General features: G+C 36.2%; 2 protein-coding genes across 18 annotated transcripts; both read left to right on the top strand.

Annotated features, from left to right (window-relative positions):
- Positions 1 to 1256: 1256 nt before the first annotated feature.
- On the top strand, positions 1257 to 7301 carry LOC138323537 (UPAR/Ly6 domain-containing protein bou-like). 3 transcript variants are annotated; one of them, XR_011208562.1, is made up of 4 exons: positions 1879 to 2050; positions 3687 to 3839; positions 4479 to 6171; positions 6245 to 7301. XR_011208562.1 is itself a non-coding variant. In XM_069268205.1 (3 exons), the coding sequence occupies exons 1-3, from the start codon at positions 1359 to 1361 to the stop codon at positions 4688 to 4690; spliced, it is 426 nt and encodes a 141-aa protein (XP_069124306.1). In that variant the 5' UTR covers positions 1257 to 1358; the 3' UTR covers positions 4691 to 7301. The 3 variants fall into 3 exon arrangements, 2 of the variants coding, with proteins under 2 accessions (XP_069124306.1, XP_069124305.1); XM_069268205.1 differs by lacking the exon at positions 1879 to 2050 and adding an exon at positions 1257 to 1419 and having other exon boundaries at positions 4479 to 7301; XM_069268204.1 differs by having other exon boundaries at positions 4479 to 7301.
- A 9545-nt stretch (positions 7302 to 16846) lies between these two features.
- On the top strand, positions 16847 to 105963 carry LOC138323535 (collagen alpha-1(XXIII) chain-like). Of its 15 annotated transcripts, none has more exons than XM_069268190.1 (28): positions 16852 to 17615; positions 18099 to 18174; positions 50829 to 50863; positions 54427 to 54453; positions 54801 to 54854; positions 58252 to 58275; positions 58824 to 58859; positions 59405 to 59476; positions 59987 to 60058; positions 60634 to 60663; positions 63754 to 63870; positions 64675 to 64701; positions 64917 to 64943; positions 71014 to 71085; positions 72881 to 73006; positions 73802 to 73864; positions 75583 to 75672; positions 79458 to 79511; positions 79916 to 79948; positions 80549 to 80584; positions 81255 to 81290; positions 81772 to 81816; positions 84701 to 84763; positions 86005 to 86076; positions 86653 to 86706; positions 89370 to 89456; positions 90373 to 90463; positions 102879 to 105963. In XM_069268190.1, the coding sequence occupies exons 1-27, from the start codon at positions 17373 to 17375 to the stop codon at positions 90433 to 90435; spliced, it is 1734 nt and encodes a 577-aa protein (XP_069124291.1). In that variant the 5' UTR covers positions 16852 to 17372; the 3' UTR covers positions 90436 to 90463; positions 102879 to 105963. The 15 variants fall into 15 exon arrangements, with proteins under 15 accessions (XP_069124296.1, XP_069124297.1, XP_069124291.1 ...); XM_069268189.1 differs by having other exon boundaries at positions 79458 to 79514; XM_069268195.1 differs by lacking the exon at positions 90373 to 90463 and having other exon boundaries at positions 16847 to 17615; positions 79458 to 79514.
- The last annotated feature ends 677 nt before the right edge of the window (positions 105964 to 106640 follow it).

Genomic DNA, 106640 nt, shown 5'->3' with positions numbered 1-106640 from the left:
GAATGGACTGAAATAATAGATAAAGGAGGTGAGTTGGATGCCATCTATATGGACTTATATGAAAGCATTTGATAAAGTTCCATATATAGGCGATTGTTAAAAAATGGAAGGATATGGAATCGGAAAACGGATTACGAATTGGATCCAGGATTTCCTCAGCAACCGATTCCTCAAAAACATACCCAGTGATCAGCGGCATTCCGTAGGGTAGCGTACTCGGCCCCATTCTCTTTGTTGTGTATATTAATGATTTACGGGTAGTGCCAGACTCAAACACAGGGACCTGGCACGAAAATTTTTAACCAACAGTATACATATATATTATACTATATTATATATATGTACTGTTAACTAAAAAAATCGTGCCAGGTCCCTGTGGACTCAAAGTCTCCACTTATTTGCAGACGATACCAAACTTTACAGAGAAAAAAATCGTCACAGTGATATAGAAACTTTGCAAAATGATCTCAACAGACTACAAAATCGGTCGAATAAATGGTTATTAAAATTTCATCATAATAAATACATTGTTCTTACAATAAAACCAAAGTGAAAAGCGGAGAGAAAATACTACATGAATGGAGCAGATAGCGAAATACATATAAAAAAGGATATCAAAGTAATGGTAGATGCCGACTTACACTTTACAAATAGTGTCGAGGTATCTTAAGATTTCTTATATTTATGATAATCGTGTAACAGGAGGTATTTTTCAAACGGATGTAAATAGCAGAAAAAGGGGACACAGTTTTCGAGTGATTGAAAAATGGGAATAGTTTACCTCAAACATATTGTGGATGCCAAGACTGACATGGTGTGAAACATATTGAAATACAATTAGACAATCACTGGAAAAATACTAACTTTTATATGAACACTGATTTAACTACAGATATTGTAACGGAAAGTCGTACACCAGAAGTCACTGTCAATTAATTATTTAATCATTGTATACTAGTCTACATCCATCATTTTCGTATTAAATCTATCAAAAACAGCTTGGTTGCATTTGTCAGATATTCAGATATCTAAAACTGTAAATATATGAAGTAAACTTATTCATGCTTAGTGTGTGCTCTTTTTCAATTATTGAATCAAACATTGTTTCACTGAAGACAACTAAACATACACAAATTTGAATTGGAAAACCGCTCTAATTTTTTTCCCCGGTAAGTTCGAATCGAGGAGTTATTTCCCTTTAATGGTGAATCAGACGACAGGTATGTACACATTACAGGTGTCGCTACGGTCGATTTCTCAGGTGTGAATAATACAGGAAGTGAAGCCATTTTCAAACCGATTATAACTGTATACGAAAACACTGTGTGGAGAAGCGATACATTTATTGAGCAAAGAAGATGCAGAATTTGTACCACTTGGGGGCGACAATTGTCGTCATTTTGACGACCATTTCAACAGGTATGATAAACCGATAATTAGCACACCTGTACAAGGTGTGGTTCTAAGTTCGAGACAAGAAGTGTTATGATCATATATGCTGTACCTATTACTAATTAGACAATCACTGGAAAAATACTTACTTTTATATGAACACTAATTTCACTACAGATATTGTAACGGAGAGTCGTACACCAGAAGTCACTGTTGATTAATTATTTAATCATTGTATACTAGTCTACGTCCATCATTTTCGTATTAGATCTATTACATATTTTTGTCAGATATCTAAAACTGTAATTATATCAAGTAAATTTAAACATGCTTAGTGTGTGCACTTTTTCATGTATTGAATCAAACATTGTTTCATGAAGACAACTAAACATACACAATTTTTATTGGAAAGTTCGAATCGAGGAGTTATTCCCCTTTAATGGTGAATCAGTCGACAGGTATGTACACATTACAGGTGTCGCTACGATCGATTTCTCAGGTGTGAATAATACAGGAAGTGAAGCCATTTTCAAACCGATATATAACTGTATACGAAAACACTGTGTGGAGAAGCGATACATTTATTGAGCAAAGAAGATGCAGAATTTGTACCACTTGGGGGCGATGATTGTCGTCATTTTGACGACCATTTCAACAGGTATGATAACCGATAATTAGCACACCTGTACAAGGTGTGGTTCTAAGTTCGAGACAAGATGTGTTATTGTTATAAACACATAAGTTTGACTTTCTTTTTAATACTTATAATATAAACGTACAGTGTATACTGTCGAACTCCAATTAAAAATAGCACATGCATGTGTATACCTGTATCTGTGTTGCATGTTTATACACTCTCATGATTTCCAGGTAAAAAAATACATAGTCCTGTATGAAAATTGTCTATCCCATTCTTAATTTATATATAATATCTGGTCATTTCCCACGGAAAATCAGGTTTAACATACTTGATAACATATAATTTTATATATATAAAAAAATAAAACGTTTAAAAAAATATCCTGGTAGCAGCAAAGACAGAAGTTAATTGCCTAGATATCACATGGGTAGTCGAACTTACATGAAAAATAACATACTAGACATGCACAACAAATTACCTCAGAAATGATCAAAACATCTCTGTGAAAATCAGTCAGAAAAAAATTACTTGCAGGTTTTTCTGTTTTAATATACACATAGTTTTACTTAAAATTTATTGTTGAATCAATAGTGATTGTGATGTGAAGAATGCATCCATGCATGAATACTTATTTTGTCAATTAATTTTAAAATACATCATGTGCTGTACATATGTTTTTTATAACTCTTGCAATACAAGGTAGTTCAATAAAAGAAACACTTTACTGTACATTTGTTGCATTTTTTTTATGGATAATTGATTATACAATTGAACACATGTATTTTTTATGAAAAAAAACAAATGTAAGACATTGAATCAACTAATTTGGCTGAAGAACAAAAACATCATGACTTTGTTTTATTACAAATGTATATTAGCGTAACCTTAATGTTAAATTTGAGATTATGAAGAGTATTATAATATATATATCATTCATTCAAAGTTCCTTCTCAATAACCGATTGGCCCAGGTTACAGGGTACTGATATTAGGCCTGAAGCATGCAGGCTGAAGTGGTACCAAGTTTGTTCAAACAAATGACCTTGACCTTCTCAAAGTCCTAGAGGTCAAAAAGTCTAAAATATTGAAATAATTTCTTGTTGATAACCTATACATAGAGACCCAGAAACCTTTTCTTGGACCTGTAGCAAGCGGGGTTGACAGCTACTAAATTTGTTCAAATGAATGACCTTGTCCTTTATTCAAGGTCACGTGTATCAGGTAACAGATAAAAGACATTTTTTTCAGTACTGTCATGACTTTGACGGAGTTTGGGCCTAAGATTTTCAGGAATAATAGCTAGGCAAACATTTTACAAGGTCTCATTCAGAGATCAACTATACTGTACATATAGATGGAAATCTTCAAATTAAACAACTTCTCAGTAAGTTAAAGTCTTAAATCATTCAGAAATTAGGCCTGTAGCATTCTGGGTGAAGGACTTCAAATGTGTTCATTAGAATGACCTTGACCTACAGACTTGGTCAAGAAGCCCATTAGCCCAATTTATATTTTGCTATTTATCCCAATGTTCTATTACTGTGCATTTCTTCTATATGGTAAACTAGTATTTTGTCAAATGACCATTACGGCACATTGGGCCTCTTCTTATTAAAAGGTTTAATGTTAAAATTTTGTCTAATTATGATTTTCAGTGCAAGGCCTTAACTGTTTCCAGTGTAACTCTACATTGGACCATAACTGCCAGGAGCACTTTGACCATGACTTCACAATCAACCCTCTGTCCTCACAGTATTGTACAGTGTGGAACTCGCGCTACTGCATCAAAATCACAGGACTGTGGGGAGGTAGGTCTCATTAGAAACATTTTGTGACTTTCAAAGTCTTTCCTCCACCAACAAAGTTGGCCCGTCCTTACATGATCCTGTCTGTTAATAGGACATTAAACTATTAAAAACCAAATCCTGATAATTTTTGGAATGGTGAGTAATATAAACGCACTTTTGAAGGAGTGGGGTAGAACTTGACTTTGGTACGGACCTAAAACTTTTGATAAAATTTATATTGTATAAAGTTATTGATGATAGAATAGCGATTGTACAAATATATATCTGAAACAAGATCACAGTTGAAGCAGACTCACAAATGACTCAAATTCATCTCATTTAAAGATAGACTTTACTAAATTTCTTCTGACTTTATCTGTGGATGTTATAATGGGAGAAGATTGATTATAAGTTAACAACTAGTGTGTCTAATCCCATTTGTATATAATGTGCAAATGAAATATGTTTAAATAAAAAAAAATCTCCTGATAAAATCACTCATGTTAATTGGGTTAGTAATACAAATATTGCATGGTAATTTGTACACGTTCATACAATATTTGGAGGTAATTTACTGTTATCTTAACTGGAGCACTGAATGCTTTGCATTCTCAAGTTTGAGTTAACATGCAATTTCATTTTATTTTCTGAATTTAACAGGTGTCGTCGGAACTCATCGATTCTGTAGCTCCCGTGACCTTGGAGACCAATGCCAGGATATTTTCTACCCTGACCACGATCGTATGTACAGAGCCTGTGTCTACACTTGTACGTCAGACGACTGTAATGCTGCAACCTCCATGTGGACAAAATGGACACTAGTTGTATCCATTGTGCTTGCTTTCTTCTCTTATAAAATTAGTGTTTTATGATTTCCTAACTTGACTCTACATCTGTAAAACATATCTGATATTGAGACGTATCTCCTGTACTTGGAACAGACTCCAGGAATCTAGGAGTACCTTTGATAATCTAGAACTCCAGGAATATTTTATTATAACCTGGACAGATCAATAGCTGTAATCCATTGTTATTGAGGAAAATATTAGTCATATTAATTTATCAGAAACTGAAAATGTGTAGCAGGAAAATGTCTTACTGGAAGAAAAACATGTATCTGCATTACTATTAATTCGGGTGTAAGTGCAAATATGTTATTGCAGTTAGACAGGGCATCCAATTGACTCTTGATATTTAGTAGATTTAGAAATGAAATCATCATTTCTCACAAATCTTAAGTCAAAACTTATGAAAAGTATTTCAAGTGCTTCAAACCCAACAGGCAAATTTAATATTTTTTGGGATGAAAAAAACATACCATACTCTCATGATCAGGAGTCTTTTGGACGTTCTGATAATGTTATGTTATATTGTTGTTAACACTGAAATCATTTACCATTTACAGTTACAGGTAAAATCTGAAGACCTGTATATAGTATACCAATTGGTTATGATTCTGATTACCGATAACATTGATAGCAGTGTAAAATGTTGCTGTCATTTTCTCTTTAAAATTCTGGTTATTACATGGACTTGCACAAAAAAAAATGTTTTGAAGTTAAGAAAACTAGATGATTTATTTTTGGTAACTTTATTACTGACAACTTTATTACATAACATGTACTTAATTTAGATCTCTGTACATATAATATTAACTTATAATGATAAGTATAAGTGCAGCATCTTGTATTCATATTAAGTGCTAATTGATTCAGGATATTGTTGACACAATATCAGCTTCAAACAGTTCTTACATAGAAGTTTCAATTAAAATGTATAATTGTGATTTTCTTTAGAAGAAATTTAGAAATGATAAATATTGAGTGATATTCTTGTAAATGTTTCAACAGTTATATATACATGTATATATGTATCATGTCAAAAAGTATGCTGGTTATAGCAAGTTTGGGAATTGCTGTTCTAGTTTTTGTAAATCAATCTGAATTATATTGATTATCCACCAGATTTGTACATTTCAGTGTATCAGGAACCTGTTCAAAACAGATTTGCTACCATAGATATGTTTACAATTTGGATATCAATTAGAAGTACTCCATTTTTCTAGGGACATCACCGTTATGAACTCATGAGTGGTTTAGTCTTCCATACAGTGTGATTGTTGTTTTCAAATCATCACTAGAAAAGTATTCGCAATGATTTCTTAGTTTACATTAAAATTGAGAAAATAAAGGGATTATGCTTGATTGGACCAAATTTAGACTAATATATGTAAAAATAAGTCAGTGTTCTATTTGCAGAAGAACTTTGCAATACTGTATTTATATTTTCATATGATAGGTGCAAGATAGTGTAAGCGATTCTCCGAACCTAGGAATGGGGGCATATATATTGGGTGGAGTCATTCTGATCTACCAGAGTTACTTCCCTTTCTTTTACTCTGCCAGTACTGACATAGTGAAATGGAGGGGAAGTAACTCTGGTAGTTCTGTATAGGGTGTTAATAAAATCATCAGTGAACAGAATTAAGTGATCAGTAAGGAGCAGAGAACATATTCATTTATTATCATTCACATTGTTTAAGATACCTACATAGATGTAAATATGTAAATGTTCATTCCATGAAGTTAGAATTACTGTTGTTATGTCAAACAGACATCATCAAATCCTCTCTGTGTTGTAATCAAAATTATTGATTAACATTGTAACTACACTTCTATAACAAAACTAGGCAATATACACTGTATATAGGTATAAAAGATTGTAAGAAGGATGTAAATAAAATGTATGAATCTTTGTACATATTGTGATTAAGAGTATGTGCCATGTGTATATATACTAATGTAGAAGATACTAATATGATCTTACAATGATTGTTCTAAAGATATAAGATATCTCAACCAAGTGGAAAAAATGGCTAGTCAGCATAAGACTTGCTGAGTGCTAACATGCCAGAGTATTTCATGAGAATTAAGATACTTGTACAATATATTTATCTACTTTAATTAGTAGACCAATGTTTGATTATTTTCACCCATATAGAAATGAAAAAGAAGTAAATATCAGTTGCTAAGAAAATTCATTTTTGTGTCACCATCACCTCAAAACTGTTAGATAAGAACTAAAATTGATGACATAAAAGACAATGTGTGTGGTAATTAACACTGCATGTATTGATGACGCCAACTGTTTGGCTCGTGTGAGCTGTTGTTTTCCTTCATTGGGTATTACAACTGTAAATAATCGGTAAAAATAGCTGATTGGCCTATAGAAATGCTATTTGGACAATTGATTTTCAGCAGATGCTGAATACATAGGTTTCTCACGCCTTTAAAAACTTTGAAAAACTTTCCTAAACCCACAGGAATGGTTCTTTGTTATGGCCGATGTGAATAAAATAATTCTGAATTGTTTTGTATATATTTTAGCTCAATTAATCTGACACAATAATATGCATTGTATATTTTATATCCTTTTATAAAAAATTGTACAGAATATTTTCAATAAAATAAATGGAAATTCATACTAATGTGTGTAGTTTTATTATCTCGAAATATTGTTTCTCACTATAATGAATTACCTCCCTTTAAATGCCACACTCTTGCAACAGCAATTTTCCTCTTCATAACTAGCTGTTACATGACACCCATGATTTGAAACCGATCACTGGAACCTTTATTGAAAATCGATAAAACTCACATTCTACATGGTTTATCAAATGTATTGTATACCATTTAGATTAGAATTATGATTTTTTATCTAGACCTCTATGGACACTGGAGGGTCCGAATTGAAAAAAAAACCTCGACTGATTCTCAGACCCCTGTGATACGATATAGTTATTATATAATTTTGTTAAGTAAAAGAACAGCTTTCTTTCGTTCATTGGTTTACAACGTGTCCCCATTTGATAACAGTATCATATTAAACACAGGGATCTGAGAATTAGTTACAGATTATTTAATCATGGACCCACCAGAGTGCCTTCAGACCAATTTTTAGACGTTTTAGAGCTCTAGATCTAAAAATGGTCTGAAGGCACTCTGGTGAGCTCTAAAACGTCTAAAAATGGTCTTAAGGCATTCTGGTGGGTCCATGATTATATAATCTGTAGGCCTAACTAATTCTCAGGTCCCTGTGATATTAAACAGCAAGTTTACAAACATCAAAAGACTATTCCAGAACGCCGTATCTATTTGCTTATACAGAATTTAGTAGAGACTAAACATTGCCTAAAGACATACTATTCACTTATAAACATGTAGTAATAGGCCGAGCCAGAATCGCAGGTTAAAATATGTCTAATCATTGAAATCCGCATTTTCTCAGAGTGACATAACATTTGTTTAAAGCCAGAAAAGAAATTGGAGCTAATTACAAAATTAAAGATAGAATTGATTTTGAAAATAAAAATGAAATACGAACAGGATAGTGAAGATGTCAGTTGTTCTGTATGAAGAACTACAGCTTTAAAGGCGTAACACTCTTCTCATACGACAGTCGACGGTCACAGCTCTGTGACACAGGTGCCTGAGAATCATTTTTACTCCCACGTTTTTTAGGTCTAGAAAAATCCCATCTCTCCATTGGTATGTAAACTAATAGGAGAAGCAAGCAGATGTACGATTTTACTATTTTTTATATTTACTCAAAAAACTACGAAAAAGATCTATGGACGCTAGGATAGGTCTAAATATATATTTTAAAACTGTAGTAATTTTCAGGTCCCTGTGCTCCATGCCACCATTATGTCACGTTGAATAATAACCTGCATTGTCATTCCTCTGATGTCGCGCCGACCCATTATGAACGGGACGACTCTGATTGGGTTACAATTTCAACGCCGTCCCTGAATCGGCCTGTCACACCGTCATCCGACACCCACGGATGCAGGCCCGGGGGCAGGGGTCACGACGACAGAACCTATCACACGGGCTGAGCGCATGCCTGCACATCTGTGGTGACATTGTTTACGTAACCAGGAGACAGCTCGCGTGACCAGGTTCTTGTATCATGTTTAAGCTACGTAGTTCCAGATTTAGACCAGATATGGTCGTAAATCATTCCATATAACAGTAGCGAGCCTAGAATTGGCATTATTTCGCCGTCATTCAAATGTTTTTAAATATTTGGCCGAAAACATTTTCTTGCAAAGAATGTCATGTAATTGAGAGTTACGGCATCCAATTTATGTGTAGGCCTACTCGAGTTTAACTTTTATTCAAAGCTAAAATGAAAATAATTGCCCGAAAAGAGACCGTCATACCGCCTGACAGTCTACTGTAAATGTGTGTATTTTAGAGGAAATATTATTATTAGCGGTTCTTTATTACACTGGAATCAATACAAATGTGTCTATATAATAACTTGTACTTACAAGGGCCTGACGAGGACAAAAATGACTGTCCGATGAATAATGTCCCTCCCGATTATGACCCGTCCCACGACTACATGGTCCGTGCGTGTGGTAATCGCTTTAATAAGAGTATCGAAGCGGGATGAATGAAAACAGGCATGGTGTACAGGTCGGTAAAACACCAAATATCGGCATTATTCGTAACTACAAATATGTTTAACATTATAGACGTCTTCATCACATGAATATAAACAAATTCATGAACATGATTTTGAAAATAATACATCGACTATATAAGCGTCCTCGTAAGCAACTATACATCGCCAGTTCAAAACAATGCAATTGTTGGATTCATTTATAGACCTGTGATGGTGCTACAAGTAATGAAAGACAGACAGAATACCTTAAAATAGTGCAAAATATTAGGCGGGTGTCTCAATTCTTCGATGATGAACAGCAGATCAACTCACAACAAGTGTCTCAAATGTTAATGCTGGTTAACCCTCAACATTTCATTAGTCACTGGTTGTTCAAATTTCTATCCATAACGCCGTTTATAACCGAAAATTACAACAAAAACTTATAGAATGAATAAAATTTGCAAGAATTATCCATGATTGATTGTTTCATTTGTCCTAGCAAGTGACCGAGTACCGCTATACAGACTCGCAACTACGAAATTTAAAAAAATACTATACACTTCCGTTCATACACTGTGCGTAATGTCCCTCCCGATTATGACCCGTCCCACGACTACATGGTCCGTGCGTGTGGTAATCGCTTTAATAAGACACCGCGAAAATTACCATAGAGCAGTATGTTTATATCTTGAAGTCCGTTGACCTAATACATATGTAAAAGTATCACCTTGGTTACGCAATCACCACGGTTACGCCGTGAACTCCCACATCATGATTTACACAGAATGTGGAGATTACATGGTACTCTAATCGTCAGAATGAGAGAAGGCAGACGTTTTAGAACTTTTGACGTGATTTACATAAATCTGGAGCATTATCTGAGACTTGTCCGACCCTACCACATCAGAAGTATATATAACTTCCGCCACTCAGACCTTAGTAACGATGCGCGTGTCTTACATGACATCAGAGCAAATCTGTTTCATCTTTTACAATTAACACTTTGTTGATCGATACTATCATCAATTTGTATGTGTATTAGACGCGAAGAGCGCTACTAATCAACAAAACTTCAAACAAACAGAGTTAATACATTATCATAAGCACGCCACATGGATCTGAATCTGATAATTAGTTACAATTTATCTATAAATTCGACCTGCCGGAGTGTCCATAGACATTTTCAAGTTTTAGAATAAAAACAATTATACACCATGTAGAGTATACTTATTTCATCTATTTTTTTTATCTAGACAACTTAAATAAATATATACTGTAACTATTTGTTTGTTTGTAAGTTTTACGACCCATCGACAACCAAGGTCATTTAGGGCTAAACTACTAATGTAACTAATTCTCAGATATAATATTATACATGTCATGTTCAATTTGTAAAGCATGAATAGACAGTCGGCACCACTTCAAGACTTTGTACGGTTGTGTTGACAGAGGGAAACTGGAACACTCGTATAAAACCATCGCTCATCGCATAGCACCAAGTAATAACCTAAATTTATAATGACTTCTTAGACCTTGTGACATTGATATAGAACCGTGACACAGAGGTCGAGGACTAGTAGTTGGATAAGATTCGGCTATGGACACCTTAGCAGCTTGGCCACGACAGGCATGCAAAGTGCTAATAGGAAAATAAGAGCCAAGTGTGTTAAGTTCGACACCTCATTCCCGAGATGAATAACTAATTCGGCCACTGCAGCTCAGAGGTCGAAGACATCTTACCGGGTATCCGGACAGCCATTGCGACCCCTTTTGCTAAACTATATTCTCTATATATTGTCGTTGGTGAACTGGTGATATGTTAATCTAAGATTGGAACCCCTTCTTTTTAAGGTTTATACGTTTACAGAGAGAACTAACGTTCAATCCTATTTTTTCCTGTTTTGAAATTTAACTAGCTCAATTTCTCGTGAGACAACATGTACCTTTAGTAAGAGCATTATTCAGTACAAAACAATTGGGTAATATCATTGGAACGCGCTATAGATATAGGTATGGGTAGATTGCTGTGTCCGCACCTTCTTCAGGATGGACGTGCACCGAATGACGGAAGGGGCGCGCGCGTGCCTTGCCCATGATGGCGACTTTATTGATAAATCACGTGAAGATGAACGATAGCATGTTGTACGCAGGCGAACATGATCAGAGGAATGTGCTTTTATATCGACAAATCATGATGCTTCGCACGGAATCAGGAAAAGTCCAGTATCGTGTTCTGTGCTTGATCTATTTTCTTTTTACTGATAAATCACATAAGTTCGGGGGGCAACGAACTCGGCCTCAAACGTCAGGTAGTCCCAATGGATCACGAACTCGGCCTCAAACTCAGGTAGTCCAATCGACCACAAACGCGGCCTCAAACGTCAGGTAGTCCAATCGACCACAAACGGCCTCGGCCTCGGCCTCAAACGTTAGGTAGTCTAATGGACCACAAACTCGGCCTCAAACGTCAGGTAGTCAAATGGACCATGAACTCGGCTTCAAACGTCAGGTAGTCCAATGGACCACAAACTCGGCCTCAAACGTCAGGTAGTCAATGGACCACAAACTCGGCCTCAAACGTCAGGTAGTCCAATGGACCATGGAATACAAAATCGGCCTCAAACGTTAGGTAGTCCAATGGACCACAAACTCGGCCTCAAACGTTAGGTAGTCCAATGGACCACAAACTCGGCCTCAAACGCCAGGTAGTCCAATGGACCACGAACTCGGCCTCAAACGTCAGGTAGTCCAATGGACCACAAACTCGGCCTCAAACGTCAGGTAGTCCAATGGACCACAAACTCGGCCTCAAACGTCAGGTAGTCCAATGGACCACAAACTCGGCCTCAAACGTTAGGTAGTCTAATGGACCACAAACTCGGCCTCAAACGTCAGGTAGTCCAATGGACCACGAACTCGGCCTCAAACGTCAGGTAGTCCAATGGACCACAAACTCGGCCTCAAACGTTAGGTAGTCTCTAATGGACCACAAACTCGGCCTCAAACGGACACAAACGTAGTAGTCCAATGGACCACGAACTCGGCCTCAAACGTCAGGTAGTCCAATGGACCACGAACTCGGCCTCAAACGTCAGGTACCTGGACCACAAACTCGGCCTCCAAACGTTAGGTAGTCCTATGGACCACAAACTCGGCCTCAAACGTCAGGTAGTCCAATGGACCACGAACTCGGCCTCAAACGTCAGGTAGTCCTATGGACCACGAACTCGGCCTCAAACGTCAGGTAGTCCTATAGACTACGAACTCGGCCTCAAACGTCAGGTAGTCTAATGGACCAAAAAACATCAATATGTTGTTCACCATTCCCATTTTTTCGCTAATTCATTATCATTGCCGTGTCGCTTAAGGTTGTATCATCGCTGTGATATAGTTTAACATCGTCGTGAAGCATTATCGTTACGTTGAATCATCGTCGCGAATGATTGTCGTCGCCGTATACATATATAATGCAGTGAAAGCCTTATCATTGTCACGAATGATTTATAATCTCCTTGAAAGGTTGTACCATCGCCGAGAAATGTTGAATCATCGCCGCTAATGTCTTATCACCATCCAAAAAAGATTTTTATTCGTCGTCGTGTTATGTCATAATATCGACGTGCAAAGTAAAGTTTCATCGTGAAAGACGGTACATTGTCTTGTAAGGTCATATCGTGTCGTCAAGGAATGGGCAATCGCGGCGATGTACCGTTTTCATCGTTGAGGTCATCGTCATCATCGTCGTTAAAAAGACTGTGAAATAATATGCATAAAATTGCTATTATTTATTGTGATTATTCTTAAGTTTTACTGTAATCCTAAAGTACTGTTACAATCTGAAACCTCCGTAGCTTAAATTCCTTTTAGCACGAAAGAAACATAATCTCTACAAATTGCACTGACTAGCACTAGCAGACACCAAACCCGTTCTCCGCCTGCGGATTATCATTCCGACGTATTTTTAGTCAAGAAGTTGAAATATTGCATTTTATTTTACAAGATTATGTTTCGTTCATTATGTAAAGTTTGAAATCTTCCTTTGAAATATCTGGTTTCCTTTGCTGTATATTAACTCATGAACTGCGTCCCAGCAGAGATAAGCTCGACACCACCAATGTAAGGTTAGTGATATGGCGCCTGGATCCTGAGACTCGAGCTTCTGAAAAAATCAGGAGACAAATAAGTATAAAGCTGCAGATCATAAAGCAGATATAAGATGGAAATATTTCAGTACCGATTTCGGCTAATGTAAACTTTCCGACAAGTGGCGGTGAGTGACATACGCGGTGGTCATTGCGAAAGATGGCGTTGTCAGGTACGAAGGATGGAAGTTAGTTGGAGGTCAAAGGTCGATTTCATCCAAACCGTACCTCAAGATAATCTGAACGACCTTGACGTGGCTCTATGACGCAAATCGAGAATTTGAAACGATGGACAGTAGCATGGCGTAACTTTTTTCGCCAATCTGATACGTACATGCAATAATTTACTGAGCATGTTAAAGCTGCGAATCCGCGAAGTTTGATTCGACAATCCAACACAAGTTTTTGTCCTGAATTGAACGTTCGCCGCTGTGAGGAAGGCTTTATACTCCAGGGGTTACTTTCACTTTTTACATCCCTAGACTATAATAAATCTGAAGGCAGTTCGCGAGAAAAAATCCTGACAAATCACAGGCCAGCAGAAACTTATTTTTAAGAATACAGAGAGCAACGCGCAATTCCAAAGCCACAAAGTCAACCACAATGTACCATTATTTGATTCTTTTTTAAACCAAAGGACCAAATTAAGTGTTAATCCGTTAATTGTCGTAGACAGAGCCTTCAGTTTTACTATGCGATAGTCCAGAGGTGGATATTACGACAGTGATAGTAACCTCTGGAATCTGGAGAATGCCTGGCTGAGACACACCATTGTCTACTCTTCCACGATACATAGTTATAAACCGGCAGTGTTTGCTCTTGCTGAACGTTCAGGAGCTGTTTTATTATGCGATCGGGCGGGGTGTGCTGCTCACGATCATTGTCTTTGCCAGTATGCTTCAGTAAGATAGCACTATGTAAATCGAGTTCTGCTATATAAAGGAGACACAACATGGCTATACCACAGCCTCCAACAACATACACACATTTACTCGGGCAATACATACAGGAGTGACCGTCCTTGAATGACCATGTCTGTTAATAGGACGTCAATGAATCACCCAACATCTGCACGATTCATGAAAGACAGGGATCTCAGACAACGTCGTTAAATAGTTCAATAAAAAAATCTTATGATTCTGAACTCGACAAGACATTACATTTTTTTTTGTTATAAATGGAAGCACTTTTCATTCATTGCAGTTTCACTAGAAAAGATTCGGAGTTATGAGTTCCTTGCGGTTTCTAGACAAAACATTCCGTTCCCACAAAAAACACGCCTACATATAGTGGACAATTCAGTGGCGTAGCGCCCGTGCATGCTTGCATGCTCAAGCATGCAATAAATAATCTGACTAACATTTTTGTACAGTCTGAAAAAACACAACATTTGAATACACGTGACGCTGCAGAATATAAATTACGTATAAATACATATGATATGTCCAACTGTATGCCTAACATAACTTTGTGCACATTTGACAGACTTGAAGATTGGCCATTCTGGAAATTTATTAGAATAGTCTATATATTTCCGGTTACCACGTGCATTTAGTTGTTAAATTTGATTGTTTGAATCTTGTCGAAGACAATATTAGACTTCTTCACCAAATTCCCTCAAGCAAATGTGGATTTTGAATCGGGAAACACTTACGAATACCAAAATAAACAACATCGCATGAAAAGTGAGAAATATTCTAAAAACATATAACTATATTTAAATGATAGCAAATCAACTGAAATAGCAATTGCAATATGTTCTTGGCCAAAGTGAATTTTTCAATTTTAGTTCACTTCCCGCCCCGTTAAAACGCGTGTTAATCCATGATGATCGGTGTCTACTCACGAAATAGTTGACTTTTATTTTTGTAGAACATGAACAGATTGTTGATTAAGAAAAAAAAAATTGTTATTGTAATTGTTAGAAATAGCACAGAATATGTAGAAAAATAGGTCATAAATACTATGTTTAATTTTTTTATTGAGGTGGTCGAGGACTGGTCCCTTCTTACGCAATTACGTAAACTTAATATCAATTTTGTTTAAAATATTCGCCATAAGTTTTTCATCAGTTGAAATAACACAAAATTCTCCCATTGCTTACTATTTTAATTTTTACAGACAAAAATCCGTTGTTTTTTTGTTCGAGCACTTGTCAGGGGAGTCTAGTATTATATGTATATAAAAAAATCACCACAGTTCTGATTTTGTGTATAGTTTTGCATGGTTATCAACTAAATATTGTGACCTCCATTTACCATTGGTATATATACTGTACGTTAAAAGTTTCCATAGAAGTAAAATGGTTACTACGTTGTAACAATGTCCCGTCAGCTTCTGGGGGGCTTCGCCCCCCATACCCCCTACCGGGGCTTCGCCCCTGGACCCTGAGCAGGGGGCTATCGCCCCCTGCACCCCCAGGCATGCAGACCTATCCAGACCTAGCTACGCCACTGGACATAACCCTGAGCTTATATACAGCGTTTCGTGCTGGTCAGAAGAAATCGTCTCTAGATTTAACACATGGCTGAAATGTTTGTAAAATATTGCCACTGAAATCAGTTAAAGATTTACGAACGCAGATACATTGAAACTGATACGAGTTTGTTTGGCTTTATGGACATCTTAACAAATTATAAGGTTAAAATCTCTTGACATTGCTATCATCAGTCATGGCCCTCTTCTGGCGATATCCCTCCTTCTCTAATCGCAACTACTCGGAGAATTTTCCGGTAATCTTCGGAATATGTTGCGAATGTCTCTTCCCCGTCCGACATGTAGCTGTTTGGGAGGTTTTCTCAGACTTTTGTGTAGGTATGAAGGTCAAACTGTTATGAAGGTCAATCTGTATTTAAAAACCATGAAAAGGACAAAGATATCATAGACAGATCAGATTGGGTTCAAATGGACTCCAAAGAACGTCATCTTATTAAACAGATGGTCGTTATGCAGGGGTGACCGCTATTGCAAGTTCATTTATAACCAAAAGTTTAGCCTAAACAATTGAAGACTTACGATTTGAAAATTTCGCGATTTAACGTTTAGAATGACATCAGGGAAAATATTTTCGCAACAATGACAATAGCCTGCGAAATAACCGGCTACGCGGTAGCTACAAGTAGTCTAAAGATTTGGATATGTCCAGATACGAGCGCTATAACGAAGGGGGTGTCAATATACAATACTAAATCAAACGCGAGGCTTTTCATTTGTGTAATGATTTGCTATGAATTTCGTATGGTATCTTCAATCCATATTAACTACAGATTGATTAATTTGTAGACTAAACCTATGCTAAATTATAGGCATGCAGAAAATTCCGACATCCTTAAAGGTCATTTGTTGTCAAACACGACACTAAATAGCAGTTAGAGAGGTTGTTATTAGTTCCCCGCGACTATCCCATATATATGTGCGTATGTGTATTGGGTGTATCTTGCTTCAGCTGACATGTAAACAAATAGTGCCGAAAGAAAACAATTACAGCGTGTTATGTACACGGGGATGTCTATCGTCGATACACTCCGTCCAAATGGAAAAACAATCAAGATTCCATAAATTCCAACAAAACTGGGTCAAAAACTCTGCACATGTTGCATATGCTGTGAAACACTTGAATATCATTCCTAAAGATCTGTTCGAATAACTCACTAGAAAGCTTGATATAAAGAAACATTATAAGGAAATATAGATAATACATTGAGAGATGATTCCTGTTGCCTGCACAGGTAGGGATGAGAGGGGGCAGGTACCTGAGTTAGTGATGCGGAGACGAGCGGCCATACACACCGTGCTACTGGCCCAGCAGACGGCGCGCTCTTTACTAACTCGCCAGTGATGAAACTGACAACGCTGCGTACACACGTGCTTTCTCGCGCGACCTGTCACACATGACGTAAGGGATATATCTACCTGCAACTTTCGCTTTGTCATTCAGGGATTTACAATTATTTCCAAAATGGAGAAACATAGGACCGATGGAGTTAAAAAGAAATCTGTGAAGTGTTCTAAAGTTATTGCTGTAAGTCTGTCGTGTTTTGTAGCGGCAGTGCTTGCTGCCTTGATTTGGAGCCTTGCATCCTATCATCAAACTTTGGTCCTCTTGCAAACTCGAGTGGCAAAACTTGAGGAGGATCGAATTTCTTATGAGAGAAATATTGAAAATATTGTGAAAGAAAGAGTAGCAATTGAAGTTAAAAAGGTAAGTTCAAAAAACTAAAAATTGCAAAGAAAACAAATGTAAGAATTTAAAGTTTTTGTGTGTGGCTATGTTATGATGAAAAGCACGTGTTCACAAATTAGAACTCTGGTGGGATATCTGGTGTGTCTGTTACCATGGGCAGCAGATATGGATGTAGTATATATGTAAAAGAAACCTACTTTATACTATAAAATGTATGAGAAAACTTAGGCATGTATAGTTGTAATGGTATGCAGTAACTAAAAGCCAATATCAAAATCACAGGCAGAAATTGATGGAATGTGCTGTTTACTGGCAAAAATGAAACAGAAGATATGTTATTTATAAAAAAAACCTCAATAAAAACATCCAGTGTGTATATCTGGCATCAATTTGGGATTTTTAGTGAAAAATGTTGGTAGTGTATTTTTGATAGAGAGGAGTTTCCTGTTAGAACTGGGTCTGTTAGACTTGTAATCTGGCCTTATCCTGTTGTATTTGTAGCATTTTGACAGTTTATCTAAAGAACCAGAGGGCCACAAGCGAGTGGCTCGCCAAGCGGCATGTCCATGTACACAAGGTGAGTTTCTGATCCGGTCCTTATCAAACCACAAAATTTGTGGAATTAGTGAAAAGTTGATATGTTTAAAGTTGTTAAAGGAGAAGCTATCATCCCATAATTTTCAACAAAAATGTACAAGTGAGGCAAAAACTTCAATGAAATTATTCTGTGAATGAAAATATGAATGGATAACTGCAATGTATAATCATGTATTCCATAAAAATGTAAAAAAAGTGAGTTAAAACAAAAAACATACAACTTTACTAAAATATATAGTATTCAGTTGTTGATAACAACTTGAAATATATCTAAAATAACTGTCTTTTTAGAATCATCATATATATCATCTATTTTTTTAAGGAACTTTTATTGAACTTTTAGTGAAATGGTGTTGTTATATAATGTTTCTTTTTAAGTTAGGCCTACTTAAATAAAAAAAAGAAACTTTATCTTGTTTGAAAGGGGCTTTAAACAAATTGAAACAAATTGTTGTTCAATGAAATATTTTTAATTGAATTGAAATTAAAAAGAATATTTTGATAATATGTAGATAAAAGTTTATTGCAGGACTCTTACAGTTCTGCTAAATGATTGATTCAATTTTGGAATTATATTATTAGCTCACCACTATATAGTAGGAATTACAATCTGCAGGATGTCATAGTACAAATGTATGATTAAATTAAAAACAAAAACTGGTGTACTATGTGTAGTTTTGAGAAGAATGATAATATCTAAACTAATTCTCTTGTACTTTTAAACATCATATAAAGTTTATTGGAATGGAAAATGTGATATTCAATATTCTAGAGAATATATGAGAAAGATAGGAGATGGGTTGTGTCAGAGGCAACTGTCAATTAAACTGAGTATTGTTACTGATACGGGGTCCAGCACAATTAAGACAAATGCCTAATGTCAGTGTCTATCAGAGATAGGGGATTGGACATGTCTTAGCTGGTCTAAATATCAACAAGTACACTTGATCACAAGTCCATCATTCTAGCCTCCCTGACAAAAGAGTTTTTTCTTTAACGTTTTCAGTTACCAGGTATTTATAATACTGATCTATATACAAGCTGTATCAACCATGACTAAGGTTTTATGGGCAATGATCTTTTATCGCAAATTATGAATTATTGTTAAATTTTGCAAAGGTGACTTGGTAGTATTAACAAAATGTGAGCGTTGAAATGCGAGATGTTAATTCCTTCTTATCAAATGTTATTAGGAATATGTTAAAATGTAGAAAATTCCCTCGTATTCTTTAAGAAAACCTATATATAAAGTATATGAAATTGAAAGTTTCCCCCTTTTCATGTAGAAGTTACTGTTAAGGAGACAATTCACTCAGGCTAATTCTTTTACATAACCAAGAAGCCAAATACAGCATAAATGTATTGTTCTACATTTCTTATGAAACATATAACGTAAAACATTGACAAATTCCTCGACATTGTTAAGTATTTTAATTAATATCGTTGAAATATCAAATCGTTGATCAATACGATTAAGCAGGTACAATATGGACGCTGTACCCATACCCGAGCCAAAGTAACGCACGTAATGAACTACATAACCACTGAGAAGGTGATAAAATGATTTTTAGCCAAGACAATTCACTTAATAGGTAAACACACTATTGTCAGAGCGATTTGAGCAGTTTTAGACAAAAGTTGCATTACTCTACGAGCAAGGGACAGGGTTCGGCATACAAGAAGTTTGACCACAGTGTGTAATGGCGGACAGCGAGCGAGTTTGAACATTTCACACATATGTCACCACTATGGGCTTTTCATGCATATCACAGTAAAACCGACTGATCTAATTTCCATTTGAACTTGTTTTTTTTCGATATATGTACAAATTTTAATGTTCTCTTAGAATGAATTGTCCCTTTAAACAAATTTTAAACAGTGAAAAAATTTGAGTTTCAAATTTTGTTTCGTTTGATGCAATTGTGAAATTAGTCTAAGACAGCCATTACCAAGTCAGGTGAAAATTGTATTTTGTAAAGATATTGTTCACTGTAATGTATTCTATCAGATGGCTTGTGACTATTGTGTCCAAATGAAAAGATATGAGAAGGGAAATTCCCTCTCTTAAATATATGGTATACTGTGATGCAGTTATGCTTCAGTGATATAGCACTATAAAAAGGGCAAGAGTTCCACTATAAAAGAAGACACAACATGAATATACCGCAGTCTCCCAAAACACGCACCTCGCACAACATACACGCAACACACCGCATACATGGGAGGCCGTCCTTATATGACCATAGCTGTTAATAGGATGTTAATTAATCAAACAAACAAACAAACAATGATGAAATTTACGCCTCAGTATATTGCATCCATACAAATGAAGAGACATGAGATGGGAAATACCCAATTATGGCGATATTGTCAATTGTGATATAATTGTTAGATTAGACCAATGATTTAAGATTCAAAGCTGTCTACAAAGACCAACCAAGGAACACAGAAAAAGGTCTTTATATCCAAGTGGTCTTTATAGGTCAAATAGTGTTGAAATTGGCCTTTTTTTGGACCCACAGAATGTGGTCTTATTAAGTAAAAATGGTCTTTATACAGAGGTGGTTGCTAAGACAGGTTTTACTGTATGTCATATTTTCGAATCAATATACTTTTATAGAGTTTTTCTTGTATCTCTGCGAGGAAATTGCTGTTGGATATTTCTGATAATTTTATTACCCTTCATTTAGTAATTACCATAGAGCAGGTTATTTTTGTAGACCAACGAGAATGATGTGTTAGCGATTTTAAATTTTAGATATCATTCAACCATTTCTCAATATTTCGCGGATCAAATTTTCGCGATCATAGCAATGTGCCGCAAAAATATCATTCCTGCGAAAATAACCTGCTATAGGTATTTTGCAAATGTCTAGCTAGGCCTTGTTAAGGATCTGTGAGCCCTTGCTTGCACCTCTTTGCATTCTCAGTAACACCTAGATGTAGAACATCTATTCTTCACGCCTGGATGATTACAAAGCAGCTGTAAAAATCACTGTAGTTCTGGTAATGTAATCAATATATTGATGAGTTTCCCTGCCTTGGATGATACTATGGTAAAACAGATTACATAGACTTCTGTGTTAATTGTGTATTTTGTAAAGGAGAACTGTATAACTTCGAAATATTTGTTGTTTTCTTTACTAATGCACCATGAATTAAAAAATAAAGAACTACATTTTACATTATTGAAAGTACTATGCCATAATATAATTATGCCAACATCAAATATTTCTACCCATAACAGAATTTGAAAGTTACAAAGTACATAGGTATGAACATTTTATGATATACAGTTTTATTATATGACTGGTGCTTTTGCTGTATTTTGATTGGCCAATACGTTTTCAGAAGTATTCATCAACTGCGATTTCAACACCGAAATCAGCGGCAAAAAACACACGAGGTTACTGGACTCAGTCCAGATACCTCTCGCGAGTCCAGTAACCTGTGTCAAAAATAGATCGAGAAAAACTCCCTTGGGATGTGACGTCATAATCACTTTTGATGTCGAGTCGTACCCAAATATAACGTAACGGGAGTTTCCCTCATTCAATGACGTCGGGATAATCTGTTGTGACGTCATTCTTATAGTCGGCAACATATATGGCGGAAGGCAGCAAGTTTACTGCGATCAACGGTGATCAACTGCAAACTTCAATTTATGGAAAACGTTCAAGAATGCCAGACGGCCTGCAGTTGGTACAATATTCCGGTTCTACCAGTCTACACCGTTAGCAAGACGCATTTGGATATTTACCATATACTACATGTAAACGGAAATTTTGCAGATATCGTCCTTTTTTGGTAGTTTAGTCTTTTTGAAGAGCCGGGTTAATATCATGTAAGTGTCATATAATAAAACAGTTATAGACCTATTCTCAGGTGGATACGGTGAGTTATCAACCCTCGAAAATGATATAACCCTCGGCCTCCGGCCTTGGATATATCATTTATTCGGGTTGATAACTCACCGTATCCACCTGAAAACAGGTCGATAATTGTATAGTAACGGAGAGGATAAGATGTATAGTGCCCTGACTGGGATTCAAACCCAGGACCGCCAAACATTAGCCTGATGCTCTACAGGTTGAGCTACTTGGTCGATGATGACTGAACCCGAGTCCAATCTCGCTACGCATTCATTTCACAAACAATTTGTTTGTTTCTTTCAATTTGTATGTTTTATTTCCCATTATGAAAGCTAAGGTCATTTAGAGCTAGACTATTCATCTAAAAAAATTTACAAAATGGCCAAGATTGGTTTTTTTCACAGGTCAAACTTTTCATGATATAGACCAAAAATTAACAAAATTAAATATCAGCGAATAGAATTTTCATTGTTTGGCTTCAAGGTTATAGATAATTCACCCAATTATTAATATTTTCACGGATCAAAATATCACAATCGCGTCGATGACCCATGAAATCGTAAAAACATGTGAAAATAACCGGCTATATGGTATATGGTTAGAAAACTTTATAAGTTCAGATTCCAGATCAACTATTGTGGTATATAGATGTATTCAGGTGTTTGCATGACAAAGGTTTTACATGTGATAAAGTGTGGTGTAAATGTCTACAGTGGCTTTTCACTTTTTCAGTGGATATCTGAGAAGGGTGTCTACCTCAGGAGATTCTCATTACAGCACAATGCTTACTGGTTAGAGATATGTGTGGGAAAATGTGAAGGTTGTTTGTTTACCCAAAAACTTATCCCAAGCTTAACAAAACAACACCAATTAAATCTGCATGATCTCGACAGTAGGGGTGTCAATAGCAACGAAACCTGAAATTAGCCGCCCCAGGAATAAATGATCCATGGGCAGTAATGGTTTTGTGCTATTGTGAGGTTTTCAAAACCTGGAATGGCTAGTAGCATAGGATGTTTACTGTGTAGCTAGCTTTTCTCATTGATAGGCTGAAGGTATTGTCTGTCCAGAAGGTTTCTCAATTTTTCTAGAACTTTAGGGTCCCGAAACTTCTGAATGAAAAATGTTATTCGTATAATGAGTTGTGTCTAGATAACATTTTTGTATGTTTTTGCTAGATATTCTGTTAAAAGCCAGGGTCGTTTAAGGACATTCCAGGTTTAGAAAGTGGAGGAAATCCAAAGTACCAGAGTAAAACCAGGGTGTGTTGCTTGGTGTAAATAAATCAAACAAATAAATAGGACGTTAATAAATCAAACAAACAAATCAACCTGTGATCAGTACATCCACAACTGCCATACATGGGATTCAGTATTATTGCTACAACACTGGCTTAAACTGTTCTGTATTTGCAAATTACAGAGTTATCTGCCCTTGCAGGTAGTTTTGTTACGTCATGTGATTACTAGAGTAATGTCATACGTTTCAGAGAAAACGATGTGAATTGCGTTCACAAAATAATGACATAACAATCGTTACCTATCTGCAAGGGAGCTAAAAGTGTAATATCTTGTTTTATAGCAAAGTTTTTCAGTTTTTATCGCAATGTTTATATAACCTTAGTTAGTTATATATACAGTTGTATAATATTTTTATAATTCCTCAGGAAAAGAGTGATTGTCTATAATAGCTATTTTCTATTTAAGAGTCTGAGTACAAGTGATAAATGTCGACATTCCCGAAACTGTGTAGTTTAATGACAGAGAGTTTATAACACAATGGTAATAACACAACAATGTAGTCTTTATGGTGGTTTAAATGTATTTATTGCTTTAGATTTTCTTAAGTTTTCTCACAGCACTGAAGTTCAACATTTCTAAAATTCCTGTGATGTCAACAGGTTAAAGGTCATAGGTCAATGTTGAAATTGTGAAATTGACAAATAGAAGATGATGATAAAGCTGAACTGAGAAGAATTTGTCTAAGACTGCATTTGTTCAAGTTAGTACCAATAAGTACAGCATTAAGGTCAAGGGGATGCAGGTGAAGGTCATGAGATCAAAGAAAAAATGTTATGATAATAACTGATTCATATCTTGCTTTCAATGTTTACAATGATGAGACTTTTCTCTCAGAATATTATTAATTTAGTAGACTACAGTGTGTGTTTCATCATATGCCTTTCTGGCTACTTTTCCCTCAGCTTCTTTTACTTCTGCTTCTTCTACTTCCTGTGTTGATATTATTTATTTGAAAATGAAAATAAGGAATGCTTGACATTTGTCAATAATGTCTTTATTCTATGTTGTCTGTCTTGCCCTGAAGAGCATATGTCTAAGTTGGAATGGTGGGATGATATGAGAGAGGGGAGGGGGTATGGGTTTGGGGGAGGGGAGAGGAGGTGGAGATTGGGGCTAGAGGTAGGTGCTGTAGAGTGCTTCAGTACCAGTTGTTTCATTATTCTCCCTTGGTGGTCAGACTCTTCCCCTATAAAAACAAGCATCTGGTACACCAAGTATGCCTGCTTGTACAATACACATAATGTTATTGACTGACTGCAGTGTCCAAATATTTGTATCTGGGTTACACCTGCTACCATCCAATTACCAGGAGGACATATTTAGGGGCCAGAATTTTGGCTGCACTTGTCTGTCGTTTTAATTAAAATGTGGAGATGTTAGTTATTTTGGGAGAATCGTGTAGGGTGTGTAGTTATATCAGGGTATTGTCTGATAAGTAATGGTGGGTAATTTGAGTGTGACGGGATGTTCAGGGTCATTATATTAACCCAAGAGTGACCTCCCTTATTTCTTCCATTCATCCTGTTAGTGTAAACAATTATATCATCCTCCAGTTGCCATGGTGATTGGTTAATTTTCAGGTGCGTTCATGGTGTTGCTGTAATAGTTTGTTGACAAGCTGTTATCTTGTCTTATTGTTCTCAGTAATGCTTAACATGATAACATCCTTAATTACACAATAAGGTCATTAAGGACAGTCTCCTGTATGTACTTAGTGCATGCATGTCAAGAGCTTGTATATGTTTAAATTGTGGAATATTAGTGATGTGTCTTCTTGTGATAGAGAAACTCATGGAGACTAATAACTCATTCAACCTGAATTCCCTTAATGGACTGGTCCAGTCTTTGAATAAGGAGAGCCTATGTGTCTTCACAGGGTGAATTCAGGAGTTAAACAGTCAAATTGCCTATTTTATATAATCGACTTCATGTTCATAAATACTTAAAGGAATATAACCAAATTTGTCTGGTATATTCCTATGAGGTGGAATTCAAAATGCTTCAAATGGATAGGCTGAACACCCAGGGTATGAGGAGCATAAGTCAAAAGGGGTCAATTTGACTAGATATATATATATAAGTAATTTCTTTTCTGAAACTGAGCTATGCATAATGGATATCATTGATATTTGAATGGTAGTATCTGTAAGCGACGGGGATTCAGTCAGGGTCTAAAAGGGTTATATTAATTTGACTATTCATATAAGTAGTACATATAAGCAACATTAAGAAAGATCTCTACATCTAATCAATGGATACCATTTTTTCTTGATATTTAACTAGTAGCATACCTATGGCGTGTGCTTCAAATTGCACAATTTGTAGCTTTTCTGAGGTTTACCAAGTTAACAGGCCTCTTAGGTATCAAATTGGTGATGATAATTAGATAGTTGATACCTTACCTCTTAGGTAAGGAACTTTTGCAAAATGATATAGCGAAAAATTTAGTTACTAAAAATATACTGACTCCACAGTTTTACTTTACATGGCAAAAGTTCACCAACAACTGATATTCGATATTGTCCCAATAGATTGACATTATGAAAATGGGAAACAATTCTAGATGAAATACATGTAGGTATCAAACCACAAAACAAAACCTGAATCAAGATTCTTTTGTCAGATTAAATTTTGATTGAAAGCAATTTGTTCTAGTGCACTTAGGAAATACAGATAAGCATAAGAAATGAAGAAAATTTGTGGTACACTCCTGTTTCCATCAGAGATAATTAGTAATACACAGAGACACAATACCACTGCTATCATTGGAGAGAATGAAAACTGAAATTTCAATTCCTAGAGGATGAAAGTTCACAAGCCTAGTCGGTTGGTGTAAAGTCACTAGTAGCTGATTTTGTTTGTATTTGTACAGGTATCAACTATCTAATTATCATCACCAATTTGATACATGTTACATTGACAGTAAAACCTGCATTAGGAATCAACTTTGTTTTCAGTTTTTGCATATTACCGAGTTGTCTCTTGCGGGAAAGTATCTATTGTTACATCATTACTTTGTGAGCACAAATTACGTCGTCCATAACGTTACACATGACGTAACAAACAATACCTACCTAGAAGGACAGATAACTCTGTAATATGCAAATACAAATAGAGACCACCTGGGTCCAGTTTCATGAACATTCTTTGATTTTTAAGGAATTATTAGCTTAAAATTCTCCATAGAAAAGCATTCCAGATTTTAAGGAAAGCTCCTTTTCTTGTTTGCTTTCATGGTAATTAAGATAGTTTTCTTAGGCTCCAAAAAAGGCCAATTTCAAAAATACCATTGGACCTTTGTTTAAGGACCAGAACATATTGCAGTGGTCCTCTGGCTGAGCGGTGACCCGCATTAAGTTTGGTCTTTTAGTTGAGAGGCAAGTTTGTTAAGATGTGGTCCAGATTAGTTCAGTCCTCAGAGAGACTATACACAATACTAAAAATGTCTACCCGCGTCAACAGTTTAATTTATCATCCTGTTATCAATGAGATGGCTTACTTTAAAAATATTTTTTTTAGTGGTAAATATTTTTTTATGGGCTAGAAATGATTTCTGTGGTAGAGAGGCCTGCCAGGGCCGATGTGGAGCTCATCCTAGGAGCTCATTTCTACCGCCGGGAGACAGGGGAGCAATTCGGAAACACTTGATATCCATATGGCTATTCCACGGAGGCAACTGTGGAGCAATTCCGATACACTTGATATCCACACGGCTTCACATCGGAGGTAACAGCAGGTCTTCTTCTATACCTTCATCGTCAGCCAATAAAACAGAAAGACCAGATCACATTGAGTTTTTAATTTTTTGATAATTTACGACTCTACATACCTAGGTGGCAGCACATGGAATATCGAGGCCTGGCTTTACGTGATAAACAGCCAGATGATTGATATTTAAACGATTTTCATGATGATGTGTCGGCGTTGCGATTGTTTTTACATTTTGTTCCAGACAGGGTAAAGAGAAAAATGTTTTTTACTTGTTTAGAAGATGTAACCTAAGCATCATTATCTGAGTAATATCTGTTACTTGCTCATAAGCCATCGTCTAGGTATCCATGGTAATAATTGGACAACCCATTGGCAGGAGACCTGATATTGGACATTACATGATAAGTATTGTTGACTGATCCGAAAATCTTATCTTAATCCATGGGTATGGAATTATCTGTTACATTGAAGACAGACAGTATTTATTGTATTACCGGAGTTCTTCTTGTTATTCTAATTCAGTTTTGCCTCCAAGGTCATAATTTTCAAAAGATAAAGTATTTTGACAAAAAATGTAGCATAACCACATCTATGAAGCTGATTAGTAGATCTCTGTTATAAGGTCATTGTAACCTTGACCCCAAGGTCAATGTCAAATTAATTTATCAGTTATTCTTATCTGGGCAATGATTTTTTACAATGATAAGGAATTTTTGTTGTATACCTGAATCATACATAGTTAATGACTAGTGCACTGTAATCATGTCATAATGGCCTTGACCCTTGGCCTTAGGTCAGGGGTCAGATATACCTATTTCAACCAATCAAAGGTTCATCCAAAAATGATAATCTTGAATCTTAGGGCAGGGGTCAGATATACCTATTTCAACCAATCAAAGGTGTATCCAAAGGTGATAATCTTGACACTTAGGTCAGGGGTCAGATATACCTATTTCAACCAATCAAAGGTGTATCTAAAGGCGATGTCTTTTATACAGTTTTGTTTGCAAAATCTTATTATTTGTAAAAAAATTCTTATCCTAGGATCAATATGGTTTGTTTATAACCTATCCATTTGAATGGCTCATTTTGTTCTACATCTCATTGTCATGAAAACCTAATAAGATTAAAAAGCGATGGATATGAATGCAGGTTTACTCCTTATATGTCTTGATGTTCTCATCAAAAGGATGCATTCACAGTTGAGAACAAACAAATTGTCTTTTCTATACAAGCTTCATATCTTCATCATAATAATTTGGCTGGCTTTAACTTAATGAGGCTGTATTGTTCAACTTTTTGATTGGTTGGTTTAGATTCCCTTAACTATCATTTACAATCTTAGAGCTCTGGGGAAATCTATCCAGTAACTTAAAACAGTCTTCCTGAATCCTTTGTCACCAGGAACTCATTAATGTGCAAGTATCAAAATCAGACACATATCCTATACATAATCCATCGGGAGCTTCCTTGCAATTCAACAATGTCATAGAGGCTACAACAAGAGATGATTGTTTTTAGAATATTCTGTCTTGACTGGAAGAGATTTCAATTACAGCTTCCATGTTTATAATTTCAGTGATATGTAAAGCTAAAAGTCATAGATATCTATCTTATAACCAGATTTTAATAGCTAAGACCTTGCCATTATGTGGAAAAGATTTGATGAAAAATCAAACATATTGGGCAACTTTTATCACAATATGAGTATCTTACTCTGACATCTAACCATTATCTACAGAATAATGGAAACTCTGTCTTTAATTTATTTTAGAATGATATGAGTGTCTGTATACCGTAACTCGATCCATTTGACGGAGTTGATCCCTTGTCATATAGAATATTAATTGCATACTGGTAGAACATTATTGAAGATTCTGTGTTTGAACCCTGGTCTAGGTGTTCAATTTTCCACTTTTAGCAAAAGAGGCAGATAACTTCAACATAAATTATGGGATAATTAGTAATTGTACTATACCTTCAAATAAAATTTGCAAATGATAAAAAATGTGTAAGAAGAAGTTTAAAGAATGATAATTAACACATACACACATTTCAATACTAACTTAAATGAATGGTATGGGGAGTGTGTTGGGTGTTTCAGTCCTGTCCTGACCCATTCTATTCCTTACTGTCTCGCTTTAACTTATGGAAATTGGGACATTTGCCTAACAGACAATTCCAGATAATTATTATTTGAAAGGAACAGTCTCTGTCACTCAAGTGATGGAGCATCTTTGCTTCGGTCAGTAGCGATATGGATTTTCAGGCCAGTGACCCAGGTTTGATTCCTGCTTGGGGCATTCTACAAGATTGTGTATTTTCCCCTGTTCTTCTTTAATTTTTATATTATATATTCTAAAATATCTATTTTGAATAATTAGCTTTTTCTTTATGGAATTTGTGTTATAAAACAGCACTAAAATTGCTGAGTGATTTGAGTCCTAAAAGTATAGGACTTTTGTGTGATATGGCTTCCATCAGAACTGAATAGATATGTTTTTAAGTGGCAACAGTGAATTATGATCAGAAGGCAGCCATGTTTCTGTATGTATGTTTAGTTAACCTCGGATGCACACCCTCCACCTGGTTCTTTATATCTATACACACATCACCTACCAGAAGATAAAGGTACAAACATTGAACAACATCACATGAAATAGCATTCCACAGGTCAAACATGTTGTTTGAATTATGTTTGGTTTTGTTTTTAGCATATTTCACATCCTGTTAAGCCAGTGTCTTTTCGGGATTTAAGAGGTTTTGGAAGTAGAGAAAAATCTGAGTACCCAGAGAGAAAAAACAACCAAACTCAGTACCTGGAGAACCTGCCTTTAATTAGACTTTGATCAGTTAGCAACCAATGTCCTATTTGTATGTTAGTTGTGGACAAAAGTCAGCTATATTTTAACTCTTTCCATAGCCAATGCACATTAATCTGTCACAGCATATATCATACATATGCCTTCTTTCTTTTATTGCATTATTACACATGATTAAAAGACTAACAAGTTTATACACCATGCCATAACATGAATTTTGTTTAATTGGGATACAATGGGGTGTATGTGTGTGTGCTAAATACAGCATGTATGGTAAGTATATATGGAGGAGGGCAGTATGTTTTAAAATCAAAATGTTAAGATATTTGGACTTGGATCTGTGTCAGTGGAAGACTAGCTTGTCCCTCTGTTTGATTTCCCCCTGTGATACAACATACCAAAGAGAAAATGGTATTCAGCGCTAATGGACAGGTTATTGGTTTGCCAAGATGGCCTGTTCTTCTGTAATTAGAGGTAATGTGTCTATACATAAAACATCATCCATTTATCGCTAATGCCTCATCTACTATAAGTTCACAATCAATCTCTATGTTGATGGATTGTGCCCCAATTTCTGACTGATTACCTCCCCTGTCCTCCTGTCTTAATGTAATTATTTCCCTTTTCTGTTTGCTTTTATGTTATTACCTCCCATGATATGGAGCTAATTACCTCCCCTGTCTTCCCCTCTTGGGGAGATAACTTCTCTAATCTTTAAACTATCTCCCCTTTCCTGCTCTAAATAAGAACTTCTCCTGTCTTCCCATTTCATATTTTAATATTTCTGTGGCATTTATCCGGACTGTAAGTTATTATCTCCCCTGTCCTGTCATTTGGTTATTACCTCCCTTGTCGATTTGAGATCCTGAGTAAGTGGTCTCATTTGGCAGGTGGTCCCTTTACAGAGGTCACTAAAGCAAGTTTGTGATTGGATACTGATCTCATTTCAAACTTACTGTGACATTTTGGAAGTTTTTTTTAGATCTGATAGAAAGTAAACTCATTTCCACTATGTGAATGATGCAACTTTGGACAAATCCTAGTTCAGTTAACACATTTACCCCTGAAGACACATTTATGGTCTACTAAACCAAAGACTTGACCAGTCCATATTGAAATTTTCAGGGGTGAATAAGTCAAACTTCATGGAAGTAGTACAGAAAATCGTACAACAATACAATGAAAGAGTGAAAAGGAACATGTAGTACAGACAGAAAATACATGTAGTCACTTTGCATTATCTGCACGTGTGTTCTTGCCCATTAAGAAGGAGGTGTGAACCGAGAAGTGTTGGTATTCAGTGTAATGTCTCTACCAGTTCTCAATGGGAGCGTGCCTGGTGGTGGGTGGATGTACACTATCTATACTCCACATGTGAAGGATGCTAAAATGTGTGATGTAATGTTACACCTTAACATTTCAAGTTATATCAGGATTCTGTATCTGATTTAATGATGATATCTCCTGAATGGTAATCATAGTAAGAAAACATGACGTACAAACTTAGATCTTTATCCAATGTCCACACCCTTGGGATCAGGGATTAGGTGGAATATCATTGGTATCGATGAGTCAAATACAGTCAAACCTATCCATAAAGACAACTCCAGGGACAAGGGAAACCATGGTATTAATGAGTCAAATACAGTCAAACCTATCCATAAAGACAACTCCAGGGACAAGGGAAACCATGGTATTAATGAGTCAAATACAGTTAAGCCTATTTATACCACTCCAGGGACACCACAGGGAAACCATGGTATTTAGATCCAGTTGGTCTTTATACAAATGTCAAATTTTGTCGAAATTGTCCATTTAGGGCCTTGTGTAAACATTGGCTATTTGGTACTCTAAGAAAGTGGTTGTATTAAGCAGGTGTTTTTTCTGTACAGTGTATTAGTAACAAGGAGTCAACAATTGTGAAATCTAGGTTGTTATTAGGTTAGCATTAATTGAAATATGGGTCAGTATCCAGCCAAGAAATGTCTTATTCAAGAAATGATTCAAAAATTTTACAATCAACCCTGTCTTGAAAGGAAAAACATTTGATATAGCCAATTGGTCTTTATACATTTGTGTTGTATGAATGGTATAGCCATTTGGGGAAACCATGAAAGCTGTCCTCTTTATCAGGTGGTCATAATACTAAGGTATCGGGAATGGAGGTTTAACTATAAAGTAGAACTGACTGAAAAGATCTTGAGCAAGTGTTGGGGTCAGGTGCAGGATGTTGTGTAATCTGGTGTTAAAGAACGGCATACATCATTGATGGGGAGCGTATGGTATGGGAGGGTGCAGTATATTATGGAGTACCACTTGACTGGAGGTTCTGCCGGCTGATAAGTGCAGCCAGGGAGGTGTAAACAGCACAGATTCACCGATTCTACACTCAAGCGGACATTTTTTATGTGCCGTTATCTTGTCTGTTAATTACAGGTAGTTTGATTGTGTAATAAAAGACCGGGATGGATATGTGTAGAGGGAGACGGTGATGGGTGTGATAGTGTCAACGAAAGGCTCTTGTTTTCATTGATAAGACATTCCTGAAGTACAAGCTGTCCAAATCTCTTCTTCCAGCTTACGCCAACGTCTCAGCTTCTCACACTTTGTAGCGGATCCAAGTTGAGAGGAAAATGTAACTGGACAGTTGTAGTGCTGAATGGAAGAGAAATTACCTTCCACAATGGAACCTTTCAATCAAACCTTTTTAAGACCAACTTGAATCATTTGAGTTATTGAGTATGTAAATATCAAGATTTGTTCAAAAATATAAATACTTGCCCGACAGGTTTTAAGTTCAATTAGAAATAAAGATAATTTGTTTTGATCCTAGAAATTTAGTTGAAATGATTTGAATCGGGTTAATGCAAGAAAGAAACGTCATGGTAGTGAAACTTTAATGCAACTCAAGGACGAGTGATGGAAATTTGAAATTTTGAATAGGTAATTCACCATTTCCACACGATGGCTTTAAAATACTCTTGTATCTTAGCAACTGTGTTAGTGCAATGTTGGTGCTAATCCATGCAGCTGGAAATTCATGACGGGGAAAATGAAAGGATTTTTAAATCTAGAAATTATATACACTTTTAGACAAATTGGTATCTACTTTAACCTTGAGATGTTTTCAACATTTACTCTGTAGGCTCTGCCTGTGATATGAGGGGTATTTGGCACAATCTTAATACCAGGGATTTAGAGTGATCTGCTATTGCTCACCTTCCTTACGTAACAGGAGAGGAGAAAATGTAGTGATCCCTGAATCTCATATCTATAGAGCTACTTGGTCAGTGGTGACCAATATATGGTCCAATTTCACTATTCTTGAATACCTTGATAGTAGTAATTCAATTTTGAAATGAAAATAAAAACAAGTTTTAGTGTATTAATTTGATAACTTAATATGGGTTTCTTTTTATAGCAAATTAATTCACAGCATCAGTGCTGATATAGTGAGGTAAAATTTTGAGCCATTTACAATTTTTCTTTTGGCATATAACAGAAAAACAACTTCAGTAGGGACAGAAATGAATTATTAATTATGTATCGGTTGTATTTTAATCTTAACTAATAGTAATTATAATACCCTATTCGACTCAATTAGCGCCCATATCCTTATAAATGCCCCTCCCGCTTTTTGAGGCCTCGATTTCACTTGCCCATGCTTAAATAAAGACCAAAACTACACAAAACTGTCTAGATTTGCAATAATTATGTCTTATTAGCACCTTTTCAATTTTTTAAACGCCCTGGGCGCTTATTGGGTCGAATACGGTATATAAATTTTTTGCAGCCAAAGAACATTCAAGATTAAAAGATGTCAAGAAGACAGTAAAAAAAAATGCACTGTTACGAAAATAAAAACTGTTGGAGGTGGGGCTGAGGGGCTCAACTCTGGTTTCTTTCTTCGTCTGTTATTTGGTTAGGGAGGTTAAAGATTTAATTGAGTGTTGTAAGGTAGTGGAGTGGTGGGATATGGGGGAAGTATTGTGGTTGCTGATGACACCAGCCAGGTACAGTGACAGCCTGACAGGTGGCCCCTACAGACACCTTTATGACCCCTAAAAGCAATACTGTATAAGAATGTGCCATGCTAACCCACCTGGTATCAGTCCAGGGCTCGTGCAGTATTGACTTGGAATTAAACAGACTTTGAAAGTCTGGACTAGGTTAACACAGGTACATGTAAGACAGGTGAGGTCCTGGTGTGTACTGGGTGGTCCGTCGCGATGAAAGTCTTCAGGACGGTACTGGATGATTTCTCTGATGAACTGTTCAAGGTACCTGTTTGTAAAAATGCCAATTTTGCAAGCCTGAACTCTGCGAGAGGGTATTACAGTTTCAAAGCTAATTTGTGTGATTTGGTGTATTCCTTGGGTTTAAATTGTGATTCTATGTTCCTGTGTGAGATGGTTGTGTTCAGATTTTAAACATTGGTGGCAGCCTACAGTCCATTACACAAGCACATGGCTATGGTTCGAGGCTTTCCTCTGAGTGCATTTGCCAGCTCTGTTTTAAAATGTTACAGATATTTTTTGTACATGAATATCTCGCCTCTGTTACACTACTTTGTACCTTTGGATACCTGAACTAGGAGGCTAACTTAAGTGTCAGCATTGCTGGTAGGAAGGTTAAAAGTTCGGGATTATCAAAAAGATGTTACTTTTCCTAAGAATGTCTTCTATGATTAAACAAGCAAATACTAAAACAATATTTCATGATCTTGGGATAAGGTATAGTATAACTTGCCTAAACTGGATGTCACTGGAACCGTTTTAGCCAGGTTGCCAGATTATACAGGCACAAATTAGTATGAATTACTATACTCTACTGATTGACCTACCTGGTCACCAATTATTGACCCAGTCCAATCCTGCTACTCAAATAATGCTATGGGCAAAAGAGAAAGATTGGATAGAAAATATGTACTTGTAAATACAGGATGTTATGATGGGCAATAGGAGAAGAATAAAAACAAAATACATTATAACTTGTTTAAACCGATGTCGCTGGGACCAGCATATTTGACCGGTATAGCCAGGTTTCAAGAATATACAGGTTTCAATTACTATCATTTAAGAAGGCAAGTGTCATACAATTACAGTGGAATACAGCGAACCAGATTAGGCAAGGACTGGTTTGGAGCTAGTTCTTCTGTATACAAAGGCATACATTATACATGCATTTGCGTTTAAAGTCTAGAAATGAATCGTAAAAAAGAGGGATAGGGTTTGACAAGACATTGTAAACTATAGACATCCTGAAATGGAACTTGATCTGTCTTAAAAATTCCGCATTTTAGAAGCGGTGATTGTGCTTCTAGTATTTCCAGATTTTCCCCATTTTAAACTATATAGAGCATGAAATTGGCCTGTGCTCTTTGCATTGATGTTGGCAAACAATCTCATGATAGGATTGACATGTAATTGGATTTTTCACTGTCATATGATATTCTGGTTAAATGGTCTTATGCAAATTTGTCAGCGTATACTTGAATGTCATTGACTCCGAGAATGCTGGGCCCTACTGGATTGCATGATCACCACCTGATCATATTGTGTTAAAATCTGTCGATGTTTTGTGTCACTGGTCTCCCCTGATGCAAGTTTGCTCTACATTTCTCCCATACATGACAAAGGTTATATGCTGCATTTACTTGGGAGAAGTCAACTAGTCTTTTATTGGGTTAGGGAAAAGACAGCTCACACGCACCTGACAATGATGTCATCGAAACATGCAGAGACTACTGTCGGGGACATCATTATTTTTTTCTGGATTTTTCCTTGCAGTTTGGGAGAAAAAGAATCAAATATGGGTCGGTCAAGTGGCTAGGGATATCTCAACCCTAATGAACTCTCATTTGGCTGCCAATCCTTGGCAAGCCTCTGGTTGACCAGCCAAAATCTTTCCTTCTGGTCGAGATATCATTTTTTCCTATACTTGACAGGGTTATCCCGCGGTTGCTAGGGAAAAGATAACTCTGTCTTTTACAGGGGTAGGGAAAAGTCAGCTCACACACGCTAGACAGTGACGTCATCAACACATGCAACGACCATTTCACATGGACGTTCATATTTTCACCATTTCTCGTTAAAGTATTGGAGAAAAAGAATCTTACATGAGCCTGTCTGGTGGACAGGGATATCTCAACCCTCGTGAAAGATTTTGACCATCAACCCTCGGCAAGCCTACGGTTGACCAGCTAAAATCTTTCACTTGGGTTTAGATATCTCTGTCCACCTGACAAGCCTATGTAAGATACTATAAATATCCTGCGGTTACTTGAGAAAAGATAACTCTTTTACCTGAGGTAGGGTAGCTCACATACACTCAGAAAACAATGACAAAGACAATGACGTGACATCAATCTGTCTTGTTGACATCATTAATTTGACGTATTGCGAGGTCAATGTGATGGCGGAGTGAGAAAGTGTTTTTGTGAAAGATTTTGATGAATTATTGTAAATAACAAAAGAAAAACACATCTACCGTGTTTGACCAAATAAGCGTCCAGGGCACTTAAAAAACTGAAGCACCTCTACTATCATCAACTGCCATCCCGATTAATCAAGTGTAATCTATACCGTGTTTGTGTATGTATTACAATATATTTTATTTCTCTGTCATTAGTTGTTCTGTGGAGCGGGTCTTATCAGCACAGTTTCAGTGCATCCTACTCCATTTCCTTGTTTCGTCTTTCATCCTGTCTCTGTATTTCTTCTGTCTATCCTCACATCCGAGTTCTCTCATTCATCTCCATATACTGAGTGTCTGATATGCCTTAACAAATGCGCAGGCATTGGCTAATTATGATAAAGTGGACGTATGGTGCCTCCACTACAGCCCCAGAGATTGGAATCACCTGTTGCAAGCATTAGTGGATTTTTTTTACCAAGAATATGTAGGAAAAATATGTTCTTCTATAAAAATGTTTGTTCAAAAAAAGTTACTGCATCTTAATCTATTTGAAACCCTTTGATAAGAAATTCATTACTGGTATTAAATGTCAGGATAATATACTAATATATAGATGTGAACAGCACAGGTTTATATTACAGGGAAGGCTTTTCGGCAGCCTGGAATCTTTTCCTCAAATCAGCAGTTTTGTAATGTGAATTTTAAATTCAAATATATGTACCAAGAACTTTGCTGCTATAAGATTCAATGGTTTTTCTGTGTAGATACAAATGGGGATTGCATTATGGAACCACTATACAGGGTGTGTGTATGGAATACCTTTTGGTCAGCTCTATACATGTAAATGCAATCCTAATGTTGGGATTTTTTTTTTTTGTATCCTCTCTTACAATAGATAGGCAATTCTATGTCAAATTGTATTTAGTCATTATAAACACAAAGAACATGATGTTTGTATTCTTAAACACGTACCTGTTACAGGCATTGTAACATTAGTGAATGATGTTTTAAATGGCATTTTAACAAAATATCTATTTTCAATCAAAATCTCTTCACTATTGTACTATTGCATGGCTTGCTGCTGGTCTACGTAATGCAATTCATACAACAAAGTACAGATGTTCTATTAAAGCAAATGTATTTTGATTCAATATGAAGGCTTTAATGCCATGTTCCAGTAATTTTCTGTGAATTGCCAACTAATAATGTCTATCTTACTACTATTGTTAGTAAATATTTGGATTGACAGTGCCAACATAACTGTCCAAGTCTTTAGAACCTTAAGTTGTGTATTGGCTAAGCATCTGGATGACCAATAGGTTCATCTAAACATTGGGATGACTAATTAAGCTTTGGAACTTCAGAATGACTTAGATGAACTAGATGTCTAAGGCGAAGCATTGAAATAACCTAGATGCACTTAGCGGAGGTCTAAGGCTAAGCATTGAAATGACCTAGATGCATTTATGGGATGACTTAATGATATGCATTGGGATGACTTTTATGTACCGAACAATGTCCTTCAGCTAAGCATTAGAAGTACCTAGAAGTAGCTGTAGGTAGCTTTATAGATTAGTTAGAACTGATGTGTCTTTATAGGTAGCTTTATTTCAATGGTATGTAGTTAGAACTCATTACAATAAATATAAGAAGGAATTAAGAGGTATAGATGCACTAATTTTTCTCCTTATATAACTGGGGTCAGTAAACGACCCCATTCCCCAATGCCAAACCCCCCTATTTTTTCCCAATTACAATGAAAAATTCCCAAATCAAATTGCTGAAAACCAAATAAATCCCGGAAATCTCTCCTCTTGTTTAATCTAAAAACAAACCACTCTGAAACTGTTGTGGTCGTCACCTTTTGATAAATTGACACACTTTACTGTTTTACAATATTTAATCACCTATAATACCATGTTCATTGACTTTAATGTACCGAAAACTGCTCTTTTTGCAATTAAAAATTCCTGATTTGTTACAGAAACATTTTCCCCACAATACCCTGAAAAATCACTGATATGCATACCATATTAAGTTTGTAGTTTTAGAGGATACTGTAAACAAACTTTTGTTCACGGCTATTGCATTTCCCGATTTCTGTTTCAATTTTTTTTTGTGGAGATTAAGTTTGAGTTTAAGATAAAAATAACTTTGAATTTAATTGTGAAATAATTATCTATTAATTAGTGGAGATAAACTTTCGTGAATTTACCTTGATTGTGAAATTCAAAATTCGCACTAACAAATCGCATGTGAAAGAAAGTTTTTACAGTAGATATATCCTCTCCTTGCCATAACCAAATATAATGTATGCCTATTACACTACAGACTGTTACATTAGATGCTTGTCTGCCTCGTATCTGGTGGATATTTAACATGCATTTAAGGACTGCACTGGCATATTAAGTTCTGTTTACATTATACAAAAAAGCTGCCCAAAAACCAAGCAAATCAAAATCTACCTTGTGGTGTAACAGTACCCAATCTGGTGGATATTTAACATGCATTTAAGGACTGCACTGGCATATTAAGTTCTGTTTACATTATACAAAAAAGCTGCCCATAAACTGGTCTCCATTTGTCACTACTGACCAGTCCTGCGGAGGGGGTTATCATCAGCTAATGAGGCTCTTAAGTGGACCGCTGACCAAAGGCCATCAAACAAATTCATGTTCTGTAAACCAGGAGGAGAAACTGACCACTGACCATCAAATAGATTGATGTTCTGTAGATAGGGGCCCCCAAGATGGACCACTAGTCTGGAGATATGCCAGGACACCACATGGTTGGTCAGCTGAGGCCAATAACTAGAGGAATTTATAAAGGTCATGAGTCCAGTTTCAATGGTAGGCTGGGGTACATGTTTATGGGTGTGTAATGATCGGGGTCAGCAACCCAGATATTGTTTTTCTTGTTCTGATGATGTATTCAATCATCTCAGTTTTGTTGGTTAGTCTTTCATAGCCAACACAATTGTGGCAATGTTAGGAGAACTAAAAGCATGAGGACATGGCTCTCAGCTTCTCCACCAAAACACAATGGAACACCTCTCTATTTTGTAACAAAAGGGGATAATTTACCGTCATCTTGTTACATGATGGGACACCTTTCACTCATGCTCAGGATATAACACCTCCCTATCTAGTTATTTGATGGAACACTATCTGATTACTTAAAAGAATGCTTTCCCCTCTGATTACATGTTGGAACACCTTGCTACTTGGTTACTGAAGGGAACACCTTGCTATTTAGTTACAAGAGGGAACACATTGCTATTTTGTTACAAGAGGGAACACCTTGCTATTTAGTTACAAGAGGGAACACCTTGCTATTTAGTTACAAGAGGGAACACCTTGCCATTTAGTTACAAGAGGGAACACCTTGCTATTTAGTTACAAGAAGGAACACCTTGCTATTTAGTTACTCGACAAAACACCACACTTAGGGAATGACTTACCATTTAGTTGTTGGAGTAAAACATCAATATTAGGTTACTGGATGGAACATCTCACTATTTGGTTACCAGAGGGAACACCTCAATATTTGGTTACTTGATGGAACATCTCACTATTTGATAACCAAAGGAAATACCCCAATATTTGGTTACTAGATGGAACATCTCACTTTTTGATAACCAAAGGAACACCTCAATATTTGGTTACTGGATGGAACATCTCATTCTTTGGTTACCAGAACATTTCACTATTTGATTACCAGAAGGAACACCTCAATATTTGGTTACTGGATGGAGCATCTAACAATTTGGCTGCCAGAGGGAACACCCTGCCATTTGGTTACTTAATAGAACATCTAACTATTTGATTACCAAGGGGAACACCTCAATATTTGGTTACTGGATGGAACATCTCACTATTTGGTTGCCAGAGGGAACACCTCAATATTTGATTGCCAGAGAGAACATCTAACTATTTGGTTACCAGAGGGAACACTTCAATATTTGGTTACAGGATAGAACATCTAACTACTTGGTTACCAGAGGGAACACTCCACCATTTGGTTACTGGATTAAACATCTTACTATTCGGTTGCCAGAGGGAACACCTCAATATTTGGTTACTGGATGGAACATCTAACCATTTGGTTACCAGAGGGAACACTCCACCATTTGGTTACTGGATTGAACATCTTACTATTTGGTTGCCAGAGGGAACACCCTGCCATTTGGTTGCTAAAAATTGTGTTGGTCGTTAATAGATTCTGTCGGGTTTCTCACCGTTGCTAAAGCTTGCAAAATATACTTCCTACATTTTTTTGTTTTAAGTACTAAGTTATTGTTGTATATTGAGTCGATGTAATGGGATCAAATTGGGGAATGTTTCTAGATTATTTTTAGACCTTTTCTTCCTTTGAAATCCTGTTTCCACATGAGTATATGCATTGTTTAGAATTAGTGGAGTTTTCATCTTGTCTGGCAGTAAGTGTTTAGATCTCATGGTAACAGTGGCTTCTCCAGTTGTGTAGACTGAGATATAAAGTTTTCAAAACACCTATAAGGTACACTTTATACAGTTGATGAAGTAATTGTTTACTCTTTTGCTGCTTGATTGCTGAAACATTACATATTCACAGAAATTGTTCCATAAACTTCTGCAGAATATACTTGAATACTGCTCAAAATCCAAGTTTTTATATGTAAACAAATAATTCAGTCAATCTAATAGATAATTCTTGAAGTTACATAATTTAAGTAAAAAGATTTTTTTTATCCAACTATGGAATGATTTCAAAATTTTCAGTTGTCGTCCTCCACATGTTCATCTTTCATACATGGAAGATAAAAGGGGAGGGCATATATTGCTACCTGTGTATATCTCGAGTATTTCATCTGTAACAGGAGAGGAGAAAATGTAGCGGCCAGACCAGAATTTGAACCCGGGACCCTCAGAACACTAGCTGAGTGCTCTACCGACTGAGCTACCTGGTCACCGATGATCGACTCAGTCCAATCCCGCTACACATCAAATTAAATTGAATTTGTGGATATCAAATTAAAGGGAAATAAAGTCGACCAAATGATTTACTCAACACAATAATTATCTCAGTAGGTATGGTTTACATTGATAGTTTGTGATTCACATTAACAGTGAGAGTAGTTCTAAGGTTTCAGTTGGAGGAGACATATGAAAGTTTTGAGAGGAAAAAACCAACCAATATATAGATTTAAATCTAGGTTGTAGTCTGGCCTGGTTATGACTCACTCAATTTGATAAAAAATATATATTAAAAAAGATAAAAAAAAATGACAATCATGTGACACAAACATGCACAGTACATGTTGAACAATCATTGTTAGAAATGGTCAATATTCCTGGGAATGGCCGATATATGCCTTAATCTTGCGTGGTTGGAAGGTTAGCAGTAGATTGACACTTTAGCACTGAGCCAATGTGACCCACAGATTGGAGGGCTAGAGGTAGAATGTCAAACACTTTACCACTGAGCCATTGCAACCCACAGGTGGGGGCTAGTGGTAGAATTCCAAACTGTGAAACATTTTTACCACTGAGCCATTGTGACCCACAGATGGAAGCTAGTGGTAGAATGCAAGACACTTCATCCCCCGAGTTCTTAAAGCCCAGAAGAGGTTTCAGTTTTAAACTGCTAGACCGCAGTGATCCTAGTTTGATGGTACATATGTGTCTTAAGACTCAGGTATGAGAAAACTATGGATATTCCTCCCAATGTGTCAATTAATTAGTACTACAGTGAAACCTGCCTAGATGACCACCTCTGTATAAAGAAAACCTGCTTAATAGGGTCCTAAATGGCTATTTATAGCATAATATGACCTGTGTGTAAATACCACTTGGCTATAAAGACCAATTTTTCCCTTGTCCCTTGGCTGGTCTTTATAGACAGGTTGGATTGTAATATAATGACTCGGAGGAAGGAATATCCCTTCTTCACAACCTGTGTATAAAAGAGGTCTGGTATTTTTCTCCCTGATCACAGTACCTGTGATATTTATTACATTTTTCTCACATGTTTTGCTTGTGAGGACACCATTTTTACTGATGGTGAAATTTGCTTATACCAACAGATGATCATACAATGTATGAAACATCACAAAACCATTGTGATATTGTCACATTTAGGATTTTTCGTACCCAGGCATTTGTGCAACAAAGTTTAGTTATGCACAGGTTTATTACCCACAGACAGGCTTATCTGACACAGTGATGAGATAGGGTAGTAAGGGAGCTCACCACTCCGTTTAGCATCAGATAAGTGTTACAGGAGATAAGTGTTACAGGAGCGTGTGTTGACAGCATTCAGTGGTAGAGTAAAACACAGAGTTATCAGATAATGAGTCAATTAACCAGACACAAATGCTCAATTGTTGCTAAACTTTCCCCTGCACTGGCTAGGCTTAGCAAATATTTCATTCATAAAGGTGGGAGGAGGGAGAGACTGGGTAAAATTGATGTGTATTTCCAAACTGTACAGCAGTGATGCAGTAATTGGCTAACTACCAGCTAATTTGTAGGGCTGGATCACTTTCATAACTGTCAATCATAAGCCTGCTGCAGTAGGTTGGCCCTGGAGGTTAAGTTCACTTCATGTATTACATCACCGCCACAAGGAGAGAGATTCTACATATAACCCAGTCCTAGAGATAGCAGCAATGGGACATCAAATCACATCGACATGGTCTATTATCCAGTAGCAATATTGTGGTATCTAGTAGTAATATTGTGGTATATGAAACAATACTGTGGTATATGGTAGCAATTTTGTGGTATCTGGTAACAATTTTGTGGTATATAGCAGCAATATTGTGGTATTCAGTAGTAATATTGTGGTATATGGTAGCAATATTGTGGTATCCATTAGAAATACTGTGGTATTAGAAGCAATGTTGTGGTATCCATTAGAAATACTGTGGTATTAGAAGCAATGTTGTGGTATCCATTAGCAATACTGTGGTATCTGGTAACAATTTTGTGGTATCTGGTAACAATTTTGTGGTATCTGGTAACAATTTTGTGGTATCTGGTAACAATATTGTGGTATCCAGTAGTAATATTGTGGTATATGGTAGCAATATTGTGGTATCCATTAGCAATACTGTGGTATTAGTAGCAATGTTGTGGTATCCATTAGCAATACTGTGGTATCTGGTAACAATTTTGTGGTATCCATTAGCAATATTGTGGTATTAGTAGCAATGTTGTGGTATCCATTAGCAATATTGTGGTATCGAGGAGCAATATTGTAGTATCTAGTAGCAATATTGTAGTATCTAGTAGCAATATTGTGGTATCTAGTAGCAATGTTGTACTATCTAGTAGCAATATTGTAGTATCTAGTAGCAATGTTGTGATATCTAGTAGCAATATTGTAGTATCTAGGAGCAATATTGTAGTATCTAGTAGCAATATTGTAGTATCTAGTAGCAATATTGTGGTATCTAGTAGCAATGTTGTAGTATCTAGTAGCAATATTGTAGTATCTAGTAGCAATGTTGTGATATCCATTATCAATATTGTAGTATCTAGGAGCAATATTGTAGTATCTAGTAGCAATATTGTAGTATCTAGTAGCAATATTGTGGTATCTAGTAGCAATGTTGTAGTATCTAGTAGCAATATTGTAGTATCTAGTAGCAATGTTGTGATATCCATTATCAATATTGTAGTATCTAGGAGCAATATTGTAGTATCTAGTAGCAATATTGTAGTATCTAGTAGCAATATTGTGGTATCTAGTAGCAATGTTGTAGTATCTAGTAGCAATATTGTAGTATCTAGTAGCAATGTTGTGATATCCATTATCAATATTGTAGTATCTAGGAGCAATACTGTAGTATCTAGTAGCAATATTGTAGTAGCAATGTTGTGGTATCTAGTAGCAATATTGTAGTATCTAGTAGCAATATTGTAGTATCTAGTAGCAATATTGTAGTATCTAGTAGCAATGTTGTAGTATCTAGTAGCAATGTTGTAGTATCTAGTAGCAATATTGTAGTATCTAGTAGCAATATTGTAGTATCTAGTAGCAATATTGTGGTATCTAGTAGCAATATTGTAGTATCTAGTAGCAATATTGTAGTATCTAGTAGCAATATTGTAGTATCTAGTAGCAATATTGTGGTATCTAGTAGCAATATTGTAGTATCTAGTAGCAATATTGTAGTATCTAGTAGCAATATTGTGGTATCTAGTAGCAATGTTGTGTATCTAGTAGCAATATTGTAGTATCTAGTAGCAATATTGTAGTATCTAGTAGCAATATTGTAGTATCTAGTAGCAATATTGTGGTATCCAGTAGCAATATTGTAGTATCTAGTAGCAATATTGTAGTATCTAGTAGCAATATTGTAGTATCTAGTAGCAATATTTGTAGTATCTAGTAGCAATATTGTAGTATCTAGTAGCAATATTGTAGTATCTAGTAGCAATATTGTAGTATCTAGTAGCAATATTGTAGTATCTAGTAGCAATATTGTAGTATCTAGTAGCAATATTGTAGTATCTAGTAGCAATGTTGTGGTATCTAGTAGCAATATTGTAGTATCTAGTAGCAATATTGTAGTATCTAGTAGCAATGTTGTAGTATCTAGTAGCAATATTGTAGTATCTAGTAGCAATATTGTAGTATCTAGTAGCAATATTGTAGTATCTAGTAGCAATATTGTAGTATCTAGTAGCAATATTGTGTATCTATTAGCAATATTGTAGTATCTAGTAGCAATATTGTAGTATCTAGTAGCAATATTGTAGTATCTAGTAGCAATATTGTAGTATCTAGTAGCAATGTTGTAGTATCTAGTAGCAATGTTGTAGTATCTAGTAGCAATATTGTAGTATCTAGTAGCAATGTTGTAGTATCTAGTAGCAATGTTGTAGTATCTAGTAGCAATATTGTAGTATCTAGTAGCAATATTGTAGTATCTGATAGCATGTGCTATCAATAGCAATACATTTAATCATGATGAAGCATTAGTAATACTTCTGATAGCATTATTTTGGTAATAAACAATATTGTGGTATTCCGTATCAATGTTGTTCAACAGCAATATTGGGGTATCCATTTTCAGTACATATCCACTATCGATACCTTGGCATCCAATTATATAAAACAAGTTGTAATCAATATTTGAATACAGCAAACATTTCTAAATTATACACAAAATGAAATGGAATTTTTAGTTATTCATCTGATCTGCTCTTGAACAGCTAGCTGACAAAACGGGTGGTTGTTTGTAAATAGATTCTGGCAAGGGATCCGATAAGGAGAAAGGGACGCCTACTTCCAGCAGACAAATTTATAACCCCATGTTATATAACAGTAAGAAACCAGATATTTATGTGAATATGCAGTCCTAATCTGGCTGCAATATAACAAGTGAAAGTCAAGATTTATCACATCGTTAAGTAAGGAGATGAACTTTGAATTGGCCAGGCAGAGTTATGTAACAGAGTTGTAATGGGAACCAGGACTTACAACCCATACAAATAGTCATAATTTATAAATATTTAGTCTTAAATCCTAGACTATGGTAACTAGATATGTATGTGTGGTATGAATGTTGTGATATGTGTGCTGTGTTGTGAGGAATGTATGTTGTGTATGTTGTATTGTAGGTTAATGTTGTATTAATGAAATGTTGTAGTTACAGTAAAATATGTTTGTAATGAACACAACAAATCCATGGTCAGTACTTTTCATTCCTTGCCAAGGCTCCTCAAGATGTTTGTAATATTTGTAAACCAAAATATGCTCATAAAGTAAGAAAAGATGAGTAATTCCACTGGTTGAAAGTCCCAAGAGGTTTGTTCTTATCATGTTTTACTACGTAAAGTATGTGTTGTATGAATTCTGCGATGTGTGTGATATAATGTAATGATGTTATTGTTGCATTATGTGTAGGAATCTTGTGTTTTATGTTGTGATTGTGTTGTGTTATATGGTGTGTAGTGCTGTTTATTGTGGTGTGTTTATATGTTATGAATTATTACATATTTTGATATGTGTTGTATGATTTGAGGTATTTGTTAAATGGTATGTGTTTTGTGATGTGTTGTATACATTGAGAGCTAATGTGATGTATATGTTGTGATGTGTTGTATACATTGAGAGCTAATGTGATGTATATGTTGTGATGTGTTGTATAAATAGAGAGGTATTGTGATGTATATATTGTGATAAGCTGTATACGTTGCTATATGTTGTAAACATTGAGAGATATTATGATGTGTATGTTGTGATGTGTTGTATACATTGAGAGATATTGTGATATGTATGTTGTGATGTGTATATTGTGATGTGTGTGTATACATTAAGACCTATTGTGATGTATATGTTTTGATGTGTTGTATACATTAAGAGGTATTGTGATGTGTATATTGTGATGTTTATATACATTAAGATCTTTTGTGATATGTATGTTGTGATGTGTATATTGTGATGTGTTGTATACATTAAGAGGTATTGTGATTGTATGTTGTGATGTGTTATTGTGATGTGTTGTATACATTGAGAGATATTGTGATGTATATGTTGTGATATGTGTATACATAGAGATATTGTGATGTGTATGTTGTGATGTGTATTATGATAGTATGTGATGTGTATTTGTGATGTGTTTGTATACATTAAGACCTATTGTTGATATGTGTATGTTGTAATATGTGTATATTGTGATTGTTGTATACATTGAGAGATATTGTGATATGTATTTGTGATGTGTATATTGTGATGTGTTTATACATTAAGAGTGTATTGTGATGTGTATATTGTGATGTGTTGTATACATTAAGATATTGTGATAGTATGTTGTGATGTGATATTGTGATGTGTTGTATACATTAAGACCTTTGTGATATGTATGTTGTTGAATGTGTATATTGTGATGTTTTGTATACATTAAGTATAGTGATGAGTTGTGATGTGTGTTGTATACATTAAGACCTATGTGATATGTGTATGTGTATATTTGTGCATATGTGATGTGTGTGTTGATAGTTGTTGTTATACATTAGTTTGTGTGTATAGTTTGTGATGGTTATACATTTTGAGGATATTGTGTGTATATTGTGATGTGTTGTATACATTAAGATATTGTGATATGTATATGTGATATTGTGATGTGTTGTATACATTAAGACCTATTGTGATATGTATATTGTGATGTGATATATTGTGATGTGTTGTATACATTGAGAGTGTATATTGTGATGTGTATACATTGTGATATTGTTGTATACATTGAGAGATATTGTGATATGTATATTGTGATATGTTGTATACATTGAGAGGTATGTATATGTTGTGATGTATATTTGTGATGTGTATAATGTATGTGATGTGTTGTTTATACATTAAGACCTATTGTGATGTGTATATTGTGATGTGTTGTATACATTAAGACCTATTGTGATATGTATTGTGTTGTGTATATGCTGTGATATTGATATTGAGAGATATTGTGATATGTGATGTTGTATGTGATGTGTATATTGTGATGTGTTGTATACATTAAGACCTATTGTGATGTATATGTTTTGATACTGACAGATAGCTGTAACTGAGGAGTTTGATTTACTATGGCAGGTCTGTGGGCCTCATTAAGTAGATATCAGACCCCAGCGTAGAATGGCTTCACCATCTGTCCCAGGCTGGTACACAACACATGTCTGTTTGGACGCTGATGTCAGAATGGTGTAACACACACCAATTCATGATTCTCATTGCTCTCACATTCCTCCATGCCACAGCCAGCTTTTTATGTTATCAAGATCAAAGATGGCTCATTTACTGTGGTTTCTCAATTGACAAAACAATTGAGGTTTGCCTGTCTCTGCTTGCTGTCATTGTTGTTGCTCTTTCCCATACATCTTCCCTAGCCAAAAGTTTGAGAAGACGTAGCCTAGTGCTACATGAGAGAGAGGGAGAAGAGTGGAGGTCTGCCAAAGCCAGCCTGGCGTGGCTCAGTCAATATGTTATATCCTCTTATTAAAATGAAGCACTTTAGGCCAATTACAGCGGAATAATGAGGGGATCAAACAGCCGGAGAGACACTGCACCTCTGTCATTCTTATTAAACTTCATTCCTAGTTTGAAATCACCATCAGTTTGTTGTCAAAGTATGGACCATAGCTCATTGGTAAAGTGTCAGAATGAGGGGGGTAGGAAAATCCCTTTACAAAGATTGTACTGAAGGCTCAAGTATCAAGTTCCTTTCTGCATGATATGAGCAGGAAGCATTTCCTTGATAAAATTCGAATTCACAAATTTTGAAATCACATGAAGCAGTTGCCATGTTCTGACTGTTTGTTGTTGAATTTTCTATGGGTACTCCGGCTTTCTTCCACCTACATGAGTTACTCTAACTTTACTCTACCTACTTTGACTGTAAAACTTACAAACAAATTGATAAAATTGACAAAAACTTAAATTAGAGTTTCAGTTCTGTATGACAGATTTATTGCTCTTCTCATCCTTTCTACATGTTCTGATTTCTTTGTATAGTATCAAATGTTTCATGCTGAAATATTAATTTTCAAATGTTTGCATGCAGAATAAAGCTTTCAGTTTGATTAACTATTTTTAGGTAAAAATTATTAAAGATTTGCTTTAGAAAGCCCACATCTGAGCAATAAATTGCATGGTAGGTACTAATTAATGATCAGAAGAATTGGTATAATGGTATAGGTCTACTGAAGTTACTTCTGTTTTAGAATTCATTGGAAGATGGGTGATACAGGCCTTTTGGACCTCTTCTTTGCTTAAACCTGATAAGTGATACTTACCAAAATAGTAACTGGTTGATTTTATTTGCAATTTGGTTTTATTAGTTAACCTATTAATAGCCAGAGTCAATTAAGGACATGCCAGCTAGGTTTGTTGGGGGAGGAAAGCTGGAGTACCTGGAGAAAAATCATTGACCTGCAGTCCGTACAAGGCAACTGTCTCACATAGGATTCAAACTCACAACCAAGAGGCTTTTGTTTATATGTTGGACATCTTAACTTTTTGCCCACCGCAATCCTGAGAAGCTTGAAACATGAATCAAAACACAAAATGCTTGTGTGTAGAATCAAAAACACAAAATGTTCATGTATTATTGATAAAACATATAGTTTAGCAGGATGAAGCAGAGATGAAGAGGGAATAATTTTTTTCCTGCATGGTTACATGCTTCTGAGGTAAACTCTAGAACATGTAATAAGGTGATTTTAGAATCAATAACTTATACTGTTACAGTACAACCCGTCCTGGCAGCTAACACCTGTCCAAGTACACATCTAAGCTCATTTCAACATGTTGCCTCAGAAAACATCAAAGTTTTACAGATATACTATAGGCTTACTGGGGTCATCAAGTACAGTTAGGGGTCACAGGGGCGTAAGGGTACTTCCTGGCAGTGCGGAAGCTCCCAGACAGCTTATTAGGTCTAATTATAAGTAATATTATCATAGTAACATAAATGTCTGGATATAGTTTGAAAACAATAAACATATGCATTTAAAGATAATGATGGTTGTGTATTAAGATTTCCTGAACAGCAGCATTGCCTGCTGAAGTCAGATTAGAATGTACTTTTTGTTAGTTGAGATAAACTTGAGTATTTAGTTTCATGCTGTCCATTACTGTTTTGTAAAAGAGGTCTTCTTATCACATATAAAATAGGTGGCATCTGGAAACCTCTGTATGTATATTTATAGATCGTGGAGATATCCCTATTATCTTCTTCAGTAAATAGGAATTCTGATTTATCATGTCTACCCTACCAATTAAGGGAGACATTTATGGTGTCTTAACTTTGAATGAAGGAATTAAAGGCACATTGTATTAGCACTATTATTCTTCCTTTTTATCGTCTTCTACTTTAATTTTTTTTTTTGTCATGGCTCTTATATTTCTACTTCTGAACCATTGAAGATACAGCAATAGAACTTGTAGGATACCTGAATGACCGAAAACTGATTTGTGGTGCTTTACCGTTTGGTCACTCTGACCTTGGCATGAAGGTCAAAGGTAAAATAAATGCAAATATTAGTGATCTGGTGTCCAGGCCATAGCTATTTTGACTGTTGAAGGAATGAAAGTTGGAGGATACTTGCATGACCTTAATTTATTCACCCCTGACTACACATTTAGGCTGTTTTAAATCAAAGACTAGACCAGTCCATTATGTCATTTCAGGAGTAAAGGAGTTAAACCTCATTCACAGTGCACTACCTTTGGCCACATTGACCTTGACATAAAGGTCAAAGGTCAAATAAATGAAAATCTTCAGACTGATTTTGTTCTTCGATCTATAATTGTTTTGATTGTGGAAAGATCGTGATAAAACTTTGAGAATACTTGCACCACTGAATGCCAATGTGCAGTGGCTTTGACCTTGACCTAAAAGTCAAAAGTATGTAACAGTGGAGATTTAGCAATTATTTCTATAATAATAAAAATGTGAATATCTTGCTATATATATATAGACATGCTGGGACACATCCTTACATTTCACATCCTCTTGTGTTTCAGGACCAAAGGGAGACAAAGGAGAAACCGGGTTAAGGGTAAGTATATACTTACAGCTCATTATCAAATAATCTACCTAACATGATATAGCAACAATTAAAATAATTATCATTCTTTTTAGTTTTTTTTTTTTTTTTTTGCAGAGATGATGGTTTTGATATTTTGCATGACATTGTCAAAGCTGCAAAACTTTGATTCATGAAAAAATAAGAAAACTGTTACTCAAATATCATCTTAAAGACAGACCATGAAATTTATGTTAATTAATTTCTCTCACTTCAAGATAAATTCACAATTTTTTTTACCCACAACAATAATCGACTGTACTTTATGTACAGGTATAATTTATCTTTATTGTTATGAATATTGCTCTGTTGTGTTACCGTTGGAGATATGTCTTGTTTGATTTAATGTGTCCTGTTTTACAGGGAGAGAAAGGTTACGCAGGACTACCGGTATATACAAAATTATCAGATATTTTAGTAACTAACAGGAGCTATATAACGAAGGGTCTATCTGTCCTTATATAACAATGTTAAGCAAATCCTCACTGCTTCGTCTTGTTTCCAAGGGGTCATGGTGCTAAGGGTCATAGTGCTTAGGAGTCATGGTGCTAAGGGGTCATGGTGCTAAGGGTTATGGTCATGGTGCTAGGTGCTTAGGGTCATGGTGCTAAGGGGTCATGGTGCTAAGGGGTTAGGTGCTAAGGGTCATAGTGCTAAGGGGTCATGGTGCAAAGGGGTCATGGTGCCAAGAAAGGTCTGATATGTTACCAGCCACCATCCAGTTTTATGCCGCAGTTGTGAAATTAATTGTCAAGGAATCAAAATCAAGAAATAGTGGCTAAGACATCCCATTTTAGTTTCTGAATTTCGACCACTAGCCCTCTACCTTTAAGCCACATTGCTGAGTGGTTAAGGTGTTAGCTATCTGATATTCAACCACTAAAGATGCTACTTATGTGAAGGTGTCTGGCATTGACTGTAGGTCAGTGTTTGTTTTACAGGAATCCTGGTTTTCCTCCAATGTCAAACCCTGCCATATGCTTCAATTACTAAAGTCATTCATTGAATTTGAAATACATACAGATTAATTACCTCTTGTCATAGTTGACAAAATATTCATTTCAAAAGCTAAATCACTTTTGATGATACATTGATAATAAATTGGAAATTTAACATTGAGAATCGAAAATGTATATTCTTCCAGTTGCAGAAAAGGACTGGGATAGATCCTTCATTCCAGCGTAGAAAATTAACTGTCACTAACATTATGTAGCTAGGTAATGCTATAATTGCTTGAACTCACATAACGACTGCCAACACAGTATATAATCTAGTGAAAATTAATCATACAATATGCTAGTTTTAAATCCCAAAACTGACATGGATCAATGACATGATAGAAGGTTCAATTACTCTTGTGAAATTAATTAATAATACAATTACAACACCGTAGATTGAGCACTCATGTTCAATTTGCTGTATACAGTATCTTGAAATAGTCTTTGCAAGTGAAATTTAGTAAACTGGAACCTAACATACATTGTGCTTGATAGTCTTCACTGATGAAGTTGAGTACACTAGAACTTCAGAAATAAGTTGTGAAGAAATCAAAACCAAGAAACATTGGCTAAGAAATAAGCTGCCCAGAAATAGTGGCCAAGAAATCAAAACCACGAAACTTTGGCTAAGAAATAGCTGCCAAGAAATAGTGGACAAGAAATCAAAACCAAGAAACATTGGCTAAGAAATAAGCTGCCCAGATATAGTGTCCAAGAAATCAAAACCAAGAAATATTGGCTAAGAAATAAGCTGTCCAGAAATAGTTGCCAAGAAATCAAAACCACGAAACATTGGCTAAGAAATAAGCTGCCAAGAAATCAAAACCACGAAACATTGGCTAAGAAATAAGCTGCCAAGAAATAGTGGCCAAGAAATCAAAACCAAGAGACAGTGACCATGAATTAGTGTCCAAGAAATAGTGGCAAACAAGTAAGTTTCCTATAAATCAAAACCAAAAAAGAGTGGCTAAAAATGTATTAGCCAATTAAGAAATGTGTTGTCAAGAAACAAAAAACATGAAACAGTTGTCACAAATTCTAGCAAATTAATCTTGAAATACAGTGAATCAGCATAAATGGCTTTTAGCTTTATGCTAGCTAAAATATTTGTACACAATTCTATAGATAACTTCACCACAGGATTATCAACATACTGACTTCACACCAAGAACTCAAGATGATCAATTGAACAATCTGTGGAACTAAGGATCCTCTGCTTCTGTGGTCCAACACTGTTCTGTTTTACTTATGCTAAACTTGAGCACATCCGTTTCTCAAATAACACCTGATAAACAGTTGTTTGTCATGCATATAAATTGTAAAACACTTTTTATGTTGAGTTTCAATACAACTTAGTAAACCTGGAGGTGTCTTTTCCCTCTCATTTGTTGAAAATGGAACAGTTTTAAGAAGATATAATTGCTATTTTTCTGTTGTGGTAGAAACAGCCTGCAGGTGCTGGAGTAGCTTTTATGTATAGAGACATACAAGCATGGTGGATGTTTCTGACATTTCCCAACAAGAAAATGAACTGATCGAAATTTCTGTTTGTTATCAAAAGGCTTTACATTTGACAATGGAGGAATATTTCGAGCAATGACGAAATAGGTTAAAAGAAGAATTCCATTAAAGTTTACCGCAGGCATGTTACACCAATTTCTGTGATAATAGCAGACTTAACGAGAACACACATATATATACATATATACTTTTGTAGCTCCAAAACTGCATATTATACACTCATGTCAATTTAGAATAATACATGAGACGAAGAATTGATCTGCAAGTTATTGAGAAATGGTTCCCTCATAAACACTATGAAAGCAAAATCTTGAAAAATTTTAATTAGAATTTCTTGAATTTTGACCTGTGTGTAAATAACTGGATATTCGGTAAAAGATTTAAGGTCAATGCCATGATATTATGGAGAGAGTAGTATAGTGTTAGCCTTGTCCATCTCATCCTGCCCCACATATGGTAGGTGGGTCATATTGATAGACAGTAATGTCAAGGTCATATGGAAATGCAGAAATGCTAAAGGTCATATGAATAGCGAAAAAGGTCAAGGTCATATGGATATGGTGAAAGGTAAAGGTCATATGAATAGACAGTAAGGTCAAGGTCATATGGATATATTGAAAGGTAAAGGCCATATGGATAGGCTGCACATATGATCAAGGTCATGTGAGTAGGTTCTAGGGTCAAATCCTTATAGGTGAGCTGTTAGGTCAAGGTAATATTTTTAAGCTTTTAATGACAAGGTCATATGGATAGACTGTAAGATCAAGGTCATATGGATATTCTCTGATTCAGGTTTGATAAAGAATAAGAATCCTTTGTGTTTGCTAACCCCTTATAGGATGATTTGTGTAGTTAAAAATGTGTTGGGTTGTAATCGTTGTTTACCCACTTGTTTTGTGACATTCTCTTTGTCCATTTAAGGAGTTGTATGATTATTGAGACTATGTGTAGATGATTTGATCTATACACGAATGACAGATTTCTCTTGTCATTAATTGTCAATTCACTTAATTTCAGGGATACCCAGGGGTAAAAGGAATCAAGGTAGCTATCGTCTCCATGATCAGATACATTTTATCACCATGAAATTCTGAGATAAAACTGGCTCTGTTTAAGCACAATTTCTTTTACAATCTTTTTCTTTTTTTATCTACATCAGACAATTTGAATGCCAACTTTTTGAATTGTGCTACCTTACTATTGGCAGAATCTTTAAGACACCATCTTTTATTTCCAGCCAATTATTTATTTAATGTATGCTTTGATATTTTCAAGACAAATTCAAAATGAGGCAAACAACTTTTAAAGGTTTCAGTCAAGTTGTGTTTAGGTATGACCTTCATTGACCTTTAAGGTTTCCATCTAAGTGGATGATGCTGTTTCTATTCCAGGGTTATAAGGGCAGCAGAGGACCGATGGGTTTCCGTGGTTACGCTGGATTCCCGGTTTGTCATTGGTCTATGTATTCTTGTTACCTTGCCCAGTCGACCTCTCTCTACTTTGATTTTTGTGAATCCATAGCATGGGCTTCCTCATTTTGCTGCAATGCATGAATTTGATGAAGTGTACAAGGTCTTTTTGGTTTGGTGATAAATGTTGGTACCTTTCTGTCACTATTTGGTTTGGGATTTGTCTCTTCTTGTTCTCCCTACTCTGTCAGTCGTCAATCTATGTCTCCCTGTTGAATGAAGCACATCACCACACCACCTATGTTATATGTTTTCTACTCTCCTGCTATTACTCCATGCTTTTCCTGTCATGCTTTTCATTTATTTTCTGTTTCCTGATCAGTTATCTATATGCTATATCAATCACTGTTGTATGAGATTTGACCTATGACCTTTGATCAAAGGTCGCAGTTATTGTCAATCAAACCCCAGCTTCATACAGTTCAGTTATTTCTTGCTTGTCTTGTGATTCCCTCTATCACTTGTGCTGTGACCTTTTCCAATGTTTGCAACTCAGTCATGTAGAAAATATCTTTATCTGTCGTCAAACTCGGGAATCCTCATGGAGGCAATGTTTACAGCTAGTTACCATAACGACCATTCTTGAAATCTTAAGGTTTACTATCACTATCATGGTAACACACACTAGGACTATGTCATGGTAAAACTAAAGGCTCTGTGTGTGACAAATTGTGTATAATGAGACAAGGTAGTTTGTTCTATTAGTGATGCACAGCAAAAGAAATTTGTTGATTAAGAAAATGGAACACTATATTGGCTTTGAAGTTGGGTTTCACTTTTTTGTACCTTAAAAGTCCTTTGTAGGCCCGTGGTTGGTCTGTTTATGTCACCTGAAATTCAGTTTTACTATGACATAGTCAAGTTGTGAATAAAGTGACAGTGACAGAAACGCCTGGAGTATCAAGGATGTACTTAAGCATGATGCTACCTCCTCAATTTATCAAAATGTTTGTATTAGTCATTTTCCTGATGTTACATGTTAAAGAATTTTGTCTCCGTTTTAACATAAAACCTATAATGAAGGAATAATATTAGTTTTAGATCCTAGTTTAATCAAATAAGACAACATTTCACGGCATTATTGCATGCATCGTCTTATCAAATGAGAGTCTATGATATAAACAAAACATACATGTAGCCTCGATGAATTGATTCTGGCCTTGAAAATAAATATCTTTTACCTCATACATGTACAACAACCTACATTTCAAATGACAGAATATGTTACAAAAATCCAGCGAAGCATGCTAATTTGTCACCATATCCTCGAATCCTGACGACAAAAAGTCATGTCATTGTTTACTGACGTCAAGCCATAATGTCACAATGGATTTGTAGCCAATACATAGTGCTCCAGGTTATATTACACTAGTGACGTATGCAAAAACATTACACGGGTGAAGTTAATGGAAGTCAGGTAGATTACGTAATAAACTGTATGAAATTGACAAGGTAACATTGACAATTTGTGATTCGAACTGAGATCCTTCATGGTACTATACCAATGCTAGGTAACAGCATTTAATCATCTGTAACGCTTAAGGTATATATCTGCTGCATGACAACTAGAATGTGTAGTCCTCACTTTTAAACTTTTGATATTATTTTAAATCTTCCTAACACTGGCCTTGATACTGTATTACATGAAATTTTTGTTGTATAGAAATTTTCGTTGTTTTTCGAGGTTTCTATGGAACCACAAATATCAAAGCAACAAATTTTGTTTTATACATCGGTATTATCGCTGTTCCATCAGCTAACCACAAATATTTCTATCCACAAAATGATTTGAAAACTCCAAACCACAAAATAAACTCACAAATATTTCATGGTATACAGTATATAATTATTTCCAATTCAAGCGAAATTGAGGCCTTAAAGGGGTGGGGGTGCTTACTGGGTCAAATACGGAACTAATATTAAGTGTTTGTTTGGAATCAAACACTTTTGGAAGAGATTTACATACCGATGGTAACATCCAAATGGGTTAATTAGCTGAATAGAATGGGAAAACAATATATATTGACTAACTTATGTGATAACAAAATCCATGTATGATATTTACCGATTTTAATTATATATTAACTATAATGGTATAAAAAAATTTGTTAGTGATGCATTTCATTATTCTAATAGGAGTGTGATGAGATATCTTGGTGGCTGCCATATATTATCAAATATTTGTACATCCATGCAAACCTACAATAATTCCCTAAGAATGTAAAATGCTATTCAGTCTCTAATTTAGCTCAATTTCAGTTGATATGCATCACATATGGTTGCCCTTAGCTATGTAAACATTCCTGAACAATTTGATGTGGTAAGGTTCGTAATTCAAACTAAATCATTCCACTATCAGTGGAGTCAGGCTTTTAACATACAAAACTGTTCTCAATATCTTTGTTTCGTCTTTGCATGGTATTACAGAGTTGACTCCCATGTAGGTAGGTTTCTATTTTGAAGTCATTATTTTGTGGGTGCAATTCACAATGTTTTTTCCAAAAAGTATGGCATTACACTCACAAACACATATGACGTCACAATCAATACCTACCCGCAAGGGAAGATAACTCTGTAATGTGCAAATACAGAATTTATGTATTTAAAAAACTTTGGTAATTGTAATGTGATTTGATTTTTTTTGATATAAATGCATAATACTAACTGTAAAATTCATGATGGAGCTAGTAGTAATTAATCTTCTGATTTTTACGATACGTTCTAATGCATAATTTCTTAATTAACAGGTGTGCAGTAAAACCTCCCTTAATGACATCATCTGTATGAATATTTCCCATTTAATAAGACCAGTTTCTAATGGTCTGAAATGTTTATTTTTAACTCAATTTGACCTGTGTATAAAGACCACTTGGCTATAAAGACCATTTTTCCTGGTCCCTTGGGTGGTCTTTATAGACAAGTTTCACTGTATTTCGTTGCTGCAAAAGTTTATGGAGATAATAGAAAACTATGCTGTGTTATATGCGGTTAAACTATAATGTCGTAAGTATAGAATTAAGAATGATATTCACCCCTGAAAATTCATAATGGACTCTTCCAACCTTTGAATTAGAAGAGTTTGAGTGTGTCTTCAGGGATGAAAACAAATCAAGAAAATGAGGGAATGTTTTAGGGTGTACATAATCATCTTTACGTTACAGAATAAAATCTACATTTCAACATACCTCAGAATATGTTAGAAATAGCTGAGGGTGTGTTTAATTTATTTTGTAATTAAGAGTACGAGGGTAAATAGTCAATGTAATATAGATTTAGGACTTCCATATGGTTCAGGTTTGCTACTCATTTTAAATCTTGTGTAAATTAATCACGGTGCTACCTATTTATGATTTATCCTGCTTCTCTATTCCAGGGACCAATTAGTAAAGGAAACCAGGTAAGTACAACATATCTACAGTGAAACTTACCAATCACCTCTGTAGAAAGACTATCTACTAAATAAGCCCACTTCCTTACAGTCCCAAATGTACATTGACCACTTGACTCTAGATGTACATTGACCACTTGACTCTAGATAACTGGTAACACTTTTCCCTTGTCTTTAGGCGTCTTTATAGGCAGGTTTGGCTAATATCAATTGTTCTAATAATTGGGGCTGTAGTGGCCAAATGGTGAAGAAAAAGATTGTGAATTTGAATCCAATGTGAGGCAGTTGTCAAGTGAATGGTGGTTTTTCTCTGGGTACTCCGACTTTCCTCCACCAACAAACCAGGCTAGCATGTCCTTAAATGACCCTGGCTGTTAATAGGATGTTAAACTAATAAAACCATTTTCTAAAACTTATCATGCTTGGCCTTAAACAAATGTCTGATGTCAAATTTCTGGTTTCCACAAGTTGCTTTTCAAGAATAAAGCTCAAGGCAATAAAATTACAGAGTACAGAACTAGTGTAATTAACAATCAGTTCTACAATGTACATTGTAGGGTCCTCAAGGTTTACCAGGACTCAAGGGAGACAAGGTAAGATTTAGAGTCAACTCTGTATGATTTTTACCATTAGCTGTTACTTATTGGTCCTATAAGTCTGCTAGATCTGTTGATATCTTCATATAAATAGGACTGTATCTCTCTGTAACAGTGTAATAAGTAAGTAGCCTTATTGCAGTCATGCTCTTCTGATGACTGCCATTGTGTATGTAATTGTAATTAAGCTGAAAGGAAACTACAACACTTGCTATTCACAGAAAAAAACTATCATTCCTAGTAAACTGAATACAGTACTGCAAACAAATTAATTTTTGCAGTGACATAATTTTGCATTTTCTTGTTGAAGAACTTTTCCAGGGTGATTTGATTTTCGTGATCTAGAGAGTTCTATGGTTCCGCTTTACCTGTATTTGAATCATTTGTGTGGCGATTCAATTTTCAGATTTCGTATCACATTGTACCCACAATATCCTTTCTTGTTCATATTTCATGTTACAAATCTACATTGAATTTAAGGCTGGACAAAGGTTTTTGACATAGTATTTATGTTAATGCAAGTTCTCTTTGTCTTTCTATAGGGTGGACCAGGCCCTAAGGGAGAAAAAGGGAATGAAGGACTACCTGGCTATGACGGTGCTCGTGGACCAAAGGTTGTGTATTAAGGTCAAACTCAAATGAGATCAAGGTCATGACCTTGGATATATCAAGGTCACATTATATATACTGATTGAATAAGCTTCTGTAGATGAAATATGATGTTTTAAATTTCAGTGATGAAAAACAGTATAATATGCATTTAACTTATTATGTCCAAGAAGAATCTCGTTATCTCAAAGTCTACAGAGCAGTCGCTGTGGTAAAACTTCAAACGTAAGTTTCACTCATTTATCCCTGAAGACACATTTGAACTCTTCTAATTCCAAGGAAGGGAGGGTGCATTATAAAAATTCAGGGGTGAAAGAGTCAAAATGAATCAAGGCTTTGAGATATACAAGGTTCAGTTGTGTTTATGTATATATATATATATCCTAGACTTACTATTAGTAATAGAACTACAAAAATGGTGGTTGGGAGTTCATTTCTCGCAAGACTAACATGATAGCAAAGCTTATATGGCTAATATTCTCTCTCTCTTCCTCGTGATGCATGCACTTATACAGGGAATCAAGCGGTCTATACGATTCAACGGAGACCTGAATACAGGCTACAAGGGGGAAATTATACCACTTAAGGTAAGGCATCCAAAATGATCTGGAGGATTTGTTTTGGATGTTTAGTTAATGGCTGGTTCACACTTGTATGTTCAAGTTCAGTTCCAATTAAAACAACAATTTTTTTTATTTTCATTTTTCAATTTATATTAGTATTAAAAAGTGAAAACATGTTAACTATTTATAATTATAAATTTTAACCTGTTTACTGCGATGTCATATGGAATTATTGTCCTTTGTCATATGAAGTCAATGCCCTCTTTTCCCCTGAGCAAACTGACAAGGTTCCACCAAAACCAAGCAATGTTAGCTCAGTAAAAAGAACAAAATACATCTGTACATTTCTACTGCGGGTATAAAAAAAAATTATAATGACACATTTACCGGTAAATCACCAAACTTGAATACATAGTAGCAATTTACCACTTAAACAATAATCACTGTGACTGGTAACAATACCTGTATACAACTGCTTAGGAACATCAGAACTCCTGGTAAAAGAAAAGAAAAAGTCTGACGTGAATTAATTCAGAATTTTGATAATGTGAAGTAGTCTTAAGTTGTTGATAAATGAAGTGGTAAATTTTCCTTAATAGGGAGGGGAGTATGAAGTCATCACGATCAAGGTTGGTATATGATTGGCATGTCTGAGTCTGTCTTTTCAGCATGACAGTATGATTTCTGAGCATGCCCGTTTTTGTTTTCTCTGCACTATGATTTTAGCATGGTAAATAACAATCTAAATCCCACGGAAATAAAGAAAACGTTCTGTAATGTGTGGAGTTGATGGTTTGATTTTGGCATGATTGTCATGTGGCAGTTTTGTTGACCAGTCCCTGAAGGATTTGTTGGAGCCATGGAGCATTCAAGTAAGGTAAATATAAGGTTCATTGTCATGAAGATCCTGTCATCCTTGATGTTCAAGGGATTACTATCACTGGCAAAATACAACCCTTGAATATGTCATAGAAAAACTGGAGGTAGTTCAGGAGAAAAAAAATGACCAATCACATACCTGTACAAAGACTTCTTTTGAAGATTACAGAGAGCAACGCCCAATTTTAAAACCATTCAGTGGACCATATTTCATTATTTTGATGTAGCATAAAAGGACCAAATTACCTTTCTTATTTGCTGTGGCACACATAGCCTTCAGTTTTACTATGAAATTATCCAGGGGGGGATATAATGACAGTGATAGTAACCCCTGAAATATTGCAGATGAGTTCCTCTCTACCTTTCTGGTAAGTACTGATTATAATGCAGTTAATTTAGTTATTAACAGCGCTTCCTTCTTCAAATATTTCTTCTAATCTTTACTAAACGCCAATAGAACATTGTCATCATTGTCGTTGCCATGGTAATCTTCATTACAGAGGTGACAGGATGGTAGACAAAATATTACGTTAAAAGTAATTCTTTTGACTAATAGTTCAGTTGTAATCATCTAGCCACAAGTTTAATTGACTGATTTCATTGATTATATTTAATGTCTCTTGTTTTTCCTCTCGACACTAACTTTTTAAATGTAAAAATGTATTTCCATATCATTGCCAATATGCTGACTTTGAGATACCAAAACAATGTGGGTAAAGTAAGTTTTACCATTGATTCATCCAACCTTCCGATGATTCTGACCTCACCAAAATCACATCACAACATGTCATTGTTTTGGTACTTCGAAATCACATACTTGCCAACCCTCCCTATTTTGGAGTGAGACTCCCAATTTTGAACCCCCATTTAGGCCATTTTAGCAAGTCCAAATTCTTTAAACTGACTATACCATCAGAAAAAACAGGTCAAAATATGCAAAAATCAGCTTTTTAGCCCACCATTTCTTCAAAGGGAGTTACAAAGTAGACTTTCTTGAGTTTAAAAGTTTAAAAACATGTGAATTTCAAAAAGTTGGCAAGTATGAAATCACCATATTGCAATTGCATGTAATGATTCTTTCATGAATTGATTTGTAAAGTTTGAATGAATAATTATTGGCTTCTTTTGGATTTTCTAGCATTCAGAGTCAGAATTTGTTTCATGTCTTGAATGTTGTTCATGTTGTGTGAAAAAAAAGATTTCAGATGTTGGTTTTTTGAAGAAAATGGAACTACATCCACACAACAACCGAAATCTTGTATCAGTATTGTTTTCCACATCTGCATGGACTGTTGCATGTTGAATTGACAGAGCATGACTGTTGTGATTTTTAGGGACCACGTGGCCACAAGGGACTCCCCGGGGGCGTGGGAGAGGGAGACGAAGCCCAGGTTATGGTGTTAAAGGTACTGACTCTAGATTATGATACTGTAGCACGATTGGACTGAGTCGATCATCAGTGGCTAGGTAGCTCAGTCAGTAGAGCACCCAGCTGATGTTTCAAACAAGACCGGGATTCAAACCCGTGACCACCAAACTTTGGTGGTCATGGGTTTGAATCCCGGTCTTGCCACTACATTTTCTCCTATACTGTTACCAACTTGGTGCCCAACTAAAATACTCACAATGGTGGTATAAGGTCTCGTATGTCTTCGAGGGCGAAGACTTTGAAAAAGAATGGAGGAGTGAAGAGGAAGGGGGGGGGGGGGGGATGGCAAACACTGATGTGTTCAGAATAAAATGTAATACAGTGAAACTAGATTAAACCAAATGTCACCAGGACCAGCACATTTGGTTTCCAGATTATACTAGTTCTAATTATTATAAATTTAGGAGGTAAATATAATAGTAAAATTCTCTTGTTCTTCATGCTGTTTTTTTTATCCCTCGTCATTAAATGGAGATGAAACAATAACAGTGTTGTCTGTCAAATCCTATCCCATTCTGTTCTACTTTTTTACATACAGGAAATAAACATTTCTGGTTACTGTATATTTGGATATTTTTGCAGGAATTATACTTTCAAGATTTCTTGGGAGACATTGCTATTACCATGAAAATTTGATGTGCAGAAAATGTTTTAGAAATGTTTTAATCATATAAACTCTAAGAGCCAGATCGTGAAAAAATTAAAACCATTAAAATTATCATTTTCTCACATTGACTCAAAAGCGGGACATTTTTTACCCTCATCAAAACAATTGTTGTACTGAATAATCACAGTGCATGCTAGAATGGTATCTGGACATTATGATTGAATGAATGCATGTTGATATAGGAGGCTCTTGTTTGTGATAGGGCAATGTGCCTAGAAATGTTATGTTATGAAATGTCTTATGATATACCCTTATATCGACAAATGCATCTTAGTTCATTCTCTTAGTGTTTGCATGAGAGCTTCTAATGCAATCCTTGTAAAACAAACAAAGAGTTAGAACACAGATATTCTGTTAATTAAGTTAATCTCCAATGTGAGTTATAGGTATTGTTTGTGACGTTACATCTTTGTGAGTAAAAATTATGTAGTTTCACTGGAAAATATGACAATACATCCACAAAAACACGACTTAACAATCGGTACCTACCCACAAAGGCAAATAACTCTGTAATATGGAAATACAGAATATGTGGATTTTAATTGTTGTAATATCGCTCGACATACACCTTTCTTGTAAAGTTTGGGATCCCCCATTAGACTAATCAGTAAAATATAAAAAGTAAAGTAACATTCAACAGAAATGATAACTAATTATGGACATTTACAAGAAATTATTGTTCTTCTTAGCTTTTATAGGCTTATCCGAATATGATGTAATTCTAGCCTGTATTATCTTCTGTAGGGAGAGCCTGGAGACCCTGGACCAGCGGGACCTGCAGGACCTGCTGGACCAAAAGGACCACAAGGGCTACCTGGATTTGATGGCATGAAAGGAGATCAGGGCAATCCGGGCGCTCCGGTGTGTTGCCTTTTCTATAGTTTTTGGTTTACCTTAGCAGCCACCTCTATATACAAAGACCATCTGCTTAATAAGACCTCTTTCTTGGGGAACAAAATAGACAATTTAAAACAGAATTTGACCTGAAGATAAGAATACTTGGCTGTAAAGAATACGTTATTTGGATGATCTCTGTAGATACTTGATAAATAAGATTATTAAAGCATTGATTTTTTTATTTTTAACTTCATCAGGATATGAAAGAAATTTTGTTTGCAAACTGTGTGAATCTTCGTAAGGTTATAATTTATTTTTTAGACTATATACCGGTAACATAAAATACGCTTAAATGTACTATTCCATTTATTTATTTTTTCTAAATTAAAACACACTCTATTATGACGTCATGATAACGTTGAGTTTTTGCACCATTCTCAGATTTTTTTTCATAGTAGCATGAAGAAAAAGGTTTCTGCCAATCAGAAAGTCAGATTTAGTATAAAAACAAATAAAATTTACTTATAGACTACCTGGTATTTAATTAAATATTTTCACCATTGTTTACACTTTTGTAGACATTTTCAAATCCAATAGAAAGAATTGTGTTCACAAAATTTAAAATGTCGTTGAATTGTTGATATAGTAAGAAGTATGATGTTTCCATGCTAATAGCTCTGAGTATTAACTCATTCAACCCTATGGATGTACATTTTTACACAGCGGAATTAAACTTTATGTTCAACAGTACAAATGTATATTGTGAATTGAAGTGCCACTGAATACTATTATTGTGTTTTATCTAAATATCAGTCATTATTATTACAGGGACCAAAGGGACCAAGAGGGCCACCAGTAAGTTAACACATATTCTTAATAATTTCCTTCAAGATTAGTCGTAAAAAAAACAACAGTTTTTCAAAAAAGCGTAAAGATAAGAAGAAAAATCAGTTGATATAGATACCTCATTTTCCTTTTGCTATTTTGTCAGATTTCTATGAAAAATCATTGGGATTAAAATATGGTACACATTATACATATATATATTTTTTTTTTTTTTTTACTTTTAGGGAAGAGATGGCCGTCCAGGTGCACCGGTAAGTCTTCATTAATGCATTTCTACTCTTCATGAAATAGACTTATTATTTAAAAATTATTGTAGAATTTTCTCACATGATTCACAGATTTGGAAAATAGATTGACCATTAATTACACTTAATAAAAAATGTAACAGACTTGCTAAAAAAAAATTGTCTCAAAAATTCAAATAAGATTTCTGCTAAGACCTTGCAACTAATGAAAAACTCTTTAAAGGGACTTTAAAGGGACACAACTCTCTCTTCCTTGTATTTTGTTTAACTGGGAAGATCTGTTTTTTGGCGTTTTTTGTATAAAATCAGCATATATTTACTTATTGCTTAACTGATCAAATGTTATATAATAAATGTATCAAAGATATAAGTAAATTTGTAATTTGCCAAAACTGTTCGAGTAGGGAGCACAATTTACAATATCTGTATACAAAATTTTTTTTTTGACTTCATCACCATCTTGCAATTCTTGATAGCAAGATCGTGACTTAATGAGTAAGCTACAAAAACTACATGTATGTAGCCAAACATTTTGGGAAAAAAAGGGAGATTTTCGTATTTGGGCAGATATTAGTAACACTAACCGAGACATTCCTTATTCATACATCAGACAAGGAAAATGATTGTACATGCAGTAGAAAGTTTATTACACCTACTTCTAATTTAACCAAGATAATAGTATACTAATGAAGTATACATGTATATGTTAAGACCAGTTTCACTGTGAAGGAAAAATGCATGTTTTCCATATACCATGGTACGTGTACTGTATTTGACCTTAAAGGGGCCCAGGTAGTTTTCAGAAAAAAAATAAAAATGAAGGGGTGCTTATTAGGACCAAATTTGGACTATCATTTCACAAAATCATTGAAGAGTCTGTGAGTCATTAATTGATTTATTTAAAAAAAAAAATCAAAAAGAGATATTTTTTCATTTTGTATTTAGCTCAGTGTAATTAAAACTGAGGTTTCATATAGGGGGAGGGGTACTTATATGGACAAGGGCGCTTATTGGCTTGAATACAGTAGTTTAGTTTCATTTGGATACCCTGAAACAGTTTCAAAGGAAGGATTGTACCAATAACAGAATATGCTATGATGATTTTCTTTCTGTTGAAAGTGTATGATTATAATTTGTTCCATTGATTTTATGAGCATGTTTTTATGTACGATTTTGGTAGCATGGCCTGATAGTTCACGTAGTTAGGAACGACATTTTACTTTGCACCATTATCTTGCTGTGATACTTGCCACTGCTGAATAGATTTATGAAATTTTAAGCATCAGATGGTGGGTTATTCAAATCGCCTTTTGTCTGTCTGTCGTCCATCCGTAAACAATGCTTCTTACTACTATATCTTGGGAAGTACTCCATGGATATTTTTCAATTTTTACATGCATGATTCTCTTGGTCCCTAGGAGAGCTGTGATGATTTTGAGACTGATAAAAAAACAATATGGCCGCCAGACAGCAATCTTGAATTTTGGCAGTTGATGTTTGTTACCTCTTTTTTTCTCAAAACGTACTCCATGGTTATTTCTCAAATTTTACATGCATGGTTTCCTTGGTCCTTAGGGGCGTCATGCTTATTTTGAGACTGATTGGAAAAACAATATGGCCATCAGGCAGTCATCTTGCATTTTGATAAATTAAGTTTGTTACCATTATTTCTCAGAAAGTACTGAAGGGTTCTGTCTCAAGTTTCATGTGCAGATTCCTTGAGGGCCCTTGTTGTGCATATTGTATTTAGGGACCGATCCATGAACAAAATGGCTGACAGGACACCACCTTGGATTTTGATATTTGAAGTTTGTTACTGCTATTTCTCAGAAGTACTGAAGCGATCTGTCTCAAATTTTATGTATAGTATGTAATCAAAGTTTGAAAAGCAGAGAAAAGATCCCTCATTCCTTTGTCAGGCATATTTCATTCTTTGGTGGGCGTCAAGATCCCTCTATTTGGTAATTATTAATAATTGCCTCTGGAAAGTTTATTTCTAAAAACTATATATCTTTTCTTCATCACATGCTTTACCTTTACCTATATGATTAATTACAGGTAGGAGAAAAGTTCGAATATTTCATAATTTAATCAAATTTATCACAGAAGCAGCATTGCTGCTATTAGCAATTGATACTGAGCTGCTATGCAGCATATACTGCAGTCATTCAGTAAAAAGGCTATTTTTTCCCTGTTTTATACTTGGATGGTGAACTATGGTGAACTATCATCAAATTGATTCTTCTTGAAAAGCTCATTTTATTTTCAAAGTTCATAGGTATATTGTAAATTTCATTCAGCTAGCAGTTTGATGATGCAGGACAACAAATTGAACCACTTACTTTGAAATCAAAGCATTGTTCATTACGAATATGTCAATAATAGCCTGTTTGATTGATGATTTGTGTAAGTAGTTCATATTCCGAATTTGTATGTTACAGAGTTATCTGCACTTGTGGGTAGGTATTGATTGTGACGTCATGTGTTTGGGATCGTAACGTCATACGTTTTGGAGAAAACACTGTGAATTGGGCTCACAAAATAATGACATAATAATCGATACCTACCCACAAGGGAGCTAACTCTACAATATGGAAAGATGGAATACAATTACGAGGGTGTTCTGTTGTTAGAGAGGAGGAAGAGGAGGGGGTAGGGGAGGGGGTGGGGGAGGAGGAGGAGGCGGGGGAGGAGGAGGAGGAGGAAGCAATACAGGTGGTGGAGGTAATGGAGTTGCAGGAGGCAGTGGACAAGCATTTCCTCAGGGATTCATTAGGGGCCTACCGGGCCCACCAGGTCCCAGGGGTCCAAGGGTGAGACGAAAACCCTTTAATGTCTGTTTGCGAGCCTTATTCTTACTCATGTGTGCTTTTTGTGAAATTTGCTGCAATCAGCGTTCTCAGTTAGTTCTTTGTTGCATCTATTCATTTTGAAATCTTCAAAAATCTTATTAAGAAGAATTGTTTTTTTTAAGATTACCAGGAAAAAAAAAAAAAGTTGATGTCAGAATTTATTTCAAAATTTTATAGCTGACTGCAACAAAATTCATACCTCTAACAAACTGTGACTGCAGCAAATTACATGAAATAATGTCCTAGTAAAAGCCCAGTGATAAGGTTATATTTGGGAAGAAGATCCTACCATCGTTACCATTCTTTTGCCTCATTTCTGAAGAGACCTTCACACAGATGCGTTCTAGAGGTGAGGTCAAGTCGGATGAGTGGACGTGATCGTAATGGCAATACAAATGGCGATGAGGACGATCCAGCGATGGAAACCGATGAAGAGGCAGAGGGTCCGGAGAACACTTTTGAAAGAGGTCCTCGTTCTGTCGCCTGGCAATGTTGTCGCAACTTCTGCAATCGACAGCAGCTAAGACGGCGTCGACGCATGCAGGAGCGTTCCACTACACAGGGGGGTGGTAGCTCATCAACAAGCGCACTGCGACAGGGGACTTGGGCACAGGTATAAACAGGTGGTGGATCCTTATGTCGCCATGACGAGAGATTAACATCGGTGTCGGGATACTAACCTTATGACAAGAGCTGCAGTCATAGTTATTTATACTTATGCTTAATGGTCGTATGCAGAGGCTTGATATAATCCCCATATTCACTATGTGTATCATCTTATGGCTTCACATCAATTAGGTACTTTAGAGGCAATTCATGTTTTCCGATGATTTTGAAGAAAAGTCATACACAGGAATACAGGCATTCAGTTCAATTTTGTTTACTTAGAACTGATAAAATACAACCACATTCTAAATATTTTGTTTGACATTGCCAAAAGTTTTATTTTTAACCTTATGAAAGTGCACTAAACTAAAAGACTCTAATAAGATGAAGTTTCACTACCGGTAGCTATTGTGTGGATTAGCAACTTGTTAGAGGTTGAATTAGCTGTTGGGTAGAGATTAAATTAGGTGATGTGTACATGTTGAATTTGCTATTGCATTGAGGTTGAATAAGTTTCCCTATTGAGGTGGGATTAGATACTGTGTAGATGCTGAATTAGCTAATGTGTACAGGTTAAGAGTTAGCTGTTGTGTGAAGGTGTGTGGAGGTGAATACTTAGCAAATTTGTAGAGGTTGAATTAGATAATGTGTAGAGGTTGAATTAGATAATGTTGTGGAGGTTGAATAAGATAATGTGTAGAGGTTGAATTAGATAATGTTGTGGAGGTTGAATTAGATAATGTGTAGTGGTTAAATTACGGTAGATAATGTTGTGGAGGTTGAATAAGCTGATGTGTAGAGGTTAAGAGTTAGCTGTTGTGTGGAGGTGTGCGGAGGTGAATAATTAGCGAATGTTGTGGAGGTTGAATAAGATAATGTGTAGAGGTTGAATTAGATAATGTTGTGGAGGTTGAATAAGATAATGTGTAGAGGTTGAATTAGATAATGTTGTGGAGGTTGAATAAGATAATGTGTAGAGGTTGAATTAGATAATGTGTAGAGGTTGAATTAGATAATGTTGTGGAGTTTGAATTAGATAATGTGTAGTGGTTGAATTAGATAATGTTGTGGAGGTTGAATAAGCTGATGTGTAGAGGTTAAGAGTTAGCTGTTGTGTGAAGGTGTGTGAAGGTGAATAAGATAATATGTAGAGGCTGAATAAGATACAGGTTGGATTAGCTGCTGTATAGAGGTTTGTTGAATAAGCCAATGTGGAAATGTTGAATGAGCTATCTGTACAAGATTAAGCTAATTGGTAGATATTGAATTAGCTAATCTGTTTAGGAAAAATTAACTACTTTGTAGAAGTTTAATAAGCTATTAAGTAGAGATTAAATTTGATCATGTAGAGGTTGAGTTAGATAATGTAGAGGTTGAATTAGATAATGTAGAGGTTGAATTAGCTTATGTGTAGAGGTTGAATTAGCTCATGTGTAGAAGCTGAATTAGCTCATGTGTAGAGGTTGAATTAGCTCATGTGTAGAGGTTGAATTAGCTAATCTGTAAAGGAGCTACATGTAATTTATAGAGGTACTTGCTTTCATAATTTTGCTTAGACATTAAACATTGAATCTTGATAATAAGTATTAAATTTAGAAACTAATCTTTATATTTAACACAAACATGTATTTGACTAACATTTAAGAAATAAGTTTTAAATGTAGTGTTTAATTCAATCTGGACCCTATGTGTTCTTTTATGTTACAAGTCCAATGGCCACATCTGTCTACAGATACTATATATATATAATACAATACAGCTGCCACTACAAAGCGGTTTCTTTTTGTTCATTTGGTTCTTTGTTTTATAAAAATGCATCAGTTTGCTAGTAAAAACAAAACAACATGGATGTATACACGGACCACTGCAGCGAGGAGTTCTCAAAGACAAGTGGAAATGTGTAACACTGGTAAATATATCTATATCTACAAATCTTTATATCCTGTATATATTTGAGTTATCAGAATAAGAACAAAATGATAAGCTGTGATAAGAGAATGAAGAGAGAAAGGATGAAAGAGAGAGAGAGAGAGGAGAAAGAGAACATCAGATTTAGACATTATGACATGTATTTATTTAAGGATTAAAGCATCTTTATGGCGGTTCTATCGAAGAATAAAGTTTAGTAGGGTATCAATATTTGGAATTGACATAAGAACAATAATTAATAAACTATTTTATGCAGCATGACCATGTCTTGCTCTATTAAGTAGAGCTTATTGTAAAGTTTACATTAGTATTCAAAAGGTAAAGTGTGTGAATGTTAGTAGTTTTAGTGTATAACTTGAAATATTCACTGCATGCTGTGCATACAAATCCTGTTAACGGTTCGCCACCTGACTATCAAACAGCATGTGACTTTGTATTTTATGTTTTGTACATGCAACAACATTTTTACGACATTGAATAGGTACATGTGCGTTAGAGAGCATCAGGCATGGCAACATACTGCCTGGCGATCAGTCAATTAATGTTATTTCATGTGACATTTTTTTCAGCATATTACATGTGTTTGAATATGATTTTGTGTCACATTGTAGTAGCAATATACTTGCTATCACAGCTTACCTGACTGTTAAGTAAGCCATTGTTTGATTTTATCAAGTTTCTTATGACAGGGTGAGATGGGGCTCCCTGGATCCGCAGGACATAAAGGTGACCAAGGGGAACGAGGACGACGCGGAAAAAGGGTGAAGACACTTTAAATAATCTCTTTATTATGCCTTGTAGAGCATGGCCTCTGAATGGCTTACAATATCACTGACGCTGACTATCATATGATAATATAGGTGTAATGTTATTGGAATAAATCTTATCACATTGGGCCATTCTACCACATAGGCAACCATTAGACTTCAATGGGTTGAGCGGCCATTCTATCACATAGGCAACAATGTACTTCAATGGGTTGAGCGGCCATTCTATCACATAGGCAACAATGTACTTCAATGGGTAGAGCAGCCATTCTAGTACGTAGGCAACCATTAAACTTCAATGGGTTGAGCGGCCATTCTAGCACATTGGCAACAATGAAACTTCAATGGATAGAATATCCAGGCTATCACATAGGCAGCCATGTACATGTATTACTAAGCGAATACCTGTATCACTATGACCTTTATTTTGATCTTTGACCTCAGTTTTTAGTTCACCAGAAACATCCTTGGGGGAAGAGGAACAGAGTTTGTATAAATTTTGGCTCTTACCCCCGGGGGCAGGAGGGGTGAGGCCCAATAGAGGTATATTCTTTAAATTGCTACTAGTCATAGAGTTCTGCATGGATTCTAACCAAATTTAGTCAGAAACATTCTTGGGGGAAGGGAAGCATAGTTTGTATAAATTTTGGCACTTACCCCTCGGGAGCAGGAGGATTGGGGTCCAATAGGGGAAACAGAGGTAGATCCTTTAATTGCTACAAGTCATAGAGTTCTACATGTATTCTAACCAATTTCGCCCGGAAACATCCTTAGGGGAAGGAGAATAAAGTTTGTATAAATTTTGTTGAAGAAAAAAAACTTGTCTGGTCCTGCTCTCATTACTTTGCAAGACTAGAATATCATACCTGATATACCTATGTGTCCATCTAGTGGAGGGGGGGATACAAACTTAATATGATACCCCCTGAATTGGGAACTAAAAATCATCAAAATGTCATTTTTGCATGAGAGAAGTGTTTTTCCTCCGCGTGGTGTTGGAGATGTTGCGTCCTCAGCTTTTCCTAGTCTGGCTTTATGTGTTGTAATTTCCTCATCCACAGACTGTTATAACTGGTCAATCTATAGCCGGGGTTCTATGATTTTAACTTTAATAAATTCTATCAGTTTTATATACAGTATGTTTTGCATGAATTGTGATACTTATATTTGAAATTTTTTTCAAGCTTGTGTCATTCAGACTTAGATATTGCTAAAGCAGTAAAGTTGGGTAATATCAATGAAATAAATGGGCACGCTGATAAAGAAATTGTGATCTTCATTGTGTGGCTTAATTGTCTGGAATTCCATATCAATTTCTTTTTAATCTTTATGAAACAAAAGGACCTTAGATGATTATCAAAATTCTACACACACAAAAAAAAAAAAAACATAATGGGACTAGTCACATTATTCCCTGAATTCCCATTTGGACTTTTCCGATTCTCAGACTGGGGCAGGTCATTGTGAAATACAGGGATGCATGTGTTATTGTGTAAGGAATAAAAAAAAATGTATTTAATCATGGCATTGATTTTAAGTATAATATAAAATTTAAACAATTTAGATTTTTGTTAATATTTTCTTGATATAACAAAGAGTGTACTTTTTAAAAATCTATACGGATATTAGCACATAACCTTTATATTGCTTGGCTTCACAAACCAGGTCAGCGATACAGGCCCTTTAAGCCTCTTGTTAATTAGATGAATAGACAATTAATAACTATTAGTGATCTTTGCATATTGAATGTACAAACTTGCTTCATTGGTCCCTCTGTTTACTGCTTTAGGGTAAGAAGGGGAAGAAAGGGCGTTCTGGTCGGCCTGGGCCCAAAGGGTCTACTGGCAAGCCTGGACCCTCAGGGGAAGCAGGCGCCAAAGGAGAAAAGGGGGAAATCGGGAAAAAAGGGTTTCAGGTACATATATCTTTAGTGAATATTGTAGATCTTCTATTGTTAGTCTGTCTGCATGAAGGAGACTTTTGCTGGTTCAATTCGGTTCACAAAATCTATTTTTGTTGTCATAGCAACCACACTTTGTGCCATTGTAATCCTATCCAATTTGATCCCTGTTTTCCATAAATCTGACCCTTTTTGTCCACTACATTTGACCCTTTGTTTCTAGGTAATGTTTCCTTTGCACCCAATTAAGCTGAACATGTTCGCCATAATAAGCAACCAGGGCACTTAAATCAATAACAAATGGGACTCTGGACTTAAAATGCCATTTTCATAAAGACTTTAAGTATGATCTCAAGTTTTCTAGAAAATATCCTAATTCCTAGTCCTGTTATAATACCTACCATCAACTTATTCATCCAAAGTTCAAAAATAAGATTAATTTTCTTGATGAATTTTTGTATGCCAGAAATAGAACTAATTCTATGAATAGATTACCTGTCTAGAAATTAGAATGTACATGTAAATTATTCTGTATTTACATATTTAGAACTATACCTGCTCTTGTGGTTAGGCATTGACATCATCAGTTTGTAAGCAAAATTTCCTTCAAATTATGACACTTTTTCTCGCAAATACACATAATGTATCAATTGATGCTTACTACCAAGAGCAGGTAACTCTGTAATGCAAATACAGAATGCGAAACTACGGGGGTTGCTAATTATGGCAAATATTTTACTCCTGTTGATGTATACCTACAAATCTGTCCCTTGCTGTTGATGCTATCCGCCCTTTCTCTGCTTTCTCCAGGGTGAGCGAGGTACGCCAGGCATACCCGGGAAGGATGGAAAGCCCGGCCCCAGAGGCATCCCTGTGAGTGTCCACTGCCAATATGGCAGTCATTTTCTCCTTGTTTTTGCACTTCCTTTCATAGCATGGTGTTTTACGAAGATACAAAGTATCGCCAGTAAATTGGTTTGGCTTAGGCATTTGCATACTTATCACAAATTTTAAAAGTTTATTCATTATGAGCTATGAGGTTTTCAACAAGTCGGTCAATGGACACAGTCACTAGATAAAAAAAAAAGTATCATTATTTAGCTGATTAGTAATGATACAAATGCAATGGACACAGTCACTAGATAAAAAAAAAAAAGTATCATTATTTAGCTGATTAGTAATGATACAAATGCAATGGACACAGTCACTAGATAAAAAAAAAAAAGTATCATTATTTAGCTGATTAGTAATGATACAAATGTAATATTACACAAGACAATCCAGAAGAAAATGGCATGGACACATTTTATTAGGTCACCTGAGATGAAGTCTCAAGTGACCTATTCTAATCGCCATTTGTCCGGCGTCGGTCTGTCATCCGTCGTGTGTCCGTCAACAATTTACATTTTCAAATTTCAATGAAATTTTGCACAAACCTTCTAAGGCATATGGCCAATCAAAATTGTAAATTATATGTGGGAGGGGCCAAAATTGACTGAAATTTAAAAAATTTCTCTACTCACAGGTGTGGTAGAATCAAATTCTCTTCATGAATAGAAAAGTCTCAAGGCCTGAGATAGCATTTAACATCATATGCATATTGGAGCTGGCCGACCCCAAGGGGCCAGAGGGGTGGGGCCAAAAGGGGTCAAAATGGCTAAAATTTCAAAAATCTTTCTTCTGAATTCACATGTACAGATTTGATGGAACCCAATAATCTTCATAGATTGAAAGGTCTAAGAGTCTCTTACAAAAAGTGTGAATTTCATGGCCCTGGGATCTCAGGTTTTCCCCAGGGGAGGAAGTCAAATTTACTATTATAATAGTTTATATAGGAAAAACAAATTTACGAACATTATTTGCTTGGTTTTAATAGGAAATGAGTCAAACGGGGTTAGAATTATTACCCTAAGAAAGCATGTTAATGCCTTATCTATATTATATTGGTCCTGGCTGGCCCCCAGGGGCCAGAGGGGCAGGCCCAAAAGAGGTCAAATGGCGAAAAATTTCAAAAACCGTCTTTTTAATTTTGATGGAATCAAATAATCTTCACAGATCAAAAAAGGCAAATTAATAAAATCACTGACTGACTTCATAGGCCTGATGGGCCAATAAATAGTGTCTATGTCTTTGTTTCATTCTGTATCCGAACTCAGGTGACCGTTAAGGCCCATGGACTTCTTGTTACATTTGTTTCTATTATCGTACGGTGTCAGATGATTTTTTGCTTGCCTGTCCATATTTCAATTGAGCTTTTTGTTGTGTCATTGGTCTGTCTGAATGTCTTTTGTCACAACTTCTCGACACTTAGTCCAACATATTCTACCATTTGGCTTGTTGAGTGATTGAGTAAAGAGCTACAGCATTGGATCAAATAAGTGACCTTGACCTTCATTCAGACTCTCAAAGGTCAAATATGCCAAAAGAATCTATCAATGTAATGACTTATGTTAGAAATCCGGAATAACAATTGTCAGGTGACAGAAACAGCCCTCTGAGCCTCTTGTAAAGTGTAATGTTTTAAAAATGTGGCTTTGTGAGTATTGTGGTTATGATGGAGGAGTGTAAACCAGTATGGTTTGTTTACCAAGGGTCTGAAGGGAGACACTGGAGAAGATGGACCACAAGGACAGGTTGGTCGCGATGGACTGATCGGACCGCCTGGACTACCAGGGCCTCCCGTAAGTTTGGTATGACTGCCATAGCATCTAGTTGTGAATGTTTATATAACAGCATGATGGCGGTTATTGTGTGGACCACCTACAGTCAATGGACTTAAGTATTCGTCGGTGTCAATATTTCACCGTATATTTTATGTATTTTCACATTTCCTGTTGTTCGAAAACTGCAAAGGTTGATACCTAACTGATGGTATGTAGATGATATATGGGGTTTAAATTTTCCTGAGGAATAAGTTTAAGTTGAAAATCAGTCAGATTTCAATGGAAATTGGTATACAGTGGACCATGACAATGAATAAGAAGAATTTTGAAGAGGTCTGGAAATTCAAGATGGGGTTGTGACCTTAAGGGGGTCAACAGTTTAAAATATTAGGGTGTTCTGGGTCTGAATATCATGTTATGACTTTAAAAGGGTTTTGGAAGTTGTTGATGTGGGTATTGAGGGCTGCTGAACACAAACCAAGATTAATCAGGGTATCAAAATTTAAATGAATTAAAATAAGCACTTAGAACCGGTACACCACATTTAGGAATGTCAATTACAAGGGGGGGGGGGGGGGGGAATGTAAATTGTGGATGAATCTTTCTGTACTCATGGTACGTTAATCTGTTACAGTAAACATGCATATTGCTTTTATCCTTTGAGATGTAAAAGACTCGCAAGTTCATGTAATATGGGATTCAATGCTGATGCTAGAGGCATCACATGTTGTAAAACATTATAAAATTCATGGGATTGGGGCGTTTATACAAATTCGACTCTTCTCCAAAAAAGGGGAGGGGCGCTTATAGGTGTAGGGGCGCTAATTACGGCGAATACGATATATATAATCAGTAATGTTACTGTGGTGCATGCGGCATGAAGATGTCAATGGGATGTAGTTAGTTAGCAGTTTACCACCAACATAACTCTTACTGTTGCTACTTTTGAGAGAAGGGAATGTATTCAGCAACTGTAGATAGCAAGTCCTAATTGCCATGTTATAATGTAAAATGTTGCTGTAGTAATTTTTATTGTTTTCCAAATTTCAGGACTAATAACAATCTTACACGAATGCTTTATTTTGCATGCTGCCCTTGGAACACAAGATATAGGTAAGACTTCAAGGATCTATGTGAAATCATCTACATACTTGGATCTTAAGTAACATGATCCATAGACTTGGATCTTACATGGGCCACAGGCTTGGATCTTGTAAGACTTTGATCTTGTAATGTGTGATTTGGGTGGGGGGTATAATCCCAATTTTTGTTACAAGATTGATAGGCTAGCATATATCTTATGAGGTACAGTCCACAGGTCTTGATCTTGTGTGGTACAATCTATATGCTTGGATCTAGTGTTTTATGGACCACACGCTCGGCCTTTGCCTGGCACAGTTTTTGTGTCAGAACATTTTGCTGATTTATCCTTATGGCCGTATGTTGCATTGGATCTTGCTTGATCACAGTTATCCAAAGAATAGAATAGAAACATAATCCACAAGGTTTGAATCTTGTGACTCCAGGAGCCATGGGCTAGAGTATTGTTTGATGCCATGGCATGGCTAAGATCTTTATGGTATGATTCACATGCTGGGATCTTGAAAGGCATGGACCATATACACTGGTGTGGATATTGTATGGCATCACCTATAAGTTTGGATGATTGATAGACTTAGATCTTGAATATTGTGATCAATAAGCTGGGATCTTGTGTGGGCTGATCCAATGGCTATTGAATTATGGCATGATTCAATTGATGGGATCTTGTGTGGACTGATCCAATAGCTATTATTCAATTGATGGGATCTTGTGTGGGCTCATCCAGTAACTATTGAATTATGGCATGATTCACTTGTTAGGATCTTGTGTTGGCTGATCCAGTGGCTATTGCATTATGGCATGATTCAATTGTTGGTATCTTTTGTGGGCTCATCCAGTGGCTTTTGAATTATGGCATGATTTACTTGGGATCTTGTGTGGGCTGAACCAGTGACTATTGAATTATGGCAGGATTCAATTGCTGGGATCTTGTGTGTGCTGATCCAATGGCTATTGAATTATGGCATGATTCAATTGATGGGATCTTGTGTGGGCTCATCCAATGGCTATTGAATTATGGCATGATTCACTTGTTAGGATCTTGTGTTGGCTGATCCAGTGGCTATTGAATTATGGCATGATTCACTTGTTGGGATCTTGTGTTGGCTGATCCAGTGGCTATTGAATTATGGCATGATTCAATTGTTGGTATCTTTTGTGGGCTCATCCAATGGCTGTTGAATTATGGCATGATTCAATTGTTAGGATCTTGTGTTGGCTGATCCAGTGGCTATTGAATTATGGCATGATTCACTTGCTGGATCTTGTGTGGGCTGATCCAGTGGCTATTGAATTATGGCATGATTCACTTGTTAGGATCTTGTGTTGGCTGATCCAGTGGCTATTGAATTATGGCATGATTCACTTGTTGGTATCTTTTGTGGGCTCATCCAATGGCTGTTGAATTAGGGCATGATTCACTTGTTAGGATCTTGTGTTGGCTGATCCATGGCTATTGAATAGCTATTCATGTGATCTTTGTGGAAGCTTGATTATGGCATGATGATTCACTTGTTAGGATCTTGTGTTGGCTGATCCAGTTGCTATTGAATTATGGCATGATTCAATTGTTGGTATCTTTTGTGGGCTCATCCAATGGCTGTTGAATTATGGCATGATTCACTTGTTAGGATCTTGTGTTGGCTGATCCAGTGGCTATTGAATTATGACATGATTCACTTTGGTGTTATGGCATGATCTTGGATCTTTGTGGCTATCCAGTGGCTATTGAATTATGGCATGATTCACTTGTTAGGATCTTGTGTTGGCTGATCCAGTGGCTATTGAATTATGGCATGATTCAATTGTTGGGATCTTGTGTGGGCTCTTCCAATGGCTATTGAATTATTGCATGATTCACTTGCTGGGATCTTGTGTGGGCTCTTCCAATGGCTATTGAATTATTGCATGATTCACTTGTTGGGATCTTGTGTGGGCTGAACCAGTGGCTATTGAATTATGGCATGATTCAATTGCTGGGATCTTGTGTGGGCTGACCAGTGGCTATTGAATTATGCATGATTCATTGCTGGGATCTTGTGTGGGCTCTTCCAATGGCTATTGAATTATTGCATGATTCACTTGTTGGGATCTTGTGTGGGCTCTTCCAATGGCTATTGAATTATTGCATGATTCACTTGTTAGGATCTTGTGTGGGCTGATCCAGTGGCTATTGAATTATGGCATGATTCAATTGTTGGTATCTTTTGTGGGCTCATCCAATGGCTGTTGAATTGTGGCATGATTCAATTGTTGGGATCTTATGTGGGCTGATCCAGTGGCTATTGAATTATGGCATGATTCACTTATTGGGATTTTGTGTGACATGATTTACCGACCGGAATTTTGTGTGGCATAATCCATGTCTCCTAATGCATGTAGTATGATATGTTTAATATCTTAAATGAAAAATTGTTGTATCATAATTGTAATTCAGATCATTGAGAAAATGTCTTCTTACAATAGCAATAGGAGCAACAGGGTTTGAACTTGTCATTTAGTTTTAGTGATAATGAAAAAGTCAAAAAAAAAAAAAAAAAAAAAAATTCTTATGCCATACATTTTAGTTACTTAATTCTACCAGCAATACACCCTCCTACATTAGGTATATTGTACCATAGTTAACTCCTTTCGTTCATGTTAAACCTCGGTTTCTACTGCAGTTAATTCTGTATACTACAGACTTTGTTTTCTGTTTTAAGGGAGAGCCAGGGATTATCGAGGGAAAAGGAATGGAAGGCGCCATTATTCAAAGGGTTGTAAGTTTTCATTATTCTGAAAAAAAAGAAAAAAAAGGAGAAAAAAAGCTAAAATATAATTGTACATATACAGTTGATCCACGTTAACTCAAACAAGTCTGATTCAAAAACCAAAGTCTTTTTCATTTAATATGTTTGCTTAAAAGTTTTACCATGGTTTGAGTTAGCAAAGTTTGACTATTAATGTAAGTCATTGAAAGTAATAAAAAAAACAAATCTAAGTCATAAAATATTCAAAATCAAGTGAAAGTATCTTTAAGATAAGAATTGAGTAGCATTATCACTAAATAACTTGAGTTGCTTATTGTCTGAAAGGAAAATGTTTAGATAATTAATAGATGACTTCAATAAAATTATTTAGAGCAAGTTTTAATTAAATGCCTTTGTTTTTCCCCTCACAGTTACCTGGGCCTCCAGGTCCCGCTGGTCCACAGGTAAGTATTCACATAACCCTGAGTAACTAATGAATTACCTCCCTTTGATTACATACGTCATTTGGTAAAATGTCTGTTGCGTATGTTTCATTTTCTCCCAAACTTTGCATCATAACTTTAATTCAAAGACTTTATTAATCCGTTTTTACCCAGTCTGTATATAAAATCTCATTTTAGTGTTGTGTCAATCAAATATTAACTTATTTTACCTGAATGTTTGTCTTTCTGCCAATTACAATTTCTGCCCATATTTAATTACCTGAATGTTTATAAATGTTTTGTCTAGTTGAATGTTTGTAATATTAATATCTACATTGATTGGAAGTTTATCAAATTCTGCCAAATTTATCTGAATGTTTGTCAACCAATTTTACATGAATGATCATCATGCAAATTTTTTTATCCATTTTACTTGAATGTTTATCAAATTTCTGATCATATTACCTGAATTATTATCAAAGCAACCATTTTACCTGAATTTTTTATCAAATGTCTGACCATTTTACCTGCATCTTCATCATATTTGTTGCATTGTTTGAACTATAATGCTTGTCATTCCAACCATCCTTTGTGAGTCATGTGACTTGTTTTGTGCTACAGGGACCAATGGGATTAGACGGTGCCCCAGGTATAAAGGTAATTCTTACTGTAATCATATTACAGCATGCTGTCCTATCATACATTTGTGAATTATTATTGTTTAAACTTGCATTTGTATAATTTCAAACTAGATATATCTAGTATTATTGTTTTGATATTATAACATCGAAGTCTTATCATGGCCATTGCCTTGTTTTCAACTCTACTGAGTTTCAACGGAATATCCATTCCTATCTGTCAGAGTTACTTCCCTTGATTTCAATTCGACAGAGCATATACAATGTAGTAGTAGCATATTAAACACTTGAGGGCCAATAATGTCATACTTCATACCATATTGTGAAACATATTATTTATCAATTTCAGGGAATCCTACTAGGATAGTTTAACATCAATATGTGTACTGTATTTATCATAACTAACACCCAGGCCACCTGAAATATTGGTTAAAAAAGACACCAAATGTAACTCATTCACCCCTGAAGACACAATTGAACTCATCCGATTAAAAGGCTAGAACAGTTCATTATAAAGTTTCTGGGTGAATTAGTTAATGATAGTAAATTGAGACAGGTAACATAATGATTGACCATAATCAACCCAATAGCTGCCCAGGGCACTAAAACTGAAACAAATAAAGGAGGCGCTTGATAGAACCTGATTTTATCTGCTGTACATTTTGAACTCTAGAATTATTTTGTTTTAGGGTGAGCGAGGACCAGTTGGACCAAAAGGTGATGGGGTGAGTAAATATATCAACAAAACATACTTCTCAGGGTTATTTCAGGATTTCTAGGAGAAAAGATAACCTGATATATATATATAGAACACAGGAGAATGAGATGTAAAACAGCTTGATCTCTTCATGTATCGTAACCATGACAGACATTGTCGTGTAACAAAGACCCTGTGATGAAGCAATCAAAATTTCATTCTTTTGTTTTAATCAAGGAAAAAGAATATTGAATATGGAACTATGGAACTTTTAAATACTATACAAATATAGCATTTTGATGAGGTCGATACATGGATATGTCGACCAAAGAAAAAATATTGACTGAGGCTCAGGAACTGTAAATGACAATTCATTCATTTCTATAATTTTGTGAATATCATTCCGACACCTGTAAAATTGTTATATTGTAGTATATTAGACTAATATTTATTATAAGATGGTCCTTTAAACGTTTGTGTGACATGTCATGATTATTTACTGTTACCAGGGAGAAAAAGGTGATCGCGGCCTGATTGGACCAATGGGATTGCCTGTAAGTCATGTGTGCTAAAATACAAAATTCCAAAGGTTGGAGTTGATGTGACGCCTTTAAAATGATAAATTTCACTATCAGAAATATTTGAAAGGAAATTGTGTGCACTTGGCAACTGAAATTGTGACACATTTCAAATCAAAGTGATTTTAAATTTTCTACTCATTGAATCACCAATTTTTAGGTCACCTGAGAAGAAGTCTCAAGTGACCTATTCTAATCGCCTTTTGTCCGTCGTCGTGCGTCGTGCGTCGTCGTCGTCGTATGTCCGTAAACAATTTACATTTTCGACTTCTTCTCCAAAACTGCAGAAGCAATTTCAATGAAATTTTGCACAAACCTTCTAAGGCATAAGGCCAATCAAAATTGTGAATTATATGGTCCCCACCCCCCAGGGGGCTGTGGGAGGGGCCAAAAGGGGTAAAATTGAGTAAAATTTCAAAAATCTTCTTCTCTACTCACAGATGTGGTAGAATCAAATACTCTTCATAGATAGAAAGGTCTTAAGGTCCTTTACAAAAATTGTGAATTATATGACCCTGGGGTCTCTAGTTTCCCCCTGGGGAGGGGGTTAAGTTTACTATAGTTTATATAGGGAAAACACATTTTTAGGTCACCTGAGACGAAGTCTCAAGTGACCTATTCTAATCGCCTTTTGTCCGTCGTCGTCCGTCGTCGTCGTCGTGCGTCGTGCGTCGTATGTCCGTAAACAATTTACATTTTCGACTTCTTCTCCAAAACCGCTGAAGCATTTTCAATGAAATTTTGCACAAACCTTCTAAGGCATAAGGCCAATCAAAATTGTGAATTATATGGTCCCCATACCCCAGGGAGCTATGGGAGGGGCCAAAAGGGGTAAAATTGACTAAAATTTCAAAAATCTTCTTCTCCACTCACAGATGTGATGGAATTAAATACTCTTCATAGATAGAAAGGTCCTAAGGTCCTTTACAAAAATTGTGAATTATATGACCCTGGGGTCTCAGGTTTCCCCCTGGGGAGGGGGTTAAGTTTACTATAGTTTATATAGGGAAAACACATTTTTGAGTATTATTTGATCATTTGTAATAGGAAATGAGTCAAATATTGTCAGAATTATCAGTATGAGATGGCCATTGAATCCTATTAACCAATTTTCCATGACTGATCCCCCAGGGGCCTTAGGGGCGGGGTCAAAAGGGGTCAAATAGGCTATAATTTCAAAAATCTTCTTCTGAAATTCTGGAAAAGGTAGAATCAAATACTTTTCATAAATAGTAAGGTCTTAAGGTGTTTTATGAAAATTGTGAATTATATGGCCCTGGGGTCTCACGTTTCCCCCTGGGGAGGGGGTCAAGTTTACTATAGCTTTTATAGAGAAAACACATTTATGAGCATTTTTTGCTCAATTTTCATTGGAAACGAGTCAAACTTGGTTAGAATTATTAGCCTGAGATAGCATTTTAACATCATATCCATATTGGTCCAGGCTGACCCCCTGGGGCAGAGGGGCGGCCAAAAAAGGTAAACAGGCTAAAACTTCAAAATATTCTTCTAAAATTCTGGATATGGTAGAATCAAATACACTTTACAGATGAAAAGGTCTTAAAGTTTGTTTTATAAAAATTGTTAATTATATGACCCTGGGGTCTCATGTTTTCCCTTGGGAAGGGGGTCAAGTTTACTATAGTTTATATAGGAAAAACACATTAATGAGCATTTTTTGCTCAATTTTCATAGGAAATGAGTCAAACTTGGTTAGAATTATTAGCCTGAGATAGCATTTTAATATCACATCCACAGTGGTCCTGGCCAACCCCCTTGGGGCAGAGGGGCGGGGCTAAAAAAGGGTCAAATATGCTAAAACTTCAAAAATCTTCTAAAATTCTGGAAATAGTAGAAACAAAAACAAATAATTATAGATGGAAAGGTCTTAAGGTGTTTTATAAAAATTGTGAATTATATGACCTTGGGGTCTCACGTTACCCCCTGGGGAGAGGGTCAAGTTTACTTTAGTTTATATAGGAAAAACATATTTGTGAACATTATTTGCCCAATTTTCAAAGGAAATTAGTCAAACTTGATTAGAATTATTAGCCTAAGATATAGCATCTTAACATCCATATCCGTCCTCGATGACCCCTTAGGGGACCAGAGGGGCAGGACCAAACAGGGTCAAAATGATTAAAATTTCAAAAAATACCTCTAAGTTCACAGGTTTGATGGAAGCAAATACTCTTCATAGTCTAAAAAGTCAAATTTATAAATCACTGACCAACCTCAAGGCCCAGCATATAGTGTTTATATGTCTTTAATTTGTTTCATTACTTGTTTCATTATATATTCTATCTCAGGTGACCGTTAAGGCCCATGGGCCTCTTGTTCATTGTTATTTCAACAATGCCATGCTTGTATCCAATATGAAAAAAAGTTTTAATTTTGTCACCACTTATATAGTTTATATATGCCAAACTACTATTTGAATGCATGGCCGTATCATATGGTATGATTGTTGTCAGAATTAAGATTTCCTCTAAAATTTTAAACCGATAAATTTCCTTGGTTAAGGCCATATGAAGTGACAGATTTTAGCCTATTTGACCCCTGTGATCATCAAGATAATTCAGTTGAACCTGTATTGTACAGGTGTCATCATCATGGTCATTGTTGCGACACGTTTCATAGCAGTTACTCATAATTGCCAAAGACGATCAAAGGAGAAGAATATATGTTGTAAAATATATATATACTGAGAAGTTCTACGCCATTTAGCTACAAGTATAATGTCATATTGCAAAGGAAATGCAAAATTGATTCAAAGGAGAGTACCAGCGTTTCAGACATACTACATGTGTTTACGATAGATGAATTAACTGAGAGTACCATAATTTTTGTTTTGATATAGGGAGAAGCAGGACCACAAGGGGACAAGGGGTCACAGGGAAATGAAGGAAGTGTGGGGCCAATGGTAAGATAGGTCATGTGACACATTGGTGGTCATGTGACACTTATAGGAAAATTGAAGAATGCAAGAATTTAAATTGCCAGGAATAGAAAGTTTTACAATGCTAAATAATGATATCGAAAGTTACTCTTGATTAATTTTCAAGATCAAAGTTTTGTATGGGTTCATAGATTATTAGATTGTAGGTTTCTTACCGACCGAAGATTGCACATGATTTTCCATTTCATTCCTGACATATATAATGTGTACATGTGCAAGGAGGAGCAAGTTTGGCAATTGCAGCATTTTTAGCTACTATGATTGTCCAACTAAATGACTAGATTAGTTTAGTTTCTGAGACTCTATACATTATGATATGTGTTCAATCTATTTTTGTCATATTTACCTCAACCACTTTAAAGTTTACAGGTTGGTGGATACAATGCATGCAACATCTTTGGTATAATGTTATAGATATAGTTACCAGGTATCTGTTGTACCATCCTCAATACTCCAGGGGTTACTATCACTATCGCTATATCCATCCCTATCACTGTCGCTATATCCATCCCTGGACAATCTCATAATAAATCTGACAGCAGAAAAATCTGGGGGTGGGGGGGTGGGAAATGCCCGATCTGGGGTATTGAGGATGTTGTCATATTTCAAATATCCTGTATCAGATTAGACTTATTTGTGGCCATGGACTTGTGTACAGTTGAGAACAAACTAAACTTTTTAGTCCAGTACTCAAGAAAAGATAACTCTGTTTATTAACTAACTATTGTATCAAAGTTAACATTATACAGCGCTAAGACTAACATTGTTGTGTACCAGAGTAAATACTGCAGTGTACAAATGTATATGTATATGACACCAAGTTCAGTTTTGATCAAAAGTGTATTTATATGTTGAAATTTAATTTGAAAATATATGTATGATAAAATTGACAATATATGTTGTAGGAAAAGATGTAAGTATGGTAGTACATGTATTGTTAGATGACAGATATCTTCATTATGGTAGTACATGTATTGTTAGATGACAGATATCTTCATTATTCTTTCTTTTTCATTTTATAATAAAGAATTATTGCATAACTATCATAGAAGCATGTAGCATCAGAATGAGTATACTCTCTAACAGGGGCAGATAACTCTCCACATAAGTAATAATAATAATAGTCATTCAGCTTCAAAATTTAATCATTTTGTTGATGTTGTATATATTACCCCCAAACTTACAGTCTACTTTAACATGATCAGGGCCCTCCTGGACCAGTAGTAACAACAACCGGAGCTGAGGCTTGTACATGTAAGGGCGAGAAAGGAGACAGGGTAAGTAAACTTAAGACAGAATCATCGGGAAAATCATTTAGGTCAAAATTACGTAATTGAATTTATGTTCTGTTTTTGTCTTTATTCTTCTGATTCTAGTTCATCTAATAATATTTGGATGGATCAACTTCCAAACTGATAAAGAGGCTAGGACAATTCTTGCATTATACTTGTATCACCTAACGCTGATGTGATGTATAAGTCTGTATGGTCATCTTGACGATGTTTTCGGCCTATAGTGGTAGAATGTCACACACCTTTACCACTTAGCCATCAAGCCTCATGGTTGGAAGGCTAATATGACTTCCCAAAGCTCATGATGATCAATCGTGATCCTGATATCATTTGATCTGATATTTCTATTCCATCTTCGTATATTACAGAGTCATCTCCCTTGCTGGTAGGTATCCATGGTGGCGTCATGTGTTTCAGAGCAAAATTCACATTGTTTTCTCTGAAAACTATGACATTACGCTCGCAATAACATGACATCACAATCAATACCTATACCCACAAGGGCAGACAACTCTGTAATATGCAAATACAAAATAGTAAGATGATTGTTCGTTGTTGTAGGGAATTCGAGGAAAGCGTGGCAGAAGAGGATTAAAGGGCGAAATGGGGGAGACGGTAAGTTTATAGTATATTGTTAGTATAACCATCAGCTATCTTGTATTAAAAAACCATGTAAGTCTGCTGTTTAATGTAAGGATAAATTACTGATGCTGAGAAATGTAATTTCTGATTTTTGTAGTTATGATTTCATTTACATGTGTACATTATGTATTTACTTTTTATCATCATCAGCTCAAAAGAATAATGTGAATTTCAAATTTGTTTTAAAAAAAAGATATAAACATGTGTTTTAATATTGTTTATAATTTGTAAATTATTGTAAACCAACTTCGTGTCATGTGCTATTACGCTAAATTTTGCAGGTGGTTAGAATTTGCCAAAATTAGTCAAAGCAAAAAGAATTTTATTACGAGTACAGTAGATCTTTAAACTATACATTGCTAAATTAAATCATGTAAAATCTCAACATAAAGTTTGAAAATGAGTTGCTTTACGGTACACATTACATGTGTAGTGTTTTGTTACATGTTTGCCTATATGTTGTGGTCATCCTGTATTTAAAATGAACAATTTAGTCTCTTTTTATGTCAAAATTACAGTAAGTTTAACAAAAATGTTTTGTATATTAACTCCTTTTCATATTTGGAGGAAAAAATTGGTTGACTAAATTGTTTGTTTACCCCTGTACCCCTGAAACAACTGATTGAAACTGGACTGAACCTGTGCTTTAATTACAAAAGCTGTTCTTTTACTAATTCACCCCTGACGACACATTTAGGCTCTTCTAAATGCAAGACTAAACCGGTCCATTATGAAAGTTCAGGGATGAATAAGTTAATCACCTTGCCTATACAGCTACATTATACCTAGATATATAACTATAACCAAAATATGTTTGCCTGTGTTTTAAGAACCATTGCCACTATTGAGATTAATATATATGGCTTTTGAAAAACAAAAAAAAAGTTTTACAGAAAACAAAAATGTCTGGTGTAAAATGATTCTTATATAATCATCAAAATGATTTTAAAAAACCACTTAAGTTTGAGATATTAACTTTACCTTTTATTCAACTTGAATACTTTACCTTTTATTCAACTCGAATCCAATATTAAATGTGTAATTTTTGGCAAAATCTAGAACTTTATTTGAAGTTGTGTTGTATAATAATTTCACAGACATTTATTTTTTCTGATGATGATGTGTTTGTTTTTTTTTTTTAATTTTTTAATTCTTTCTCAAAAGATTAAAAAGTTGCACTATTGCCATGGTTTATGAATTTGTCAATTTCAGGTAAACAAACCACACGAAAATTCTTATAAAATTTGCTGAAAGAACATCTTCCAAGACGCTATGAGTAATCTAGCTATGCTTTGACTATATATAAAACTGTAGAATGAAGGTTGTTGACCATTATATCTCATTCTATTATCTCCGAGTAAATATTATGTTATCTGCACTGCTGTATTTTTCTCTGTTGTAAAAAATATGTACAAGGTGAAATTACAAGGTCAAGTGGTACCCAAGGTCGTTTACACACAGGTGTATCATTGAATTATCTTGACACAGGTAGATAACTTATTTACCTGTAATGAATTATCCTGTTAAGTTACCTTGATTGACTTATACAGGCATCTATGTAGCCATGCCACGTGCTTACAAACGCACGTGTACCTATAGCTAGCATACACTATGCAAAATACAAAGTCCCATGCGGTACCCAGATGGATTGATTTGTCGGTTGCATCTGTATTATCAGTACATGTACTTAAAGACTAGCCAACAAAGGCCTTGTAAGTTCACCTTTAACATATTTAACAAAACTTGGTGAAGGACATATATTTGTTAATAATATAAAAAATTAATAACCTGTTGTCTTCAGATAGTGTGTCTATAACTAGTAACTCATTCACCCCTGACAACACATTTAGGATCTACTAAATCAAAGACTAGACCAGTCTATTATGAAATTTCAGGGGTGAGTGAGTTAATTTTACCAAATTTATGAACTCCGGAAAGGTTATTATACACAATTCTCTCATACTTGAGGGTGTATACAAATGGTTTATCAAGAAGCGTCTCAAAGTTTGTTGGTTGACATGTTCACGAAAACTTCAATTTTCCCAATTGCTGAGGCTGCAAGTTTGCATTTGACCTATAAAGTAAAAGTACCCGCATATACTTTAAAAATGATCTTCATGGGAAGTGAATGTTTTGAGGTTAAAATCTAGATACTGTTGTAACTCTTGTAAAATACTAGCCATGATACTGTATATATATTACATGTATCAATTACTTGACTTGATAAACTACTGTACTATCAGTTGTTAATGTTGGACTCTAATTCAGTTGTTTAGGTTTGTTCCATAGTAGAGGCAATTATTTGAATTACAGAATCGTGTGCTCTGTCACATGATACATTATAAAAGAAGTAAGAGTTATGATACAGTGAAACCTGCCTTAGTAACCACCTCTATATAAAGACCACATGCTTATTAAAACTATCCCAATGGCCATTTATAACGCAATTTGACCTGTGCCTATACCATGAAGGTAATCAAGACCACTTTCCCTTGTGCCTCGGGTGGTCTTTATAGACAGGTTTGACTGTATATAGCACCATATTCAAATAAAAACACCAAATCTGAGGACAACTTGGTCTGGCTTCTAACAGCTTTAAGCTTTGATGTTGTATATGCTAACATTTTAACACACAGGGCAGTCCTGGACTGGATGCTCCCTGTCCAATAGGGGACAATGGGCTCCCTCTCCCAGGGTGTGGATGGAACAAACCGCCCTTTAAGGTATGGTAACCATGGTAACCAAGTACCCATGGTTACGCCATATTTGTAGATATAAGAGATTTATCATGTATAACGATCCATATCTGTTTATAGTAAGCCAAAATTTATGATGTGGGGTGCATTGACTTGGTCAGTAATTGTTAGTTTATCTAATTCCACAATACCAATATATATACACTGTAGTACCAGTATCATAATTTTATATTTCATTTCTATAAATATGGTGTAACTATGGTGTTCTAACCAGGTTTAGCAGAATTGGTTTTAAAATGAGAAGGACTCGCCTTGATATCTGGTTTTATAAAAAAAAATACTTATAATATACAAACATAACATTATTCTTTTTCACTGATACAGTATGGTACAGAATTAAGTAGCTATGCAGACCATGCATTAATGATCTGCAAATCTGAAAATATTGGATATTCATAGACATTTTTACTGGAATTGTCTATAGATGGTATAGGTGATCAAAAAGGTTTAAATGTCGAGTGTGACATCTTACTAGCTCAGAAAGTCAAAAATTCGCCTCCCCCAAATCCTATCCCATTCCCCACCCCTTTAAGCACAGTATATGACACAACAGCAAGATTCCCGCAGCGGAACAAATCGATATAGCTTCCATCCCTCCTCCGTGGTATTTATATATTGCTTTTGCTTAACTAACACATCAGCCATCATCAGCAGTGGTTGTAATAATGCTTAATGTTGAAAGAACGCTGCCGATTTTGTAGGTTTAATAATGATTGTCTCCCCTTGTTGCTTGGTGGATTCTAACTCCTGGCCGTAGAGATGATTGGGGTCTTTGGTGTTAGTTTTGATGAGCTTTTGGTGTTGTGTACTAACTTACAGAGAAATAGATTGTTTCTCCATACAGAGATTTCCTTCAGACAGTGCAGACTCATTTTGTTTGTAGGGTGAGAGTGGGTGTTCCGTTGATCAAAACGGTGTTATTGTACCTGGATGTCCGTACAATTAGCATGATTACAAAGTGGGCAACCATACAGGTAGGTCAAGCAATAACTTCATCAGTGTGATTCCAAGTTTTCTTCTGTAAGTCAGTGGGGTTTTTTCCTAGGTCGCCAAGCCTTTTTAGCATAATTCTGATAAAACTTGAATCATACCTTTGGATTGGAGAATAAATGTTGTAATAGGAGAAAATGTAGCAGCCAGACCGGGGTTCGAACCTGGAACCTCCAAACACTAGCTGAATACCCTACTTACTTAGGTACCTGGCCACCGATGATCAACCGGGTGTATCTCTGAACACCAACATTTTGGATTTACCTGTAGGGTAGTTTGTTGTGACAGTGGTAACAGTCTTTTTCCTAAAAGATTCCCAATGCCAACAGGTAAATTTACCAGTAAAAGTTACCTGTGTTGATACTTATCTAAATGTATATTGATTATCATACATTGATTTTTATCCCCCGCCCAACGAAGTTGGCGGGGGATATACAAATGGGTTCCGTCCGTCCGTCCGTCCGTCCATACGAATGGTTTCCGGAGCATAACTCTAAAACCAGTAGAGATATTTCCACGAAACTTCATACACATATTGGTCTTATGGTCTAGTAGTGCCTTTTGCTATTTTTAGGTTTTCATTTTTTGCATTTTTTCCGTAACCATGGAAACATTGCTGAAAATATCATATTTTTGTACCAGGTTCGTTTCCGGAGCACAACTCTAAAACCAGAAGAGATATTTCCACGAAACTTCATAGACACATTGGTCTTATGGTCTAGTAGTGCCTTTTGCTATTTTAAGGTTTTCACTTTTTGTACTTTTTTCTGTAACCATGGAAACATTGCTGAAAATGGCAGATTTTTGTGTAAGAATCGTTTCCGGAGCACAACTCTAAAACCAGCAGAGATATTTCCATGAAACTTCATAGACACATTGTTCTTATGGTCTAGTAGTGCCTTTTGCTATTTTTAGGTTTTCATTTTTTGCACTTTTTCCATAACCATGGAAACATTGCTGAAAATATCATATTTTTGTACCAGGTTCGTTTCCGCAGCATAACTGGAAAACCGGTTGAGATATATGCACGGAACTCCATAGGCACATTAGTCTTATGGTCTAGTAGTGCCTTTTGCTATTTTAAGGTTTTCACTTTTTGTACTTTTTTCTGTAACCATGGAAACATTGCTGAAAATGGCAGATTTTTGTGTAAGAATCGTTTCTGGAGCACAACTCTAAAACCAGCAGAGATATTTCCATGAAACTTCATAGACACATTGTTCTTATGGTCTAGTAGTGCCTTTTGCTATATTTAGGTTTTCACTTTTTGTGTTTTTTTCTGTAACCATAGAAACATTGCTGAAAATATCATATTTTTGTAGCAGGTTCATTTCCGGAGCATAACTCTAAAACCAGCAGAGATATTGCCACGAAACTTCATAGACACATTCTTTTTTATGGTCTAGTAGTACCTTTTGCTATTTTTAGGTTTTCATTTTTTGCACTTTTTCCGTTACCATGGAAACATTGCTGAAAATATCATTGTAAATGTTACTTTGCAAAACTCTATCCATCTTTGTGTATATAGTCTAATATAAATGTCAAGGCTGTATACCTGATTCAACAATTGCAGCCCCGCTCTACTTGAATTATACTCCATCTTTCTTTAGCTCAACTTCCTTTTTCCTGTTTTTTTTTCATACACATAAGTCTCCACAATCAAACTTACTTCAGCTTTGATATCTCCATTGGCGGGGGATCTGAATGACTATGTCCTTGTTATTTCAATAAGTGTTCAGAATTAATATCAGAAACACATATATATGATACATGTTTCTGTTAATATCTATGAAAATATAATAATAGAATTTATGTATCTTCAGTCCTGTCACAAAAAACTATAACAAGGATTTGAATGAACATGGCCACCATATTGAAATATATGGCGACATTTTTGGCCCACCATCATCAGATGGTGGGCTATTCAAATCGCCTTTCGTCCGTGGTCCGTCGTCCGTCCGTGAACAATTCTTGTTACCGCTAATTCTCAGAAAGTGCTGAAGGGATCTTTCTCAAATTTCATATATAGGTTCCCCTAGGTTCTAGTTGTGCATATTGCATTTTGGGACCGATCGGTCAACAAGATGGCCGACAGGCGGCCATCTTGGATTTTGATAGTTAAAGTTTGTTACCGCTATTTCTCAAAAAGTGCTGAAGGGATCTTTCTCAAATTTTATGTACAGGTTTCCCTAGGACTCTAGTTGTGCATATTGCATTTTTGGGACTGATCGGTCAACAAGATGGCCGACAGGTGGCCATCTTGGATTTTGACAGTTAAAGTTTGTTACCGCTATTACTCAAAAAGTACTGAAGGGATCTTTCTCAAATTTCATATATAGGTTTCCCTAGGGCCCTAGTTGTGCATATTGCATTTTGGAACCGATCGGTCAACAAGATGGCTTGGATTTTGATAGTTAAAGTTTGTTACCGCTATTTCTCAAAAAGTACTGAAGGTATCTTTTACAAATTTCATATGAAGGTTCCCCAAGGACCCTAGTTGTGCATATTGTTAATTGGGACCGATCGGTAAACAAGATGGCCGACCGACGGCCATATTGGATTTTGATTGTTAAAGTTTGTTACCGCTATTTCTCAGAAAGTACTGAAGGGATCTTTCTCAAATTTTATGTGTAGGTTCCCCTTGTACCCTAGTTGTGCATAGTACCTTTTAGGACTGATGCATAATGCCTTTCGGGACTGATCGGTAAACAAGATGGCCAACCGGCCGCCATCTTAGATTTCATTGTTGAAGTTTGTTACCACTATTTCTTAGAAAGTACTATAGCGATCTGTCTCAAATTTTATATGTCATGTGTTTGAAAAAGTTTGAAAAGCAGGGAAAAGATCCCTCTTTCCATTGTCAGACATAGATCTTTCTTTGGTGGGCGCCAAGATCCCTCTGGGATCTCTTGTTAATCTAATATTCAATCTATAAATTTCAACACACACATTGCATAGCCATAGCATAACAAGCCCCTTATAACACATAAGGAAATTTATAACACATAAGAAATGATATGACATATTATTACCAATGTTTAGAAAACATCATGTATGTGTGTTTGTGTCGGCTTCAATAGATTACCAACTTAAACTATAATCAACAGGTCAAAATTTTCGACAAAATTAATTTAAACTTTTATGATATTGTTTTCCTCCACTCATTTTCTAACCAAATACTTATACTTGTATGTCTATGCAATAAAAGAAAGCAACTATGCACGGTCACATAAAATGAAAGTTGGCTAAGAATGTAGCCCTGGAGAACTCCTATGTCAATACAGAATACTGTTACATTAAAATATACACTGTTCAAGAAACCTGTTTTCTGATAAAATTGAGATATGATTTGTAAAAAAAAATATTTCACCTGGAACCCAAAATGTATTGTTCTTTGTAATCCGCATGTAGCTCCTTATTAATTCTTAGCATTTAAAATGTATATGATTTTATGTATATTTACCGATTTTCTACATTACATTATATACATTGTATATTGTAAGGAATATATCGAAGGAATTATTTTCCGAAACCCACCAATGTTACCTGTGATACTGATTAAATTACAGGTAAATTTCTTTACAGGTGAAAATAAAGACAGCTTATATGAAACAGTATATAATCGTCTTCCTATTGTTTCCTAAAACAACACCTTCCTATTGTTGATAAATATGTTGGCGTTCAGAGAACACCCCGATCAACCCAGTCCAATTTCGCTATACCCCTCCCTTTTTTCTTGGCAAGTTTGCACATACCTTATAAGCGTACTTCAAATGCTTGAAACAGGGATTTGCAAACTCGTTAAAAGGAGAGGAGAAAATGTAGCAACCAGATCAGGGTTCTAACCTCGGACCTCCAAACACTAGCCAGATGCTCTATTGACTGAGTTTCCTGGTCACTGATGATCAAACTCTTCCAATAACGCTACAGTAACAAAGGTGACAGCCTTCCCAAGGGAGATACAGGAAATAGAATTATAAAGTCCCTTAAATTGAGAAGTAGCTGTAAATGTATGAGAAATTTAATATACAGGAGAGTAAAGCAGGCCACGTTGGCCTCTTGTCGGGGGGGGGGGGGGCAAGGGGGGGGGGGGGGGGGGTCACCCCATTTTAGTTCTATAATTAAAACTGATCCATCCTCTTCTTCAAGAACAATATTTCAGATCGATTCTGTTTCTATTATGTCTTAGCATATTTTGTTAAAGGGAAAATTATTGATTAGTGATATAAATAACCCTGTTTGATCTCCTGAATAAGAGACCGCTTGTCATATAAATTCTTAAATAGTGTCGTTGGGAGTTAATTTTATATATCAGTGTTAGCTGTTGTACAGGTGACATAGCTGTGTATTTTACACCTCTTTGAAGTTAGTTTGTCCTTGTGTCAAGGTCATTCTATATTTATCTACAACACAATGGGTCATTAGTGTAGTCCATTACATGTCAGTATACCCTGTAAGTCTGCAGACTGACCAAGTCACCTGTGGTCATTATCCCTGGACAAAATAAACAAACAAGTGTGTAGCAGTCAACAAAGGACTCCCTCTGGGCCCTGTGACAATCAAAGCAATAACTGAGCTTTGTACTTTGATGTTGAAAAACTGGTTTCAGGTCAGAAAAACATAGAAAATCTGACATTTTGGCAGGGAGTAATAGTTTTGGTGTTATAATGTTTATTTGTCAATTAAAGGCTTCTTTGTTGGTTAATTGTATGGACTGTGTAAGTATCACCTTGTAATTACACCAGATCTAGATTGAAATTTCAAAGAAGTGACAAAGCTTTTGTTGGGGAATCAGATTACACCAGATTGAAATTTCAAAGAAGTGACAGAGCTTGTGGTGGGGAATAAGATGTATAGTAAATACATAATTACAATATGGCTATGGGATGTTGTAGAATTTTAATGGTATATATTTATGTAGTTGGGAAATTACCATTGTTCAGCCCACCCATCTGTTCCCCTTATCGACCACCTTAGCTTATAAATTCTAAAGTCATCTCTCCATCTTCTGTAGTTAAACTAGTACATACCCCACTCCTAACTTAAAGGGGGTGTGTTATTGGTAAAATATGTCACAACAGATATATCACCACAAGTGGTAACCCTCTGGGTTTCTTAGTTCATATCCCATGTGGGACATTTCCCAGGTACTGACAGCAGGTCGCTGATATTTTTCTGTAGTACACCTTAACTTACATCCACCTAACCTGATGCATCCTTCAATTGCATTAAATCAAACAATAAAAAACTTATTTTCTTGGGTTACTCTGCCTGGGTAACAAAGCCACACCCCCACCGCTCCATCATAGACATAATACATTAACGTCTCCCATAGTCTTACCTTAATTTTGGTAACAAACCCCCGCCTCTCTTTCAATGTAGACTATAAATACAACTTCTCCCATACCCTTCCCTTAATTATGGTAACAAACTCCCACCCCACCCTGTTATTTACTTATAGACTATAAATACAACTTCTCCCATACCCTTCCCTTAATTATGGTAACAAACTCCCACCCCACCCTGTTATTTACTTATAGACTATAAATACAACTTCTCCCATACCCTTCCCTTAATTATGGTAACAAACCCCCACCCCACCCTTTTATTTACTTATAGACTATAAATACAACGTCTCCCATACCCCTTCCTTAATTTTGGTAACAAACCCCCACTCCCCACCACTCCATCCTCTTAGACTATAAATACATCTTCTATACCCCTCCCTTAATTATTGGTAACAAACCCTTCTATACCCCTCCCCTAATTTTCGTAATAACCCCCCCCCCCCCACTCCCCCACCCAACCCCACCACTCAATCTATGTAGACTATAAATACAACGTCTCCCATTCCCCTCCCCTAATTTTGGTAACAACTCCCACCCCACCTCTCCATCCACTTAGACTAATTAATACCACTCCCCCACCCCTCAATCCTCTTAGACTATAAATACTACGTCTCCCATACCCCTCAATTTTGGTAACAAACCCCCACTCCCCCACCTCTCCATCCTCTAAGACTATAAATACTACGTCTCCCATACCCCTTCCCTAATTTTGGTAACAAACCCCCACTCCTCCACCCCTCAATCCTCTTAGACAATAAATACTATGTCTCCCATACCCCTCTCCTAATTTTGGTAACAAATCCCCCCCCCCCCCCCCACCCCCCACCTCTTCATCCTCTTAGACTATAAATACAACTTCTCCCATACCCCTTCCCTTAATTATGGTAACAAACCCCCACCCCACCCTTTTATTTACTTATAGACTATAAATACAACGTCTCCCATACCCTTCCCTTAATTTTGGTAACAAACCCCCACTCCCCACCACTCCATCCTCTTAGACTATAAATACATCTTCTATACCCCTCCCCTAATTTTTGTAATAACCCCCCCCCACCCACTCCCCCACCCAACCCCACCACTCAATCTATGTAGACTATAAATACAACGTCTCCCATTCCCCTCCCCTAATTTTGGTAACAACTCCCACCCCACCTCTCCATCCACTTAGACTAATTAATACCACTCCCCCACCCCTCAATCCTCTTAGACTATAAATACTACGTCTCCCATACCCCTCAATTTTGGTAACAAACCCCCACTCCCCCACCTCTCCATCCTCTAAGACTATAAATACTACGTCTCCCATACCCCTTCCCTAATTTTGGTAACAAACCCCCACTCCTCCACCCCTCAATCCTCTTAGACAATAAATACTACGTCTCCCATACCCCTCTCCTAATTTTGGTAACAAACCCCCACTCCCCCACCCCTCCATCCTCTTAGACTATAAATACTACGTCTCCCATACCCCTCTCCTAATTTTGGTAACAAACCCCCACTCCCCCACCCCTCAATCCTCTAAGACTATAAATACGTCTCCCATACCCCTCTCCTAATTTTGGTAACAAACCCCCACTCCCCCACCCCTCAATCCTCTAAGACTATAAATACGTCTCTCTTACCCCTCTCCTAATTTTGGTAATAAACCTCCACTCCCCCACCCCTCAATCCTCTAAGACTATAAATACGTCTCCCATACCCCTCTCCTAATTTTGGTAACAAACCCCCACTCCCCCACCCCTCAATCCTCTAAGACTATAAATACGTCTCCCATACCCCTCTCCTAATTTTGGTAACAAACCCCCACTCCCCCACCCCTCAATCCTCTAAGACTATAAATACGTCTCTCATACCCCTCTCCTAATTTTGGTAACAAACCCCCACTCCCCCACCCCTCCATCCTCTAAGACTATAAATACGTCTCCGATACCTCTCTCCTAATTTTGGTAACAAACCCCCACTCCCCCACCCCTCCATTCTCTAAGACTATAAATACGTCTCTCAAACCACTCCCCTAATTTTGGGGAAAAAAAACACTCCCCCACCCCTTCATCCTCTTAGACTATAAATACAACGTCTCCCATACCCCTCCCCTAATTTTGGTAACAAACCCCCAATCCCCAACACCTCCATCCTACAACCTCTCCCATACTCCTCCCCTAATTTTGGTAACAAACCCCCACCCCACACCTCTATCTATGTAGACTAAAAATACAACCTCTCCCATACCCCTCCCCTAATTCTGGTAACAAACTCCCACCCCACACCTCTATCTATGTAGACTATAAATACAACATCTTTCATACCCCTCCCCTAATTTTGGTAACAAACCCCCACCCCACATCTCTATCTATGTAGACTATAAATACAACATCTTCCATACCCCTCCCCTAGTTTTGGTAGCAAACCCCCACCCCACACCTCTCACATATATGTAGGCTATAAATACAACTTCTTCTGTACCCCTCCCCTAAATTTGGTTACGCCTCCCACCCTATCTCTCCACCACTTAGACTAATTAATACCACAACCCCACCCCTCCTTTTAACTAAGGTAATAAAGCATTTCTCACCCTCCTTTTTGTCTTGGACTAAATGGTACTGTGTCATTGCCTGATTACTCCCCCCCCCCTCAGCCTCCTTCCCCCTCATACCAGAATATTTCTATGCAAATTTCATGTCTAAAAACTGGACCTAACACACACACACACCCCACCCACACTCTTTGTCCATTCTGTGCACTTGTTGGGCAGTGCATGTAGTGACCATATATGTCACTCATGGGCCCCTTGGCTGGTACATGTATGTATTTATCTATTGTCAAACATTATGTAAGTTATCCCTATCAACAAGGTGAGTGCCTGGTTTTATCTGGGGTTTAATGACCGAAGGCTCAAACAACAATTTACGACTGAGTGATTGTCAGGTGCTTAAAGCTAACATATAGGTTTACTGGGGAATGGCCAGGTAATAGAGACCTTAATCTGCTGATTCAGCACACCTGACCAGTCCTGACAGGACACTGACCTTGTATGGCTACTCTAGTCTGGCCCTGATTTCTAGATAAACTGGAGTCAAAAATTTTCATAGTTACATCAGAAGAAAAACCTGAAGTTTTGACTTAAGTCATTGCTTTTGTTTCGAGAAGTCAGTGCCAGATACAATAATGTGTGCATTATCAAAATGTGTTTCATTCCCACCCATCTCCTGTAATTTCGTCTATACTTTTTATATAGTCCCTATACACAGGTACTACCCACAGCTAACCAGATTTACCTGTTCCCTATACACAGGTACTACCCACAGCTGACTAAATTTACCTGGTCCCTATACACAGGTACTACCCACAGCTAACTAGATTTACCTGATCCCTATACACAGGTACTACCCACAGCTGACCAGATTTACCTGGTCCCTATACACAGGTACTACCCACAGCTGACCAGATTTACCTGGTCCCTATACACAGGTACTACCCACAGCTGACCAGATTTACCTGGTCCCTATACACAGGTACTACCCACAGCTAACCAGATTTACCTGGTCCCTATACACAGGTAATACCAACAGCTGACCAAATTTACCTGGCCCTTGTACACAGGTACTACCCACAGCTGACCAGATTTACCTGGTCCCTATACACAGGTACTACCCACAGCTGACCAGATTTACCTGGTCCCTATACACAGGTACTACCCACAGCTGACCAGATTTACCTGGTCCCTATACACAGGTACTACCCACAGCTGACCAGATTTACCTGACTTTTGTACACCTATACACAGGTACTACCCACAGCTGACCAGATTTACCTGGTCCCTATACACAGGTACTACCCACAGCTGACCAGATTTACCTGGCTCTTGTACACAGGTACTACCCACAGCTGACCAGATTTACCTGGTCCCTATACACAGGTACTACCCACAGCTGACCAGATTTACCTGGCTCTTGTACACAGGTACTACCCACAGCTGACTAGATTTACCTGGTCCCTATACACAGGTACTACCCACAGCTGACCAGATTTACCTGGTCCCTATACACAGGTACTACCCACAGCTGACCAGATTTACCTGGTCCCTATACACAGTACTACCCACAGCTGACCAGATTTACCTGGTCCCTATACACAGGTACTACCCACAGCTGACTAGATTTACCTGGTCCCTATACAAAGATACTACCCACAGCTGACCAGATTTACCTGGTCCCTATACACAGGTACTACCCACAGCTGACCAGATTTACCTGGTTCACAGTATACCCACAGGTACTACCCACACTGACCAGATTTACCTGGTCCCTATACACATGTAATACCCACAGCTGACTAGATTTACCTGGTCCCTGCACACAGGTACTACCCACAGCTGACCAGATTTACCTGACTTTTGTACACAGGTACTACCCACAGCTGACCAGATTTACCTGGTCCCTATACACAGGTACTACCCACAGCTGACCAGATTTACCTGGTCCCTATACACAGGTACTACCCACAGCTGACCAGATTTATTCACCCACACTGACCAATTACCTGGTCCCTACACAGGTACTACCCACAGCTGACCAGATTTACCTGACTTTTGTACACAGGTACTACCCACAGCTAACCAGATTTACCTGGTCCCTATACACTGGTACTACCCACAGCTGACCAGATTTACCTGGTCCCTATACACAGGTACTACCCACAGCTGACCAGATTTACCTGGTCCCTATACACAGGTACTACCCACAGCTGACCAGATTTACCTGGTCCCTATACACAGGTACTACCCACAGCTGACCAGATTTACCTGGTCCCTATACACAGGTACTACCCACAGCTGACCAGATTTACCTGGTCCCTATACACAGGTACTACCCACAGCTGACCAGATTTACCTGGTCCCTATACACAGGTACTACCCACAGCTGACTAGATATACCTGGTCCCTATACACAGGTACTACCCACAGCTGACTAGATTTACCTGGTCCCTATACACAGGTACTACCCACAGCTGACCAGATTTACCTGGTCCCTATACACAGGTACTACCCACAGCTGACCAGATTTACCTGGTCCCTATACACAGGTACTACCCACAGCTGACCAGATTTACCTGGTCCCTATACACAGGTACTACCCACAGCTGACCAGATTTACCTGGTCCCTATACACAGGTACTACCCACAGCTGACCAGATTTACCTGGTCCCTATACACAGGTACTACCCACAGCTGACCAGATTTACCTGGTTCCTATACACAGGTACTACCCACAGCTGACCAGATTTACCTGGTCCCTATACACAGGTAATACCCACAGCTGACCAGATTTACCTGGTCCCTGCACACAGGTACTACCCACAGCTGACCAGATTTACCTGGTCCCTATACACAGGTACTACCCACAGCTGACCAGATTTACCTGGTCCCTATACACAGGTACTACCCACAGCTGACCAGATTTACCTGGTCCCTGTACACAGGTACTACCCACAGCTGACCAGATTTACCTGGTCCCTATACACAGGTACTACCCACAGCTGACCAGATTTACCTGGTCCCTATACACAGGTACTACCCACAGCTGACCAGATTTACCTGGTCCCTATACACAGGTACTACCCACAGCTGACCAGATTTACCTGGTCCCTATACACAGGTACTACCCACAGCTGACCAGATTTACCTGGTCCCTATACACAGGTACTACCCACAGCTGACCAGATTTACCTGGTCCCTATACAAAGTTACTACCCACAGCTAACCAGATTTACCTGATCCCTATACACAGGTACTACCCACAGCTGACCAGATTTACCAGGTCCTTATACACAGGTACTACCCACAGCTGACCAGATTTACCTGGTCCCTATACACAGGTACTACCCACAGCTAACCAGATTTACCTGGTCCCTATACACAGGTACTACCCACAGCTAACCAGATTTACCTGGTCCCTATACACATGTAATACCCACAGCTGACTAGATTTACCTGGTCCCTGCACACAGGTACTACCCACAGCTGACCAGATTTACCTGACTTTTGTACACAGGTACTACCCAAAGCTAACCAGATTTACCTGGTCCCTATACACTGGTACTACCCACAGCTGACCAGATTTACCTGGTCCCTATACACAGGTACTACCAACAACTGACCAAATTTACCTGGCCCTTGTACACAGGTACTACCCACAGCTGACTAGATTTACCTGGTCCCTATACACAGGTACTACCCACAGCTGACCAGATTTACCTGGTCCCTATACACAGGTACTACCCACAGCTGACCAGATTTACCTGGTCCCTATACACAGGTACTACCCACAGCTGACCAGATTTACCTGGTCCCTATACACAGGTACTACCCACAGCTGACCAGATTTACCTGGTCCCTATACACAGGTACTACCCACAGCTGACCAGATTTACCTGGTCCCTATACACAGATACTACCCACAGCTGACCAGATTTACCTGGTCCCTGCACACAGGTATTACCACACAGCTGACCAAGATTTACCTGGTCACTATACACAGGTAATACACCTGGTCAAATTTACCTGGTCCCTATACACAGGTACTACCCACAGCTGACCAGATTTACCTGGCTCTTGTACACAGGTACTACCCACAGCTGACCAGATTTACCTGGTCCCTATACACAGGTACTACCCACATCTGAGCAGATTTACCTGGTCCCTATACAAAGTTATTACCCACAGCTGACCAGATTTACCTGGTCCCTATACACAGGTATTACCCACAGCTGACCAGATTTACCTGGTCCCTATACACAGGTACTACCCACAGCTGACCAGATTTACCTGGTCCCTATACACAGGTACTACCTTCAGCTGACCAGATTTACCTGGCCCTTGTACACAGGTTATCTACACACCTTACCAAATTTTGCTGATCTATTTAAATAGGTAATGCTTGTATTTGATGATATTTTACTATTATTAACAAGTAATTGGAAAACAGAATAAAACCTGTATAACAAAATCAAGTTTTGTTATTAATTAAACTAACACCTTTTTTTGTTACAGTGAGAAACATCCAAGGAGACAAGAAGATGACTAAATATGAAGTTGCCTGAACTCCATGTTACAAGGACCAACTTTGGACAGATACTCTCTATTTGACACGTTTCGGACTGACAAAGCGGCAAAAATTATTTTTTATCATACTTCATCTTTTTTTCTGTTACTATTTTCTTCTGGTTACTAATGTATATTAACTTTATTTGAATTTTTCTTTTATATAACAAAAGGAATGAGAGAGTATGTTACATGGAGTCCAAATATGCTTGTTGTCAGATTGAGTCTAAATGGAGTTCTACAGGGTGGGGTCTAAATGGAATTGTACAGGGGTTGGTCTTAATTGAGTTGTACAAGGGTGAGTCTATGTGGAGTTGTGAAGGGGTGGGTCTAAATAGAGCTGTGAAGTGGTCTAAATGGAGTTGTGCAGGGATGAGTCCAAATGGAGCAGTACATTGAGTAGGTCAAAATGGAGTTGCACAGGGGTGGGAGTTGCACAAGGGTGGGTCTAAGTTGAGTTATACTGGGGTGGGCATAAGTGGAGTTGTACAGGGGTGGTTCTAATTGGATTTGTACATTGGATGGGTCTAAATGAAGTTGTACAGGGGTGGGCATAAGTGGAGATGTACAGGAATTGATCTGCGGAGTTGTACAGGGGTGGGTCTATATAAATTTATACAGGGATGTGGAGTTGTAACAGGGTTGGTCTATATGGAACTTTACATCATTGAGTCCTAGCAGGTATAAGCACCTGTTACATAATTGCCATATCAAGTCCAGGTATAATGTATTTATAACTTCTTAGTTTGAGGGCAGATAATCCTACTTATCTGACAGTGTGTTATAATAGAGGATGATTACTGTAGAGAAGCCAAGTTTTACTATGAAGCAGATTTGTATGGTTTATATGTTCCCTTAGATATAGATAAAAAAAATCTTTCTTATTTCCTACTTCTCAATAAAAGGAAAATTTTATTCACATTCTACCCCTAAAAGATAGTGAATAGTTTGTTTAGTGGTTAGTACCAGTATCATTCCAGGGAAGCTATGTTTAGATCCGTTTGTTTTGTAAGATTTATGAAACTGTAGTTACAAGGAAGTTATCAGTTAAAACTTGGATAATCCAAATTTGGAAAGTTAGTGGATAGATCCTTCTGCTTCCTCTACTGTGTTGCTCTGGTTTTTAATTATGGTAGCTGACAAAATGTTAATTACAATTGAGAAAAGAAAATACCTGCATCAAGGTTATGATTAAAATTAATTTTAATTAAAATGATAGGAATTTTAAAAAAAAAAAAAAAAAAAAATAATCTGTAAAATATTGCAGGTTGGGGTGATATAGGAACAACAAAATATGAGTTTTTACCTCTTGTATATAGTATATAAATGATTGTATGTGTTGTTGCTTTATTGTTATATATTTGCAAATTCATATGTAAATTTTGAGGCCAATGTTAAATTTTGTACAGAAGATGTAATGATATTCAGTTTTAACATTAATCATTTTATTTCATATTATTGTTAAATGTGTTTATATAATTATGTCTATTGCTTGAAAGAGTACAAAATTTCTTATTTTCATATGACAAAAATCAAAATGGCATTAATTGTATGTCTTGACAAATTTAGGATTATTTGATAATTTGGTTTTGAATTAAAGGTGAGGTCCCAGAGGTCAAAATAACTTTTTCGAGGAGAAAGTATGAAAAGACTTAAGTAATATAATTTATCATTTTTCCTTACTTTAAAATCGTTAAAGAGGAACCATCACAAAAAAATCTTTCATTTATTTTTAAAAAATTTCTTTTTATGTTTACTTTTGTTCAACAAATTACCACTGTAATTGAAAATGGACTTTTACTTAGTGATTTTCATAAATCATATATGTATTTATATCTGTATTTCATAACCATAATCAGATCATTCTACACCACATCACATATTGTGCTCATACAATGTTTGGAATAAACTTGGGTACTACAGTAATTTGATGATATTAATTAATTTTTCCATTTTTCTTCACATGCACTTGTTGATCTGAATGAGAGGCTCTTGTTTGTATATATTTCATCATGATATACTGATAATACTTCAGTGGTTATTGGTATAAGTTTTGAAGTTAAAATAGGAAACAAATCTTAAATTTCCAGGTAGCATGAAGAAAAAAGAAAAATTTGATCTTGAAATACATTCTGTGAATTGAGGCACCTTCTATGTAAAAGTTGTATCTCCTCATGTACGTATTGAAATTCAATTAATTTCAGAAAATTCATTGATTATTTGAATATACATTGTGCCACTGTGTCAATTATATTTCATTTTGTTTCTGTTACAAAAGCAATTAAACTCGCTATGAATTTGTGAATTTCTTGTAAAATTGCACTTTTTTTATCCATATAAGTGTTCCACATGTGTGCAAGTGATCTATGGCATTACCTGTAATACAAGTTTATCTCGTTAAGCAGATTCTGATTCATTATCTACTATATATCACATGTAATCAGGAACAATTGTAGGGCTAACATTTAACCCCTAACCTCGGAAGTGTTAGTGTTGAACTTTGACCCTGTGTAAGGTCAGCAAGATGGCTCAGGAACTGAGGTGTTACGTACAAAGTGAAAGTCAATGTTCAAAATTAACCAAAAAACTGAAATGTTAAAGGTTATGGTTCAAAACTTAACTCCTTGACCCAAAGACTGAGGTATTGTTTACAAAGTGAAGGTCAAGATTCAAAATTTAACCCTTGATCCAAGGGTCAAGGTTCAACATTTAAACACAAGGATTGAGTTTTTTCATTGGAGTGAGAGTCAAGGTAAAACACATAACCTTTGACCTGATACCTATGATATCTCTAATGAGGTCAACTGTTTCATACTTTTATTTTGTGACTCTTCACATTGGAGATATTAATCTAACATAAAAGCCGTAAGGTCAAAGATTAGATATTAAACCTCTGACTTCCAGGAACAGGAATAGAACTGATCTAAGGTTTTGTTTATGTACTAAAAACCTTGGTTTTCACTCCTTGTAGCTGATATCACTCATTCTATGTAGAAATGCAATGCTCATTAAATAAAAAAAAACTAACATATTATCTGTGAGTTTTTGTTTTTTCTGATTATTTTATAAAGTTAAAGTCATGATAACATATATTTTTCTATCCCCAACACTTTATGCAGTACTATAAACAAATTTTCTTTCGTGTGTGCTTTACTTTCGCAATACATGTAAAAGTGCAAAAGTTTATCTCTGCAAATTGATATAAACGTCTCTTGACTTGATATGAATATCCATTCCATTTTTAAATCCATAAATGTTGATTTTCGCGAACTTGTGAAATGGAAATCGCGAAATATAATAGCTGGAAAAGAAAGTTTGTTTACAGTATTAGTTTTTCCAAAGAGGATGCAATCACTCATCCTATTAGAGCGCCATCTACATAACCTCAGATCAACAACAAAGTTAAGTACTCTCCACCAAAGGATATTTATATTTTTTGGAAAGATACCCCGGTAATGCATACCCAGGTAATGTGTTCTTGTAGGGGAAATATAGCAAATTCTTTAAAAATCCTCTTCTTTCTTTTACAGTGTTTTTTTCAATCATTGCAATCCACAAGCAGGTAATACAGGCCATTTGGGCCTCTTGTTGGGAAGCTGAGAAAAACTGGTCTAAGCTAATGTGGTTAAAATATTGAGTAAGCAATCTGCAACCTAGTTACTGTGAATGATGAGAAGCAATCCTCCTGTATACTGTAAACCTATTTATTTT

This window comes from Argopecten irradians, chromosome 5 (assembly GCF_041381155.1).
Source record: "Argopecten irradians isolate NY chromosome 5, Ai_NY, whole genome shotgun sequence".
NCBI lineage: Eukaryota > Metazoa > Mollusca > Bivalvia > Pectinida > Pectinidae > Argopecten > Argopecten irradians.
The sequence above is the reverse complement of the archived record's forward strand: the minus strand, read 5'-3'. Positions and strand labels throughout refer to the sequence as shown.

Bases quoted from the DNA above. Each gene is read 5' to 3' on its own strand.
- LOC138323537 (XM_069268205.1), top strand. From the start codon at position 1,359: ATGCAGAATTTGTACCACTTGGGGGCGACAATTGTCGTCATTTTGACG. The intron at 1,420-3,686 runs GTATGATAAACC...TATGATTTTCAG, and splicing joins TTTGACGACCATTTCAACAG to TGCAAGGCCTTAACTGTTTC. The intron at 3,840-4,478 runs GTAGGTCTCATT...TGAATTTAACAG, and splicing joins AATCACAGGACTGTGGGGAG to GTGTCGTCGGAACTCATCGA.
- LOC138323535 (XM_069268189.1), top strand. From the start codon at position 17,373: ATGGAGAAACATAGGACCGATGGAGTTAAAAAGAAATCTGTGAAGTGT. The intron at 50,864-54,426 runs GTAAGTATATAC...ACTTAATTTCAG, and splicing joins AAGGAGAAACCGGGTTAAGG to GGATACCCAGGGGTAAAAGG. The intron at 79,515-79,915 runs GTAAGTTTTCAT...TTCCCCTCACAG, and splicing joins GCGCCATTATTCAAAGGGTT to TTACCTGGGCCTCCAGGTCC.